This window comes from Alligator mississippiensis, chromosome 8 (genome assembly GCF_030867095.1).
Source record: "Alligator mississippiensis isolate rAllMis1 chromosome 8, rAllMis1, whole genome shotgun sequence".
NCBI classification, from domain to species: Eukaryota; Metazoa; Chordata; order Crocodylia; family Alligatoridae; genus Alligator; species Alligator mississippiensis.
The window spans coordinates 37839199-37982340 of NC_081831.1; the positions used below are offsets into that span (position 1 = coordinate 37839199).

Genomic DNA, 143142 nt, shown 5'->3' on the forward strand with positions numbered 1-143142 from the left:
ATTCTATCTGGCCTGCGGAGCCCCTCCAAAAGGCAATTATTACCAGCCCGCAGATGCCCCTCTGAAAGCTGGCAACAGGCAGACTTTCAGAGGTTGTGCACCATTGGACTGGGCGGGCTCTGTGTCTCCACCTCCATCGGGCTCCAGGCACTCCATCTGGGAGCCCCATGTGGAGGCACCAAGCACAATGGCTTGCAACTGGACAGCTGGTGAGTAGGGAGGGGAGCTCCTACCTGCAGGAGGGGGTGGTGGGTGTGCCCACAGTGCACAGCCCCTGCTGCCAGCAGCAGCAGCAGCAGGCAGTGGGTCCTTGGGGTGCTCTTGGCCCACTGCAGGCAGAGCCCCTCTCCCCCTGATAGCACACAGCTCCAGCTGAATCCCAGGAGCTGCATGTGCTGGTACGGAGCTGGCCTGGCTCGCCCTGCTGGTGCATGCCTTCGAGCCAGACCAGGCTGGCTCTGTGCCAGCATGTGGGGCTCCCAGGACTGTAGGTGGGAGCTGCGCACCAACAAGTCAGCCTCGGCTGGCTCTTTGCCTCGATGTGCAGCTTCCAGCACTCCAGCAGGGATCCGCACGTAGAGGCACAGAGCCCGCCCAGCCCAATGGCATTTGACTCCCCACAGCTCCCGGCCCAGATGCCATTGGGCCAGGCAGGCTCCATGCCTCCATGTGTGGCTCTCCACTGGAGTGTTGGAAGCCCCACGTGGAGGCACAGAGCCAGCCCAGCCCGATGGCCCGTGCCTCCTGCCTGTAGTGCTGGAAGCCCCATGGAGCCAGCCTGGTTTGGTTTGTAGGCTTGCGCCAGCAGGCTGGGCTGGCTCCATGCCATTATGTGCAGCTCCTGGGCTTCAGCCAAAGCCATACACCACCAGGGGCATCTGCCTGCCATAGGCCAGGAGCACCCCAAGGGCCTGCCGCCTGCTGCTGCTGCTGCCCCCGGCAGCAAGGGTTGCGCACCATGGGGTGTGCATGGCAGGGGATTCCACACCCACCTACACACACTCCCACACCCGCAAATTTGCATAACTCCCTCAAATCCCACACACCCCTTACACCCACCCTCCACGCCTCCCCCCCCCACAATATGCAAGAGTATATTGAGCAATTATACCATCACCTGTTTATACACTACGCAAACACATGTAAATCAGGACAAAAATATTTTTTGAAATACAATTAAAATATGTTATAGCAGATGTTTGATTTTTAGTATATGATTTGTTTTTGTTCTGGTTCCAAGATGACAACCCCACCTCCCAAAAGGAGTACTTCTGTGGGGATGTGGGGCATGACTTCAAGTGGCAAAGGTCAGGAATTAGGGGGTGGGACTTCCTGTCGCCATATGGATATTCCAGGGGTGGGGTAACCTGTCAAGGGGCAGGGCTATACTTGCAGCCCGACAGCTCACCAAAAATCATTAAGCAGCCTTACAGCTGAAATAATTGCCCATCCCTGGCCTAAAGCCTAGCATGTGCTGGTGAACTTAGCTGAATCAGGGCCTTCAGCCCCCAGATCAACAGCCCTAGGTGGGTGGTGTGCTCAGCCCTTTGATAGATTTCCTCGCCCAGTGAATGCACAGCCCTTTGATAGGTTTTCTCGAAGAGGATGATCTGGGGGAATGGAAGTCATTATTTCCTGACATATCTCTTGTTTACAGTCTACCCGCAGCTCATCAGATGGGGCCAGGGAACAGTGGGGTTAGGTGAGGTGTCTATTATAAATACACAAACACAGTGTGTTTGCTTAGGTGGTGATAGAAGACACTCCATGGAGAACACAAGGCATTTAGCTAACAAGATTAGATGGGTTGGTTTCCAGCCTGCGTTTGAGTTGGAGGATGCATCAGGGCACAGGATGCCACATGCATCCACCCACCACAGCACCATGCCACATGCTCAGTAGATGTAAACAAAACACCAGGGCTCCTTTCACACAGCGCTCCTGGAGTGGCCTCCCATGAAGGGGAGAAGGGACTCAGGACAAATGTGTCTCAAGGGCTTTCCTGCTCCAGGGTTAAGAGAACAGGAGCTGGTGTGGGTGTATCATAGCTTGGCCAGAGACACTTCTCCCAGGGCTTTGGGCAATGGAGGTTCCCAAACAAATGCTCTTTCAGGCTGTCCCTTTGCCTGCAAAGCACAGGGCTAAGCCATACTAGAACTTAGTGGGGCAAACACATAGGGAGTCATAGCCTCTGTGAGAAATACCACCCAGACAGGGAATGCTGTAAATGGAAGTGAGAGTGACCATGGCATGGGGCTACCAGTAAATACATGGACACAGGAAGGAGTTGTGTTGAGTGCACATCTATGTGAATAAAAGGGGGTGTGTACAGGTGAGTGTTTGAGCTCATGAGTGAGCAAGTGGTACAGAGTATGCACATGAGGAAGAACACAGAACTATCAGTGAACACATCTGCATGTGCAAAAGCTAGTGCATGTCATTGTGTATGTTAGTGAGCACAACAGCATGCAAGTCCTAGTAACTGGGTGCATCTACACTTACATCAATACGCCTTTTCTAATGTGCATTAAATTTAGTACCTCCAATGTGAGGTGCTAAATTAATGTGCATTAGGCTGTGCTAATGCACAGTAGGGCATTTGCACATTTTGTAGTGACATTTAATGTGCAGTAGACTATTTTACTATGCATTAGTGTAAAGTCATGGTTTTTTATGTGATGCTTTAATGCACAGTAAAATAGTCTACTGTGCATTAAACTGCACGTTTAGACACACCCAATGACTGTGTGTTAGGGCAACTTTGTTGTAGCTGTATTGAGCCCAGTATATGAGAAGAGCAAGTTTTGTGAGGCAAGGGAATAGATTTTATTCAACAGCAGTTCCCAATCTGTGGTATGCAGACAACCTCCCAGTATTACGCGTTAACAGATTTATTATAATTACTTTATATGACAAAAATTTGCTGGTGGTACTTAAGGTTGAACTGAAAAATTAGCTGGTACTACTTAAGGTTGTATCATTTTAAATTGGTGGTGCATAATCTGTCAGAGTTTGGGAACAGCTGGGCTAGCCTGTGTAGTCGGGAATGATGTCAGACAAACCTTTGGGATTAAGCCTGGGAAAGAAGCAGTCACAGTCCACAAGCTAAAACAATTGCTTTAATTAAGCCTAATTATGTTAATGCATTTGACACCTGAAAGGGAAGTGGCCTTATCACCTATAAAGCAGAAAAGTTTACAAAGGAGAGGTAAGAGGCAAGCTATAGTGACCTTAAAAACCAATGCTCTGTGAGGGAGTATTTGTGGAATGAGTGTGTGAATCTTAGTGAATGGGGGTAAAGAAACAGCCCTAAGAGTGTTCGTGAGTGTGCCTGGGGTCTGTGCCCATGCCAGGGTGAGTGACTGAGTGTGTCTGTTAGTGGGCAGGAGGTGAGTGAGAGTGAGCAAGCATGTGCACAGTATGTCTGTGCACTTTTCTGTACATTATTTTCCATGAAGAAACATTAACCTTTCTTGGAGAACCACGTGGTCTGGTCCCACTGGCTAAATCCCTGGCATTCCCTATCATATCTCCCTGCTGCTCAGGACAGGCCCAGATGTCTGCCAGGGTCTTGCCTTGCCCATTTCTCCAGCAGGCCCCTCACTAGTCAAAACTACTGCTTTGTGCTTATTGAGGAGGAAGTGCTTATTGAGCACATGAGCAAGCCCGTGCTGAGGGAAAAGAGGGCTCAGACCAACCACTCAGACCTGAACTGCTGCTCCCAACTCCTGGCCTCCTTCTCCCCCACCCGCAACTGTGGGAAATTTGGATTCAGCTACAAATCCAAATTCCACAACTGGAGTCCCCCCTGTACTGGGATGAACTGGCTTCCCCTGGATCTGCTGAATTTGGTACATTTTTGAATTTGAGCCCAGCTCTGCAACTGGCAATGGGGAGAAAGAGGTCACTTTTTATTTTTAAGGAGAGGATTGGGTCTCAGGGTCAGGTAGGGCCCATCTCTAAAGGATCCATTCCTTACAGGGGCAAGTCAGCAATGGAGGCCCTGCTCTTTAAAAGGATCTGTGTAAGGAAAGGCCATGAAATACAGTAAACCTCATCCTTTATTTGGAAAAAGGCATATCACTTCAACAGGGACAGTGATTTACCAACAAATGGCCTACCAAGGGAATTGGTAGACTCTTCATCTATTGATGTCTATACCTCAGGACTGAAAGCCCTTCTGGAAGGTGTGCTTTAGTCATAATGAGAGTTTATTTTGTGCTATGCAGGATCTCTGCCTAGATTATTTAGGGGTGCCTCAAATCCATCCAAATACCTACTTTACCTATAATCTGTGACCAAGAATTAAAAAAAAAAAGGCAAGTAATTTTAGGTGCCTGACTTGGATGTCTTCATGGAGGCTGATTTTAGGCAGTTCCCCACCCCCTCCCTCTGAGAAGTCAGGTTTTTTTTTTAATACGTATCAGTTTGGTCTCCCAAATTTCTGACACCTGGAAATCCCAGCATTGTCAGTCTGCCAGCACTGTTTGCCTACGCTCGATTTGTTGTTAAGCGCACTGAATACCAAATACATACCAGATGGGAGATGGGCTCTCCTGTCAATCAGACCCTGGAGTAATTGGTAGAGCAGAAAAGATTGGGTCATGTGATACAAACAGGAACTGGGATGTAGGATGGGGCAGAACTGGGTAAGGTTCAATAGCAAAGGCAGAAACATCAGTGTAACAAGGTCAAGGGGAAGCTGACAGCAGGACCTGCACTGTCTAGTCTGCTCATCCCTCTGCAACCACAGCATCAGCTCTGATGGGTATCTGTCCTTCTGCTTCACTCACTGCATGGTGCTCTCCTCCCAGGGCTCTTGAGATCAGAGCACCCTGAGATACTTGGATGGAAGATGCCAAGAGGGCTGACAGCAAGAAGCACCCTAGTGTAGCTGTGGGCAAGACTGAGAGAGAATCAAGTTCTTGCAGACAGGGATGGGTGAAATAGGCCAGCCAATAACATACCACAGTCCAGGACAGGAGACAGCACTCCCTTCCCCTACAGACCCTGCCCTTTCAGTGACACATGGGTATAAGAAAGGCTGTGAGAAGCTGGGAGATGAAGGAGCCTGAGCCATGCCGGAAGGGAGACTTCATACGCCCAAGTGCCTTAACTCCCTCCCATTGTGAGTGTAGTTTTATTTCCAAACCAGCTCCCTGGGGAGGCAGCAGAGGAAATGCATTCTTGGCACGCTGAGACTGCTGTGTTGGGCATGTCAGCTCTGGAGCTAAGACTCTGGACTTATATAGAGTTTTTTTGCTTTTAATCCTGGCATCCAGATAACCACAGATACCAGGTTGATGAGCACATTGTGGGTATGCTGGAACAATAGAGCTAGATTAGAGCACTTGGGGACCTCAAAGAACTTCTCAAACCTTGTTACCTAATGTTCCCAGGCCTCCCCACCCCCCTGCCCAATTACCTAAGTATTTTCCTTAGCTTGATTTTGCATTTGAAGAAGGTGAGGTGAAGTCACCTGCCAAAGGTTATGCTATGAGTCAGTGGCAGAGAAGGGCCACTGGGCATTGAACCCAGAAGCCCAGGCCCATGCAACCTCATTCACAAGCCCCTTGACAGTGCTCCCTGCCTATGTAGAGGCTGTGGGCAAAGAAGCTTCAAGATCTGGGCTGGGGTGGGCATTATGGGGGGTGGGGGGGAAGTGTGATATCAGCCTTCCCAGCAGTCCTCATGTCTGTGGGGTTAACAGCAAGGACTTACTTCTCTTGGAATGGCTCAGCACCAATGAGTAGAAGTAGGTCACCCAGAGACACACCCAGGCCCTAATCACAAGACAGCTAATTGGGCTCTGCCACCCCTCAGTGAACTGCTTTGATTGTTATTGTTGCTCCATTTACTCCCTAGCAAATCTGGCCTTGCCTGAGACCCTCTTAGGCATTCCCTCTTGTCTATTCACATCACTGTATTTAGCTCTCTGCTCCTCTAAGCTTCCCAAGAGACCAGGCTGTTCTTATTGTCTCTCCCTTTCCCATCTGGCCAAAAGCAAACAACGCTATGTTGCCCATGGCACAAGGGGAGCTGAGTGTGTCCAACCCTGAGACCACAACAGGAGTTCAGCTCCTAATTTTCCTTGATTTTGCGTGGATCACCTGGACTCAGGCAGCTACTTGGTGCCTCATTGGTCTTTGTTCTGCTGCTGCAGATACATACCCTACCCATTCCCTGTGGAGGAAGATGGCTCACTTAGATGCACATCCTAGTAGAGACAGGGTCCTGAGACAGGCCAGATGGCTGCAGACCTGCCCCAGCCTGTCTCTGTGAGCACTGATACCTAACATGTCCCTGCTGTCTCATTCCCTTTCCAACCAACACCCCTTGGGTGCATTTGGGACAGCTTTGTGACAACGCTGTGTGGCACTCCATACTGCTGCATCATGAGGTGCAGGTAGAACCCAACCCTGTCCAAATCAGCACAAGAGCATGGGAACTCAGCATCACTGTCTTTTCCCTGGAAAGCTAGTAGGTAGCAATGCCAGGTTCTAGCATGCCCTCTCAGGATGGAGAGAAAAGTGCATGACATTAGAGGGAGGATGTTGCTTCTGCACTGCCACTGAGATGTTGTCAGCAGTAGCCCCATTTTACCCATCAGGGTATCTCTGGTACCAGGATGTTCTGTCCTGGTGGACAAGTCAGTATCTGGATTAATTAGTATTACAGCTTTACTGCCCTGCAGCTGTGCTATTCTGAGCTCTCTTCAATCTCCTGCTTCCTAATCACATATAGCTTCTGCACATGACAGAGCTTAGAGTGTAATACCTGCTCTACACCAGCTGCGCAGCCTGTAACTCATGTGCCCAGGAGTTGTTTTATGGCAGGCAGATCATGACTAGACCCCTATTTTTTCTGTATCAGGTTCTTCTCAGAATCTGCCCCCCCCCCCCAACACTGTTATACTAGTCCCCACACAGCACCATGTATTGAGGCAAAGGATTCTGGGATGTACCTGAGAAGGACTGGTGTGTGTTTTCATAATCAGTAGCCACAGCCTAGCTAATATCCACTGCTTAGCTGATATCCATTGCTTAGCCAACACATACTAGATAGCCAAAAATTGCACTGTAGCCAGTGTCAATACAGAAACATCAAGACCTCTGATCTTTTCACATTGCTTGTTAGCAAGTTGCTACAGTGGAGATCTGTCAGGTTAAGCCAGCCCAGCCCTGTTGTCCAATGGTCCCTTTCCAGATGTTGGGTTTTAGCATTTTGCATCTGCAAGGAAACCCAGTACCCCATCCTAGAATCCATCCCTGCCAGCCCAGAGTTTCCCTGTGGGTCTCTCATGATGGAGAATGGATCTCTATAGTTTGTGCTGGACCATGGAGGGAACTTACAAAGAAGAGGAAAGGCCTGAGCTGGATGGAACAAATTCTAGACCCTGTCTACAGCTCTGGGCCATGCTATGGATGGGACATGGGGTGTCAGGGCAAAAGGATACCAGGCTAAAGCTGGTTGGGGGTTCCCCATCAAAATGTTTTTGCCACAAAATACAGTTCCTCCAAAATCAAAATGTTCCACAGGAGAATTTCAGTTTTCCTGATTTTTTATTCTATTTTGTGCTGGGAAAACTGAAAGTATTTCCTTTGTGATAGTCCTTTATGCCTACTTAAGTGGCAGAGCTGTGTCCAGGGAGTGGTACTCCTGGTGTCTCATGTTCCCATTCTCTTCTATGGGCTGTGCTGCTTGGCTGGCTAACATTTCCCATAATGTACAAGTGGTCACTTGACTCCCATGATGCATAGCAGTAATTCAGCTGGATGTAGTGGAGACTACAGTTTGTTATGGGACTTCTAGTCCAGCCAGGTAAGTCAGCCCTTAGAGTGGGCAGGACCCAGAAAGACAATGCCCATGAGGCACTGTGGCCACTCAGGGATGCACACTAATGTTAAAACAGGTCCAAAACAAAACATGGTAACATTCCTTGAGCCAAACTGTTCTCTTCTGCCCAGAGCAGGTATTTTGACTTTCCAACATGATCTGGGACAGAAGCAAGCATAAAAAATATCAGACTTTCCTGTGAGAGGGGAAATTCTAACCTTCAACCAGCTCCGGTCAGGGGGCTTCCTAACAGAGGCAGGGGCTCATGTTTTGTTCCCCCACTTCCTCCCTGGGATTTGGTGCTGTTGCTCATGTTCTTGCACTCAAACCACAGAGCCTTGTTACACGGACACAGTCTACAAGTGCTAACAGTTATGATGCCCAGGGCCTCAAAGGCAGACTCTGAGGGGGTACTGTAGGCCATCCTACCAAACCTGCTTCTGCAGCAGGTAACCAGACAATCCCATTAGTCTAATCTGAACCTGGCACATGGACAGATTTGGCACATGGACAGATTCTGTGTGAGAGCATCAACCTGACAGGAGCTCTTTTCCCCTCCACTGTTATAGCTGGCACTTGTGACCATAAATGAGATGGTGTGTGAGGGGTCCAGAGGAGGACAGGGAGTACTCTCATTGCAGTTGTTCAGCAGTGACTGAACACAGTAGCTGGGAACCCCTGTGGTTGGTGAGATGTGACCAGATGCAACTGAGCCACAGCCTGAATCTGAATCCCTGAGCTTCAGGGGTTTGAAACCCAAATCACCATTTGGGCTTGAGTACTGCAGCATGATCCTGTCCCTAGGAAGTGTGGTCCACAGGCCTTTCCTCTCTCCAGCAGTTTCTGATTCTATGGTAGACAAGGTTCTTTGGGTAAATCTGGTATTTTTTATTAAACCAACTCAAATAGTTGGAAAATTCTTCTTTGCAAGCTTTTGGGTATAAATACCCTTTGTCAGGCTGGTTATAATGCAGGGGCAGGCAAAATATGGTCTGCGGGCTGAATCTGGTCCGACAGGCCATTCTATCTGACCTGCAGGACCGTTAAAAAATTTAGAAAATATTTATCTGCTCCTGGCTACCTGTCAAAGATGACAGGAGACAGAGTCAGTAGGACCCAGGGGGAGCTGGCAGCAGGACCCAGGAGACTAGCCCTGCCCACCCCCAGCTATTTCCCTACTTCCTGCCCCTGCCCTGCCCCAACACCACATGGCTCCCAGCTGCATGGCCAGACCGGGGAGCACGGGGCTGCACCAGTATGAGGACATGTGCGCGCATGGAGTCAGGGGAAGAGTGTGTATGTGTGTGCAGGCAGGGGCAGAGTATGTGTGTGTATGTGCAGACAGGGGCAGAGTGTGTGTGTGTATTTGTAGGGTGAGTCCCACATGCATATCCTGCCATACATGTGCACCCCCCCCACACTGCCATACACACAGACCCCCACACCCATACCCCCTCACACATCCAAGCCACCCTCCCCCCACAAACCCCATACCCCCCACACTCCACGTATACACAAACCCCCACATGATCCCTCACCCCACATACCCACAGCCCCCCACAAACCTATATGTACCCCCCACAACATACAAGAGTAAGACTTCGTTTTAAGCTATTGTGCAATCACCTCTACGTACACTACACAAACACATGTAAGCCAAGACAAGTATTTTTTGAAATTAAATTAATGAATGTTTTAGATATTCGCTTTTTAGAATATAATTCAGTATTTTTCTGGTTCTGAAATGGCAAAACCCCTTGCTGAAAGGAATACTTCCAGGGGCAAGGGGAGGGACTTCTGGTGGCAAATGTCAGATGTTAGAGGGTGGGATTTCTGGCCCCAAGATGGCAACCAGGGGGTGGGGCACCTGTCTGGGGCGGGGCTACCCATACAGCCCTCCAGAGCTTGCCAAAACTTGGTAAGTGGCCCTCCACCCAAAATAATTGCCTGCTTCTGTTATAATGTGTCTTAAATCCAATGTCTATATTTAGTCCATGATTTTTTGTATCCAATAAGCTGATTAAATAAAGTTCGTAGGTTTGTCTAAACACCTTTCACCCTTTTATTTATACTGGAAAGCTTGCAAAGAAGAATTTTCCCAACTATTTGATTTGGTCTAATAAAAGATATCAGATTTACCCAAAGACTCGTGTCTGCTTATGTCCTTAGACTAACATGGCTACAACCTATACCCCTGATTCTATGGTGGGAATTTTCTCAACCCTTGCTTGTGCACATTGTAGGTGAAGGCAGCTAGAAACCAGTGACCCACAGAGCAGAAAAACTGGCATTGTTCTGATGGGACTAGTCCTGCAAAGGACAGAGTACCCCTGTCAGTTTCTGACTGCTCTCAACTCCCAGGCAGGGCAGGGGATGTAGAGAGTGCTCAGTGCCAGCTTGGGTGTTTACCCAGGGACAAAACTAGGTTGGTGGAGAAAGAGGCCACTGGGCAGCTTTTGGAGCAAGAAGAACCTGTAAGGTTTGCCAAGAGGTTTCCCTCACAGCTGTGACAGTTGGGGCAGCTGACAGCCCCAGGTCAGACTTCCCAGAGCTTTGCTCAAAAAAACAGGCACATCCATCGCATTAGAAAGGTAAGACTACTGATATTAAAATATGAGTTGTGTGCTTTGATTTGTAGAACAAAAAAAGTGTATTAAGTGGTCTGCTGAGACCCTCAGCAAATTTCAAGTGGTCCGCAAAAAAAAAAGTTTGAGAACCACTGGTTTTGATAATCCCACCAGCAGGGCAGGTCATGTTGGGGGTACAGGTATTCTGTGCATCCCCGGAGTGCCAAGAGGGGCAGACTCGGTCTCCCCACCACAGAAAGGATTGATGCTACAAAACACTTTTGTAGATGGTGTGGAAGCAGGGAGGGAGCCTCCTGACATGCTCTCTGACCTGCTTACTTGGGCCAGGCTCAGAATACCATCAGGCCTTTGTCCAGCAAATGACTGAGCTGATGCTTCCAGCAATCCTCCCAGAATTTGCCAGGAAACTATTTGGAGGGGCACAGTACTTGGTCCCTGCCAACCCAGGCTAGATTCTAGTCCCTCACAGTGCCCACTGTAGCTCACGCTTAGTTTACCAGATACTGAAACACCGGGGCCAGGACATCCTCGTTTCCACTGAGGGCTCCACAGAAGCCAAACCAGTGGTGAACTATCCCACATTCTGCTGTTTTTGGGTGAAACCCAAAGTAGGATAGGAAACAATTGTGCTGTGCTGGCGTGAGCCTTCCTATGAGGTCTAATTTACTCAGACCACTTTCACACCCTCCTCCAGCACACCCCTCTTTCACACTCACCGAGGCAAGGGCAACGAAGCTCAGGGACTGGTCTCCCATTATGGAATAACCCACTCCCATCACCAGTCCCCAAACTAGAACTGCTTATTTCACAGATGGAAAATTCTCAAAGACTCTGTCCCTTCACACCCTCTGACATCAGGGTTGTAAAACCAAAATTTCCATTCACATTTACAGTCTTTCCCTCTCCCTCAAAAAGTTACAAGCTGTAGAGCAGAGATTCGTGGCCAGGGTATTATGAGATCCTTGTAAGGGTGATGCAGGGTGCCATGCAATATTAGAACTGTTAGGTAGGTAGACACCTACATATGATTCACAAAATAAGCTCAGAGGTTTCAACTAAGAATCCATGTCAAAAACATCCTGCTCTGCTATGGTCCTTCTGAGTTCTTCGCAACAGAAAAATTGGTGTGACAGTTGGGGCAGCTCACACATTGCCGAGAGCAGTCTCTCGGCACATCTACAGGCACCCCTCCTGTCCACCTGCTGGAGCAAAGCACTCAGAGGGATGGTTCCCCTGCAGAAACCCCTGCCCCCACCCTCAGGAAAGGAGCCTGGTCTGCCCTTGGACATAGTATCCTGCGGGACTCAGTCACTTATGCAAGGCCCATGGTCCAGACCCAAATATGAGTACAGGAGGGGCCCTTTGGCATTGCCAGGGAAACAAAACCTATAGCTGGGCTTGTGCATGAGGAGGAGATCCATGGGGCTGAGACATGCAACACCAGCAGCTGATCACAGTGCCAGAGAGAGACACCAGCTATATGTGCCTCAGATCCCCTGAGGGACCTGCTGAACCAAGCCCTGGCCTTCGCCCAGCCTGCTGGTTTATCGAATAATAGAATCATACAATGTTAGGGTTGGAAGGGACCTCAGGAAGTCATCTAGTCCAATGCCCTGCTCAAAGCAGGACCATCCCCAACTAGATCATCCCAGCCAAAGCATTGTCTAGCTGGGTTTTGAAAACCTCCAAGGATGGAGCTTCCACCACCTCTGTGGGGAACCTGTTCCACTGTTTTACTACCTTCTTAGTGAGAAAATTCTTTGTAATATCTAACCTAAACTTTCCTTGATGCAACTTGAGACCATTGCTCCTTGTTCTTTCATTTGCCACCACTGAGAACAGTCTAGCTCCATCTTCTTTCAAACCCCACTTCAGATAGTTGAAGGCTGCTATTAAATCCCCCTCAGTCTTCTCTTCTCTAGACTAAATAAGCCCAGTTCCCTCAGTCTTTCCTCATAAGTCATGTGCCCCAGCCCTCTCACCATTTTCATTGCCCTCCACTGGACTTTCCAAATTGTCCACTTCCTTTCTGTAGTGGGGAGCTCAAAACTGAACACAGTACTCCAGATATGGCCTCACCAGAGCTGAATAGAGGGGAATAATCACTTCCCTAGACTTACTGGCAACACGTGTACCAATGCAGTCCAGTATGCCATTAGCCTTCTTGGCTGGCTCATATTCAACTTATTGTCCACTGTTATCCCCAGGTTCTTTTCTGCAGAGCTGCTGCCCAGCCACTCAGCCCCCAGCCTGTACTGGTATATGGGATTATTCCGTTCTAAGTGTAGGACTTTGCATTTGTCCTTGTTGAGCCTCATGAGATTCCTTTTGGCCCAATCCTCCAATTGTCTAGGTCACTCTGAATCCTAGCCCTGCCCTTCAGCATATCTACTACTCCCCTCAGCTTAGTGTCATTTGCAAACTTGCTGAGGGTGCACTCTATGCCATCTTCCAGGTCGTCGATGAAGACATTGAACAAAACCGGCCCCAGGACCAACCCCTGAGACACTCTTCTTGATACCAGCTTCCAACTAGATATTGAGCCATTGATTACTACTCTCTGAGCCTGATACTCCAGCCAGTTTTCTATCCACCTACAGTCCATTCATCCAGCCCACGCTTCCTTAGCTTGCCTGGGAGAATGCTGTGGGAGACTGTATCAAAAGCCTTGCTGAAATCAAGGTACACCACATCCACCTGTCTCCCCGCATCTGCAGAGCCAGTCACCTCATCATAGTTTGTCAGGCATGACTTTCCCCTCATGAATCCATGCTGACTGTTCCTAATCACCTTTTTCTCCTCCAAATGCTTAGATATGGATTCCTTGAGGATCTGCTCCATGATTTTTCCAGGGACTGAGGTGAGGCTGACTGGTCTGTAGTTCCCTGGATCCTCCTTCTTCCCTAAATATGGGCACTATATTTGCCCTTCTCCAGTTGTAGCAGGCTTGCCTTTTGGAGCTTGGGTTGAGTCCCAGGCTTGAAATCTTGCGGTTTTGATTGTTGAAGGCCACCCACCAATCAGGAGGCAGCAAGAGGAGTTAAGTCACACCCTTTTCCTGAGGGGAGAGGGAGAAGAGCTCTCCCCACCCGGGACCTGATTGAAGACTGCAACGCTCAGGTCCAGAAGACTTCAGGGGCGGAGCCCTGGAGCATATAAAAGGAGTTGCGGTGCCCAGCACAGGGGAACACATCTGGGACACAGAAGAGCGGGGCTTAGAAGAGCTGAGGAGAGCTGCTCAGCAGGGCAAAGCAGTAGCCCAGAAGTGCCCCTGAAGACTTCATTCAGTGGGGAATGGCAGATGGCTCCAGCAGCTAGGCTCTTGGTGTGCAGCCCAGCACACAGCATCCAGACCTTGGGAGCTGCGTGAGGCGGCTTGGGTCTGCAACCTCTGACATGCTGCCAGAGACACGGTGCACAGGCCGGTGCACAGAGTAGGACCTTTGGAGCACTTAGGCAGCTCAGGTCCTCAACCCCCCGAATGAGGCTGGGACCTCAGTGCAGGAGGCGCTGCACAGAGGGTCTGGGAGCGGACTGAGCCTGGTGCTGCACAAGGCAGCCCAGGCCTCCAACCCATAGCAAAAGGTTGAGTCCAGGGAACCAGATGGTGCTCGGGCTACTGAGCAAGCAGACAGGGCTGAGCCAGAGGCCCCAGAAGCCCTGCATAGAGGAGCCCTGTTTCAGGGGACAGCAACCCCCCAAAGCCTACTGCAGGCAAGAGAGCAGCTTGGTGCAGAGGATGAGGGCCATCCTCCAGGCCTGGGAGCTGTGAGTTGCAGGGAAATGAGGATTCCTACAGGACAGGGGGAGTCCCCCCTGCTTAGTTAAGGGCTCCTGAAAGTGGAGGTCCCACTGGGAGGGCCCCACATAAAGTTACCAGCTTCCTTGTAGGGCTTGGGAAAAGCCCAAGGGCATTGGGGTTTCCCCTTGGGATTAAGTTTATCTTTGGGGTTCTTGTGCCGTAAGTGGTGGGATGTCATGTCTTATATTTTGTGAACTCTTATGTTTGTAAATTTAGTAGATGAGTAGAGACCTAGGGCTCTGCTGGGATCCCCTGTTGCTATTATTTCACCTGTTGTTTATTTGTATTTACTTGTGGCTTATTTATTGTTCACCCATACTTATCTATAGTTTATCTGTTAACTATCTATGTCAGATATTTACCTGTGACTTACCTATATCTGAAGCACTGGTATAAGGTTTCATGGCATTTACCCAGAGGGTATTGTTTATGTTATTTATTTATATATGTATGTGTGTGTGTGTGTGTGTGTGTGTGTGTATATATATATATATATATATCTTGTACATATGTTATATCCATATTTCCTTTCCTTGTGATAAGTTAATATAAATAAATGTGTATATAGTTAAGTCCCCTGACTGTCCTGGCCTGGTTTTATAGGGATGGAGGGAAAGTGAGTGGTCTGCAGTTCCCCCACAGCACTCCTGCCAGCTAACAATCCCCTTCAATTGGAGAAGGGGAGTATATACCTGAGTTACCTGGGCTACACAGTCATCCAGGGACTCTCCTGATTGCCATGAGTTTTCAAAGATGATGGCCAATGGCTCTGCAATCACATCAGTCAACTCCCTCAGCAGCCTCGGGTGCATCCCATCTGGCCCCATGGATTTGTACTCCAGCTTTTCTAAGTAGTCCCTAACTTGTTCTTTCAGCATGAGGGCTCACCTCCTCCCCAAACTGTGCTGCTCAGCGCAGTAGTCTGGGAGCTGCCCTTGCCTTTGAAGACTGAGGCAAAAAAGGCATTGAGCACTTCAGCCTTTTCTGCATCCTCTGTTACAAGGTCTCCCCCATTCAGTAAGGGACCCAAACTTTCCCTGATCCTCCTCTTGCTACCTACATACTTGTACAAACCCTTCTTGTTACCCTTCTTGTTATCCCTTGCTAGCAGCAACTCCAATTGTGCTTTGGCCTTCTAGGTGGTTTCTGGCTGGCCAGACGGTGACTTGCAAGCCTGCTGGTGTCCGATCCTTGGTGCTGTGCTGGGGGAGCTGAATGAAGGAGAGCTGTCACCAGCTTGTATATCTCCTGCCATCACACTTCACAAACCTCTCAGCTGGGAAGCAGCAAATGTCAAAATGAATAATTTAGAGCCTGGCTTCAGTAGGCAGCTCCTTAAGACAGGAGACCTGGAGAGATCTGTTCCCTCCTACTTTGGGAGCGAGGCATGGCTGCCTGCTGTAATGCACACTACAGGAGAAGCTGCAGATGGAACAGCCCCAAGCAGCCCTTGTCCTTGTAGCCAGCGAATACATGGGCTAGAGACAGACATTCAAAAAGACTGAGCCTGAATTGATTCAATCTTTATAGGTTAGTCTAACCTGGCTAAGCTGAATCAGTTTGTAAGCAGACAGACATTCTCTCTGGACTGAGAAAATTCAGGCACGTGCCTGCAGTGGCTCAGGATAGAAGGCACTAGAGCATCCCTCCCATCCCTTCCATTGTGCTGAGCTGAGGGGTGGGCATGGCCTGGCCCCAGCAGGATGCTTTGATTAGAGAGGTCCGTCTGCATCATCCAGGGTTTTCCCTGCTGGCTGCTCAAGGGGTGGTAGTGTTGCCAGACCCCAGCCTCCTGCTAGCACTCTGAGGCAAGGCAGGGTGTGCAGTGCATGCATCTGTTGATATGGAGCTTTTCAATCTCCCTCCCTGCTTTATACTGTCTGCAGCAAACTGAAAGGCAAGCAAGCCAGCAGGGGGATGATAACAGTGTTTATCACCCCATCAGCCAACCAATAGCCTCTCTCCATTACTTCAAACTCTTCTTAAACAGCTTACTAGTTGACCTGTTGATTAGCTCTAAAAAGCCCTAAGTGGTCACTGTTCTGTCTGCCTGTCCCAGTGAAATTGAAGACGCATGCACACAGAGATAGCTCTTGGCATTAGCTAGCATACCACATGCCTAGGGTCCGTGGGGCTGGGGTCTGTGCTGTGGGAGATGGGAGGGGGGGTAGAGTTCCTGCTTGAGCAGAGAGCAGCAAGGTGGGTAGGACAGGGGGAAGCCAGGCAGACCCTGCTGTACCTGCAGCCTCTACTAGAGCTCTGGTCAGGGAGCAGAGAGGAGGGGCTGGCTCTGCTTTGAAGCAGAGAGCCCTGCCCAGCCCAGAGAGCATGCTGGGATCCTGGGGGAGTCTGCTTTATCTTAAACCAGAAAGGGGTCTGGGACAGACATTGCATAAACTGGTTTGACCCAAATCAGTTAAATCTGTTATACTACATTCAACCAGGTTTATCCCAAACTGGTTTCAGCCATTTTCAAACTGGTTTATGTGCACTGAACATCTGTTCTGTTACAGGTTTAAGCTAGTTTCTGATCACTTAAACTGGTTTATGTGTAATGTCTGTCCCTAGCCATGGTGACGGTGGCAGTGATGTGGTGGGGCCACTCACAGCAAGGTGTGCACCATGCACACTGCCACCCTCCCTAAGAGTAGTGTTATAAGGACCCTCAGCACAGGCCAGGCCTAAGAGTGCTGTTTTGTTCCCTTTGAAGTTGGCAGCTATTTGTTACTGACTGCAGTGGAAACAGGCAGACCCAGAGTTCAGTGTTCTTATAGCTGGCTAGTGTGGGAAGTAAATGGGAAGCTGGTCAATTCTGCTGCTGACTTAGTCATATTTAGGTGAGTCAAAATTATGCAGCATTTGAGAGAAACCTCTGAAGGACCAGAAAGAGCCAGGGAATTGTTAACAATAGCAACTGGTAGGCAACATTGATAAGAGCAAAGCAACATAACTTGGAAGAAGCAACTTGAATGGTGAGCCATGGTCTCTGAGTTATAGGCTGTTACTATATAACCTCTGAATTGGCCCCATCTCGGGTAGCTTCCCTAGCCTGGCTGTGGGCTGCCTGGCTTATGGAAGCCACAGGTGTGGGGCAGTGCAGCAGGGATGGAGGTGGACTGTGGATGGAGGTGGATGGGTCAGTGGTTGCTGCTTTGCAGGCTCCAGGGTTCTGTGTTGCAACCCCAAAGACCCCTGCCTACCCTGGTGGAATAAGGATTGGGGGCTGCCATCCAAATGGCACAAGGTTATGCTCTCACTGAGGAGAGCTGCAAACAAGGAGGGCTAGAAAGCTGGATGTGAGGGTGCAGTGGCAGAGAGGCTGTGGCTAGATGGCTGGCATTTCTATATGGATTGTCCCACTGCCTCAGTGTGACCAAGGAAGAAGGAGCAGGAGATTAGGGATTTAGGGACAGGAGAAATGGTTCCATGAGGCACGATGACTGCTCCTCTCCTTGCAGCAGGCTCTATCTGATGAGCTGTTTTTGCATGTGCACTGGGTCCCTGTCAGGACTGGAAATACCCAAGGAACGTTTCTGAGAGGCGCCTCTGATCCTTGCAGTCTCTGGAAGGGAGACTGCTCCTGTGAGATGCCCGTCCCAGAGGCATTCAGGCAGATGAGATCCAGCTCAGGATGGGTCTGAGCTCTTCAACACTAGCCCGATGGAGACTGGGCAGTTTAGGGACCGCTGGGAATTTGTGCAGTCAGAGAACCAAGGTTTGGATAGTGCAAACATTTTCATGGAGCTTGAGCTTTTCTGTTCCCTGGCACAATTCCCGAGCCCCAATGTGCCTGTACTAGGCTCAGTGTGTGGGGATGAGCAGGCCTTGTGTCTGTGTGCATATGTGTGTGTGCCCCTTGGCAGCCCAGAGCCATCTGGTTGCCATTGCTGCCATGGCTGTCCTATGCCAGGAATATATTCCTGTGTAGCAGGCTTACCTTTCAGAGCTTGGGTTGAATCCCAGGCTTGAGATCCTGCTGTTTTGATTGGTGGAGCCCATCCACCAATCAGGAGGCAGCAAGAGAAATAACATCACACCTCTTTCCTGAGGGGAGGGGGAGAAGAGCTCTGCCGGACCTGATTGAAGACTGCAAACTGTCAGGTTGGAAAGACTTCAGGGGCGGAGCCCTGGAGTGTATAAAAGGAGCTGCATGAGCTGCAGTAGTGGTAGATGTGTTGGGAACTGAGAAGAGAGAAGAGTGGGGTTTAGAAGAGCTGAGGGGAGCTGCTTAGCTTGGCAAAGCAGTAGACCAGGAAGAGCCCTTGAAGACTTCTATCAGCAGGGAGCAGGGGATGGGTCCAGGGGTTAGCTTCTCAGTGTGCAGCACGGTGCACAGCATCCAGACCCTCGGAGCTGTGTGAGGCGGCTCAGGTCTGTAATCTATGGCGTGTGGCCAGAGACATGGTGCACAGGCCAGTGCTTGGAGCAGGATCTTTGGAGCCCCTGGGGCGGCTCAGGCCCTCATCCCCAGAACGAAGCTGGGAGCTCAGTGCAGGAGATGTTGCACGGAGGGCGAGAGACCCTGGGAGCTGCTTGAGGTGGCTTGGGTCTACAGCTGCTGACAGGAGGCAGCAGCTCAGTGCAGACAATGCAGGCCAGAGGGTCCAGGAACAGATCAAGCCCTGGTGCTGCACAAAGCTGTCCAGGCCTCCAACCCCTAGCACAAGGCAAACTGTCCACTACACACAGCAGTGCCTGTGGGCCTCAGCCAGGACAGTGGTGGCAGAGTCAGGCAGCAGGAAAACCCGGCAGGGACAGAGCTTGACCTGGAGAACAAGAGGCAACCCTCTGGGACTGAGGAGTAGTAATAAGTTACCTTGGAGACCAGGTCCCCACAGGCCAGGTCCCCACCCAAACTGGGTGTGGTATATATATATATATATATATATATATAATAGGATTTATTGTTTTGTAAACTTGTACATATATATATCTAGATCTATATATATATCTATATATAGATATCTATATCTATATATAGATATATATATCCTTACCCTTTAAGGGTTTTGTTGTGATAATAAATCTGTATATAGTAAGTAATTGATTGACTGGACCTGACTCTATAGGGGACAGAGGTGGCCATTGGACTGTTGTGATCCTCCACAGCACACTGCCCTGCCAATAATTCCCTCAGTTGGAGAGGGAAGTACAAACTCGTGTACACACGAGCTACACCTGTCTCAGTCATGCCATAAGCCAAGGAGACACTCCACTCCTTCCCCTCATGGAAAAGAGAGCCTTCAATATGTTCTTTAAGGCAGAGAGATTAACTCAGGTATGTCTTGTTCAGTGCAGGGGCCTTTGGGCTGCTTCAGAGAAAAGGGATCATTCTGTGTACACATTCATCCTACGGCTGAACCCATCTTGCTCTCTGGTGTGTCACTGAGCATGTACTTCTTGACAGAGCTCAAGATAGGCTCTAGGCCAGAATCCTTATGGTTGAAACTGGGGCAACAGAGGCAGGTGCAGCGGCTTTTGAAGGTGTCTGGGCCAGAGGAGGGACAAGATAATAGCAAGGAGTGAATGAGCCAGGCACGGTACTCAGATGCCCCTGTTTTCTGGTCCTATGCACAGATCCTCTGATACCACTGTTCTCTGTATTAGTACAAAAAACCATCCTCCATTTAGCAGCCTCAAAGGGCAATATGATCATCAGCTTTCTGACTTCACCTCCCCAGCAAGGAGAGTATTGCTATCCAGCTGTACAGAGGAGGAACCTGAGGCATGGCTTGTCTCAAGGCCACAAAGCAGCTCAGTGGCAAAGTCAGGGCTCAGGAACACAACAGGCCTCCAACTCCACACACCAGAATCATTATCAATCCAGGGCCACTTTGGGCACAGATATCCTAGTTCTGGGCTTAGGTAGATGTGATGCACCCCTGGCAGCCTCAGGAACTGTAGGCAGTGGGTCACTGAGTTCACTGTGCCCTTTGTTTGCCCGAGTAGCCCTGGGGAGGACCTGGCATGCTTCTCTCCCTGCTCTCCCCCAGCCAAATCCCCTCCATTTGTGCCCAGAGGGTGGCTGTGCAAAGCAAAGGTAAAAGGGGCTTTGATATGCCATTTCGTTCAGTAACCACGGCTACTGGGCACAGCAGGCTGGCACCAGCAGGGAGCTCCTCATCTGCACAAAGCTGCCTACATGGTGTGTTCAAAAGCATCTCTGGCTCAGATCACAGCACGGTGCTGCCTTGTTTTTGTCTTGCAGGGCAGGATAGTCCCTGGGCACTCCAGCTCCTGCTGTGATATGTTCTGAATGAGGCAATCCTCAGACTTTCAGAGCAGCAGGACAGGCCAGCGGGGCTTCCCTAAGGGAACTGGGCCACGGGGTTACATAAGAGCACGGATGCTGCCCCATGGCAGGGGGCACAGGGAGATCTACACACCTTCCATCACAGAACAGTCAAACAACAAAGCCAGAGGCTCCGCAATCCTGCATGGCTGGAGCCATCCAAGAAATTGGTTTAATTAGGGGGCTGCTAGGGAGGAAGCAGTCACTGTCTGGAGGGAGCTTGCCACTGACACACTTCATAAGTGTGCAGAACAAGATTCAAGGGAGGACATGGGCACTGTAATCCCCCTGCAGAAAGTGGAAAGGTCTTGGGCCTGGAGATATGCACTTAGGTGTAATGGGCCCTAAGCAGCGTCCTGCGCCATGTGATGGCTTCACAAGTAGGGACTTCATAGAGCAAACAAGGAGGGTAGGATCCTAAGGGCAAGATCCTGAGTCCAGCCCAACCCAGTATCCTCAGGGGCAGAGAGCCCTGCTGCACCAGTATAGAGGCGGGGAGAGAGGAGCAGCACCAGGATCATGGAGCTCAGGACATGCCTGTGAAGGGCTCTGGGGGGGAACTGGGGTGTAGCCACAGGATACAGCTAATGTGGATTTGGTAGCCTAGCTTCCATCCCCTTTGGCAGTGCAGTGAGGAAGGAGCTCACTGCAACTGCATGGTTGACTAGAGGATTGTGGCTCTATGAAGAATGGGCTGAACCAGAGAGTGAATTTTCCCACAAAAGCTGCATGTGCTAGGTTCTGTTTCCTGAGGACTGATGAGGCATCGTGCTTTGCTCCCTAGGAGGCAGAGAGCCACTGGCTTCTAACTGGCATTGTCCCACCATGGCCTCACTCTTGGTGCTTTTATCTTACTGATGTGCACCTTGGCAAAGGCTGCCACTGCCCGGGGATCCTGGGAAGGCCTGTTTCACTGCAGTGCAAAGAACGCCCATGTGCCTGCATGGTAATGGCGCTATCTACATCATGGAAGGGTCTTGCAACCTGCACTTGCTTCATGTATGGGCATCGCTCCAGGCCCCAACAGGGTCTTGGCTCATCGCAAGGGATCCATGACAGTAGAGGTCTGGGAAAGCTGTGATCATGCAGCTGCACTGGAGTTGATACAGTACTCTCTCTCCTTCTACCTTCATGCTGCATGACGGGTTCTGCCCATAGGCCCATGAGCAGAACAGGATGAAAAAAACCTGGGTAAACCCAGCAGCCTGTGGAGACAGCAAAGCTATGCTCACACAGTGCTGTACTTTGGCTAATTAGTTGTGCCTCTCAGTAGTGTTAACTAGGCGAACTACAGTACTGCACTCACTCGGCCACCCTAGCTGGAAACAGGAGTGGTGGAGATTACTTCCTCTTCTGGAGCGTCTTGTATTTTGCTGCCTAAAAGTCATTGCTTTACCTCTGCTGGTACAAAATCCTGCCTTGCTGATCCAATGGTGCAAAATCTGGATGTTGGTCAGGCCTTGTATTTTACAGGAGTAAATAGTCTCTGCAAGCCTTGCAAGTCAGAGCCTGAATGTGAGTTGATGTGGAGAAATGACAGTCAGCTGATGGGCAGCTGGCAAACCAAAGGGGAAGTGAAAACCTGGGAAGCACTCTCTTAAGCTGCTTTGCTTGCCTGGCAGGTTTTCATCACACCTCTGTCCAATGGCTGGGCCAGGTTCCAAGCCAGCCCCAGAATCTCTTCCTTCACTTAAGCAAAGAGTGCAATAAGCTGAAAGCCCCATGGATGGCTGTATCGCACTGAACATGAGGGCATTGGCCCAATCACTCCATCATCCAGAGGTCAGAGCCACCAGAGAATAAATAACAAAAGCTGGCAAATGAACTATCCAAAACATCCATCAGCCAGCTCAGGTGCATTTCTCTCCTGGACTGACTATATTGATCCTGTCCCACCTCTCCCACACCTCCCTTCCTAATCCATTAGGCAATGCAAAGTGAATTTTCTCATGGCACAGACCTGACAGACCTTTGCAGACATGGACAAAAACTGCGTCACATCTGAGATAACATTTGCCCTGGAAAGTTCATCTAGGGATTTTGGTGAAAGCTTCCTTCAGGGCAGCTGGCGTTGCCTGCAGCTTTCTCCCCAGCTCCAGCTAGCACTCTCCACACTGTAACTAGTGGTGATCTTAGATCCAGCACCACAGGGAGTAGCTCTGTGCTACCATTTATCAGTAGAAGGGCTGACCAACTGGCACTCTTTGGGCTGCATGCAGCCCTTGGGCTCCCAGTCCAGGAGCCACTCCTCCCACTACTCCAGTTGCTGCTGCTACCACTGCTGTTACCACTGGAGCTTCTGGGCTTCTCTTCCCTCCTCTATCTTCTGTTTCCTGCCCCCATCCCTGGGGGCAGGATGGGGCAGGGTGGGATGGTCCTTGAGGTGAAGGAGCCCACAGTCATGGGATATGGGGGGCCAGGGACCCTGTGTGGTCCAGGGGTGTTAGCACAGGGCAGTGTGGAGGCACCCACAGCATGTGGGGAAGATCCACACAGTGTGCAGCCCAGGAGCATGTGGCATTCAGCCCACATGACATGTGGCTAGGTGATCTGTACCCCCTGGCCTTTGAGAAGTTAGGTAAACCTGAGCTGGAGCATAAAGCAGGGATCACAACCACTTGCAGGCATGAGAGAGCCCAGGTTCTTTTGCAGGATAGTAGAAGTAGAATCACAATATCCTGACCAAAATCTGGGGTACAAAATGATGTTCTGACTCCTGGACAATCTACCTTTGGTTTCAGCTATAGAAATTGCCCCTCAGAAAACTCACCAGGCCAAATTCTCCCTGTTGCAACCATATTAAACAAAGCATCATTATCTACTCTGCAGTCAAGCTGAAGGAAGCTCAAATTTTTAAACTCATCCCCCTCACCTCCCACCATGTCCCCTAGACAGACCAATCCCCCTGAAATGTCACACTCCCAGGTCCATCCATCCCAGGTCAGAAATTATTAAGTGTGAGCTAGGTAGCTGAAAATGTCAACTGGAGACCAGCTCTCTCCACAGAAAATGACACACCAAAAAGCCTGCACTTTCAACCACAAACAGCTGAGGAAAAGCAAAGGCTAGACCACAGTCCAGCACCAGTCCAGCATTAATTCTGACTCCAACACCTTACAGAAATACATTTAAAGGTCAAAATTCATTCACTAGGAGGTGGTTAGTTTCTAATATATGATTACAGCAGTAATCAAATAGAAGCAACACATCAGTTAGCTTCCAAACAATATTATTACCATGCCAAGACTTTATTCACTTATCTATATCTACTCCACCAATATGTTTAGTACAATCCATGACAGTAAACAGATCAGCCCTTCTACTGCCAGGCCTCCAAACACTCTTCTGTTCCACCAAAACTGTGAATGATGAGAAAATGACTGGAACTCAGGCAGTCCCATGGGACCACACAGCCCTCCAGAGCTGCACTACTTCACCTGTCTCCACTTTGACTATAATAACAGGTTTTAGTTAGGGTTGGTCAGGCAACTTGAGTGAAGGGGTAACAGTGGGTGATCATAAAGAACTGGTGGGGGGAGGCTGGATTCCATAACTTTTTATTTTTCAAATTTTAGAAGGGATATTAGACATCATAGTTTGGGGCTTCTGCAGCAGATTCCTGCGGGATAGTGGCAGTGGCCTTGGCCAGAAACATAAGGGAACTTATCAGTGTCTATGAGAGCAGAGGCTTAAACTGAGGCCTTCATGAGGGCAGATCATATCACATCTGTGTGTTCTGCAGTGGTCTCTGATGCTGGCCACTATTAGAGACAGGATTAGATGGACACTGGTTCTGGATGTTTTGACTATTGCTATATGCCAGGAATGTTCTTTCTGCTTCAGAGCTCAGAGGTGGTTGCTGCCAGGTGGTTCCTTGGCATGGAAGAATGTGCAATATGGAAGAATCACAAGCCTGGTTACACATGACTTTCCTTGAACAGTGTTTCTGTCCAAAGCCACTGCCACTGTCCCACAAAAACCTGCTGCAGAAGCCACCTATTACAGGCAAAACTGGCAAGTATTGGAGTGATATTTCCTGGTGGGCATATGATTGCCTGTCCAAGCCATGCAATGAAGTCTCATGAGTGTTAGCTCTCTGGCTTCAGTCATTTTTTCACCAAGGAGAGGTGGCTTTCACAGCTCAGTGGCCAGGTATCCACCCCCACTGACCATTGTCTCCCCATGAGCTGGCAGAGCTGGCCTGTCTGGAAGAATGCTCACTGCAATGTGACATGACAGTGGGAGAGGCCAGAACCCAAAGACTGTTGATGTGAATTGTTCATGTTACTGTAATCAGGCACCGTAAAAGGGGAAGAGGAAAATAGTCACTGGGATGCTCTTCTGTGTGGATCCTAGTCTGTGTTTGAGAAATGACCTCACAGCTATGTCAGCTGTCAGTCAGGGGAAGTTCCAGAATGGAACAATGGGTCAGCAATGTGGAGGGCCAGAGGCAGTAGTCTAGGTCTGGGATAGCAGAAGGCTCTGGTTTGAGTTTGAGAAGCATCAGCAGAATTGGTGAGTGGGTAAATTGCCACATTATGTGAGATCCAGAGCTCTCTGCCCCCTGCACCACTGCTTACACCAATGTGCATCAATGTACTGTATAACCTTCCTGTTAGTAGTATTTTACTTGTACTTTGTTCAGGTGTAGAGACAACAAGGTGCAAGGGGGGCACGCAGGACCAGGCCCATTAGTCACTGTCTTAATGGTCCCTTCCACGAGCATCACACACTAATTCACCTGATGGGAAATGGCCATGCCACTTAGGTATGTTGTAGCAGTCCTGATCAGTTAAACACCCTCAAGGCAATACAGCCATGGCCAAAGCCCCCAGGAAAACATAGGCCAGATGACACCCATACAATAACCCACCTCAACCCTGGCACCATCCAGTCTTTCTGCCTAGTGCTTGGCTGTTGTCAGCAATGGAAAATCATGGTTCCTTCAGTTGGCCTTGTGCAATCCTGAATACTTAGTGGGACCTGGGTTTCACTTTGAGCTACAGCTGCTGGGACTTCCTCATTCATCCAGCATATTAGAAATCAACCCCTTCCCACCAATGGCTGCACAATAACCAGGGCTACATGGACAGCTCACTTCCCTCCCTAGAGAGAGAATCTGTGCAGCTCAGGGCTCACACGCACCAGCAGGGCAGCTGAGGGAACCTGCAGTCACACTTCCCAAACTGCCCCTGGTATGGGGTAACTGGAGGCCCAAGATGTGGACTCCCCTGAAACATATCCATCCTGAGATCCTGCCCCACACACCAGGGGTACCAGGTCAGACCCTGGCTCCTGGTGACACCTCTTAGTCTATCCAGCAGAGGATCTAATGCAATCTTACATCAGGGGAAAAGCCCCAATGCCAGTGTTCAAAGGTGTCCTCTGCAGTCCAAAGTTCCCAGCTGCTGAGCTGAGGAGGGAGAGATAGCAAAAGATAAAGAAGGAGACTTGGCACAGCTTTTGCCCAGCTAATCACCTTACTCTGCACTGCTGCCCCGCCCCATCAGGAAATGATGGGGTGGGGGCATTGACCCTAGCAGAACTCTCATTCTGGGAAGACCTAGATTACCAGAGAATGCTCCCTACTTCTCCTTTAACAAGGAGGCAGAGCCAGGGCCGGGATGCTCCCCTGCAATAAACCAGTGCAACCGCACCCACAGCCTGAGGAGAAAGGAAAGGGCTAATGCAGATAGGGTACTGTAGGGACCCCAATGACATTCCAGGTCTGTCACCAGTCTAGTGTTGCCACTTTCCCCTTTGTAATAGGAGACAACATTTTGAGCACCTGATCTGTGGCTATCTGAATGTTCTTATAGTCTAAACAGACCCCAAGGGGTGGCTGTGATTGGCAGGGTCACACTGCAGGTGGGTGGCAGAACGCCCCTGGGACAATCGCAGTTCCCTGCATGCTGGGTCACACTGCCTCTCAGTGAAGCTACTTGGAGCCTATGTTGGGTTCCCTGTTGCTTGACCTCCTTTAACCAGATTGCCCAAAGCTCTGAGGACCCCTCCCCAGAGCAGGTTTTATTACTGGGAGTTGGCTCCTATCACTGGGAGTTCCTTGGATGCTGTCCCAAGCAGGTTGTGTCCCCTGAGACCGCCCTGCTGAGCACTGGCTATGCTGGCTCCCAGGAAGTGTTCTACGTGAGGCTTGACAGGTCTTTCCCATGCTGATTACTGCAATTCTAGGAAATGCAATCCACTGGAGGCAATTAGCCAGCCTGACATCGTGGAAGGGCTTATCAAAATCTCCACTGGACTGGTGCCAGCCAGTGAGTCCACTCATGGCTCCTTCAATAGGCCTTTTTTAAGATAAAGGTCACATACCAGCCTCAAGCTGTGGATACTGCCTAAGGCCTCCAAGTAAGCTGCCTTCCCAGCCCAGGGTAAGCAGTGAATCCCATTCCCTTGAACCATTATAATAGGAACCAAGGAACTCCCCAGGGCCTCCCCCTGCTCTCTGAGGCAGCTGCGTCTGGTGACAAGGGAGCTATGGCAGGTTGAGGGTGCCTTTCTGCTCACTAGCCAAAGTCACAGGAAGGCACCACCCTATTCCCCAGCCTTACATCTACCAAAAAGCCAGTCCAAGGTCCTTCCTCTGATTTCCAAAGCCCCCCTTAGTGACACAGTTCCATATATCTCCCCTGTGACACCCCTTCTTTCACTGCAAGGACCTCACACAACAGATTCACTGGGAAATGAAGCAGTCAAGAAACCAAGGGAGACAACTGTCCCCAGGGGATGGACTTTCCCCAGCGGAATGTCTGGAGCTTCCAGAGGACAGGAGAACAAGCTCCCCCTAAAGAAAGAGCCCCCAATCTCTGGCAAAGTGCCCCCTCACACACCAGTGCCCTTATAACCCACGTAATGGTGTTAGAAAGACTTCTGCACAATGCTGAGCATGCTCCTGCCTGTGAGGTAGAAGAAAGAGGGGGATTTGTGCACGCATGGTTGCTGTAGAAGCCACTCAGCTGCCAGGGCAATGGGCAGTTTCACAGTAGCTAGACAGACAGCCTCAGCTGGGCTTAGCCCCTTGGGCCTGAGTTCCAGTCCTTGTATGGAAGTTGCCTTCAAGGAAATGTGTCCCTGAGTTTACACCCATTCTAGACATGCCTAAATATACAAGCACCTACGGCCAGCTGGAATGCTGATAAGGTGCTATCTGGGCACTATGTCAAGTCCCACCTGACAGCCTTAATGGGCACATTGTACAAGGACATGCCAGCTACCAGTAGGCCCTGCTATGGGGCTCTATCACCTCATCTAACAGCTGAGCAGGGACTGCTGATCAGATGGACCAAGTTGGCAAAGGATTTTAATTGATAGTGTTCCAGACTGTCCACTGAGATACAACTCAGTCTGTCACTACAAGCTGCAACACATCGTGAGTCCCTGCATAATAGAGCTGTAAAACAATGACTAGTGATATATGTGAAAGTCCACCTCAGTGCCCACTCCTGAGGCAAGACAAGGGGTAGTGCATGAGCCTCTTGGTGGTTCACTCACATGGCAGCCCTGTGGCTGGAGTGCTTCACTGAGGCTGCCCAGCAGTAGCGTAATATGGGGTGGGCAAGCAGGGCCCTAGTCCCAGATGCTGATTCAGAGGGGGTGCCAGATGGCAGCCCTCAGGGAACTCAGGCCACTGCTGCAGCAGCCTGTGTTTGGGGAGCTTGGTTTGAGGCAGCAAAAAGCCAATGCCACCCCCCAGAACTCAGGGGTCCCTGTGTGAAGAGATAAGTGCTTTACCATCTCCCTGGCCAGGACACCAGTATTCCAAGTTATGTCTCTACTGCCCAGCTGTTGCAGCACACACAAGCAGAGTGGGATCTCTCTCTTCAGTCTGGAGTCTAGAAATAGAGCTTCCACTGGGACCAGACCAGGACAATGCAGTGAAATCCGCAAGGAGCTACTGACTGTGCTAAACCTCTCCGCCTCCTTTTCTGAATGCAAGGTACACTGCTTTGGTTGACTTTCTCCAGCTGAAACATATTGCAACAGGCTCAGGTTGTATGTACTTTAACTGGAATTCCAAAACAAAACACTCCCTTACGCAACCCTCTCCCTCCAGGAAGAGCGGGAGAGAGCAAACACAGGATAGGTGTTAGTCATGGGACTGCTGGAGAGTGCTCAAATACTTCTCTGGTGAGGGCGGGAGAACCTATATAAGAAACTAGGGAACATGTTATCTAGAATAATATAGACAGTGGTTTCAGATAAATGCATATTTGATCTTATGGTGCATCTCCAGAGGAGAAGGCTTCTTTTTGTTCTGTCCTTATACAGCACCTGACATGCTGCAGTTGGGGGGAAACCTGTAGGAAACACTGCAGAACCACGAAGAAATACTGTAGTTGCCAAAAAAAGGCTAGTGTAGAACTGGACCATCAAATTGTCTCCCTCGTGAGAAAAGAACTTTACTCCATCTCCCTCGGGTTCTTTTTAAGCTGCCCAAATGAAGGTTGACTGGAATTTTTCAGCATAAGTTCAGGCCAGTGGTTGCTACTAGGGTCCATGTCACAGAAAGCCCCATGTGTCCAGAAGCAGAGGAATCCAATGGAACTGGAAGGTTCATCTTAATGTCCAAGCTCTAATGCCTTAGGACAAACTCCTTCTGGCATAACTTGGTTGGAGGTCATTGTATTATACATCAGGTTTCCAAAGCTTTGGAGCAGAATCCTATTAGCTTATAGATTCATAGATTCATAGATGTTGTTATTGCAGGCTGTATCCAGGTGGAGGGAGGGGCAGCTTGCCAGGGATGGTGTTAAGGAAGGTTTAATGAAGGTTCAGGCTTAACTGTCTTAAAACGGCATAAAGGCCATCTGGCACTGCTCCAAGGGCCAGGCCTGCTGTATTTGCATATGCACTTTTCCTTCACATGTGTGCCATGACCCCAGCTTATTTGCTAGGGAGCATATTCTCTGTTAATCATTGACCACTTCTTGTGCAGGCTGCAGGTTACACTCTGTTCTGTTAGAAAAGGAGCATGAAACCTGGGAGTCCTGCTTCAGGGAAATTTCCATGGACTTTGGAAGAACCAACAGTTTCATAAGCCTGGAAGCCAAGGACAAGGGAGCAGCAAGTGAAGAAGAGGGAGGAGCAGTGCTACAGGTGGAAGGGGAGTCACCAATCATGGGGCAGAGTGGGGTTAGGAGATGCTCAACTAGGACTTCAGGAAATTGGGGTTCTTTGCCCACCCAGGGGAGCTGGTTGGCCCCTGGTGTAGGTTGGAATAGCCCTGACCTGTGCATCTTACAGCTAGGGCACTGGAGAGCCTTAAGAGTGAAACCTGGCCTCAGCCAAGGTCCCTTGTTCTTGTGTTTTGAGACAGAAGTTCCTGCTTTGAAATCAGTAGTTCCTCCCTGCTATTTCCTTCCCATTCATTATTTCATAGATTTTTATCATGTCCTCATTTATTCACCTCTTTCCTAATTTGACAATCCCAGTCTCTTCAAGCTTTCCTAAGCCTGTTACACTTTCAGCACTCTACTCCAAACCCCCATTCTTCTGCTATCTCTTTACTGGGATGAGGCAACCAATATGGCACATGGAATTCTAGAAGAGGCTGCACCACTGACTGATATGAAGGCATTGGAATACTCTCAGTATTATCGTCTACCTCCTTATTCTCCTAATATCTTTGTTAGTTTTCAAATGCAGCTGATCAAAAGGCCAGAAGGGAGTGAAAGGCAGACTGAGCAAAATTCCCCACTGAGCTGTCTGCAGCTACACCCTGGTCTCTTTCCTCAGAGTATACTATTAACTCTATGGTATACTGGGTGAATTCTTGTGTAGGGTTGTCCTGGTGACAACAGCCTCTCCTCTTGTTTACTGCAGAAAGAACAATTTGCTTCCATGTCAAGCATGTGTTTTGCTAAACTAGCCCCCTTTGACCTTGTATATGTGAGGAGTTGAAGTCTCTCCACTAACAAGCATCAAACAATCAAGCCTCACAGACCAGTCCAATCCAAGGGAGGTAGCTGTCACTCCCGTGCATGACCCTCATTGATTGCTCAGAATCTGCACCATGCAATGGCCTCTGGCAAAGCTTGCATATGTCATGGTAGGGGGAGTTACTTAGGGTTGGCAGAGGGGTAAGTAGGAAGTTTTGCGCCCTGGTTGGCAGTGATGGCTGGGGCAGTGCTGGTGGCTGGGCTGGTGGCAGCGGCTGCCAATCTTACACTTATTACAAAATACCAGTGCCTGTGGCTCAGGCTCAACTCACTAGCCCCTAGTTGCACTACTGATAGTTGGTACAGTACAACTTAAGTATCAATATCTTCTTGTCACAGCTCATGCAATGGACTTTGTGCTTATGAACTGCAGGCTGGAAATCAGGCCTTCTGGGTTCTATTCCTGGCTCTGTGAGGAAGGGCCTTGTGGTTAGAGCAGAGGTCTGGGAGCTGGGGTTCCTAAATCCTGCTTCCCACCTGCTCTCCCGATCTGCTCTGTGATCTTGGGCAGATGATTTCTGCCTTCTGCACTTGCTTTCCACCATGTGCAAAGGTAGCCCTGCCTGCAGATGACCAACACATGCCCCAGTGGAAAATGTTGACTTGACAAAGTCAAAGTTTTGGATGGAATATGTTGATTTTGTTAACTATTCATGGGAAGTTCTTGAAATCAAATGTTTTGGGGGATCCAAATTTAAGGTGTTGGTATGTTTTGTTTGATGTTTCCCATGGGATGCACATTTCATTTTCTAGCTAGCTCCAGTCTTGAGGCTCAAGACTTTGCTCTGGAACAAGCCCTGGATCTGGATGTACAACAGTGAAGAGCCTCATTAAATGATGACTAGGGAAAGTCAGCTGCTCCAAGGCAGGAACCACTTCCTTCTCAGTGAAGGACTGTAAAGCACTTGGCTCCATGAAGAGAACAGAGGGTGTGCTAAGGTGAGAGGTACAGTCAAGACCTGCTGTCAGTGCTGGTACAGGCTGTCAGACCTGGGCTACTAACTACATGTGAGCTGCCTCAGGCCACAGTAGGGAACATTGGTGAGTCACAGCATCAAGAGAGCTGTATTTTGTTGAAAAGGTCTGGGTTGGGCTGGCTCCAAAGAGCTCATAAATAGGACAATTATGAAAGCAACAACCCTGCGTCAGGAGGGTGGGGGCAGGAATTGGAGCACAGACATGGAACAAATGGTTGCATCTAACCAAGAAAGGTGACAAACCTTACTCCTTGCAAATCAACAAGAACATCACTGGGAGCAATGCACGGGAAGCTGGAACCCTAAGGCTACACCTACATTTTCTCCTGTTCATCTAGGTTTGAACTAAAGTAACATGGCACTGCTTGATTGTGGTAGCCCCGAGAACTTCTACCAGACCCCATAGCCCTTCCTACCACAGTGGGCTCTACAGAGCAGGAGCCTGACCTTGGGAGTCCCAAGGCATTCATAAAGCAGGCATGCCCTCAGCTAGATGCAATTCACATGCCAAGGTAAAACTGGCCTGCTGCTCCCAAACCCTGCAGCCTGGGGGGAGAATAGGAAGCAGTGATTGGATTGGGTCTGCTCTGAGATTGCAGCTGCTTGTTTTCCTGCAGCCAGCCAAGGGCCAAGTGGCATCCCCAAACTCTGAATTAAGGGACTCCCTTTGGCACCTTCTTGATAAACAGCCTTGAAATGGCATCTGCCAGAGATGGCCCATGGTAGGCAGTGCTTAGATGCAGCCCTAGGCTCAAAAGGTCAAAGGCCATTGCTGTCTGATAGCGGGAGGAAGTCTTGTGTGAGAAATGAGGTCCTGAGAGGCTGGGAGCCATCATACACAGCACTGATGCCATGGGCACTCGTGTCCTTGCTGCCAGTCTGAGCAGATAGAGCCACTGAATGGGCCTGAGCCAGCTCTCCTCTCCCACTTAAACCACATCCACATGCTCCTCTGCACCACACCCAGGGCAATCAGGGTCACAAGAGGGTTTCCTAATGTGATGGCCTGACTGACACCCCACAGCAGACCTCAGGAACAGCAGCTTTTATGCACTTCATCCTTTGCACAAGTGACAGAGACTGGGAGCTGTCCTGAATGCTGCCTCTGTTGGCTTAGAGCTAAGACTGGCCAGCAAGGCAGCATGGAGGGAGATTGTCCCTGTTCTGAGGATAACCTGAGGTCTTCAGGCTGACACCCAGGGCCCCATTCACACTTTGAAAAGCAGTGCAATCCCAGGGCTTGCAGCATGGGAAGAAGTCAATGCTTCCCGCCTGATCTGGGTGGCTTCTGTGTGCCAGGCTGGGTGCCCAAATTCACTGTGACACCTGCAGGCAGCTTCCTTCCAGGGCTTGGCCTCTCTGTGTCTACACCAAGGTGTGGAAAATGATAAAGTGGTTCTGCAAAGTGGTGACCAGGGTCAAGCAGCTGTCCAGAGAGGTGGTGCTGTATGGGCACCTCTCCAAACACCAGGGGAGCCTGTCAGCCTGCTTTAACCAGGTTGCATCTTGTGTCAGGAGCACCCTGTGGAAAGCCAGGAACCTCCTGATGTACAAGCACAAGGACTTAGAGGTGGTGGACTGTGCAGACTCCAGACCTACTACCAGAGAATGGTAGCAGAGGACTGTGAGGACGCGGCCAAAGCCACCTGGCTGAGAAACACTTGGCAACTTCCCCCAGTGAGGAAGAGTGAAGTAAACACCGCGATTTCATAGACTTCATAGACATTCGGGCTGGAAGGAACCCCGGAGGATCATCGAGTCCAGCCCCCTGCCCAGGGGCAGGAAGTCAGCAGGGATCATAGGATCCCAGCAAGAAAAACATGTCTGGATCTGAGGACAGCAGCAGCAGTGACAAAGAGACAGAGAGACATATATTTTTACAAAAATAAATAAATAAATAAATAAATAAATAATCAGCAGTGCTGCCCTGTCCAGTGTGAAGGGGACTTGAGCCCTCACTTCACACATCCCTGCTGGACACAGGTTCTTCAGACGCCAGCTTCCTGTCTGCAGGCAGGGAACAGCACATACTTCCTGCTCCTTCCTGCTCCCACTGAACACACCGGCCTGGTGCCAATTTCCAGTGCAAGGAAGAAAACATGATCCCAAACAACAGCCCTGCCCTGGCACTGTTCTGAGCACACAAGGAGGCTGCACAGCGTGCAGTGGTTTGCCTGCCACAACGGCCACTACCTCTGCTGGTCCCAGGTGACCATTCTCGCCTGGCCCATGCACATCTGCTCTCCTCCCATGCAACTTCAAACCTTTCTCCTTTTATAATGATGCAGTCTGGTCCTTTCCCTCTGAAGCCACAGTACGGGCTGGGCTGAGTCTGGCACACCGTTCAGTACACTTGAAATGGAACAAGCTCGTCCCAGCCCTTCAGGTTACCAGAGCCTGGAGTGTGTGAATCGTGGTTTGGCTCCGCCTGTGAGGAGCCAGGAGCTGGCTTTGGTGTTCTGACCCAGCCGCATGTCCCACAAGCCCCGTCTCCCCCAGGGCTGGCTCTAGGGTGTGGGCTGGCCTACCTCATTCCTAGTGCAAGCACATGGCTGTGCCACCCCCTTTCCCCCTCCTCTCCTTCCTCCTCAGCCTCTTGTGCCCTTGTGGCTCCACCAGCCTAGATCACAGAGCCCAGGAGGCTGCCAAGGCAGGGGCTGCGAAGCAGGTGGGGACACACATACTAAAAGTACACGTCATTCTGATGGGACCATGACGCAGGCACCTTCTTGTCTGTTTATTGATCTCCAAGCAAAACAAAGTCCCGTCAGAAATGTTCAGGAAAATGCTGCATCCTGCCAGCTCTCCAGCCCAGTCTGGGCTCAGTACTGGTCCCTGCAAATGCCACCACACAGACCTGGGCTGAGGCACAGGGAGACCCTGAGACAAAGGGCAAGAAGGTGCATGGCCCTGAACTGATCCTCAAGGAGCCATCTGGCTGCCTGGCCTTGTCTAGGCCCAATGCAGCCTGCTGGGCCTGCACTGGGCTCCCAGAGCACAGCCCTTTAATGCTCCCTGCAACACTGGCTGAGGTGCCCAGGAAATAAAGTTGCTGGTCCCAGGTGGAGGAAGGGTCACAGCTTTTCTGCTGATCATTTCCTTTGAGCAGGGGATTCTGCTGGCGCTGGGGGAGGCGTGGTTGGCACCATCTCCTGCTGGTGTTGCACCATGCTCTCACAATCAGCCCTGACTTCTCCCACAGCAGCATAGCCTGACAGAGCTGAGGTCATAGGGGCAAAAGAAGCTCAGTCACAGGGTGTTTACCAACCAAGTTAGAGGCAGGCCCATTTGTTTACAGACATATTGTCCTGTTATTAAACAAAAAGAAGAACAAGATGCAGCTCCATCTCAAGTGGGATGCCAGGCCCTGCCAGGTCCCAGGACTATTACAGCAAAGCTCTCAGATGCTGCCAGGAAGATAAATGGATGCCTTAGCCCCGGAGAGAACAACACAGATCTTCACCCCCTCCTTCAAATCCAAGGGACAAAGGGGGAACACATGAGAAAACATGCCCTGGTGTGTGGGTGAGGGGAGGAGAGATGGAGCCAGAGCATGGAGAAACTCCTTGGGTCTGGGGCAAAGCCAGGCCCAGCCCCAACTCCCAGTGATACTGGGATGTGATGATATTGCATGCTGCTCTCCACTCAGCATGAGACCCAGAGGGGTAGCCCTTGGGGAGGTAAAGCAGGCAGCCATGTCTCTGTGATGAGTGGATGGGTCACTCCTGTTGATACCCAAGGAGTGGCGGTGCCATGTGGCTCACACACTGCAACACAGGCAAGTCTGATGCATTGGAGTCATCCTCCTCCCCTCCTACTGGTTGGGCAAGCCTCCCTCAAGTGCCCAGGGAAGCATCTGTCCCCAGGGAACGTACTCCCCTTGAGGACCCACACAGTAGTTTGACTGTAGGCTCTTTGGTGCAGGCTCTGTGTTTCACTGCTTCTGTGCAGGGACCAGCCCAAGGGGCTCCAGTCCTGGCTAGGGACTTTCAGTGCTGCTATGGTTATAATATTAAATGGTGGTTCCAGGGCTGATACCACCCAAGCAGCCAGTTCCACTCCTGTCCCACCAGGTGAATGTAACATCCAATCCCTCTCCTTGCTTTCATACTTAGTTGTATAAGGTAGGAACAGCGCTGGAAGAGCAGAGAGAACACTGGGGGGTCTGAAAGCACATGAGAGCTGATGCAGCCTTGGAGAAATAGCTGGATGTTCAGTTCCTTTGGCCGCCTCTGCTCATGAGGAGCTGTTTCTAAAAGCATCTACGGTTTCCAACAGGTATTAGCCCCAGAATACAATGATCATCACTTTGCCTTTCTCCCGCCCTGGTTCTACGAGACCTTGAACCAATGCTGCAATGTGTACGGCCTGCAGGATGTGGGCCCGGAGACCATGAAAAGCCACAGGAAGATCCAGGAGACGGTGAAACTAGGGGACACCACGTCAACCATGGACCTGCTCCTGGGCGACGCATGCCAACCATGTGGAAGCGCATCCACCGCAAGGAACTGTGCAAAGATCACAGGGACCTAAATTGGCTTATAGCTCACCGAGCTCTCCCGGTGAGGGCCCGGAGACATAGAGAGGGGCAGTTGGGGAGACCCAGCTGCCTGTGGCCCAACTGCCATGGGGCCACCGAGACAATAGAGCACCTCCTGTGGCTCTGCACCTGCACCAAGGAGGTGTGGAAGAGGGTATAGCAGTTTTGCGAAACAGTGACTGGTGTCAGCTGGCTAACCAGCAAGGCCATGCTGTACGGGCACCTCACCAAAAACCAGGGGAGCCCCTCGCTCTGGTTTGACCAGTTTGCATCCTGTATGAGGAGTGCCTTGTGGAAGGCCAGGAATCTGCTCCTGCACAGACAAGCGGACGTAGAGGTAGTGGGCTGCGTGAAGATGGCGCTAAGCGAACTCTAGACCTACCATCAGAAATCGGTAGCAGAGGATGGAGAAGATGCAGTGCATACACCACCTGGCATTGGGACACGTGACACAGGACCATAAAACCCCCGGCGAGGGAAGAAGAGAACGACGGCAGCGGGGAAGAGGAACAGATGAGTGGAACGGAGGACAGTAACAATGACAACAGCAGCAGCAGCAGGTCTGGAGCAACAATGATGAAGAGACCCTGTGAACTGAGTACCTGACCCCAGAAGCGGGGTATGGGTGGACATTAAGAGAGGGCTAATCGGAGAGACCAGAAAGGACTGAGTGTGTAGTTTGTGTGTTTTGTGTGCGGTTGTGGACTTGTAATAGGTACGGGTGGCCAGCGGGCCTTTGCACGGGTATGTGGGTACGCAGGAGCGCAGGTCCGGTTTTTCTGTAATAGTATCAGTTTAGATATATATAACTATATATAGAGAGAGAAATATATTTTTACAACCCCTCCCCCCAAATAACTTTGCCTTTTTCCTCTTCCGGCCTCTAATCATGAAGTACTTTATGATGCTAAAGCATTAAGCTTCACAATCCCTGCTGTGGGGTAGATTAATATCAGCGACCCATTTTAGAGATGGGGAGACACAGACATAATGATCTGCTGTGTGTCATACAAGCAGCCAGTGCTGGGAACTAAGGTTTGAACCCATCTATCCTGATCTAATCACTAGACATGCCCTAGAGGTAGAAATTGTTAGAGAAGGTTGCAGCTTTCTGGCAGTTTTGTAGGACTGGGCTGTCTGAAAGCTTATTCTTTGTCTATGGGGAGTACTGGGGTTTGATTCCCTGCTGAAGTCTGTGATTTGGGGACTGAACTAGCTAACCCTTGAGGTCCTTTCCAGACCTTTATTTATGTATGTATGTATGTATTTATTTATTTAAGTAATAAGAATTGCTGTGCCAATGTGGTGCTAAATGAACAGCCCTGATGCTGAGGTGGGATGTCTGCCTCATTCTGAGAGTCCAGCCAGTGCCCCCAAAAACTCTCAGTGGGATTCATAATCTCAGGCTTTTGCTTCTGTTTGCTCTTTGCTAACTCCAGCCTGCTTAATGACCCATCTGGAAAATTTTCCTGCATTCTGCTATTGGACAAACTGGTTTTGCCTGGAACTGGCTGAATTCCACTCAGGAATGTCCTGCAGCATGCAAATTCTGACAGCACCGTGTGTATTGCCCAGGAGATGGTCTGTCTGGCTCTGATTCTACTCAGAGCAAAATCTCTGGGGTTACAAGTGCCCAGGGACAAAATCACAAATATCCATCTGCTGTTATCGTGGCTGTCACCACTGAGGGCCCTGCAGGTCTGCAGTGATCCTGGCTCTCACAGACTCAAACAGACCCTCTCTTACCTGGCTCCCAAGACAAACCTCTCTCTACGCAAGTGCCTAGTTGGGCAGAAAAATGCAATGTAGTGCAAGTCCCTCTGCACAGAGACAAGGGGATGTTTGTAAGGGGGCTGTTTCCCTGCCTGCTCTGTGAAACAGAAATGAACAAGAAATAGAGAGCATTTAAAGATACAAAGGAGACAGAGAATGAGGGAACTGGCACAGCAAGGGCTGGTTACATATTTCTATGGCTGTCAAGGAATGATCTGCTCCATCCCCTATACAGCTCTGGATTCATTCTGGTGGTTTATGGTGGCCTTGTAAAGAGTCTCCATTGAGTTGCAGTGCTGGAATCCTAGCCGCCTGCTGTATTATGGTCTTGGATTATTAGACCATTTGGAACAGCTGAGGCTCAGAATTGCATCTGTACATCCTGAGTCGCTGGGCTGAGACAAATGCATAGTCTGCAGCTGAACTGTTCACCTCAGAGAGGCTGGAGTGTTTGCAGCTGTCTGTGCAGGGCCCACATCTGAGATAGCCAGTCTGACGATGCAGCCGTAAAGGCATGGGCCAAAGCTACCTGTGGTGTTACCCTTCTGACTTTAGGGGTGGACCTGGCTCAGACTAAGTCAGGGCCCATATGAAACAGCACAGAGTCTATTTACACCAGCTGAGCACTAGTCACTGGGAACAAAACTTACAGACGCCATGTCTTGGGGGACTTTTCCTGATTCCCCAGGTCTGACAGCTCATACCATCAGTCCTCAAGGATGCACTAAATGGAATTTGTGAACCATCCATCCATCGCCACCCTAGCTCCCATGAGTATGCTGACAGGAACTCAGCATTGCCCTTGTTCTCTCTGTGTCTGCACAACCCTGCTGTGGCCACGTAATGGCCATGAGTGGGACAGGGCATTTCTCTGTGATGTAATAGCTTTTGAATGCTGCAACTGAGCAATTCCAATATTTCAAGGCAGGCCGTAACACCACTGAGGATCACCAGGCAGAACCCCATTGCTTCTGCAAGTCAGAGAAACCTAAAGGAGGTAAATGGGTACACAAAGGGACTCCAGCACCTCATTAGTACACCCAGGATCTCCATCCACCTGCAGCTGTCTACAGAGCACAGAACCAGGTGATGGCAGCTGTAGCACTTTTCATCATAACAACCCCCATCCCCATCTCAGCTTTGTCGATCAGGTTGATAGGGTTTAGAACTGCAAGACTCTTCTCCCAGAACAAGATACAAGACTGATGGAAGGGAAGAAGAATAGGGGGTCATGAGAGAATGGGAAAGGGGCATATGCAGAGCCCCTGGCCTGGGAAGAGAATGGGGCAAGGGAGAAATACAACATTAGATAAATTCAGAAGCCATGGAATGGGGGAAAATGGTGGACATGGGGGAAGGAGGGAACAGAACTACTGAGCCCTTGCCAGGGTGGACAGGGTGGGGTGGTTGCAGCCAGTCTGTGACATGGGGAGAGCTGGAGTGTGGCATAAAGGAGTGTGTGTGGGAGAAACCAGATAACTACTTCTGTGGTCCAGCTGATCCCATGAGTGCCCAACACAGAAAGCCAATATTTATCCAGCTTTGCAGTTTCTCCTCACCAATGACTTCATGGGGAAGTCATGACTGACATCCTCCCCCCAGATCTCCAGATGATTCAGCCAGCCCTGTTTACTCTTATGGCCTCTTTTGCTTAGAGTCTGAGCCTATCTTGTTTCCCAGGACATTTGTTAGGTGTTTCATTGTTTTGCACCAAACTTTAAAAAATGTAGCTATTCAGGCACAATAAAAGGCTTAATATTGTGTACACTGACCCAGAGCAGGTCCCTGTTATCAGTGGCACACTGTTTCCTTTGGCATGGTCTCTATATGTGCAGTCTGGTGCACTGAGAAAGTGTGCTCTTGATAGAGAATCTATAGCAGGATGCCTGTCATGAATTTGAAGTATCTGAAGTCCCAGACTAATGAGTCTGCAAGGTAGGATAGTGTTGCATGGACTTGAACAATTGAGCTCTGCTCAGTCAATAGAACCCATGGCACAAGCCTATCAAAGATGCACATTCTCCATCTGCAAAGCAGAAGTGAAAATTGTCACAACCCAAGTTGTGAGTTTTTGTTTTGTGTGCTTCGGCACAGCTAAATTGCTCCCCGCTAAATTGTTCCCGCTAAATTGCAGCTTCTTTGCACGGTGGAGTTTTCTGCTGCAACAGAGAACCCCGGGTGCAAAAGAAGTTCCCGCCAATTCGTAGCTTTCTTTGCAGTGTGCATTTCTAAGTTGCAGCACGGTGATGCACGTTGCAAAGAGTTCCCGCCATTTGTATTCTAATTCGAGCCCCATTATTGGTTTACGTTAAAATATTCATACGTGGCAGCTAGCGATTGGCCTGCTAGCCGTATAAAAGGCTTGTGTGGTTTCTGCCCTAGTTGGAGGACTCCACGAACACCAGGAGAAGGAGACTTCGCGCTGTGTGAAGATCTCTAAGCGCTGCGGATCCTCACGAACCCAACGCATTCTAAGCAGGCAACAGAGGTCTGATCAGCCTCTAGCCTCTCCCCGTCGCCGTACAATCCTAGACGTATACTTCCCTGCGCGCCAAAGAGATGGATCCATGGAGCCTAGCAAACTTCGTGTGAGTGAGTCTATTCAGAGCTCTTTACCGGACGGACTTTCTCCGGTTGGTCCGACAGGCTCACAGTTTAGAGCCTCCAACCGGATGGGCTAGAAGAGTGTTCCCGGAGGAACTCTAGTCCGCCTCTCTTTTCTATCCGCAACTGTAACTCAAGCAAGTTTCTCAGCCTACACCACAACCATCTCGGTGTAAGTAAAACAATCTTAAAATCAACCGTTACGCGTCTGTGCCTAATTCTAGCTCGGCGACCTCCCTCTCCGACCCGGCCTGCCCGGGCTGCTGGCCACAACCCACGTGCAGAGCGATGAAAAGGGCCTGGGGCCTGACCCGGCCCGCACAAAAATGAGCTACCCCAAGGCCTTGTAAAGGCCTGGCAATGATAGCAGGACACAGGGTATAAGCAGGTTGTATCATGCTTCAGCCACACTGCTCTGTGGGGAGCTAGCAGGGGAAATACAGATATAGAGACAGGCAGAAATTCATTTTCCATGAGATCTGGAAAACGTTGCTTCCCTTTCCTAGCAGTATCCATAGGCTGGACAAGAGTCATGGAGCTGCCAATCGCCATGGCATCATGCCTTCTCACATGATCATCTATGTTGGCTATGGATGATGGCTTATGTGTACATCCTGACCCCTCTGGAGCAGGCTTTCTCCTTCTCCCCACCATCTCTAAAATGTCCAGGATCCATCTGGATCTATAGTACAGAAGTAATAACAGCCTGATACTCTATGTGTTGACATATGCTTCCTCTAATAGCTGGGGAAGGATGAAAACCTTGGTTTCCATGTCGCCATGCCAGGCTGGCTCTGCTCGGCATATCCTCAGATCAGTGTCATGAGCCACAGCACAGACTGTAGCTCTGTGTCATGGTAACCATGTGTTATTTGTTTCGCTTCCTGGAGGAGATAGATTTTGCGGCCTGGGTATGAGGCAGAACACAGGGACCACAAACCACCCGGGTGCCAAGTACAAAATGTACACAAGTGAATGTTCCCCCTGACTGATTTGGGAGTTCCCTTTCTTCTAGTGCTGGGTTCATCACACTGGCACTTGTACTTGGTTTTGCCAACCCATGTGTGGTGACTGAGACTCTGCCACATTGTACTGACAGCATAGGAGCCCAGCTGGGTAAAAGGAGATCTAGCGATAATGAAGCCTGGGAGCCTGGGGGAAAGCCATTTCCAAATCACCCAGTAACCCCAAGATATCTGAGCTAATCTAAAAAGGTGGCTACCATGTACTCTGAACAAGAGTTACAGCAGGGGCTAAGAATGAGCCACTCCTGGATTCTACTCCCAGCTAGCCAACAAGAGGGTCTCTGCCACATATTTATCCTAACAGAGCAGGGCAGTGCTGTTACCCTGCTCTACAGAAGGAAAATATCAAGGCTAAGAGCCTTGCTTACGATCTCACACAGTTTGGGGCACAGCAGGGAAGTGAACCCAGGTCTGGGTTTCAGGCTAGATCCCTAATAACCAACTGACCTGGGGTGAGGTCACTGTGGGGTGATAGGACTTGCTCCTCCTTCACAGAGAGGTGAGAGGGTTAATTCAGCTTAATTGACTGCTCTACCAAGGAAGTGTATTGTTATGCATCAGCAGAGCCTTTTTCCAGTGGGTCTCTCTGGGAGATCCTCATTCCAGAAGCCAAGGCAGACTCAGCATTCTGCCCCTGCCACCCCTCTACTGCAGGTAGCTGCTCTCACTGCATGCATGGGGATGGTGAGATTAGAGAGGGCTCCCCCTGCCTAAGGTGGTGGGATGGGCAGTGCATGGGGTCAGGGCTGGAGACTGGTGGGTATCAAGCAAATGCAAAAAACCTGCTATTAAAGGACCAGCTTCCTGCAAGGACCCTGCACTGCCCGGAGAGCAAGGTGGCCCCTGGCTCCAGAGGCAGCATGCACAGGCAGTTGGAGTTAGTAACAGCCCTTGGCTCATGGTCCTACAGTGTGTGAGCTCCAGGTGTTAGCACCCTGCTGGCTGGGGGCTGGTCCCAGGGGGTTGTTGTGTGTCATAGCTGTAGTTACCTCCATAGGCGACACGTAGGGGCACGTACCCCCCACCCCGAGAGCGCTGGTGCCCCCCTCGATAGCGAGCGCTTCCCCCGGAGAGTGCTCGTGGCCCCCCTGAATTCAGCTCTGCCAGTGGCAGAGCCTGAATTTGGAGGAATTTGGCTCTGCAGCTCCCCCCTGAATTTGACTGGCCACTGGGGGGACCCCCCTCCCCGGTTGTGCCCCGCTGCTGCCCCCCCAGACTCAGGAGGCGCCAGTCGCTCATGGTTACCCCCATTCACGGCTCCTGAGAGGGGAGCTCCAGCTCTAACTGCCTGTGTGTTATTTCATGTATCTCAAGTTTAACTGGCCCCCTGAGCCAGGTCAAAAACCTGGCCCTTGGCACGGCTGAGATCTGAAGGCAAGATGGAGGGGCCAGCTAGGAAAGGCCAAGCAGGGGCTAGGTGGCTCCAAGGACCAGGAATAACATGCAGTGCTTCAGCTTTTGGCCTCGTTTGAGCTGAGATGGCAGATGCCTGGGGGATCTTAGCACCCGGCCCCACATGAAGGGGTGGTTCCATTAAACCCTTCCTCTGCTCCCTTGGCAGCATAGCACCTGACCCAGCCCTGCTCTGGACCAGCTCCCAGCTTGGCTCAGCTCAGCTGGGCTGGGCTGGTCTCTACCCATGTACCAGCCCAGGTACACACCACAGTATCCCCACTACATGGTGGAGATGGGACATCAGTGGGACCTCCACAAGGAACTCCCAGGTCAGCAGCTCTGGGGGTTCAGGGTTGTCTGTCCTGCTGGGCTCACTCCCACCTTGGCCTTCTCCCTCCTTCCTTGGGGGCACCAATGCCAGCTCGGCCACAAGGACTCCAACCTGACATGCAGCCCCGTGTCATTCCAGCAGCCCAGCCTGGGCATTCACTCCTGACCAGATAAATCTGTTAATGCAAACTCTGGCTCTTGTTCCTGTTCCCTGGGGGCCTCATTGCCCTGCTCTGGTGAGGAAGGTCTTTGATCCACTGAGCAGGCCAGCACAGCTGGACATGGGCTGATTCCCAGAGTTGCTGGCCATCTGGGTCACACAGCAGTGACTGGGCTGGGCCTTGGCAACTGTCCTGCCCAGAGCTTCATGGAAAATTCCATGCCCCAAGCTGGACCCAAGCTTTTGCTTATAGCAGAGACTCTTTGCAGGGCTTGGCTCCGCTGGTACACTGCACACCAGGCACAGGGGTGGGATGTTTTCAAAAGCCCATTAGCTTTGGCTGTATCCAGCCCTTCCATGAACGGGTCCCATTTGCAGCAGGGGCTGTGGCATGTCTGGCTGGTCTACTCTGACCAGTGAGAAAAGCAGCAGGAGAGCAGCAGCATACCCTCTGTAGAGACACCTTTCTTCCACAGTGACATAGGTGCCCATACACACACTACTGCATACAGAAACAGGCACACTGCTACATACAAACACACACACAGAGCCATGGGCACATTCAGACTCCCTTCCCTCCATCTGTAGCAGCTGTCACCTAGCACAATCATACACACAGATGCACACACAGATGCACACCTGTGGTTACACACATATATGCACATAAAAACCCATCTCTTCCTGGATGTCAGTTGAGCACATGTAAATGCACAAGCACATACAAAACCCAGTGACTCAGGCATTCAGCTCCCACTCAGCTGCATTCACAATGTAAGTCCATGCCACATTTGCCCCTTCTTTTCCCAAAGCCTCTTAGCACTAGCTAGGATCCACAAGCAGCTCCACATGAGAGCTCAGAAATTCTCCACCCTCTCTCCAGCTGGATGGGATCTGGAAGAAAAAGTCCTTTCATATCACAAATCTGACCTGAAATCCTGCACTCCAAGAGCAGGGGCAGAGCTGTGGGCTTGAACTTCAGCATGGCCTCTCCAGACTCTAGCACTAAGAGCCCCACACCAGAACAGGCCTCATGCTCTCTATCCTCCCATCAGCTCAGCCCCAAGCATGTGTTCCTGTTCAGGGAGCCAGCTCCCTCCCCCAGAGGCGGTTGCATTTCAGTAATGACAAAAGGTGATTCCTTGTACATCCCTGGTCTGAGTCCTCCTTCTCATGGGTCAGATGTGTTATTATGCTGCCCTTTGCATTGACACCAGGACAAGGTGACAGTGTGGTTCTGCAGCTGAGCAGGGGATGTTGCAGCTGGGGTGAGCTGGGGACATTGGGACTGCCAATTTCAAAACCACTTCACAATGGGGTAAATGCTAGTGCAGATGCGTAGGGTGGGGGAAGACCTATTTGGACACATGCTCAGTTGTTGTGTCATGGGCTGAGCCATAAGCGCAGACCTACACACAGGCTGCACCTGCATAGGGGGGCATGTGCAGGCAGCAGGGAGGAGCATGGAGAACGTGAACACCACAGCTGGCACAGAGTCATACCACATCCAGAAAATATCACTCAAAGGCAGCTTCTGGTTTTCACAAGCAAAGCACTTTAGAACCTCTGAGACACAGTGATTTAACCCTGCAGAATCTGGATGTAGTCAGACTGCTGGAACTATCAACCACCAAAATGTTTGGAGGCTGCCAGGCTAAATAACACGAGGCAGGGACGGGTATTAATCCTGAGTAGTCCCGATGCTCACAAGTAAAACATGTCTCCTTGGGGACCAGGGCTTTGCAGGGAAACAAGCAAGAAGCTGAGCTAAGCTGGATGAGGCTGCAGGTTTGAGGAACCCCTCCCTGGTACAAGAGCAGGCTGATCCATTATAAGTTTGTGCCATGGCTGGCAGGAGGGCTATAGTCAGGGGGAGCTGAGAACAGCCACAGTGACTGAGTGGGGCAGTAGGCATGGAGGTCCGGGGTAATGCCCTTAAACCCATATAGTGGCAAACAACTCAGGGGCAGAGAGTCTCTGGGGGTGAATAGCCAGAACTCAGTCCCTTTCTTCTCGTGCCCCCCCTTGCCAGGTACCCTGCAGCATGACACACCCAGCACTTGCAAAGCAGAGAGACCATCACACCCAAAGAGTGATGCCTTCTCATAGTTGGTGCCCCATCTGAACCACTATTCCCCTCTCAGGAGCCATGAATGGGGGTAACCATGGGCGACTGGTGCCTCCCGAGTGTGGGGGGACAGCAGCAGGGCACAACCGGGGGGTGGAGTCCCCCAGCAGCCAGTCAAATTCAGCGGGGAGCTGTGGAGGCAAATTCCCCCAAACGCTTCAAAGTCAGCTGTGCCATCCCCCAGGACACTCAGTAGCCCCCCCCCCCCCCCCTCAAGGGCACTGTTGCTGGCCCCACTACTGATCCCCTTGCATCAGGAAACTGGCAGGCTGGCTTCTTGCTCAATTGACCCCAACTAGAGAAAGGCCCCATGCTGCAGGGGGGGGTTGGGTAGTACAAGCCCCTGCCTGGTCTGCCAGGTCATAGGATTGCATCAAACAGTCCCTTTTTCCTGCTGATTTGAAATGGAACCAGCCATATTCCTGGGGCTGGGCCAGGCTGAGCTGCAAGCACTGTGCAGGGAGCTACACATAGGCTGTACCGCATGGGGGGACATGTGCAGGCAGCGATCATGTTAGTGCCACAGCTGGCGCCAAGGCTCGCCACACCCAGAGCAGTTCTCTCAAACCCTGCAGAGGCTTCCCTTTTCCACCAGCAAGGAGTTTCTGAGCATTCCCCTGGACACCCAGATTAACGCTTTGCAGCCTTGGACACACCAAGGTACCTGGCAGGACTCATGACATCCAGAGACAGACATTAGCACTGACCAGCCCAGAGCACCCAGAGAGCACTTGTCTAGTTGCATGACAACAAAGGCAGGAAAACAAATAGGCCACTGCACAGACTCCAGCCTCCTCTCCTGCCCAGAAGGTGTAGGGTCAGTTCATCTTTCTGCCTCCAGTTTGGAAATGGTGGGATTTCACAGCCTACTTCAGAGACTCACATGATGCCAGGCCACCAAGGGTTAACCTGCTGCACCTCAGAGATGCTCTGCGGTGCATTACATTAGAAAACAGATATCTCCGCATGGAGGCAATTTTCTTCAGGCGTGGTGTGACTCCGTGCCAGCCAATGGAGCACAGTGCACTGGCCGCACGCCCCTCCCCACAGGCCACACATGTCTCCCCATGAGGATGCTGGCTGTGTGTGGTTCAGTTGTCTCTACTCCATACAGCTGGGCTGTTTCAGATCAGCAGGAAATGAGCAAAATGCCTGTTTTTGCAGAGCTGGACAGAAGCCAAAGAGAACAGGGCTCTGTGGTTGCCTGCGCTTGCTCGGTGCTCTGAGCCCTCTGCCCTAGTAGGGCTGCCCAGTGCACAGCAGCCTGGTGGGCACTGGCAGTCTGGCAGGGGTAAGGTCTCCCTACACAGCTGGAGAATCTAACTTTGCCCAGTTCAGCGCCACACTGGAGAGGGGAAGGCCCCTCCAGCCCATCCCAGTGCAGGATGGGCCCCCATTGTGCACACTCTAGGGCAGGTCTTAGTGTGCAGGCACCAATGCGGGAGGCACTGCCATTGGCTTGAGGGAGGGGGGCTCTCACACCCTGCTATAGCTCACAGACCCTGTGTACTGAGCTCTTCTCATTCCTGATCAGGAAATGATGCCAGCCCCTCGGACCTGCTTGCGGCACTTCCCTGCATTTCCATCTAAGTGCGGGCATCCGAGAGCTGAGCCCAGTGTCTCAGCAGGCATCTCCTCAGAGCTGCACAGCAAGGGCTGCCTCTCTGTGGGCAGGAGAGAAGGATTGTGTCTGTGCAGCACCCATGCTTCACTACCTGTTTCCCTGCTTGCTTTTGCTAATATGCTACAAGTGCGCTCTAAGTGCTCTGGGTTGGTCAAAGCTAATGCCTGTCCCTGGCTGTCCAGGCTCTGAAGGGTTAATCTGGGTATCCAGGGAAATGCTCAGAAATTTCTTGCTGGTGGAAAAGTGAAGCCTCTTCAGGGTTTGAGCGAGCTGTTCCGGGCGTGGTGAACTTTGATGACGACCGGGTACTCACATGATCCATGCCCCTCCCCATTGCCTGCACATGTTCCCCCATGAGGGTGCAGCTTGTGTGTATCTCCTTGCGCAGTGCTTGGTAGTTCAGCCTGGCTTAGCCCCATTTCAGAAGTTACAGCCTGAATTTTCAGGGGATCCAGGCCCTTTACTGGAAGAGCTTGCTGTGGGCAAGCTCAGGACCCAGGCCAGGGCTGCTCAAGGGGAACAACTGGCAGCATTAACAAGACACCTGAAAGGCAGGGCTGCTGCAGCCCACCAGTCTGAGACATCCCCTGGGCTCCAGTTAAAGTTGCTGTCTGTACTGTACAGTCATCTGAGTGGGGAGGGGAGGTGGCAGGGGAGGAAGGCACTGGATGGATAACTCTGAAGAACTCAGAGCAGACCCGTACCAGCTCAGCCTCCCCCTACACTGCTCCTACCATTGAGCCCAGCCCTGCCTGGGGAGCTCAGCCCAGATGTCCTGTTAGTTTGTGCCCTCTCTCCTGGCACAGGGGTCACTGGGTACTCGTCTGGGTGGTGGTGCTTTCAGGCTGTTAACACCTTTCCCAATGACATGGATGAGCCCTATCTGCATGTCTGCAACCACCACGAGCCATTTTATGGACACAGCTTGATGTTGTAGAGCTCCATGGACACCCCGACTCACTCTGCAAGCACCAGTTTGCTGTGGCACAGTCTGCAAACCACTGGAGTGCTAAGCCCCGCTAGTCAGATAATACCCATCATCACTATGCAGGGGCTACAGGGTACCCAATCACACCACCAAGAGGCTCAGCTCATGTTGGCAAGGCTTCAGCAAGCAATTACCCAGACATTTCCACCTGTGCAGGGGAAGGAATATCTGGCATGCTGGCCACTCCGTTTTGCTGCTGAGCTGTTCTCCCCTGCAGAGCCTGTGAGCAGCACGTGGAGGCAGAGTCCTCCTCTTTCCAAACTGCCCCTCCTTGGCATCTCAGGGACCACAGTGAACCAGGAGTCGGAGAAGGGAATGGGAATGGAAATGACACCCCCCCCCTCCCACTGCTGGGCTCAGCTCTGGCTGAGTGCTGGCCTGGAGCCTTCTGAAGGGAGAGATTGGGGAGCCTTCGGGAAGGGGTTGTTTCCAGGCAGGGATGGAGATGGACAGAGAACATGACCCTCTTGTGATCTGGGGGTATGGATGCCTGGAGCCCTGGGAAAGCCTACAGAGAGCAGACAGGTTGCAGTGTCCAGGGCTGTGAGAAAGGGGACTGTCCCCTCTCCCCCAAGTTGTGCCTGGTTCTGGTTTTTCTCAAACGTCTGGCATTTCCTCACACCCAGGGCAAATCTAGGGTCCAGAGGCTGCTTCAGCTGCAGTGCCCCAGCCCCCATCCTGCAGGGGAACCCCCTTTTCTCTAACAGGAGCATCTCACTCCTCCTCTCAGTGCCAACACTGCTCCTCTGTGTTGTGTGTGCCTGTGTCTGTCCTCACAGGCATGTGTGCATTTTGCTCTTGCACCAGCAAGCAAAGTGATAGCCGGGGAGGGAACCAGGGGCAGGTGCCCAGCCCTGGGTACCTGTGACAGCCCTGCAGGGCAAGGGACAATGAGGAAGTCAGCAGTGGTAATGGTGGGGAGGGGAGCCCAGGGAGCTGCAGACTCCAGCAATAACGGTTGGACACAGCATGGCCTCCCAGCTGCGGCAGATCTGCCCCACCCTGCGCCATGTGGCTGCACCCCTGTTTGACTGTTTACCTTGTGTTGCCAGGGAGCTAACTACTCTCCCATCTCTTGGGCAGCCCACAAGGCTCTGACTCATAGTGGGTTGGTTTGAAACCTCCCCGGTTTCTGTTGTGCTGGAAGCAGCTTCAAAAAGCAAAGGCAGCCTGTAGAAGCCCACACTGCCAGCCTCAGTAGGGAATCCCCTGGACACTGGGAACATCCCAGACAAGCTCTGGGGAGAGGTCCTCTATGAGAAAATACTCAAACAATCCCAAACCTCCCCCCCACCCCGCGCCACGCTATTTCAGCCCTGGGTTGCCCAGGAAAAAAAGCATCTTTTCTAGTGCTCCACAACCCGCAGCCCTCCGCTACCCAGCCCTAGGGTCCTCCTGCAGTTCTAATGGCTCCCCTCAATCCTGATCTGTAGCCCCCTGATGTCCCTACACCCCCACCCCCCTGCCGACAGCACACCCCCAGTTTAGTCCTGGGCATCTTCCAAATAGCAGATGACCCCCCTTACCATATGAAGTCATGATTCTGCATTAGCCAGGACTAGTCTGGGCTCAGAAGCTGCCCCCCACCACCAGCCCTCCTGGCCCATTGGGGTAAATGGCATTGTGATGAGCCCTCACTACAGCAGCAGTGCTCCCAGCCAGGATGTCTGAGGCAAGGACTAACTCCTATCCTTCTTCCTCTGTGGCATTCATAAATATCTTGATGATGCATCTCTCCCCTCCCCCCCATCTGACAACAGAACACTGATGAGATGCTGTAGCTCCCTGTCTGCACTAGGGTGCTGAGAGATGTTGGTTGAGGGAAGTAAAGACAGCTGCATGCAGAGGGTTGTATGGTGTTTGACTTTGGCTTTAGCCCCAGCGTCTATTTAAAAACAAACCACTAAGCAGTATTAGTGGAGCCCTGACCAAGAACTGGCTGACAGATCTCAGAAAGTGATTGTGAGTGGCGATCCTGGAATGGGATGTTTTCTAGTGGGGTTCTGCAGGGATCAGCCCCAGGCTTGATGCCTTGACCTTTCTGTGAGCAGTCTGGCAGTAAGTGCTACCTTGCTGCTGATGAAGTTTGCAGGTGACAGAGCTTTGTGGAGATGTTTACAATGCAGCCAAATGGCAGGTCATACATCTGGAAACCAAGGATGCAAACGAGACCTAAAGGGGGCAGGGTGGTGGAGGTATTCTGGAAAGCAGGGACTCTGGAAAGGGTGTGAGGGTCAAATTGGATCAGTCACTCAAAATGTACAGTGCTGCAATATAAGGGCTAATGCCAGCTTTGGATGAGTAAACAACATGTGCAGGGGGTGACTTTTCCCAGCCTGGTGGTGACACTAATTCCGAAGCCAGTTCTGAGACCATCTTTTAAAAAGGATGTTGAAATATAGCAGGGGAGAGCATAGAGCTCCCAAACAGTCTGAAAGCTGGGGAAAATGCCTTGCAGGAAGACAAGCTGCTTAGCCAATCAAAATTATCACAAAGTGTCTTGATTACAGTGCATCCAGCCATGGCTATGCTGTACACTGTAATACAATATACCCTATTATAGAGCCTTCACAGCCAGAAAGCACTGGGTGCTGAAGGGCTCTCTAATCTAGCAGACAAAGGCAGAACAAAAGCCAACTGGAAGCCAGAGTCAGACAGATTCAAATGAGAAATAAGGCATTGATTTCTGACAATAAAGGTGATTACCCACTGGCACAAACTCTCAGGGGAAGGAGCAGATTCTCCATCTCTTGCTGGTAGGTTGAGATGTGATGCCTTTGCGGAAGGTCCTTTAGACAAACACAAGTTACTGGGCTGAAGACAGAAAATGCCCTGTGGTCATGCCTATCTGTGCTGTGCAGCTGAGACGATCCAGTGGTCTCTTAGCTTTAAACTCCTCAAAGCCTGTCGCTGCATCTGTCTGGGCTCTGGGTGCCATGCTACAGTACCAGACCTTTCAGCAATAGTGTTAGACCACAGCAGCTTTGGGTGATGGCAGCTGGGGAGGGAGAATGCACCTCCCGGACCACACAGTGGAGAGGCAACTGGGAACAGCTTGCCTGGCTGGTAGGGAAGAGTGGGGGCATCACAGCCCTCATGTTAAGCCAGTTTGCTACAGTGCCTGAAGGACCAGGACCTCAAGGGGGTTGGAATGCCCAGAAGCAGTTGGGAATGTGGGCAGAAGGTTCAGCATGTCAGAGCTAGATGGGTGCCCTCTCCCTGCTAGGTACAAAGGGGAAGGGATATTTTGGCCCCAGAGCGGTCTCTGGCAAGCCCTAGCTGCCCATTTGGTCCCCAGGGAGGAGAGCAGGGCTGTCCCCTCCAGGTTTTAGGCCATGTTAAAAGGCCCAGTGACAGCCCTTCCCCCTTTCCTTAGGGAAAGAGTACCTCAGGCCTCTCCCCAGCTTGCCTGCATCTGTCACATCATCCCTGCACCCAATGCTTTTGGGAGCTCCCAATTCCTACTCCCTTGGCTTTGGGGCCTCTGTGCTGGAGAAGCAGCCCCTCCAGCTGTCACACACACTAACTTGCATGTGTGCTCCTCCTATCCCAGGAACCCTTTCCTTGGGTATTGCCTTGCATGGATTCTTCCATTTGTTACTCTCAGGCAGAGATGATCTACAGTGCGGGTGGGGGAAAGCATCTCTGCACCCAAGGAACAACCCACATTATGGTCCCCAAAAAGCATTCCTGCTTTCTCAGATACCAACTCTGACTGGGCCCTGCCACCCCAGCCCTCCTGTCCCTCTCACAAGGCCTTAATAGTCCCTTCTGAACTCAAGATGTTCAGGTGCTCAAGAAGGAGTAGCAGGTGCTGCACATGGATGTTTTGTCACTTGAGTTCAGCTTGCAGAGTGCTGTATGTAGCAGTATGGTGCTCCAAACTTGGCTGTGTGACCTCCAGCAGGGCTGGGGACAAGCTGGGCTGAGGGCTCTCCAATATTAGCACCACTAACCTAGCTGGCCTCATGCTCCAAGGCTGCAGGTGAGAACTGAGAGCACCCTTTGCTGGGGGAGCTCCCCAAAATAACCACAGCTCCAAGCTCTGCCCATCCAGCTCTCTCTGTCTCATCACTGCACACAAGGAAGGCAGTAAGGACTCTCTCCTTGAGTGCTTTGCAGGAGCCTCAGTCCCTATGAGTATCAATCCCCCTCTTACTCAGGCCCTGACAGCTCTCCATTAACAGACTGAGGCAAAAGAGCTACTAAAGCTACAGGCCACTGCTAGCATTAGAATAAATTCAGATGCATTGGTCAAAAATGAAGAGATTGAAAAATCAGAAGTTCCCAGCCAGCAGATCCCAGAGGCTCTGAAATAGCCTCTTAATGGAGGGGTAAGGCAGCCACACTAGATTGATCAGCTTCTGAAAGGGCTGACAGGACAGCTACCAGCAGCAGCAGAGGACTGATACCCAAGTCCAGCAGGTTCCCACTACGGCTGTGAGCATGAGCTTATCTTCCAAACACCCTTTCCCCACTGCTTTTCCACAGGCTCTGCGCCTCCCCCCACTCTTCCCATAAGGATGCAATTGTCAGGCTATTTATAAAAAAGTAGAGTTTATTGCCATTTCTGTCTAGATTTACACAATCACGTAAACGCTCTGACTGTCCAACGTCACATGTGACGCCCCGTCCACTCCCAGTGTTGTGCTGAAGGGGGGAAGCTCACTGAGCCAATAACTTCGGCTGTCACACTGAGCCCCACGATGGGACACACCCGTCCCATCCTTCTGTCCTTATTACAAGTTTTTGATTGGCATTTGGTCTGTTTTTATTTAAAAAAACAAAATGTCTCCTCTGTCGGTGTCCAGCGGCTCTGTCAGCCTCTCTCTGTGCTGGTCAGCATGAAAGTATCCGTCACCACTTTTCCATGGGACAAACTACATATTAGAAAAGGTAAACCCACAACAAGGCAACACCATTCACCTTTTTTAAAAACAGCTTCTAAGCATCCTACTGCCAGTCCTGACTTCAAGGCCCACACATGCCCCAACTGTATAAAGTTGGGCACATATCCCACGATCAAACACAGGTTCAGCAGATGCTGCCATCACCATCTGTGTGTGGGCTTGTGGTACATATAGACATGGACAGAAGCAACCCCCAAAACTAACAAAGCTTTTCCTTGAAATCCCCAAACTGTTGTGTGTACAGGCCATGCATTATAGCACAATCGCCAACATGAGCGTGCTGGCTAGGTCAGTGTTTAGTTCTTGCCCCAGCACACTTCAGGGTGGCTGGCAGGACAGATTTGCATCTCTCTCTAAGCAATGACTGGCTTCTTCCAGCAGTCAGTCTCTGTCAAATGAACTGGGAGACCTGCTGATTGATGCAGCAAGAGTACTCAGCTGGCATGCAGCCAGGCCCCTCTCAGCTCTGCATTCCCATGAACATGCCAAGAGACCCCCTTGGGCCACCTTGTGCTGCCAGTGTTTGAAGACTCCCCTGGGTTTGCTTTAGCTCATGTTGAGCAGACAACCTGCAGCTGCGACTCCCAGACGTGGGCTTGTCTGCTCGGGCTGCACCCCAGTGCAATGCCTCACTCACAGAGCTCCTTCCTGCAGAAGACAGTCACGTATACAGCAATGCGGGCAGTGCCCTCGGAGCATCTCTCAGCACCAGCTATTGCTAGGTTGGGAAGTTCTCCACAGGAGACCAGGGAGGAAACAACTTGGGAGGAGATAAGTAGAAAAAGTTCCGTGGCTCTGCCCACCCCAAGGACAGAGCCACCTTACACCGTAGAGCCCCCAGCATGCTGGGCTGGGGCTGCCCCGGGGCTCTTCTCCTCTGGAGACAGCACCTCTGCAGGGAGCCGGGACTGGAATTTTTCCAGTTGCTCAGGGCTGGCGAGGGTTTTCAAGAGGTTGTTCTCTCGCTCCAGTTGCGAGTTTTTCTCCACCAGTTCTTTGATCTGCTCTTTGAGGATCTCCACCTCCTCCCGTACTGCATACATCAGGTGGTTCTTTACCAGATCCTGTGGGAGGAAAAAAAGACAAGCTGTGAGCAAGCTGCTGCATCCCATGCTAGCTACCATTTCCCCAGCCTGGCCTCTAGCAATGCCTTCCCCCTCCCTGTGGGATGGAGTGGGCTCTGGGATGCCACAAGCAAATAAATCTCTGGGTTAGTAATTCTCCAGAGAAGCCAGTTAGCAGCAGCAGGCACTGCAGTGAGTGAATGAATGCACCCTGCTTTGCTGGGGCAGAAGGCAGTCATTACAGTGCTCCACTGCAGAGGGGCAGCATCTGGCAGCAGGAAAAGAGTTAACAGTCTGGCACTCAGCAGGGGCTTCTTACAAGTGCAAGCCTTCAGCCAAAGCCAGCAAGCCCTGAAGGGAACTTGGCAAAAGTAGCCCAGCCAAGCCCTTCTACCACTTCCTTTCCCCCGGCAGGCACAAGCTCTGCTCCCAGTCAGGACTCTCAGGGGAGCCGGCACCCAGACCTAGGCCGAGCTGTGCTACTGGAGCTCTCCCGACATCCTGGATCAGGGCTAGGGGAGCCCTAAGGCTTGCTGGCACCAAGACACAGCAAGGGGATTACTACACTGCTATCCCCAAGACAGGTGAAGCCACAGCAGATCCACCTCCAGCTGGAGAAGCCATTTCGAGGTCCCTGGGAGAGCCTTGCTGATTCCAGACCCCTGCCTGCGGGACTGCTGCTACCTAAAGAACCTGGCTGATGCGAGTCCTGCAGCCTGCAGACCTGGCTCCAACCCAGGGAGCTCCATTAGCTCAACTCTGCTGCAGGCACGGCTGGCTCCTGCCCAGGGGACCAGGCTTATCTTAGGCTCTGCCCAGGCAATGAAGCGCATTGCTCTCAGCCCCCCGCACGCATGGCTGGCTCCTGCCCAGGGCAGGGGTCTTAGCCAAGCCGCGCCTGCAGCCCCTTGCGGGATTTCACCCTGCAAGGGCAGCACGGGCGAGCCGGGGTGCAGACAAAGGCCGCAGAGCACCACCCCGCTCCGACACTCACCATGGCCTGCTCGATCTTGTTGTCGATGGCCACGACACTGGCTCCGGACGCGCTGCAAGACACAAAGCGGCGGCGGGTTAGCACCGGGCTACGACCGCCCCAGCCCCGTCCCCGCCCCGCCCCGCCCCAACGGCGGCCCCCGCCGCTACCTGTTGTCTAGCTTCACCGAGACCACGTCGCCGCCCAGCAGCGAGGAGAAGAAGGAAATGGAGAAGTTGTGCAGCTGGTACACCGCCACCTCCATGGCCGACTGGTACATGTCGGTGCTCATGACGCGGACGGCAGACGGGCGGGGCGCGGCGCGGGGCTGAGGCCGGGCAGCAGTGACCATGGGCTACGCGCGGGCGGGACGCGACTGAGCGCGAGCCGGCGCCGCCGCGCTTATCTAGCGGCCGTGACGTCACATGGTGTCAGGCGCCCGAAGCAAATCAGGCTCGAGGGGGGCGGGGCTTGGCTGGGCCTTGAGCCAACCGCAGCGCAGTTCGGAAAGGGGCGGGAGGAACCGTTGCAACCCCCGCCCCCGCCCCCGCCCCCGCCCGGCGGGCTCCGCTCTGGCAGCTTGCGGCAGTGCAGAGGAAGGGCCGCGTCCGCCGGGCCTGGGCGCTCCCCAGCCGCACGTTCACACGCGCAGCGCGGGGCAGGCAGAGGCGCTGCCCGCTCCCACGCGCCGGAGGACGGCCCTGGTGCCTGCCCTGCCCTGCCCGTGCCGCCTGCGGCTCGCGGCTCCCGCCGCCCGGGGCCGCGCTCACGCCGGGCGGAGTTGCGGGCGCCGCCGGACGAGTTTGCGTTACATAAGGACGCGGCCAAAACATGTTTTGACTTTGAAGCGCGGCGCATGCTGCCCTGTCGCAAACTTTCTGGATTCCTTGCAACAAAATAATTGCTTTATTATTATTCTATTGTCAAAAAATGAGTGGAAATTAGGAGCTAGCATTTTCCAAGGGCTGCCTCCAGCCCGAAAGGGCTGAGAACCACCGGTGCCCTGTGCGTGCAGCGGAATACGTCCGTGCTGATGAACTGCAGCTTGACGCAGCCATGGCCTAGTCCAGTGGCTTTGTGGGCACAGAGAGATGCTGCCCTCTAGTGGGCTGCGCCCCTGCAGCACAATCGACTGGTGGCTGCTGCTACTCGCTGCCTGTCTTCAAGGTCCTGGGCCCGTACTGTGGAAGGACTATGGCTGCGTGCACATGCATGGCATTTATGCAGTCTGAAGGCGGGGGAGCTCTGCAGCTTGCAGCGTGCCATCAGGCCTGGGGGCTCTGTGCAGTAACACCCTAACTGAAGGTCTCGTTTGCCAGCAGTTTCTTTCCCAGAACACACTACATCACCTCAGTGTCCTTGTACTGCCTCAGCTAAGGCTGAAACTGTACTCGAGTCCTGCGAGACACAAAGCCAAGGGCCTGGTCCCTGCCCCTGCACTTTCCCTGTCTAATACCAGCTGAAAGGGCCACATGGTGGTGCTGACAGAGATTTTCTTGGTGGAGCCTCTCTGGCAAGCTGTGCCTGCTCCTCCCAGCCCAGCTATCCCTTTGTCTTCACCTGGGCAAGGGACTACTTTTGGCTTAGAGGTTCACATATTCCTTGCCCAGCCTTCATCTCTGCTCTCGAGCCAGCAACTTTGCTCAGGAAGATAACACACTCTAGGAGTGCAGCAGCCCCTTCTCCAGATAGGCTGGCTCTACTCCCTGCTCTCTGCTGTCATTTGCCCCTATGATGCTCCTTTCTTTCACCTGTTATTCTCTGGCTGCAGCTGCAGCAGCCATCCCTCTGAATATCCTGCCCCTCCCTTCTGTCACCCCTCCCCAGCCCCCATCACATGGCTCTGGGGGAGATAAAGGGCAGCAGGGTACCTGCCCTGGGGTGCTGACTGTTATCTCCCTCCTGCTAGGAGTGTTTGTGTTGGCCTCACTGAACAGCTCCCCCCTGGACAGGGGAGCTGTTTATCTGAAGTGCACAGCTAGTGAGCAGAGGCCACTGGGCCGGGCCCCAGGCTGGTGTTTTGATTCTAGAGTGTGTGCCATTTCTCAGGGAAAGAGGTGCACAGTGGCCCATGTCCTGGCTTCAGGGTCCTTTTTAGAGTGGGCTGAAAGGACTTTGGTGTGACTTGGTGTTGCCATATCCCAATTGCTGTGCAAGGCACCGCTTTATCCTCTCCAGTCCCTTTCTGTGCCAAATGGGGTGGGGGATATCTTCTGGTTTTGGTGATGCCTACAGACCGCTCCCATATTGCTGTCCCAGGGAAACCCTAAAATCCTTTCCTTTCTAATTTCTTGGCTTTAGCAGAGCCTAGACACTGGTCCTACACCACCGTACTCGAGTGCACTCAAGGTCTCTTCAACACTCGCCTAGCTTACCCAAGGCCCAGAGACAAGGACCCATGGCCCTGCCCCATGCTGGTGCCACCCCACTGTGGTGACACATAACAAACAGGTAAAAGTCAGTTCGCAGTGACTCCAGCATTCAGAGTACTTCAATCTGCTCACTTCAAGGCTGGTCTCTGTGGGACAGTCAGTCAGGCACCACCGTGAGATGAAGAGAAGCTCAGGACACCTTCTGGCCAGCTGAGACAGTGTAGGTGAGTCCAGGCTAGCACAGGCCCAGTCTGCCTCTAGCACCCATCATGCCTGAACAGGCTCTTGTAGGCAGCTGGCCAAGCTGCAAACCAGGTGGCCTGTGCCAGCCTAAGCCTTGCCAGAGATGTCCTGCCACTTGTAATTAGGACTCTGGTGTTTCCTGGCAAAGCTTCAGGGTATGGATGGTCTGCACTGCCAGCAGGAGGGCATAAACCTCAAAATACCCCTGTCTTTGCTGGGGATAACTGCCAACTTCTGTATGGACATGAGGGTAGCTCTCCCCTTCCCTAGCACAAAACTTGCTACACTTCAGCTGCACTGGACAACTAGCATCTGCAAGGTTTTCAGATCTAGACAAATACAACAATTGTAAAGGCAGCCAGAAAAGAGCACTACTACTCCTGGTATCTGGAAGCTGGGTTTGTGCAGCAGTGCTGGTGGAGCCAGGGTGCCCAGCATCTATCTGAAGTGCATTTCAGGTGAGGAAAGTCCAGCAAACAGTCTGATGAGCCAGCAGCCTCCTGGAGTTCTTTTTTTGCCAGGGGGTTAAGCACTGGCATGGGATGCAATAACCAAGCTAACAGCTTATATGCACACATCTCCTTCTGTCCAGGGGTCCCCCATGCACTTTCCACAGGGCTCAGCATTATAATCACTACTTTACAGATGGGCAAACTGAGGCACGGATTGGGGAAGCAACTTGCAAAGCACCTGCAGAGCTGGGAATGGGGTCCAAATCCCCAACATTATCTCCTAGAACATGACTAGAATTCAAACTTGCACTCTGCCTGGTATCAGGGGCCTGGGAAGACCAAAAGATGTCCCTTCCCATTACTTGTGGGTACCAGACCCTCATTATAAGATGTGTACAGGAAAAAAACACCTTTAGACTAACTAAAGTGTGTGTGCGTGCATGTGTATAACAGAGCACAGCATGCGCTCTTACTTGCAGGGGCCTCAGCAGCAGCAGCAAGGCAGTCTGTGGCTGCTCACAGCCCCAGTTAGGCGGGACTGCCTGATTGGGGAACAGGGCCCAGCTGTTGTATACAAGTGCTGGGCCCTGAACAGCAGGGCAGCAGTTTACTGCCAGCAGCTGGAGAGTTAACACTGTTTGAGCTGCTGCTCAGCATAACTCAGAGGTAAGGGAGGAGCTATGGTGGGGGCTAGAGGCTCCTGGTCCTGGGCATGACTGCAAACTGCACCCTTTCAGGGAAGGGTGGCCTGGTGGGATTGTTTGTGGCAAGACAGTTCCCCAGAAATGCCAAGCCAGTTACCTCCATGGTGAAAGGTTGGTGGGGTGCCTGATAACCTCAGCCCCCACATCCCTGGTGGATATTAAGAGCTAGACAGGGGAAGCCCAGGCTCACTGCAAATACTGAGGCGGGGCCCAGGCCTGGAGGAGGGACCTGTGGCAGTGCTCAGACTTGCAGTGAAGGCTCCAGGGGGATGAGGCTCTGAGCCTTAGAGATAGTAGGGGAGCTCCCAGGGAAAGGGATAAGGGTTATGAATTAGTGCTGGGGGATGGGACTTGGAGCCCTAGTCCTGTAGCGTGGGGCTTGGAGCCTGATGTGAAGGGCCTGGGGCCCAAAGAAGAGCTTGAAGCCCGTACTGAGAGGCTTGGAGCTCGGGGATGGGGCTTGAAGCCCAGTATGTATTAGGAGTTGATAAAGTTAGGTGTTAGGCCATGAAAAGTCTGTGAGGCATGGGACACAATAAGGGAGGTTGGAGACATGTACAGGCCCTTGTCACCAGGGCAGATAAATCGGCAGCCTCCTGCCTGAGTAACATCTTTGTAATTGTTAACATCAAGGTGTGGCAGGAGGTGGGTGTTTAGCCTGAAGACAAGTGGGCGGGCCTACATTTGAGATCGGCCCCAGGACACCCGACTTGTTACAGTGTACGTATGTGTACATGTACGTATGTGTATATTATATGATGTTACACCATCTGATGAAATGAGCTTTAGCTCACAAAAGCTTGTACTACCTACATACATATATATACGTGTGTGTGTATGTATGCATGCATACACATATTTCTACTTTGGTTAGTCTATAAGGTGCAAATCTACCCTGCCTTCCACTTGACTTCAGACTAATATGGGCATTTACCTTTCTCTACTCACTCCTATTTAAACTACTTTAGATATATTTTTGTTTCTTATGCTCATCAAAACCTTAGGAGCAACTTTAGGCAGACAAGGTTCCTTGGGTGAATTTGATATCTTTTATTAGACCAACCTAAATGGTTGGAGAATAGTTATTAAGCAAGCTTTCGGGTTCAAAAACCCTTCGTCAGGCTAAGGAAGCTGCAGCAGTTGGTGTGCTTTTACACACAACTACCAGGCAAGGTGCCCAAAACGTCTTTTAACTTGCCACAGGTAAAGCAGGGGGATGAAGGCATTGTCAGTGACTTCTTGCAGTGGCAGGACAGTAGACAAAAAGCACCAAGAGCTTTCTGACAATGTGCACACCACGGTACTGACTGCACAATATAGACCTGATAAGGAACTTCATCTGGCACAGTGTCTGTGAGTGCATCCATAAATACTTCAAGTAATGATGACTCAAGTGCTACCCACATGCAAACAAAAGCTGATGCACTCAAAGAGGAAACACAGAGTGATCCACCCTCACAACAGCTTGAGAGAACGATTCTGGAGGTCGCACAGGAAAAGTTCAGACGCTTCCAAGCACGACATCTTACTGGGAAAGAGGAAATTACTGCACAGGATGAGGTTCTGTGGAGAGGTCAGTTCTGCCTGTAGCAATGGTAATCATAATCTGAACAAAGCCCAAGGTGCGCAAGGTGAATGCAGCCGCTGAAGATGGGGCACACAAATGAGAAACCTGTAATCAGTGCAGGAAGCTAAAGGCAAAAAAATCCTATTGAAACTTGAGATCCCGGACTGCCCTTGCTATGAGGCAAACATAGATCTCTGTGAATTAAACAGGAGCACCTGCCTCTTTCTTAAAATAGAGTTATCACACAAGGCAGCAATGAAATAATGCCTGGTGAACTGCAGCATGTCACTGTGAGATTCTAGATGGGTTAATAGCAGATAGGTCTTAATTCCCAGGCTGCTTGTTTTTGTGTGTCCTTTTTGCAATCTTGGTTCAAGCCTGCTATGACAAGTTCTTACAACTCACATGAAAACGGTTAGCACACAGTCACTGCAAATGGTAAAAAAATGAATAGACTTTGCAATCTCGAGAGAGTCGTATGGAGCATTGTTAGGATATTGCTACACAGTCCAAGAGCCTGAACAGCACCAGTAGTTGTTCTGAGATTAAAGAGCAGAAAGGCCCCAAATCCTAATGTCCGCATCAAACAAGGGGGACAGAAGGAACGCTATGGCACACATCTTCCCAGGACATCCAGAATAACTAAAGGAGAATGCTGCACATACATGGTGACCAGCAGCCTCCCCAGGGACCAGCTAGACTATGAGCACTAGGGTCCCAGAGAGTATAAGGCTTGAAGTGTCCTAACACGCCTCTAGTCTGGCCATAGAACATGCCATTGGCACCTAAGGCTGCCCGCAGGAGGATCAGTCATCTAAGCAAACCCAGCAGGGATTGGCGTTCTGCTCCTGGAGGCCATCCAGGGTGTGGATATAGAGTTCCTGTGCTGGCAGAGCTGACCCAGTGACAAATATAAGGAGCAGCAAACAGGCTGTCCACAGCAGACCACAAAGGTGCCAATGGGAGCAGACCTTCCTTAGCTGCAGAGATAGGAGTCACTGCCTGACAAATCACCCTGTAATGTATCAGGGTTCAGTTTGTCTCCCTGGCCTTGTCCGAGGGCTGTATCATAGAATCATAGAAGTAGGGTCGGAAGGGACCTTGTAGATCTTCTAGTCCGACCCCCTGCCTGGGCAGGAGGAAAACTGGGCTCAAATGACCCAAGCCAGGTAGGCATCGAGCCACTTCTTAAAGACCCCCAGGGTAGGAGCCAGCACCACTTCCCTTGGAAGTTGGTTCCAGATCCTAGCCGCCCTGACTGAAGTAGTTCTTACGGATGTCTAATCTAAACCTACTTTCCAACAACTTGTGGCCGTTATTCCTTGTTATCCCGGGGGTAACTAGGGGAAACAAGGTCTCCCCTAAACCCTTCTGGTCCCCCCTAGTGAGTTTATTGACAGCCACAAGGTCCCCCCTCAGCCTTCTCTTGTGAAGGCTGAACAGGTTCAGGTCCCGTAGCCTCTCATTGTAGGGTCTGCCCTGCTGTCCCCGGGTCATACGAGTGGCCCTCCTCTGGACCCTCTCAATGTTGTCCACATCCCTCTTGAAGTGGGATGCCCAGAACTGGACACAGTACTCCAGCTGTGGCCTGACCAGTGTCGCATAGAGGGGGAGGATCACCTCCTTGGCCCTGCTTGAGATGCATCTGTGGATGCGTGATAGGGTTCGGTTAGCCCTGCCGACGGTGACCTCGCATTGTTGGCCCATGTTCATCTTGGGATCAGTAATGACTCCAAGATCCCTTTCTGCCTCCGTGCTCTCAAGAAGGGAGTTTCCCATCTTATAAGTGTGCTGCCGGTTACTGCTGCCCAAGTGCAGCACTCTGCGCCTGTCCGTATTGAAACACATCCTGTTTTTGTTAGCCCACCCTTGCAACCTATCCAGGTCTTTCTGCAGTCTCTCCCTCCCTACTAGCATGCCCACCTCACCCCAAATTTTGGTATCATCAGCAAATTTGAACAGGTTGCTTTTCACCCCATCGTCCAAATCGCTGATAAAGAAATTGAACAGCGCGGGCCCAAGGACCGAGCCCTGGGGGACTCCGCTGCCCACTTCCCCCCAGGTCGAATATGACCCGTCCACCAGCACCGAGTACGAACCTTCAGCCAATTAGCATTCTTTCTGACCGTGTAGGCATCGATGCCACAGTCACCTAGTTTTTTAATGAGGATGGGGTGGGAGACAGTGTCAAAGGCCTTGCTGAAGTCCAGAAAGACTACATCCACAGCGACACCTGCATCCAATGCTTTTGTGACCTGATCATAAAAAGCATCTTGGTTCCTGGCTCTGTTAGCTTGTGGCTCTTGGTTTCAGGTTAGTATTTGCACTATTTGCACTTGACTTTAAGAGGGAGATGCAGTGGCAGCTTCCAGACCTGGACTCTGCCCTGACATATGAGAAGGCACTAACCTTTGGAACCCTGGTCCCTGGCAGGTCTGTTTCCATCCCAATGCTCTGCATGCCAGGTCTTTACCACTTTCCCTCTATGGCCTTAGTCTGGCACTGACCGTGATAGGGGCCACAGCAGCAGCTGACTGTTGGGCAGGAGCTTGCACTGGGCTTTATAGGGCTAACCACACATTCCTGCTCGAAGCATTCCTGCTAGATGCTTTCTTAGCACAACAGCTGGGCAGATGTTTGTCAAGTGAGGGGGGGGCACTGATCATATGATGGAAGAATTGCAACTCCCTGCCTCGCTGCCCTGTGCCCATTGGATTGGCTGGGGAGGGAGAGAGGGTGGAGGGGGGGCCTGCCTCTCCGCTGATACCTATGGGGAACCAACATGCTAAAAGAGTGGGACAAGAAGGGCAAAATGGCGACTAATTCCTCAGGCTGGGTTTAAAACCCTCTGTAGTGAGGAAACAGTTCCTTACCCTGAAGTTTTCCCTCAGCCCTGTAACCTGGCTTGGCCTAGATGAGGGCCTATTCCAAATGTTACTAAGGGTTTACATTCCAGTACCTACATGTCAGTGAGCAGCAACCATGGCAAAATAGTCAAAGTCTGGCTATCCACTGCTGGAACCTCAGGGAAGCATGTGAACATGCTGAGGCCCATTGCTAGAAGGAGCCCTGCAGTGGGGGACCCAGGAGCACTGCGGCCTGCCAGTGAGAGGCTGAGCCCCTGTCTAGCCCCAACCCCTCCTGGCTGGGCTGGGAGTGTGAGCCAAGTGTAGCCTCCCATTTGTAGAAACCTGGAGTTTTGCCCATTGAATGCTGAGGCTGGGATGTCAACTCATTGCCATGGAAACCCCTCTCCCATGACAAGCCCAGGACTGTGACTTTCATAGATTCATAGATGTTAGGGCCGGAAGGGACCTCAATAGATCGAGTATCAATAGATCATCCTGCATAGGCAGGAAAGAGTGCTGGGTTCAGATGACTCCAGCCAGATGCCTATCTAACCTCCTCTTGAAGACCCCCCAGGGTAGGGGAGAGCACCACCTCCCTTGGGAGCCCGTTCCAGACCTTGGCCACTCTAACTGTGAAGAAGTTCTTCCTAATATCCAGTCTAAATCTGCTCTCTGCTAGCTTATGGCCATTATTTCTTGTGACCCCCAGGGGCGCCTTGGTGAGCAGGGCCTCACCAATTCCCTTCTGCGCCCCCATGATGAATTTATAGGCAGCCACAAGGTCGCCTCTCAACCTTCTCTTGCGGAGGCTGAAGAGGTCCAGGTGCCCTAGTCTCTCCTCGTAGGGCTTGGCCTGCAAGCCCTTAACCACACAAGTGGCCCTTCTCTGGACCCTCTCCAGGTTATCCACATCCCTCTTGAAGTGTGGTGCCCAGAACTGGACGCAGTACTCCAACTGTGGTCGGACCAGTGCCCGATAGAGGGGAAGTATCACTTCCTTGGTTCTGTTTGTCATGCATCTGCTGATGGATGAGCAGGTCATTTCCTAGGCAGTAGGTGTGCTGGACATTTTTCCCCCCTAGGTGCAGCACTTTGCATTTCTCCTTGTTAAATTGCATTCTATTGTTTTCTGCCCATTTGTCCAACCTGTCCAGGTCTGCCTGTAGTTGTTCCCTGACCTCTGGTGTGTCCACTTCTCTCCAGTTTTGTATCATCTGCAAACTTGGACAGAGTGCACTTCACTCCGTCGTCCAAGTCACTGATGAAGACATTGAAGAGTATCGGTCCAAGGACTGAGCCCTGCGGGACCCCACTGCCCACACCCTTCCAGGTCGATACTAACCCATCCACCACCACTCTCTGGGTATGACCCTCTAGCCAATTTGCTACCCACCGGACTGTGTAATCATCCAAGTCACAGCCTCTTAATTTGTTCACCAGTATGGGGTGGGATACCATATCGAAGGCCTTCCTGAAGTCCAAGTAAATGATGTCTACCCCTACTCCTGTGTCCAGGTGTTTTGTAACCTGGTCATAAAAAAAGACTAGATTAGTCAGGCATGATCTACCTGCTACAAACCCGTGCTGGTTTCCCCTCAGCATAATTTTTCCTGCTGGGCTCTCACATATATGAGCCTTAATAATCTTTTCAAAGACTTTACCAAGGATGGAGGTGAGACTGACTGGCCTGTAGTTGCTTGGATCCTCCTTCCTCCCCTTCTTGAAAATGGGGACCACATTGGCCCTTTTCCAGTCCTCCAGGACCTGGCCCGTGTGCCACGAGTGCTCAAATATTCTTGCCAGTGACTGTGCAATGACATCAGCCAGTGCCTTCAGTACCCTTGGATGGAGCTCATCCTGGCCTGCCGACTTAAGCACATCCAGTCCTTCCAAGTGATACTGCAACATCTCAGGGTCAACGCTTGGTAGTCTGGCGCCCTGCTGTTGTCTCTCTACGATCCCATTGTGAGACTTGTCTTGCCCCTCGTTTAGGAACACTGAGGCAAAGAACTCATTGAGAAGCTCACCAGAGAACTTTACTGCTCACTCTGGTAAACGGGGAAGTTCTGCTCATGTCTCCTTGGGTGCTTCTACTCCAATGTTATATACAAAACCCTGTATAGGGAATCTGGATTATTTTCTCTATTTCTAAGGAGCAAAATGTACCTACAGCTGCCTCTGGGAAGGTGGTAAAATAGGTGCTTTAGGCCTCCAGCAGGTCTGAGGGGGTCAGTAAACTGAACAGCCCCACTTGCTGCTCGGCATACTTAAAGAGAAAGCAACCTAAACTACCGTGGGTAGGGGGAGTTAGGAGCTCTGGTGAGCTCTGCATCCAGGGAACCTGAGACAAAGGCAGAGGGAGACTGCAGGATTTGTGTCCTCTCCAGTCAGGTGAGGCAAACAGAGGCAAACAGAGCCTCGTTCACTGGTTCCAGAACATTTCTGCTTCTAATTTTAGCAACCGTAGAGAATCTCACTTTCAAGTTGTGTAGGGAGGGATGGTGTGGTTGCAGGCAGGAATATTTCATTCTAGGGAGCCTGGTAAGAGCAGGAGGGTGGTGGACCATCTTTTTTTCTTTCTTTGCCACAGTAAATTCTCCTGCAAGTTTATCACTGTTGGAGGGGTCTTTTGTAAGAATATAAGTTTGCCAATGCAGGCCCCTATCCTGCCCTACAGGGAATTTTGCCAGAGGTGTTAATGAGAGCAGGATCCCTGTCACTTCTGGGATAGCGATAACCTGGGGCTTTGCTGGATAAGTGGTTTGGCAGTGGCTGGAAGGGATGACCTGTCCAGGAGTGATGCCAAAGTGGCACTAAAGCTGGCCTTCAGTCTTTGCTCTCTGTTACTTCCCCCAGTGCTGGCTAGCAGCACTGAGAAGCATTGGATCTTGGGGTACTGTTGGGAAGTGTGACTAGATTCTTCCCATCTCCAGTGCTTCTGATTGGAGGGAGATACCCAACCCCTGGATTCAGAAATCCTGGAGAAACAGATTTTTTCTGTGCTGGCAAGATAACCCAGCATGGAGCAACACGTCCAAGAAGCAAAAGCTCCGAGGGGAAGCTACGATAGACGGGGATAGGCTGGGGCCCAGAACCGCAGCTGGGAGCTCTGAGCAGTGTGCTGGGGAAGCCAAGCTGCCCACCCACCTCTTGGCTGCAGCCAGCATCAGTAGCGAGGGACAAAAACACCATTATTTATAAATTGCTGATCCTATCACCCCATATGTGGAATCACCAGGGATCTGCTGGCCACAAGATGACAAGGGCAGGGTCCAGTAGGACCCAAAGATACCTCAGGTCCTTCACTATGGCCCTGTACAGAGCAGAGTCCCCAAGCTGGCTCGGGATACAGATCTGGCTTCACCAATGGCTATATGTCTCCAAAAGAAACAGAACTGGAACCCAGCTCCAAGGCCCCCACAGCTTTGCTGAGGTACTCATCTATGTCAGGCCCTTTCTTTATCAACAATACAGTCCAGAAGCAGCATTTTGCTCTCAAGACAAGCTCAGAGCCAGGGATCTCAGCCAGGAGGCTGGGAGAAACAAGTCTTGCTGGTACTGTCCTAACCGGGGACTGCAAAGAGGCATGTCTGGTTCCCTCCTTTGCCACACACTCCTTTTACTCCAGTCTCTGGGGGCCTCAGTTCCCCAAATGGGAAGGTCACCCCTCTCAGTGGATAGGTAGGCGAGTGTGCAACTCCTACCACAACCATAATGAGGCAGAGAAGGGTGAGTAATTAGAGATGGAGAGCAAACAACCTGCCTTGGCTGTATTGGGTGAATTCAGGCAAAGGCCAAGAACATGCTCAGATTATTTAGAGCCCAGCAGTGAGACAAGTCTGGCTTTCCCAGTTGTGTCTCTGCCTCTCTGGGACGGTGCTGCTCCTCAGAGTTTGGACATGAGTGCTTCTGAGTTTATGAAGCTCATAGGACGGTGGGGGAGGGAGGAGGAGAGGCTCCAGTGAAACACAAGAATTCTGGCTAAGTGTGAGGACACCTAAATGCAGCCGAGACAGAGCCATCACAGCTCTCAAGACTTCAAATAGCTGGGTGCCCCTGGCACCTGTAAGCACAGCACTGCTGGCAGCAGTCTCTGGGGCAGCACCTTGGATCCACCCACTGCAGCCTCCAGCACAACAGAAGCCACCTTTACTGGAAAAGGCCCTTTGGAATGGGGGGGGCTGGTCTAGCCCCACAGGACAGGTGGATACACCTGGCACAACAGCACAGCATACACCCCCTCCCTCTGATCAAAACCAGCAACTTTGCCCAGCCGGCTGACCCAGCACCTGCTGCCGCAAAACAAGGTGAAATCCCTTTAGCTCCCATAATGCACCTGGCTAGCTGTCCTGTGATGTGGGCTCCTTCCTAACTAGTCCCACAAGCCCACCAGAGATCCTGAAGCATGAAAGTTGATTTCCCTTATACTAAGGGAAGCCTTATTAGAGAAGCCTTCCCATGAATCCCACCCCACACCCACCTGGATCACTGTACCCCAGGTGTATGTTCACAGAGGTCTGCCCCATATTTTGCTCCCCCTCCCCTCCAGTATGTATAATCCAGCTGGGCACCGTGCGTGTATCACCCTGCCCTACACTAGCGGTTCCACCCCTCACTTGGCCCCCACACACACCTTCTCCTGGCTGGCATCTCCCTTCCCCAGTCCGATCCTCTCCAGAGCAGCGCTCCTTGGGTGGACTCTTCTCACACAGACCCCGGGCAGTCCTTCAAGGTACCCAGCGCAGAGGTCCCCTGTGTCCCACTGACTGGCTGTCTGGCAGCCAGGCCCAGCAGCAAGGTGGGAGGGGACAGAAATTGCCCGCGTGTTTGGGATAAACAATTGTGAGCTAATTAACTTACCCAATGGTTTGGCCGGCTAATAAGGCCCTGACTGTGTTGAGCCCTGGTTATGAAAGGCAGGGCGAGGGAGACTGCTAACCCCTGGCAGCATTATTGCCAGCACAGACCTGGCTGTGAGGCAGGCCCAAGCACTCTCTGCCTATTCTGGGTCACACTCCCTCCCCCATCCCCAGCTGCACACCAACCAACCAGAAACTAAAAGGCAGCAGGAAGGAGCCTGACCCAGCTCCAAGGCCCCTGCGCCTCTAATAGGATTTTCCTGGGTGCCTTTTTCATTCCTGCATGCTTGCTGCAGCTGAACAGGCATTAAGAGATCGCATGACTAAGCCAGGGCACAACTTTCAACGGAGTGCTCTGGGCCAGGACTGTGGGGCATCAGCAGAGCTGTGAGGGGAAGGCCAGGGCTGGGATGGCAGAGGTTAGTGGGTCGGGACTGTGAGGCATCAGTACAGATCAGCTGAATCGCGTGCTGCTTCTGCCAAGGCTATGCCTGACTCTGGCACCAGGTATTGGAATTTCACAGGGAATAAAGAGTCTGTGTTGAGAGAAGGAAGAAAAAACAAGCATGAAAACAGCCAATGAAGCTGCTGTGTGCTTTGGGAAAGCACCATGTGGGCAGTATCTCTGAGGGGCGTCTGCTCAGAAGCCAGCAATATATATTTCAGAGGCAGGAGGAACCTCAAGGAGACCCCAGAAGGCGTGTGCCCACTGTCATGCCAGCTTGGGGTGTGCTTTCCCTGGCCAGGGGCTGTGTGGCTTGGCATCTCCATAAGAGCTCTTTAGCTTTTCAGCTTGTTCCTTCCTTCTTGTTGACTTCCTGAACCCAGCTCAGCCAAGCTCTCTGGAGACCATCCTTGAGGGGCAATATCTTAGATGGGCATTTCCCTCCCTTCTGCCCTACATGCAGTGGGCTGTTATCACCACAGCCAATGGGGTCACTTCTGCTTTCTTGCACTCATGAGCTATTCAGGGCAGCTTGGCTGGCACCTGACTGGACTTACAAACCCATGGAGCCTCTGGGGAATTCCTGCCCCGCCTCGAGTTTTAGGAAAGCTCCTGATGATTTCAGCACGGCTGAGATTTCACTCTCAGAGATTTTAAGGCTGGTTGGGATTGCCCTCATCATCCAGCCTGACTACCTGCATCTCCCATGCTGGGGAACAACCCCATGGACTCCTGAATCTAATCCAGTTGCACATGCCTGGGCGGGAGAAATGATTTAGAGCAGGGGTGGTTAACCTGTGGCACATGTGCCACAAGTGGCACAGGAAGACTTTGTGCGTGGCATGTGGCAGATCAGGGAGGGGACAGGCAACACAGGAGCAGATAAGACAGGGAGCAGGAAACAGCAGCAATTCAGGCAGGGGAAGAGGATGGGAGTAGCACTTGGGTAGGGTGTGGGGCTGATCTGTGGCATACCTGCCAAAAAGAGTGGCTCCCACTGCTCTAATGAGACATGTCTGGCCCTCCAAGTAAGATACTCCAAGTAAGCCAGAGACTAAAGATCATCTGGCCAAAAAACGAACTTTGCCTCAGTTTTCAGTAAGGATCATTAGGCTGGACCCAGAGTAATGTGGAATGAAAAATGGCAAAGAGGGACATGGAAATTAACACCATGACGGGAAGCAAATCTCAGAGAGCTCAATGTACACATGCTGATGGCTGGAGGGAGAGAACAAGATGATCTCTGCCAGGGAACTGGTGCATGAAAGCACAGGTCTCACAGCAGGTGTTTAAAAAAAATCCATCAATGGCATCAAATGACTAGAAAAGAGCAAATGTGGCACCTGTATTTAAGAAAGGAGAAACAGTGATCTGGGCCACTGCAAGGCTTAGTTTGACTCCAACAGTTGCAATAACCTTGGACGCATACATACATATGTAAGGATGTGTAAAAACTTAAGACTAACTTTGAAGGACAAAATAATTAACAGCTTGGAGTTTGTAGAAAATAGGATAAAATGTAAGTAAAAAGAGTTTCACAAAGGCAGACCATGTCCCACTCACCCAATATCTTTTGATGGTGTAGGGAAGATGACAGATCCTGTCTATGTGGACTACAGTGAAGCATTTGATCCAGTGCTCTGTGGAAAACTGTTAGTTAAACTGAAGAGGCTGCAAATTAATATAATAATTGCAAGATGGAAGTAGACTTGCAGTGGGATGAAGGGTCACTTTGAAGGGGAAGAATCAGGTTGGAGGGAATGTAGGATTGGAGCGCCTCAAGGATCAGCCTCAGCTCCTCTCCTTCTTGCTATTTTTATTAAGGACTTTGGCACATAAAGTAGGATGGCAAGAATGTAGTGTGTTGATGACCCAAAGTTGGGAAGCACTGTCCATGCAGAGGAGGACTGGAATATCATATAGGAAGAACTAGATGGTCTTAGGAACCACAATAATAGAAATAAGATGAAATTCAACAGTAACAAATGCAAAATCTGTCACTTAAAGACTAATAACAAGAACCTTAGCTGGAAACTCATCAACCAGAGATAACAGAGGAGAAAGACCTGGATGAACTAGTTGATCACAGGTTGATCACTAGTTGCCTATAAGCCAATGTGATGTGGCTATGAAAATGTGCTATTAGGATGTATAAGGTGAGGCATTCCCTGTAAAGAATTCATACCTTGGTTCAAGGTGCTGGTGAAAGCACATTTGGGATACTGCACCCCCTACGTTTACAAAGGACGAAGTCAAACCAGAGCCGGTACAGAGACAGGCCAGTGAGATGCCCAAGGGAATGAAGAGCCTGTCTTACTAGATGAGACAAAATAACCTGGTTTGTTTAGCTTGGCACAATGAAGGCTGAGAGGGGATCTGATTGCTGCCCACATTGGGCAGAAACCCCAGGCAGGGAGAAGAGCTATCTAAGCTAAAGAACAATATGGGCATAAGAATAACTGGGTAGAAACTGGCCGGAGATCCATTTAGAAGACGGTTTCTAAGCTTCAGAGCAGGACAGTCCTATCGGGAGGAATGGACGTAAACTACCTCACTCATGTAGACATGAGGTTGGCTCTGTTTACAAAAAGCTTTTATGCCATGTTTGTCTGCAGTAGCACAGCAGTTGGACTCAACAACCCAGGAGGTCCCTTATAGGTCTGTGATCCCAAGTGATGGAGACTCCACGCAGCACTGGGTGACCTGTCCCACTGGTTGGTTATTACCTCCCTGAGTCAGATTCTGTGCTGTATCCTGAAATCAGCCCGTGCCTTTCTCCCTCACCACCACCGGGCCTGCCATGGGAGGGAACATGCTCTGAGGGAGCAGGGGTGACAATTCCCACCTTGGTAGAGCTGAGTGCTCACCCTAACAGCTCACCTGACTGGGGAGGGCTCAGACAGTCTGGTGGCAGCTACTCTGCACTGGGCATATTGCTGCTGGAGAAGGGCCTGGGGTGTGGTGGGGAGATCCTGGAAATGAGCTAAAGAGCTCAGTCTCCCATGGGATAGACTAGGGGGATGCCCCTTGGGAGGGAATAAGACCACTGATCTATGGAGAGGCCCAAGCAGTGATGCCAGGGCCAGGAGATCCCCTGAGCACTACTCACCGGTCTCTCCTCTTGAAGAGGCTGGGGGAGTACGGGGGCTGGAATGCCATGCTGGGTAGTGGGCAATGCCCCTCGCTGCCCTCTCTCTTCTTTCTGCCACCCCACGTCAGAGTTATGTGCACTGGGAGGGCTGGATTGAGCAGCACCCGATCTGCCTAGGGAGCTGTCCCTCTGGGCTCCCGCACTGCCAAACAGAGCACAGGAGATGGATCATCCTGCCCTGCGGCAATGGGTCTGCTCGGCAAGGCTGCTGGCAGGAGCGGGTGTGCACTGAAGGCTGGAGAGGTGGCAGAGGGGGCGCGGAGCGTGGGGGCCGTGCTGCTCTGAGACACAAGCATGCAGCAGTTTGTTTTGGGTAAACACTTGGACACATGATCTCATTCAGGATGAATCGCTCCTTTCAGCCACCACCGGTTCTCGCGGGGCCAGCAGAACAGTGTGCCACTCGAAGCATCCTGGGTGCCAAGTGGGGAGAGGGGGGAGCTGGTGCTTGCCTCTGCCAGGGAGATAAAAGACACTCTTTGTGTGCTTGCTCACAGGGAGGGGGAAGGGAGAGATCTCTTTCCAGGGGTGCTGCCTTCCATTGCCACAGGGATGCAGGGGAAGAGCTGGGGTCTCTTGCCCTTCGACAGGTGGAGAGAGCTCCCTTTAGCACCTGTGAAGGCAGAGGGCAGCCATGAGGGTAGCCAGTGTGCTCTAGGGCAAATGTCCTGGGCTGGGGCTCAGCCCACTTGGGCTCTAATTCTGGCTCTGCTGCTGACTCAGCAGATGATAACCAGTCACAGCCCAGTTCCCTGGTTCAGTTTCCTGTCTGTAAAGCACGGAGGTGACCCGCCTTTGTCAATTGCCTTGAGTGAGCCAAAAGACAACCCCAAGTGCAAAACTGTGTGAGCTTCTCTTTGCCCGTCATACAGCCCTTCGCTGCATGAGCCTGGGGCAGGAGGTAGCACTGCTCAGTCTTCCCTGTGCTAGAGCAGCAGGTGCTGGCTTGGGTTCTGTTCCTGCCTCTGCCATGGCTCTGCTAACCAACTCTCAGCAAGTCCCCTTCCTGCTCTGTGCCTCAGTTTCCCCTCCTGTTCTGTGTCCACTTAGCTTGGGAGCTCCTCTGGGCAGGGATTGCATCTGTACCAGTGCATCAGAGGCCCACTTGGCAATGACAGACATCCAGTGCTTCTATCATGCAATGTGCGCGCTAGTTCACCCCTTAGGGCTCTGTGCCACACTCATTGTCCCCTGCCAGTTACACACCTCATGGCAGGAAACAAGCACAGTAGGGCAGGCTCCAGTGACTCTGTGGCCCATTATAACAGGCCCTCATGCTGCTTGGAATGGCATTGGCATATAATACCCTGAAGAACATAAGCTTAGTGTTCTAATGTGACAGAGGGACTCTGATGGTCTGCCTGTCACCAGGACCCTGAGAAGAGCCTAAGTCAATGTTGACATGTGCTGGAGCATTTCATTCCCCTGAGCCCATTCCTCCAAGGTCTATTTTGTACCAAGGCACAATGTCATGCAGACCTTTGAGTCCTGCACCATGTCATGCAGCACCTCTTCCAGCACAATCCCCAGTCATGCACCACTCCAGTGGCCCATGCCAACAACATACCATGCTTAGTCACAACTAGATGTCTTCTGCACTGTCACTGAAGAAGCTACGTGTATGCAGCAGCCCATTACATGGGCATGGTCTGGCCACTGTAGTGAGACATGGAGCTATAGGAGCTAGCTGACTGACTGACTGATGTGCAGTAGCCCACCTTGTATCATGAGGGGATAGACTAGCCTTCTAGAACTGCCTGAGGTCTTCTTAACACTTGAGGGGATAGCAGTGATGGAAACATCCTATCAGAACCAGTGCTGGGCTAGACAGTACTGAGCTGTGGATATCTGAAAAGCCATTCATAGCCTGCACCTGGGATCAGGATTACATTTATGAGGACCAACTCCAACCCCTCTGTGTCATCATCTTTCTAGCCTCTTATGAAGACATCATGCACCATACAGTGTGGCCTGGTTGCTACCATAAAATCATAGAAAGTTAGGGTTGGAAGGTACCTCAGGAGATCATCTAGTCCAACCCCCTGCTCAAAGCAGGACCATCCTCAACTAGATCATCCCAGCCAAAGCTTTGTCTAGCCAGGTTTTGAAAACATTGAAGGATGGAGCTTCTATCACCTCTCTGGGTAACCTTTTCCAGTGCTTTACTACCCTTCTAGTTCTTCCTAATATCTAACCTAAACTTCCCTTGCTGCAACTTGAGACCGCTGCTCTTTGTTCTGTCATCTGCTGCCACTGAGAACAGTCTAGCTCCATCCTCTTTCGAACCCCCCTTCAGGTAGTTGAAGGCTGCTATTAAATCCCCCCTCAGTCTTCTCTTCTATAGACTAATCACAAAGGGACCTCTGCTCAGTTGACCTACCCACAGAGGCAAACACTGAGTCCCTTTGAGGCTTTCATGCAGCCTTCCCAGGAAACATGGCACACATCAGGGTCTGATGAACAAAGTCCTATCAGTACCCGTTTCAAGAGCCCATTATAGCCTGGGGTCCAAGCTCAGGGGTCCAGTTGGGTCTTTTTGAGAGCTACCTCTTCCTGCTGCAGTTTGCTTGGTGTCTTGCTGCTGGAGCATACCTGGCCTTGCTCCTGCTCTCAGGATAGTGTGAGACACTGAGGCCTCTGAGAGCAGCTAGTGCAGCTGTTCTGTTTATATGGAAGTCACAGAACCAGTCACCTTGGGCTTGGTCTGCCCAGAGCCGGTATAACTAGCAGGAAGACTTTAAATCAACGATAACCCCCTTTGATGGATGGATAGGTGGCAGCACCTGGCTCACGGCAGGTTAGCGCTCATGGGTAACATCCAGGCAGAACATAATTCCACATAAGAGTGTGCTGAACTCAACCCTGCAGTCATGCTGGAGGGGACAGTAAGCCTAAGACCCAGTGTTGCAAGGTGTACTTGGCCTTTCCAGTTGTTCCTCCCACCCCCAGTATGAGCCTCCCGACTACCATGGGTTTGGATTGGCAGTTTCAGTTCATGCCCAGGAAGCTTGTGAGTTTTGGTAGACAGGCACCTCACAGTCTGGGTTTCTCCATCTTGGGACCAGAGTTAGCACTCTGGGTTTCCTGGTCCAGACCCAGGCCTCAGAAGGATGGCTGGGGTCTCCCAGCATCACAGCCCTGATGCTCCCCACCCTATTAGGCACACAACTCCAGTGGGATCATATTCTCAGCTCTTTTTTCGGTGACCTTTCTGCCCAGCTTAGTCCCAGCAGTTGGACTGGCTTCTTTCTGAACCACCCTTCTCTACCACACATGCTGACAGTGGTGCTCAGAGCAGAGCTGCATGGCCAGGCCCACCTGAAACTGCCTACAATCTCTGACCCCTATAGCTGGCTTCCAATGGTGCAACACAACATACTATGCAGGGGACAGAGTCAGGATGAAGGGTTGTACCTCCCTGAGCTTAAGTGCTGGTTTCTGGGACCAGCTGCCTAGTGAGTTCAGCCTCTCTCTGCTTCTGTCAGCACAATGTGACCTCCTCCCAGGCTGCTTGTGGCTAAAAGTGTTTTAAATCTGAAGCAGGGTGACAGCAAGGCCCTTAGCAAGGGCAGCCAGGGGGACCCCAGCAACAATGCCCTGCTGCTACTGCTTGTAGTATGTGCCCTGCCAGGCTCCTGGCCCATCATGGGGCCATCTGAGTGGTGAAACGCAGCAGAGGTGCTGCTTGCAGAGCCCAAGGAGAAAAATTCCAGCTTGCAAAGCGAATTCAGCACTGCAACTTATTGACTGCATAAATCACCAACACCTGAGACTTACTCAGGACCAGGTACTTAGCAGTTCTGTGGCTCAGATGTTCAAGTTAGGAGCCCAGGCTGGGTGGAGCTTCTAAACTTCAACACATGAGCAAACAACTAGCGTTGCTGTCTCCCATATCCACAGAGTATCAGTCAGTTGCACATAGGCACAGGAGATTTATCCCTGGCGCTGACTCCAGAGGGGATGCTCATAGCCTCAGTTTTCTCATTCCCACCCTGGAAGACAAAACACTTACGATAGCAAAGTCCTTTCAGACTGAGGTATGGCCAGCACAGAAGAGGGCTGGTTTTGCCCCAAGTCTGATCTGTTCAGTTCTTGGCCATGTGCATTAAATAATTAATAAGCTGCCTATTTCTTTTGTTCATTACTGAGATATCCATTGGCGCTGACTGGTTCCTGGTCTGCCAGCACAGAGGTCAAGAGCTGATCTTCCCTCTCCCTGCTGAGATCAGGCTGAGTGAAACGGGCAGAAGGCAGTATCCCTAGCAGCCATAGTGGAGAAATGAAGGAAAACAGACCATAGTACAGCAGGTGCTGTCAGGCTAGGCACTTGGATTGTGTCTGTGGATTTGCACTATGCTGCCTCCTCAGCTGAGGGCTCTCCTCTGCTGTGCATTCTTTCCTGGCCTGTTTCCAGCAAACCATCAGTGAGCCCAAATGCTTCTGCATGAGGCAAACTGCTAGCAATCATTCTGCCACCTGAGCTTCCTCACACAGATCAGCTGGCCACGCAGGGATCTATAGAAAACAACTTCTAGCCCAGACAAGCAGTATAGACTCAGTGGACCCATTGGACTTGTGGGTCTATTCAGCTGCGAAGGGCTGGGCTGGGGTCCTGAGTGCAAGGCCATGCAGGGCACGTGGGCTATAGAGGTATAACACGACTTGGCTACTATAAGAATGTACTACCTTCACAGTCTAATGAAGTTTTTAGCACCTGTGGGAGCCAGGGAACCTGGGTTCTATCCCCAGCCCTGCCTTCACCAAGGCACTACCCTTCTTTGTGCCTCAGTGTAGGACAAGCAGTAACAATACCCCACTTCTTTAGGAAGTGCTTGAAGATCCTTGGACAAAGCATGCATGGAGTCATTAAACTCCAAAGTCTGCAGCCACTATGCAAGCTGAACTCCACTCTGGGGAGGTCGCAGGCCTGACTCAAACCCGGGCTTTGAGATAGGGTGCACACAGCAAGTCTAGCCACTGCTCTAGTTAGTTATTTACATGTGCTAAGAAGCCACAGCGTGCGGCTTTCCGAGCAGGGGTATGCAGTGCAGGCTCTGTTATTTCCACTAGAGTGGGTTGGATAAACAGGGCAGAGCATGGATCTGGAGGTAGAAATCAGACATTCTTTGGCACCTCAGATGTTTTCCCTGGTAGCCCAAACCAGTGCAAAAATAAAATAAATAGATGCAAGTAAATAACTTCCCAGAAGCTCCTCTTCTTGCCCAGGTGCCAGGGCTTCTGCTGGGTACTGGGCTGTGAGGTTGTGTGGCGTTGACTGCCTGTCCACTCTAGCCTCCTGTGGCCTGCGAGCAAACATGTCAATAAAGTTTCTTTCCTTCTAAACAAACTTTATTGGGCCTGAGGCCAGGGCAGCCTAGAAGCATGACAGAGGGGCATTGTGGACTGAGTGGCGTGATCTTCAGCCCAAGGGCTGGGCTTGCCAGGACAGGCAGAGCAGTGGCCAGTGACTTTGAGAATTCACCAAGTCACCACTGCAGCTGGGTCAGGTGGATTCCTCCCAAACCAGAAGCAGCAGGAAGAACAATGTCCTCCAGGCTAGGGGAAACAACCTGCACCACTCATGGGTAAACCAGGGTGCTGACTGGCTCCAAGCTAACAAGGACTCTTTCATCTACTGCACACCCAGTATGGCAAGAGCTGCCCACTGTGGGGTTCCCCTTCAGCCTCACCAATTCCCACAGGATGCTTGGTGCAACATGAGAAGGCTTGCATGTGTCACTATTCCTGGGTGTGGGCCAGTGCAGAGGGGGTATCCCTATTCCTGTTGATACATGTGTACACAGAGGGGTTTGTTATACCTTCTGAGGTAGGGGAAAGTGCCATAAACTGGGTGCATGTAACCAACCCCTTCCAGTTGCCTAGGGGGAGCAAAGGAGTGTACTAGTTTGGTACGCAAGAGACCTAGGTTTTCCCCCAGCCCTGCCACTCTCTTGCTGGATGACCTTGGGCAAGTCACTTCATCTAATTATGCTTCAGTGGCCACAGCTGTGAAATGGGGGATAATGACACCAAAGTGCATTGAGGTCCAGATGAAAACACTTTGTAAAAGTGAGATGTTACTTCTATCCACATATGCAGATCTGTTCCTCTGCCTGCACATGTCTCCTCTGGGCAGCCCATGCCCCTATATACACTTTAGCGCCCTACTTAATGGCTGGCACAGGATCTGCTCTCAGTCAGTCCATGAAGGTCTTGCTCCTCCTGGCTGGCTTCCTGGGAAGCTGGCATTCACCCTCCCTGACTAGTGCCAGAGGCCTGTGTTTCAGGAACAAGTGCCCTCAAGCTCTAGTGATGCACAGCACAATCCCTACTGAAACACGGGCTCTCAACCCTTCAGCCAATTCTCATGTCCCCAGTGAAGCACAGTCCAACTGCTTTCGTCCCTGCTTCTCAATTCCCAGAAGGCTTTGCCCCTTGCTGGGGTCCTGGCTAGGTCTAGGCCAGGGGCGGGCAATTATTTTGGATGGAGGGCCACTTACTGAGTTTTGGCAAGCTGTCAAGGGCTGCATTGGTAGGTGCCCTGCCCCCTGTTCACCATTTTGGGACTGGAAGTCCCACTTCCTAACCCTTGACCTCTGCCACCAGAAGTCCCTCCCCTTGCCCCTGGAAGTAATCCTTTCAGCAAGGGGGTTTGCCAACTTGGAACCAGAAAAATACAAATTATATTCTAAAAAGCAAACATCTAAAACAGTCATTAATTTGATTTCAAAAAATATTTTTGCCTTGGTTTACATGTGTTTGTGTAGTGTACACAGAGGTGATTGCACAATAGCTTAAAATGAAGTCTTTTGTATGTTGTGGGGGTGGGTATAGGGTTGTGGGGTGAGGGAGCATGTGTGTGTGTATGTGGATATCTGGGGTATGAGGGAGTATGGGGTCTGTGGGGAGATGTTTGGGGGGAGGGTGGCTGGGGTGTGTGAGTGGGTGTGGGGGCCTGCCTGTATGGCAGTGCGAGGGGGGTGTGGGTGCATGTGTATGGTGGGGTGTGCATATGGGACTTGCCCTACGAACACACACACACTGCCCCTGCCTGCACACGCATACTCTGCACCTGCCTACACACACACACACACACACACACACACACACACACACACTCTGCCCCTGCCTGCGCGCACCCCCCCCCTACCAACACGGCCCCATGCTCCCTGGTCCAACCATGTAGCTGGGAGCCATGTGATGCTGCAGCAGGGCAGGGGAAGGAAGCAGGGAAATAGCTGGGAGTGGGCAGGGCTGGGCTTCCCCTGGGTCCTACTGACCCTCGCTCCTGTCATCTTTGACAGGCAGACAGGAGCAGATAAATATTTTCTAAATTTTTAGGGGTCCCACGGGCCAGATAGAATGGCCTGACGAGCCGTATTTTGCCTGCCCCTGGTCTAGGACCTAGTGTTCTGCAGGCCTCTTTGGTCCCCTTTGACCTTTCGGTGCCATTTAAGGACAAAAAAATGCCCAACAAACTAAGGAAGATCTTGTTGCGGCCAGCGGATACAGGAGGAGGAAGCAGAAGATGCTCAGCAGGGGCTGTCTGTGTGTTTCTGCTGAGGCCCTGCTCTGAGCTCCAGGCACGGAGGCTCAGATCATCAGGATAGAGAAAGAGCAGCATCAGAGCCAGAGCACAGCTCTAAAATGCAACTGGCAGAGCCTGCGAGAGGCTGGCCATGGGACTATGGTGGGCACTGGGCAGCACCCCTCATACTGAGGTCTCTGATGCAGCTCAGGAGAGGCTCACTCCTGTGCAGGGGTCACCATTTTACCCAGAACCTTCCACCACGCAGTGGCTGCAGGGGTGATCAGTATGTCCCATGCATGGACAAAGCAGAGCAATGGAGCCTGCTGGTTTGCAGTTTTGCCTAGGAGTGTACAATATGACTGGCCCCATGCAGCTCTGCAGGACTCCCTGGGTAAGGAGCAGCAGCAATGGGCTCCAGACAAACCTGTGAAAGGCCCTGAAGGAGAAAGGGAAGCCTGCAGCACAGGGAAAGAAGAGCTCCTTGCAGCCGGGGCCTGCCCTCCCTGTCACTCTTCACACCCAGAAGAGAGGGTAGAAGATGTTTGCAGCAAGTGCTTCAGACTGCCCGTTCCTCCCCCGTGCCTTCTCGTGATATTCTACTTTGCAGGGTATAAAGAAAGGGTTGCTCTGGCTGTGGCCTGGGCTCTGCAGGAGGGAGCACGTGACACTGTTTGATTAGTTAGTTATTCATATCCAGAAAATGTAGTGACTCCCCACTGCTGAGCATGCCCTGAACTGGCTGGGGCCAAGCACCTGCTGGGCTGCCCTCTTTCTGCAGCACTTGTGGCTTCCCTGTACTTTGATCAGAGCGTACAGTACATGGCATATCAAGTCAGGTGGAGTTACCGGCTTCCGGACATGGGCTGCCCCACCAAGCTCTGCCTCCCCAAGCCAAAGCCGTTGTCGTGCATCAAAAGCTGCGGTCACTGTTTTCCTGAATGGGAACCCTATTTGTAGAGGTGGGAACTGAGTCAGCAATGGGTTAAATGCTGCTTCCTCCTTTGTCCTGTGTCACATTCCCCTGCGAACAGACTACCACAGCTGCATGTGTACATGTACACACCCATTACACACATATGTCCCACAGCCATGCCACACAAAGATACACCTGCCCTGAGTAGGCCATCACATACACATTCATGCCGTCTACACAGCCACACCACACACAGGCACATATGCTTCCCCCACACATATACACACACACAAACTCTGCACACATCCCTACCCACAGCTACAACAAACAAAGATCCACATTTCCCACCCCATGTACACCTCCCTACACACAGACACACCACATGCACACGCATACGTACACACACATGCTGCACATACGTGTCCTACACATACACATACCACTTACACAGGCGCATGACAAGCATACATACCACACACACACAAATGCGTCATGTACACTCTTACATTTGCATGCTCCAAGCTGATCCACTGTACATGTGCATATATGTTTCTGAGTGCACATGTGCACACACACAGGGTAGCTATATTGAAATCACATGAAGCCTAAGAATTAGCCTCTGGAAAGCATTTAACCTTGGGGCTGTGGGTGGCCCTGAGTCCTGGGAGCTGGTGTTGGACACTGAGGCAGACTGCCAAGCCCAAGGCTCTGCACTCCCCAATCCTGTCTTGCCAGGATGCTGCCCCACGAACAAGCCACTCCCTGAGCCAAGCACTGCATGGGACTGTGAAATCAAAGCCACTTTCAGGCCCGCCCTGAGCAGGCAATTTGTGATGTGGCCAGTACCCTGGGGCCAGCATGGCTTGACACTGGGGCTGGGAGGAACAAGAGCAGCCAGTCTCAGCCCTCCTGAAGGGTTTGGTTATGATAGGTTTCCCCTAGGGGGCACTCCCTCAACAACCTCCAGGAGCTCCCCCCAGGCCAAGACCCCCATGCCACATGCAGAAGGCTGCAGCAGCAGCAGCATGAAAGCGTAGGCGCTATGAGTCACAGGAACCCCACCTTGCTGCCGACACCATTCTCCTGCCCCAGGCGCCAGTGGGAACTGAAACCAGGCAGACGGGGCGCCTGGCCAGCTGCATTCTAATCTTGTTGTGACTGGGAGGCTCCTATTCTGTGGAAATACATCAATGTCAGAGGGAGGCCAGCGGGGAACAGCCCTCATTACCAAGGTGAATACCTTGATAGCACGTGGCTGACACTGATGAGGTGGGCCTGCTGCAAACAGGGCATCCCCTGGATGAGTCCTGGGTTGACCTAGAGCTGAGAGCAATCACTGAGCTAGCTTGCCAGAGTTTGGTCTGACTAAGCACTGGAAATGATTGATCCAGTGCACAGACACCTGTCACTGCTGCAGCATCAGGGCTCAGTTCTCCCATGGCCTGGTGCCAGTTACCTGTCCTTGGGGACATGCAGGAGTCTGGCAAAGCTGTCTAAGAACATGGTGTTCCTGGGCAAGTTTGGAAACAAGGGTGAGTGCCTAGAGATCCCATGTGACTCAGGCACCTGGGTTCCATTTAGCTACTATCCTGATTGGCTTTATGATCTGGGGAGAGTGCACTGACTTTATGATTGGGTTTAAAGCTTGGGTTGAGGCACTCTGCTCTTTGGAGCCTGTGCCACTGAGTACTTCTAGACAGTGGATCTGCTGGACTGGTTCTGAGGCTAAGCTCTCAGCAATCCATCCCAGTTCCTGACACACACAGGATGTAAACCACAGAAACCCCCATCTTTGAGAGGGACTTTCATTCCTGACCCCAAACAAGGTGGGGCTAGCTTGTGCCTTGGTGCATGAAAACTTCAATATGCTATCCTGGTGCATACCACTCCAGGTGATTTCTCAGACAAAGATCTAAGCTGTATCTTCTTAATCCTACAGGGGCCTTTGCTCTGCTGTAATGTTGCAGTGAGTTCCACAGACTTAAGTTCACAGTGTGCAGACTGTTTCCCTTTCAGGCCATTCTAAAAAGTCCCTGCATCTCACTCCCCTGAGATTTGTTCTGAATCACTCCTGATGCTCCAGGAGCTCTGTGCTGGGATGCATTTCTCAGCAGGTGATGGTCACGAATGCTATTCCTGTGGTAACCTGTACCCGGGGCCTATGGAAAAGAGAATGATTGCACCTTCCACCCACAAACGTTACATAACAAGAGCATGGCGCCTAGTTCTCTGAGAGAACAGGGAGTCCCAGCCCCACCCGGCTTGGTCCCAGCCTGTTGAAGCGTGTCTCCAGGGCTGCATCTCAGGGTAACAACAATACATTTCAACAGCTCACCTGCAGGTTAGCAAATTCCTACTCATTCTGCTCCCAACCAGCCTGTCCCTAGGAGGACACAAACTCTGATCCAGTCCCAATGTGGCTAGAAGCTGGTGACATTTCATACCAGCGGGTTCCATGGCTTGTGGAAAATGGGGCTGGTGACTGCAGATCCCAGTGGCAGGTGTGCTCACAGCATCCTGATGTGCACTGACTGACCTTAGGATGGCAGTGTCAGCATAGGCCACGGACTCAGTGGACCTTGGAGACAAGGCTTCCCTCTCTGGTAGGGAATCCCTCCAGCTCACAGCTGAGGCACCTTGGCAGGACCTGCACAGAGGGCTCTGTCTCCAAGACATTCCACCAGCACCAAGCCTACCACAATGCCAGGGCCTCAAAAGGCCACTGTCTTTGTGTTAGCACGTGTTAATACACAGTCCCGGTGGGATCCCTCATTAGTCACAACACACTGTCTACCACCACATCCTGGGCTGCACAGACTTCTGTGAGAGAGGAGCTTCTGAGTGATCCCTGTCCTGACCCAGGGTCATTGTGGGGGAAGGAGGTATGCTGGTGGTGGGGCGGGGGCTTGTCCAGAATACAGAGAAACCCACCAGCTGTGAAAAAAATCACAGCTCCTGGTGCTTTGTGCCACTGCAGCAAACTGAGAAGTGGCTTTGGACTGTCTCTGGCATGGGGCTGGAGGAGGGCAGGGCAGCTGCAGAGCTGCATTCCCCCCCACCATATACAGCACCAGGCTTGGGCTGGAAGCTGCAGTAGTGAATGTGACCCAGGTGCTGAGCCACTGAGATTGGAGCTTTGTCCTTGAGCTAACACCTCCACTGGATTCTGAGGCCTGCAAAATGCTGTGCCTTTACTTACACACCCCAGGATTCCTCACACCTTGGAGGGACATGGCTCTGTGTCCCTGAAGCCTCCTCCTTCCCCACACTCATTACACTGCAGGCAGCCACTACTGCCCTGTTTGCCTGCACCAGGTGAGACATCATCAATACCTCAAACAACCCTGCCCTGGGCCGTCCTGCCCTATCCTGCAGAGCCTGTGGCCACAGGGGCCCCACAGTCAAGGGGCCCCCTGCAGCCATGAACACTCCAAAGCAGTGCCGTAGCAAAGCGGGGTGGGTGGTTGCCACCACTCTGCATTGCTGGCCGCTTGCCACTCCCCCCCTTGCTGCCGTCAGCTTCTTCGGCTGCTTGCCACAGCCCCTCCCCAGGGCTGATGCCACCACCCGCTTCTTTGCATTAGGGGACCCCAAAACTGTATCTTGCAGGGGCCCCCAAAAAATTGTACGCCGGCCCTGACCCTGTCTTTCCCTGGGAATGAGACTGATGAGATGGATGCAGCCTCCAGTTCTGCAGCATCTGCTGCTCCCTGAGAGTGCAAGCAAGCTGCACTCAGGAGCCTGGGACTACAAGGGCTCACTGAGCGATTCCTTCCTACCTGCCCGATTGGCTGTGGAGCTGCTTCTTGGCACGGACTCAGGGAGCACAGTGGCTTGGAGCCGGCAATCAGGATGTGGAAAGAAGGGACAGCCCAGGCCAAATCAGATACTGGAACACAGCTGGCAGCCAGGTCCAACTGCTCCAGCAGCAGGAGCTAGCAGAGGTGACAAGTCCCCTGCACTGGGATGGCAACAAAGCTACCATCTTGGCCCTGAGGAGACCCCTGCTGTGCCCAGTGACTTCCATCCCTCCCCAGTGAGATTATGTTAAACCCAGATGCTTCAGGTCCAAGGCTGACCAGTCACTGATGCTGCTGCGAAGTGGCTGCTCATTGTTATCAGGTCAGGATGGGAACAGCAGCACTGCGTGCAGGGGTAGGGGGGAAGGCTTGAAGAGGCTAGTGCTGTCCCTATTTGACTTGACCACATGCCCATCACCTTGCACTGCATCACAGACTGCTGCAGTAACACTCTGACATTATACACCTGAGCACCCCAGGTCATGTTCCCACATGCCTGGACTCCATCCTCCTAAGGGGGCAGGAAGAGGAGCTGAGGCCCCGGCTGCAGTGGGGCCTTTCCCAAAATCAGAGACTGAAGGGGATGGAAGCAGTGTCATAACACTGGGAAGGTCAGGTCTCCACCTGCTCAGTGTGCAGCCAGGATCCAGCAGCACCCAGAGTGTGGGACAGGTGGGCAAAGCCCCAGCCCCAGCCCATGCCCTGAGCACTGAGGAACTTAGGACTAGAGAAGTGGGAGCTACATCCACTTCTCATCAAAACCATGAACCAAGACCACAGGAGGAAGGGGGTCAAATTCTGGGCCTGGGTCCAAACAGAGTGGGTAGACTCTCTTTCTATCACACGCTGGTGAGGCAGAGCCCTCGCACCCGAGCCCTGGGCTCCCCTGCCTGCCCTTTGCTGTCACAGGAACCAGCTGGGGTGCCAGCTGTGAAATATACCACCTAATGTTCTGTTGCTCTATGCTGGAAGAGAGCACAGAGGCAGAGTGAGAGGGGAGCCCAGCCACCCCCATGGTGCTCTAACCACTGGCAACCTGATCCCTATGTAACAACCTCCAGTGTGTGCACCCCCTGCCCCCACAGACATGCACGTACACACATGCACACACATATCCACATGCTCACATGAACATGTACATAATCACCCTGCTAAAACCATGCCCCCAGTAGCAGTGCCCTACTGCAAGCAGTGCCCTACTGCAAGCACTCATGCTCAGAGCCCATATACCACTGAGGCTGCTGGCACTGTGGTACAGACACCTACTCTAGGGGACTAGGCAGCAGGGCCCCGTGACCTCAGGTGAGTGCCTTCACCCCTTCTGCTTAGAGTTTTCCCCTCATCCCTTGGAAGCCAGCACCACTTCCTTTGATGGGGAGTGTGGGGGGTGTGACACTTGCAACACTTGTGCAGTGACAGGCAGAACATACTCCCTAGGCATACCTGACAGGGACGGGGCAGGGGAGGTGGCAGGGTGTCAGTATGGTTCACAGTCTGGCAGCCAGGGCCCAGACTGCCAGGTCACTTGGATTTAAAGGCCTTCATTTGCAGCACTGGTTAAGGAGGAGCATATAGGTATCTGCCAGGCAGCCCTGGCTGCCCTGAGCCAGGTGAACTTTGGACGCTACCGCAGCAGCGCAGCAGAAGGGAGCTGGCTGGTTTTCAGATCTGAGGCACTCTTATCTTGGTCTCCCTTGTTTGCTGCCATTTCAGAGAGGAGCAGCCTCACTGTCCAGGGGCATTTGCAAGCACTCCCACTCCTAGTACTCATCTTCCAGATGCTGGGGAGGGGGTGAGTGCCTGGCCCTGGAGCGATCCAGTACCGGGCGGGTAGCGAGGGAGGCAGCATTGTAGGCTGCAGTCCAAACTTCAAAAGCTCCTTAGTCAACTCTGGGGCTGGCAATGTGGCCTCCTGAGCCACCAGCTCTTTGCTTAGATCTCAGTCCCATTAGAAACAGGGGTGTGTACTGTTGAATCTGTTCTTCCTTTCCATGGAGGAGGCAGCCCCTTTCATTTGCTGCCCTCCCAGTACTGCACCACTCCAGGGTTCGGCACTCACCCCTTCCCCAGCACCAAAGAGATGAGTGCTGAAGGGAGGGACTCCTGCCTGGCTGGGACATAGAGGGGTAGCAGGACCTCCCTCAGCACTACCTGCTGTCACAGAGCTGAAAGATATCTCAGGAATTTACAAGCACAACCCAGCAGGCCGAGAGAAGGAGGCTCTCCTCTGCAGCCGATGCCAGCTGTAGCCCTAGGTACCTTCTCTCTGCCTCCCCAGTTGGCTCTGAGTATTGCTTGCCCCAGCACCACGGCCGCTGGGCAGGGTGACACAAGCAGGCCTCTTCCACTCAGACACGCAACCCCCCTCAAGACAGGTACTCAAAGCACACTTATCTCCCAGGCACAAACCACACACTGGTGTTCACCTTTGCAGGGCTGCCAGCTCCATGGCTTTGCCCTGTGACATCCTTGCTTCAGACAGGCTTCCCTGCTCGCTGGGGAAATAGCCCTCCAGGGGATCTCAGTGGGCTGGCTGGGTGCCTAGTGTGCAGAAGCTGCAGAAAACTCTGTGCTTCCTCAGGTTGTGCTGAGCTCCCAAGAAAGCAAGAGGAGTGTGTAACAGTGTGGTCTGTCCTCTTAAGGAGGTCCCTGGTAAAAACCTTCAGCTGTGGGGCACTCTCCCAGGAGAAAAAAATAGGGGGAAGCAAGTGGCAAGGGAGTAGATTGCTGTGAGAAGCCAGGGCAGAAAGTGGCTCATCTAATGTCTGGAGAGGAGATGGCATTTTGGTTTGTTTTGTTCATGGGGTAGAGACTGAATTTGTTTTGGGAAAGCAGAATGATCTGAGGAACTCATAAGAGTGAGAACTCTCTTGCACAAGGCAGGAGGATGCACACCCGGAGTGGGTGTCCAGCTGCAACGACAAAGCTGTGGCACCTGGATCAGCTCCAGAACCAATGGCGGCAGCATGCTGCACCAGGGACACGGTGTTATGGCTCTGGTTGGGCACCAGGGCTCTCTAACATTGCCTCACACAGGACCTTAATCTCAGGTACCTGAAGCTGTGGCAGGCTTGAGTGGATCAGGCTGGAATTTCTTGCCCTTGGATCCCCACAGGGCAAGGCAGCCCCTCAGATTACGAGTGGCCTCAAGGCTGTACGGCCCAGAACTAGGAGCCAGGCAATGCCAGGTAGAGGCACAAGCTAACATGGCAGTGCCACAGCCAGGGCCTGTGAGATATGTTGCTCTCCTTCTGCCTTACAGATGTGCTCCTTGAAGGGAGGAGGAGGAGGAGCATAGGACTGCTCCAGGGGCTGGCACGCAGCCTTTGCCTTCCCCACACCCAGCAGAGGGGCTGCTACTGCACTGCATAGAGAGTGCTGGGTTGGGCCACATGTGCCCTCGAAGCCCCCCCAAACAGTCTCCTTCCCTGAGATCTCAGGGTGTTCAGGATGTCCCATGTCCTCCAGGCTGGCTGAGAATCCTCACCCTTACAGCTGGAACAAGGAGTAGCCCCTCATTAGAAGAGCACAAAAACAGCTGAATCCTTCTCAGCGACCAACCGCTACCTGCTCTGTGCACATCTGAGTGCCCACCCCCACATTCATACACATTCATCCTAGATCAGGGGCGGGCAATTATTTTGGGCTGAGTGCCGCTTACTGAGTTTTGGCAAGCCATTGAGGGCTGCATGACAGGCAGCCCAGGGCAGATTAATATTCATTTTCCAAATTTTTTAGGGGCCCCGCAGGCCGGATAGAATGGCTTGGCGGGCCACATGCGGCCTGCGGGCTGCATTTTGCCCACCCCGTCCTACAACACGCCTATTGCAGCCCTCCAGGACCCCTATCATGAGCCCTGGTTGTTATGATACAGCAGTGTTACATGTTACTGCTGGGGAAACTGAAGCACAGAGTGTCACAGTAACTTCTCTAAGAACATACAGAGACCATGGCAAAGCTGAAAATAGAAGCCAGGCATCCTACTCAGAGCCCCTTGCTCTACCTAGCAGCCCACACTCCTTCCCACACTGGGAATGGAGCCCTGGAGTCCTGACAGGCAGTCCCCTGTTCCAGATCCAGTTCCCATGAAGAGGTGGCCCCTTGTCTCGCAAGAATACACCTAGACAAGTTACCTCCTGAGCTATGTCTATAGGATGGACTCTGCACATTATGAATGAGTCACCCTCCCCAGGGAGAGGACCTGGAGTATGACGGAGAAGTCTCCTGGGAAGGAGATGCACCCCAGGGGCAGCATCGGGGGGGTAGGGGTGGGGTGGGATGTCTAATGAAAGCAGCCCAATGCTTGGTAGGACAGCCCAGCCCAGCCCAGCCCAGCCCAGGGGATGCACCACATGGAGATGCCATGGGAAAGGTTATGTAAGGGCCCTTGTCATGCTTTGTCAATGCAGCAGGCACAAGCAGAAATTGGCTCTGCTGCATGAGTGGGCAGGCAAGATCTGTTGCTCCCCCATGTCTCACACAGGGTCTGGGCTGGCAGTGAGCCCTAAAGCTGCTCCCACCAGGGCTTCCAACATCAGACGCAGACAGGGGCAGGCACTGCCTCACTGGGTCAGTCCTCCAGCTAAGCCAGTCCCTGACAGTGGCTAAAGCTGATGCTTCTGGAAAAGGGCTGCAACCCCAAGGCCCTGCAGAATGTCCTGCACACTGGGGAAAGTCTTTCCTGACCCAGTGCTGACCAGGGATAGCCCTGGAGCCTGAAGGTTGTTTCTTCCTCTCTGCTACTTTTCAGCTGCTTCCTATCTTGCTAACCCTGGGCAATTTTGCACCTGGGGTCCCTGAGTCCAGACAGTGGTGGGCTCCTGCTCGCATGTGTCTTGGGCCTTGGGCAGGCAGGCCACTGATCTGTGATGGGACAAGTGCAGGTTCAAGGCTCAGCCCAAGACTTCTGCTTTGTTGGACAGGGTGCACAAGGGCTTGCACACCTTCATGACCTCCTAATATGACTGCATACTGGACATGTTCTCCTCCCGGGACACAGCTGGGTTCAAATCCAGTTGTTCCCCCAATGGCTGAGGACTCATCCATTCCCTATCCAGACTTATCCTAGCACTGGCAGGAAGACCCTCAAGAATCAGTCCATGCCCAGCCAGCCCCTCATCCTGGAGCATCATCCTAGGGCTAGGGCACTTCAGAGCTATCATCCACTGGAAATCAAGCCCAGCTCAGCACCCACGTACACCTGGCTCAGCCCCTTGCACTGGCTTGTGGCTCCCAGGAAAGGAGCTGGGAACACTGCAGAGATGGATCACTGGCAGAGGAGTATGCTGCTCAACTGGGGCAAGGTCCAGACCAGGGGGATGGGATCCCAAGGTTGTCACCCCCCCACCCACACACAAGAAGTCATAGGGAGAGGGCAGGGGGAAGGGAACTTCTGCTGAAGATCTAGGATGGAAACAGACGGCCTGGTCAAAGCAGCTGGGGCTCAGACAGGCCTGCCCACTGGAAGCTTCCTGACCCCCACAGGCTGTGCAAATATCCTCCAGCACTGCTGGAGACCTGCCAGGGCTAGCTGCTGGGACTCTCCTCCTCCATCACCTTGTGCTTTCCAGGGCCCCTGGCTGGCCATCAACCTTTCTCAAGAGCCAGCTCCTCTGGCTCCTGGCTCTGTAAACACTGCACCATACATACTCCTGACACCTGCTCCCTCAGGCCCAGTGGTAGGAAGGGAACTCACGGCATGGGCGTGGGCACTGGGCTGTGAGGTCAGTGCTACCTCCCCTGCTGTGCTCTCCAGTGGCGCACCCACCCACCTGCCCTGCTCGGGGGTCCATAGGAACCCTCAGATAGTGAGGCTCCCGGGAGAACCAGAACCAGTGTGGGTAGTATCTCAGGCTTCCCACTTGTGGCACTCTAGCAGCATGGTATCAAACAGTTGCTGCTACCATCCATAGGGGTGAGGCATGGGCCAGCGAGAGAAGTGAGGGACCTACAGGTTTCCCTCACTTTATGCTGTATATGCGTTCCTGGAAAATGGCACATAACTTGAATTCACATAAAGGGAACCCACTTTACAATGTAACAAATAGGGATATGTTCCAAGACCTTGTCTGTATTGACCCCCAGGCCCATTTCTACCACTTTTACAAGACAATTTTGGTACTTACCAACTGCAGACAGTACACACAAGCACAGGGTGGTAGTGAATGTTTACTTGATGTGAAGAGAGGGTGGTGAAGGGTCTTCAGTGTCAGACTCCACATCATTGGTAGGAGGTACAGATAGGGTAACATCCATAGGAGAATCAACAGGCAGGAGTGGAGGTTGGGGGTCAGTGGGGCCTGCGCCAGGGTCCACTTCTGGGTCTGCCGGGGAGTGCACGGGCCCCCCCCCCCCCTGCACCCTCCTGGCTCAGAGGTTGGCCATGGGGGGGGGACCCCAGGTGTCCCCCCAGACCCAGGAGGCACCAGTCACTGAGCCAGGAGGGCATGGGAGAGGCACAAGCTAACATGGCAGTGCCACAGCCAGGGCCTGTGAGATATGTTGCTCTCCTTCTGCCTTACAGATGTGCAGGAGGGCATGGGGGGGTGGTCCTCCTGCGCACTCCCCAGCGGACCCGGAAGTGGACCAGAAGTACTTCTGGGTCTGCTGCCAAGCATGCTGGGAACCACCCCATGCTCCTGTGGGATGCTCCATGTGCCCCAGCATTGTAGCATTCACAAGGCACCTGGTACCTTGAGGTATGTGGTGAGACAAGCAGAGGCCTGGGAGGCACGTGCCTCCCAATCTGCGTGTGGGGTGAAGGTGGTTGCTGCTGTGCTTTGAGCCCCACTGCCCCGAGAGCTGCGCGACGCCACATGTGTCCTGCCACCAGGTGGGCAGGGGGCTTGGCGCAGCTGCAGTAGGGAGCAAAGCGCTTGGGCTTCCAATCACACCCATCGCATAAGAGTGAATTTACCTGACATAGACCAAATTTTTGGTATAAAAAGGGTCATCACATAACAGCGAATTCACACATACAGAACCCACATAAAGCAAGAGAAACCTGTAGTCCATAAATGGAGGATGTGGTGGGAGGGGTTTTGGGAGGAATATGCCTCAAGGGACAGTAGCCCCCAGGATGGTCTCAGATGGAGAACAGGACTGGCCCTGGGAAGAGCTTGGCCTCCAGGGACTTGCAGAGCCCCTGCTACAGAGAGTCTGATTCCACCCCACAGAGCAGGCACCCAGTCCTGAGCCACTTGGGCTGACAGAGGCCTGCAGAGAGCTGGCGCTGCTGATGCCTGCATTTGCTTGGGAAGCTGCCTAGCTCTTGTGTTGCCAGGGAGGTCTCCTTAGTTCCCAGTAGGGTGGCCATCATAGAGGACATTCCAGTTTTCTGCTGCCCTGTCCTTTGTTCTCTACTGATACGAAACCCAAAACCTTTATGTCCTCTATTTTTCTCTTTAAGAAAGGACCTTTATGTCCTCTATTTTTCTCTTCTTTAAGAGAAAAATAGAGGACATAAAGGCAGGCCGGTTTCATATCAATAGAGAACAACTGGACTGTCCTATAATGGCCACCCTAGTCCCCAGACACCTGAGGAAGACTGCTGCTGTGTGTGCTTAGGCCAGGACAGGCTCCATCTCCCCCCTTCCCGTGTCTACAAATAAGCAGCAAAGTCCTTCCCTGGGGGTAGAAATTGCTTCTGCCTGCCACAGGCAAGGGGCAGCCTGGCACCCAGGGCCCCTCCTGACCTTGTGGGTGGGAACTTCTCCACCCCGCTCACACCTTCCTTGTCCCCTGTCACAATGAAGAGAAGGGAAGGGAAGCAGAGCAGATGGACAGCAAGATGTCTTGGTCCTACTGCTGGGGGAAAAGCGTCCCAACTCACAGGCCCATCTGTATGCCCAACAGAACTGCTGTGTCAGGAGGGCCCGTGCTCCCTCTCCCAGAGCATTCAGTGGTTATTTTGGGGAAAATAACAGACACTGAGATAACTGTCCTTCTCTCCAGAGAAAAAAGTCTCCTTAGTGAGCCAGCTCCCCAAGACAGCTGCACAAGCTGCTCACTTTATTTGCAAGGGAAAAAACATAACACTGCATTTCCTACAGTGGTTCTCAACCTTGCTAGACTCAAGGCGTCCCTTAGAAAACACCAGTTCTTAGCTGTTGCTCATTGTTTGATTACTGAAAAACAATCGAACAATTCCTCTGTTGCCAAGAATCAGAAAGATCACAGCAGGTCAGAATGGTTTCAACATTGTGAGCTCCTATTGGGAATCTCTGGGTTTATCTTATGAATTATACACAGGTGTTTGCACACTGAACAGTGCTAATATTACACAGAACCCCATAACACCCTTTAAAAGATCTTATAGCGCCTCAGAGTGCTGTGGCACCCTGGTTGAGAATCACTGGCCTAAAACCTTTGATCACAGCCTTAGTAAGTCTCACTCACGTGTGTGCAACCCTCTTCTACACTCACTCCCACATGTAACACTGTTGCATATTGCACCCACATTACTGGGCCCTGCCCTTATACAAAATGTAAAGGACCAACCCCCAGGAGTTATTGTTGCCTCCCCTCTTTGCTACTGGATGCTACTGCCTGATTCAGCTTACCAGTGCCCTGGGAGACATGCCCTCAGCAACCAGGTTCGCGCACACAATTTACTGCAGCCACTGGGGCTTGGCTGCCAACATATCAACTCCTCCACAAGCTAACCTTGGGAAGATGGTCCAGTGGAACATGCCTGTGAGCCACTGGCTTACAATGGCTGTGCAAGCCAATGGTTATTGCAAAGAATGCCACTTTTCCAGCTATAGCAGTGGAGATGACACACCTTTCAGCTAACTTTCAAACCCTGCCCCCCCATGACTCCACAATGAAACGGGACCCTCTGGATCCTAGTAGATCTATGAATGACTTAGGCCATTAAGACTCCGTCTTAATCCTCAGGCATCAACTCAGCAGCCCTCCTTTCCTGCTGCTGCCATCCACCTTCCCAATCACTTGCATCTCTCTGCATGAGGATCCTGCTGGAGCCATGCAGCTTCCCCTAACCCAGCTTCTCCCAAGCCCTGTGCTGACAAGCATGCCATCGCAGAGAAGGCATCATGCACAGCCTGCATGCTGGTTGGGAGCAGGGAACAAGCAGTATGGCTTGACTGCCTTCCACCCCGCCTCCTCAGCAGCCAGGGATCCAAAGAGCCAATTCACCTGAGCTGCCCATGGTGAAGTGCATGCACTGGGGATGTCACAGTGCAGACACTGGCACAAAACTCAGCCCCACACCCGCTCTGCCCCTGCTCCCCAGAGCAGGGATGTGTGCAGAAAATGCTAGCACCTTTCCTGCCAACCACACACCTTGGGGGCCAGGTGCAGAGAGCACAAGGGCAGCCTCTAAGGCAGCACCTTTACATCTTTGTCTGAAAAGCATATTGAAGTTGTCATGCACCAAGGCACAAGCTAGCCCCACCTTGCCTGGGTCAGAGACAAAAATCCCTCCTAAAGATGGGGGTTTCCATGGTTTACATCCTGTGTGTGTCAGAAACTGGGGTGGATTGCTGAGAGCTTAGCCTCAGAACCAGTCCAGCAGATCCACTGTCCAGAAGTACTTAATGGCACAGGCTCCGAAGAGCAGAGTGCCTCAACCCAAGCCTTAGAGGCTGCTCTGGTGCCCTCTGCACCTGGCCCCCAAGGTATGTGGAAAAGGCAGGAAAGATGCTGCCCTGTGCCACGGCTCTGGGAAGCCCTGCAAGTCTCCGACAGCAGCACTGTGCCTGTTAATATAGCCTCTGGGGACATAAATCATATTAGCTGTGAGGAGGGAATCAGGAGGAGCGGGGGGGATGGACACTGGGACACCTGGATAGATTCAAGTAGGAGCTGCAGTCTCTGTCACCAGGGTTCTTGTTGGTCCCCCCACCCTGCGCTGTTCTCACAAGGCAAGCATAAGGCAGCAACAATGGGAGGGTATAGGAGCACCTACAGAGGGTGAAAAACCCACTAAGCAGCCCACCCCAGAACCTTTGAAGCTGCTTTGTGGCAGCTGCACTGGTTCATTCCCTTCCTTGGGCTCAGTTCAATGGAAGGAAGGTCCTCTGGAAGGTCCGAGGCGTGGGAAAGGTTTATTGCATTTCCTCTGAGCCGCTGGAGAGCAATAAAGGAAAGGATTTAAGCCAAGTAAATGCTGGCAGCGCAGTGGAGAAACTTTTCTAGTTTTGACAGGGGCAGTGAGGACAAGGGAAGAAAAGGCTCCAGACAGAAAAATGCAGCAAAGAAGTTTTCCTTTGATGGCCTTAAAACCTGCAGACCTAAGCTCTGAAGCCAGAGCAGGCCAAGATCTCGCTCCACAGGAGTAGAACCAAAACAGGCCAGGGAACATGAGGGGGCCTGCTGGGGGTTTACACGGGAATGGTCACAAGGACTGGAGCTCAGAGCAACAGTGATGGGGAGTGAACCAAGGAAGATGGCATGATCTGACCCTAGCAAAAGGTTAGAGGGCTATGCTCAGAGGAAGCAAGGACTTGTGAGTAAGACCTAGGGCTTGGACCCAGGTGTCCTGGGGTCAGGTCTTCCCCCTGTTGCAGATTCATTCTGAGCCTGAGAAAATTACAGTGGTCACTCTGGGTCTCAGTTCCACTCTGCCTCCTTTTGTCTGGGGATGATACACCTAACAATTGCTCTGGCTGGCTGGGGCAGGGGGGTGGTTCTCACTAGGTATGGGGACAGTGTGCAGTGAAACACCTGGTACTCCCATATTATCCGACATAGGATAGATGGGCCAGTAGCCACTGAAGTCACTGGCACTGTGCCTGCTCCCTCCGGTAGTGCATTCATTCCAAAGAGTCACAGAGGCAACAAAACGAGGTTATTAGCTACTAATGAATGAAGACTGCAGTAGCAGTCAAGCCATGCTGGGTACCTGCCAGGCTTGGGGGAGGCCACAGTCCCAACAGTGAGGAGCTCAAGAAAGGACTGAGGAAGGCAGGCAAGCCCATGTCTAAGGAAACTCAGGGCAGCCAGGAGCAACAGAAGAAAGATTCTTGCTTCTGAATCCCTGAGGAGCTGAAGGGGAGGGAGCTTTAACAGGGAATGAAGTGCCAGAAGGGAGAGGGCTCATTGGGGAAGGCTTGTTGGGTAGGGAAGATGGAGTGAGAAGCCATGGAATTGAGGTCGTGCTAAGGAGAATTGATAGCGAGTCCTGGTGCAGTGGTAAACACTCGCAGGAGCACAGGGTGGGCTTTGGGGTCAGCCCAGGGGCAGGCAGTTATTTTGGGTGGAGGACACTTACTGAGTTTTGGCAAGCCATCGAGGGCTGCATGACAGGCAGCCCAGGGCAGATAAATATTAATTTTATAAATTTTTTAGGGGCCCTGTGGGCTGGATAGAATAGCCTGGCAGGCCGCATCTGGCCTGTGGGCCGCATTTTGCCCACCCCTGGCTGTACAGCCCATACCCTATCCCAGTATGGACGCTGCTGGTACCCAGCACAGCAGAGGGAGGTGCAAGGCAATATGATGCGTCTGGCTGAATGCTGGCGAAAACTTCCTTCCTGGTCCCAGCCTTTACTCTGAAGCAGCTCAGGTCATAGTGCCCTTGACTTAGCCTGTGGAATACCTGTTATTAATGGTCACGGAATTAACCAGTCTCCCTACTGCACTGCTGGAAAATGACTGATCAGAGCCCTGGGAGTAGCCAACAGGGTATAACTTCTCAGAGAAATGGGCAAGGCACCTTTCCAGGGCTGTTCTGGCTACCCTGTCCAAGCGGCATCTCCCTGCTTTTCCTGTGGCCTGCTGCCAGCACAGGACTTTTGCAGACACCGGACACGGGAAACAGAGCAAAGGCAGGATTTTGGTCAGTGCTTTGAACTGCTAAGGCACTCAAACAAACAAACAAAAACAAAACAACAGCTCTCCTCTGTTTTGTTTTGGTTTGTTTTTTTTTTGCCGGGGGGGGGGGGGGGGGGGAGGGCATGTAGAGGCTGACGGAGGGGATCTAACTTACACCCTGGAATCAATGTTGCCACAGGATGAAGGGAAGACTGAGCAAGGTCTGGGGAGACTCCACACACCTCCCTGCCAGTGCTTTCCCTGATGCATCCTCCCCTCCAGCCCTCTGCATGAATGTCACACCTCCTTCGTCTCCCACATGCTGCCAGACACACTTGCACGCACCCTGCTGAATTGGGCACAGGGCACCTGTGACTTGTCCATAGGCAGAAATGGAACCCAGGAGTTCTGCTTCCTCATGCCCTGCTAAAACTCTCAGACAATTCTTTCTCCAGTTCTCTTGAGAGATGGACAGTGAGAGCTTGAGCTTCAGCAGTGCCAAACCCAAACTCTAATGCTAGTCAGTGAAAAACACTCCTGTCCCTGCCTTGACTGAACATATCACAAGTGCTCTGGGAGGCCAGTTCTGAAATGCAGGAATTCCAGATGACCCATCTGCTCACCCTTCCTGGGACACAATCTCCTGCTCAGGTAGAAACCATGGTGCATCCCCACAGGCAGAGAGTGGAATGGGAAGCCTTCCTCTGCATTTCCCAGGCCTTGCTCCTCATCACCACCCAGTAGGAAAAGGTCCAAAGCTCATCAGGGCCGGGGGAAAGGGGGGGAGAGGGGAAGAGAGTGCAGCAGCCATGTGCCAGGGCTTGGCCAGAAAAAGAGAAGCGAGGTGCCCAGTCCACCTGAGCCCCAGAACGCAGCCTGCAGGCAGGAGTAAAGGCACAGCAAAGCACCCAGTGCTGCTGGATGCTGGGAGTACACAGAGACTGGGGAAGCAGTGGGCCAACTGGCTGGCTGTTACATCCTTGTCCAATGACCTGTGTGTCCTGGCCAAGATGTTTACTGCAGACTTGGCACTGCCCTGAGCTCAGCCTGCAATGAGCACTTCCTCCCTGGGAGTGGAGGGAAAACAAAGAGCAGTGGCAGAAGCCAAGCATGACCTGGAATCTCCTCTCACCAGCCATGTGTTACCTGCTGCTGCAGGGTCATGGAGCTCCTCTTGCCACAGCTGGAAGCCCCACTGTGAAGGGAGCTGGCTCCTCCAACCTGCATGTCCATGAGGCTGAGCCAGGACAAGATGAGGCATAAATCCCTCTGGTTGACCCATGGCCATGGATGGAGAGGAGGGACAGATTCTCCTGCCCCTGCCCCATCCTGGCTTTTGTGGACCTCCTTCTGAAGAAGATAGTGTGAGCACCGTCAGGGATGGAGACTGGATTTCCCTCACAGTGAAAAGCAAATTAAATCCTAGAACCCAATCCTACAATACCCTGGGGTAGTCCAGGAGGTGGACATTTCATAGGCAGAAGCCTGCTAAGGTGTGACATGGAAGAGTGTTTTGCATTTGCCATGTTTCAGGGATGTATTTGGTAGCTGTGTTAGTCTGAGACAAAAAGAAATTCAAAAATCCAGAACTCTAGTTTATTTCCTACATATGGGGACTTTTTACCATCTTTAACTTTCCCTGAGCCTGATGAAGGGCATGTGAGACTGAAAGTTTGCAGAAAAAAATATTTTTTTGCAATTTCTCAGTTGGTCTAATAAAAGGTATCATCTCTGAACCAAGAGTTTTAGATTTTTGCATTGCATTTGCCATGGGGCTCTTACTCATTCAGGGACAGGCTCCTGACATCATAGCTCCCTGCATGCCCTGGAGGCCGATAGGACTCTGGGCTGGGTTTGGGTCAGCTGCGTCTCCAAGGAGAATGCTCACCAGAGCCTTTAGAACCTGTGCAGGTGGGATGCCTCTTCCCTCCAGGTCTAGCACCTATGCTCCTGAGCCCTCTGCAATCCCCAGTCTCTTGCCTGGGCAGCAGAGCCTCTGTGTGCATACATGAAAAGTAGCACTGATTCCCCAGCCCACCCAGGGCCTTTCCAACCTGAAACAGCTTTTGTAAGAACTGGCTTCTGAATTTCAGGCTGAGATTCTTTTCTGTCCTCTGGGGATTCAGAGAAACAAACTGAAATTAGTCTACTAATTACTGAACACATATTACAGCTGTGATAAGGTGGCTGCAGCAAACATAGCCCAGCAAAGCCAGCCAGTTCAGGAGCTCTCGGAAGCTCTCTGGATGGGCCAGGGGAAAGAGACCCTGCTCCCCACTCCTCCTCTGGCAGTCCTTTCACTAGCTAAAGCAGCAGGCACTGCTGTAGGCAGCAGTGCTAGTAAATACCCAGGAGTGGCTCTGCTCCAGAAGAGGTTCCCTGGCTGCTTTGGCAGGTCTGACAGAGAACAGGCAGCTCCCTGATTGGCAGAGCTGTCAGTGGGTGGCTATTATTGCTGTTCTGTTTGCCATTTTATCATAAAAAAATGTTCCTGGTTGAACAGCAAGGGGCTGGCACCAATCATGGAGCCAGGGACTTCTCCAACCTGTTGAGTTTGAAAGACTGTGAGGAGGGAGAGGGTGAGAAAGAGAGAGAGACAGCTGGCAGGCTCCCATCTCCAGCTGTTGGGCGGTCTGCTTCCTTTGATAACGTACTTGGCAGTACTCCCAGTTCTGTGTTTTCTGGCATGTAAGTGCACACCCCAGAACAGGCCTGCCCAAAGCTCCAGCTTTCCTTTCTCTCTTGCCACTTTATAACCAGTCCATCCCCCACACATGGACTGCCCCGTTGGGCAGAGCAATCAGTGGAATTCCGCCGCCCCCCTGCCAGGTGAGTCCTGCCCCACTAGCAGCTGGGTTTGTTGGGGGCAGGTGTTGGAGGGCTGCTGCCTAGTGTCCAGCCCAGCCAGAGCCGGGATCCCCCCAGTGCCTGGCTGTTGCCAGGTTCACTTTTGTTCCTGTTGTAAATGGGAAGCCCCCAAAGCAGCTCAATTCCCCAGGACACTGTGTACCGGTAGGAACAGAAACAGCACAATTTGCATATTAATAGCTCTGCTACCACACAGCGTGATTTTGCAAGCGGCCACCCTCACAAAGGCAACCTGGTCCCATCCTGTCAGGTGGGATTAGGGTCAGGTATTCTTCTGAATGCCCCTCACATGGGCAGCTGCTGGTTCCCATCACAGATGCCTTCTCCCAGGCAGGGGCAGGGGCAGGTGGAATCTCATGACAGGCAAAGCAGCTTAAGAAGCTGAATCTTAAGCAGCAGTTCAGAACTGGGTTAGACCCATGTGGCCAAATCTCTACACTGGGCCACTGTAGGAGCCATGATCTGAATGGCTCTCATCAGACCCAACTCCACCAGTTTAAGTCCTAATTCAGAGGAAGACTAAACTGTCTGCCAGTGCTTCAGACAAGGAAGGTTTGCTTGTTAGCTTGCTGATTCGGATTCTGCCTGGGGTACCCAAAATATTCCTAGGGAAGCCACACACTGGTTGGCTGGGGGGAAACTGCACAGGGATTCACCATTACCATTACCATCACACCCTGCGGATGCATCTCTCCAGGGGCTGGTATAGGCCCCAGGGCATTGACAGAGCCTGGCTGGACTGAAGGGACACCAAAACCCAGCCCTCACAACAAAGACGTACCAGCATAGCAAGTTTGTGGCAGGATCCTGCCTGTTCTGCACAAAGGACACTAAATACCACCAGGAAGGCGGTACCTTTGCCAAGCGCCTGGTTTGAAACAGTGAATATAAGCGGGGCTGCACCAGCATTAGGTCTGGGGAGGAACAATGCTGCTGACTCAGCAAACTGCTCTGAGTGTCCAGCCATGACCCACTCAACATGGCTCTTTTCAGCTGGGAGAGGGGCAGGGAGGGCTGATGTCTAGTAGCCCCAAGGACCCCAGTTAAAGTCTAAGCTTTAGCAAGAAGTCTGCAGCAAGGATGAGAGCTCAAAAGGAAAGGCCTTTCCAGGGTTTGACACCAGCTGAGATCCAATGCATTGAGGGGGTAATCCCCTTGGGTTGGCCCATAAAGCATGATCACATCTGAGAGGAGTGCTTCAGACTCAGCTGCTAGGTGGTGAGGCCATCTTCTGAGGAAGGGGACAAGCTGTTAGCCCAGGCATGAACCTTGGCAATCAGCTAACTACATGTGCAATGTTGCAAGCCAGTCCCTGTGACTCCAAACAACACTTCGAGGAAACAGCTAAAGGGGGCAGCATATGATTAGCAAGGGATATAGAGAGCCAGGCTGGGGGCCTAGGGCAGGACTGCTGACAGGATGAGCTAGGAAGGGGCACAGGTGTTGGCTGCAAACTTAGAAGTGGCTAGTCGCCTTCCCCTTCCCATAGCAGGGAATCAACCCTGCCTAGAGTGTGTGGTGCTCATGACACTCCCTATCCAGGTCTATCTGACCAGGCTTCATTGAGCGGTAATTTTTCTGTGAATGATTAACCCTCTCAGGGATCATGGGATGTATCGCTGATGGGGAGGAGAGAGGTACCCTTCCAGCCCAGGAAGCCAAGCCACACAGCATGACTACCATGTGTTCATATTGAAAAGCTCCCACTTCTGTATCAGCCAAGTTATGTACAGAAAGCTGGGCCCAGCAGGATGTGATGCCTGCGGGATGGGACAAAATGGTCTATGGGCCCTCTCTGCCCCACAAAACAAAAGCCGGGCTTCTTAAATCTTAATGAACTGAGGCTCTGTCTGCCTCTTAACTTTCACAGCTCCTGGCTGCCTGATGCCAGCTTGCGGATTAGCTGTCACACATTCCCTGGGTGCCCTGAGACTTACTGTGAAGTAACTATCTGGGATACTTGGGAAAGCACGACTCTACATGGAAACCCCAGTTCACCCACCCCCAGATCTGCAGAATCAGCTTCTGGGACAACCCAAGTGTAGCATGAGGTGCCCTCCACACATACAATCCCGAAGTAGTAATTTCACCCTACCAGCATGCTTCAGAATGACTAGAAACCGCATCCCCATTTGCTTCCACACACACTGCCACCAGCCCTTGCTCATTACAATGGAGGCTAGGCCCCTAGATTTTTGGCACTGCCCTTCTCTCTGCCTTAGGTATCACCCTCAGCAGTACGTTGCTCTCCAAGGTCACTGTTCTGGAGGGCAGAGCATGAGGCTCCAATCATAAAGGCTGAGCAAAAAGAAGAGGAAGGTTTAGGGCTATGGTGTCTCCTTGCCCCCAGCAAACACAGCCACAAGAGCACCAGGTTTCAGTGTGGGTCCCTGTGCTCTACTCTTCTCACTGTTAAGAAGACTCAAGGGTGAATGGCCCATTCCAGTACCTGAGACACAACAGCTGCCTGGAGACCCAAGGCAGCCCCTGTTCCCATCACTACTTGTGAGGCTACCAGATCTAGCAAATGGTGCTCTATTCAGGAACTGAAAATGTGGCCCCATGTACCATGTGGTCGATCTTCTGTACTAAAGGCTGAATGGGACTACAGCTCACAAATCACGGGCACTCAGGGTTAAATGGAAATTAGGCATGGGTGGCTGGTTGTCCTCTTCTGAATCAAGGTGCCATATCTGTGTCAGTTATCAGTGTTAAGGGTCCATTTCTGCCACCCTTTACTTGACTCGATGGAGGCTGCTTGCAGAACAATGTGAGTACAGGTTGGTGGAATCAGACCCCAAAACCCTGTAATTCCATGCGATGTCCTCAAACATCACCATTACAGGCAAACCTCCAACAGGCCCAGACACTGCCCCTCTCCTCTTTCCTAGAAGCTACAAGGGAAGAGATGGGGCTTAGTTACAGATGGCATTATCTAGAAGAGGCTTCAAAGTGATCTGAACAACTGAAGCTTATGTAGGGCATCATAGAGAAGACTACAGGGGTCTAAGCATCTACATAGTCTTGTTTGAACCAAGCAAGGGATGATTTAAGAACCCTGGCCTGAGATGAAGAGATAGAGGTTCCTATTCTGAGTTACCTGCAAGCCCTGTGGGACTATAAGACACTACTATGCTAGAATTCGGGGGGGCATGAATGGACACCTGCCTGAACACAAGAGAAATTTGGGGGTAAACATGGGAGATATTTCACAAGAGTGATCTGTCTGAACTGACCACTGCAGTGATGTTTCTGCCCCTATGGCAGGGACCCTTCTGGGCAGAGGTTGCTTTCTGGATCACTGCACACTAGCTAGGGGCAGGTGGGGGCATGCCGTGGGAGCAATGTTCTGAAACCAGAAGGGGTTGCTGTTGGTTCTTCCCAAGTACTGGATCTTCTGGGTCAGGGCAGGTGAAGTTAGACCCAGAGAGACAAGAGCATGTTACCAAAAGTCTGGATGGGGGACACAGAGTGGCACCCCAACTGTACGTTGAGGGCAGCTGCTTGTGCCTTGGGCTCCTGGTCAGCCATATTCAAACCTCCTTGTTGACATCATGACTGGGGCAGGAGGGAGGAGGGGCAGGTAGATGGCCAACCCTGCAGGCAGCCCCAGGGTGCTGATGCTGTGCAGAAGGACACTCCCTCAGGTGGCTTTTTTCCTGTGCAGCATGCTCTCCTGGAGGAAACCATTCCCAGGGCAGGGCCTCAGGCACTCACGGAAGGAAACCACCAGGCGATTCACAAAAGGAAGTCAAACACTCAGACAGACTTCATGCTGGCAGCTGCAGCTTCACTGAGCACGGGGAGAGTCCGTGCCTTAATTGAGGGGTAGCTGGTTATATGATGAGAGGCGAGAGACCAGGAAGTTGCCAGCACTAGGACAGAACAGGGAACTAAAAACCACAGCTCCAACCCAGGGTGCTTCCTGCCAGCCGTCACAGGCCAGCCTGCAACCAAGCCGTGGAATTCTCTCTCTTTTTTCTCTCTCTCGCAAAGCTTCAAAAGGAGCTTGGGCCAGGCACAAAGGACTGGCAGCAGCTTCACCAGGCTCTTGGATCCTTACTGCTTAGTTGGTTTGGCACACTGCAACACCTGCATAGCAGCACCTGGCTTAGCATGGCAGTGCGGGGAGAGCTTTGCTTATTCTGTAGACTAGACCTGAAAGTCAGTCCTGGGTGCCCTCATTCCTGCCCTGCAGCCCCCTGACATATTGGCTCTCCCTCCCAGTGGTTCTCCTGGTGCCCCTAAATCACAGCCCACTTCCTCCTGCTCTTCCAGGCCTAGACTCTCCACAACCACTCATGGGTCTCCTGGTGCCCTTCCTTCCACCCTGTGCCTCTCATGTGTGAGCTGCCTGCCCCCTGTGCCTCACTGCAGGCTTTCTGAAATGAGCAAGAATCCACTATTATTTGGATAATCAGCCCGTGAACAGAATTGTTCCACTTGGGCCCTAAGACAGGCGTCACATCAAGTGCTCCAAAGTGGGGACCATGTCCCTAGGGCACTAAGGAACTGGCTCTTGCTGCACACCAAACCCTCCAACACATCTCCTCTGATTGGTAGCTAGAGGCTCGATAGGAGCAGCTTTCCCCCAGCAGAACTCCTTGACCCCTGGTCCTGGTGGCTCTCTCAGGCATCAGGTGGGTAGTGGGGGTTGTGGTTAGTGGTGTGGAAGATCGGAGGGGAGGTGTGAGGACTGAGTCGGCAGCTTCATGAGCGGTGTCTTTCCAATGGTGTGTTTTTAATGAGTCCTCCCATTGCATAACGTCTGGCTCGTTGCTTCCTGGGCCTGGGCCAGATAGGAGTGACTCACCCAGCACTGCCTGCCATCCAGTCTTCACAGAGAACTGTTTTTTTTCTGTGGAAATGGTGAAAGATAAGGAATGGAGCAAACAAAAGACATGGCTCCTGTGGTGATTTCCTTCTTGCTGGGTAGTGTGGGAAGGACATGGAGACTTGACACTCACTGGAAGCTCTCGGAGAACAATAACATTCAATATTGTTGCCAGTGCCATGGACCCCAAAGGAAATCAAACCCTTGGCTTAGCACATGAAAGCCTCGTCCCAGGACCTCCCCAGCCCAGCTGGGAAAAGCCAGGTAATTTGAATAGTCTGGATCAGAGAAGCATCCAAACATCTGAGGGCTTGGCCATGAAGAATCTTTGGAAGCACTTCCAAGAACATGCCAGAAATGGAAGAGGGTCAATGGTCTGTCAACAGAACACAAGGTTGTCGTCCCAATCGTGTGTAAGCAAGTCTCCCTGCAAGAGGTCAGCTCAGGACACGCACAGACTTCTCTTCTGGCATGCACCAAAGCTGCAAAGACCCAGCTGAGCCTATTATTAATACCCTTCCTGGCCTTTGCAAAGAATCCCGGGTATTTTGAACTGAGGACACTTTGCTAAAACTGCTCCCTGGCTGACATTTAAGAATAATAACACCACTATGGACAATAAGCCATCTGCTGGGCTTGTACCTACAGCCCTACCATGACTGTCAGAATATCCCAGCCTTGGCAAAGAGCCACGGCCCTGACCATGCCAGTACTCAGGGAGCAAGCTGGGACGCCCGGAGCCTACAGCTGTCTTCTTAGACCTCAGACAGCCAGGCACATTTCTTCCCATACCAGACAAATGTACCAGACAAGAGCGTGACAGGTGGACTAAAGGCTGTGTGCACCACACAGCCCTCAGTCCTCAACAGAGTTCCATAGGCCCTACTTGCAAGGTTAGCTTCCCTGCTGCTCAAGTAGCCAAGCATCAGAGGCCTGTGCCTCTAGAGCAAGGGGATCTAGGTTCTGTCCGTGTTGTTGCTGTGAAGATCTTGATTCCCAGTATAGGCACTTTAGTGAAAATCCCTGAAGAACTTGGAATTCAAGGGCATTGAGGTTATTAGTCAGTCTGGCATTTCTAAGCCTCTTGCTGGCAGTGAATGTTTAACTGCAAAGACACCTCGAGCTGCTCCAAACCTCTGAGGATGCCTCAGCAGAGCCTCTCCACGTACAAAATTCAGTGTCACTGCCACCCTCTCGTGCTGCCCAGCCATGGAGGGAAACTGCCTTCAAGACTCTAGCACCTGGATATCCTGCTGGCCTTTCCCACCAGAGCCCACAGCAGATTCTAGCTTTGCTATCTCAGCAAAGGGAAAGGCACTAATACAGGTCACACCTCTGAGTGGAAAGTCAGGCTGCCAGCTAAGTCAAGACACAGGGCCACTGCAAGGAGTGATCTGAAAGAACTGGGGAACCATATAAACACCAACGATCAAATACCAAATCTTTCCTCAGGCTTGGCTCTCATTGAGGTCAGCAGAATTCTGGCCAGTTGGAGGCTCAGCATTTGGCCTGAGGACTGACGCTGTTCACAGATACCAATGGAGTCACTTTCCTCCTCCCTCCTTCCCATGGATCATCCTTTATTGGGATGGCAAAATCCCCTAACACATATTTAGAGGGAATGACAAACTTCTGTCCTGCTTTCAGCAATGTGCAACGTTATATAAATAGAACGCCATGCTCACCGACTGTGACGCTGGGACAGCTTGCAGCCTTTTAATAACTCTCTCCTCCTCACCCACCCACCCGCATGCACACACACATGCACACATGCCACTAACACATATTTATGGTGTTCTCCAAGAGTAGGACTTCCCACCCTGTCAAAACACAAGGAGGGGGCAGTTCTCTGGACTACCCTGCAGGCTCCAGGACAGCAGTGACCCAAAGAGTTCACCAACCATACACACCCCAGATTAAAGCTTGTTCCTCCCAGGAGATGCTTGGATTCCCCCTCCCTCCACCGCTCGAATGAAAGGCACTCAGATGCACTAGCGAAGCAGCTTCAGATGGATGAATGGAGAAGATGGAGGGCTGGGCTTTCTGTTGTTTTCTAGCTGTAGTTGCTTTTTGTTGCCGGATTTCTGAATCCAGGGAGTTGCCAGATTTGCAATTTTCTGAGTGCCTGCTCTGACAGTGAACAATGACTAATGAAGCAAGCATGACAGAGGCTCCTCTGATCTCCAGAATAGAACATGCTCATAAAGGCAATATCTAATTTGTTTGTTAGACAGCTGCCTGTTCTCCTGCCCTCCCTGCTTCCCCCCGCCCCCCCCTTTTTTTTTTTTTTTTTTTTTAACCTAGTAAGCCCCTCCAGGGAAGAAACACCTCTGAACTGGCACCACCGTTACTACATACATGCACACATGCCCCAATTATACATAATCATTCCCTCCCTAACACCCCACCCCCACCCCAGGACCCTTCATATGTCATAAATAAATGCACACACCTCCCTTCAAAAACACACACAACCTTACATGCACCTCCTGTGTACGTATGGATGCGTTTTCAGGCACACACACAGAGCTGAAACCTAAGGCCCTTTGCCCACTGATGCTCAGAGCACAGCTGGAAAAACTTGCACACTGATAAATATTTAGACCATGTGCACAACAGTAACATGCATTTTCATGGGCATTTCTGAGCTACTACCAGGTGGTGTCTCATTGCAAAGGGGCCTTGCTGCTGTTTAATGATGAGGAATATGCCAAAAGCAGGGGCTCTAAGAAGCATGGAGTACCCCACAGAGTTCACGTCTCTGGTTCAACTACGCCAGTCTCCTGCCTCCTGGGATACAGAATGAAATAGCTGGACCACCCAGTGTCACCTCCTTTCTGAATCAGTATCTATCTAGCTTGATGAAGGGTGGTGGCAAGGGCAGCCTTTCCTACGAAGACTGCCAGCCACAGAGCTGGGGCCACTGGAGAGTTAGCCGCCCTGATTTCTCAGACACAGGAATTGTCATGGGTGGGCAGCAGGAGCTCCCTGGGGCTCCTAGGAATCAGCTGTTGGAGCTGCCCCCCACTCAAGTAAGTGAGAAGGTGGGATGTCCAGCAAGGTCAAGATCTGATGCAGAATTCGGGGGCATGTGGGGATTAGCTGATCCCTCCATAGGGCCAGTGCTTTCCTATAAGAGTCACACGCCTCATGCTGAAGAGGAAGACCAGGGAAGGTGGTAGTGCTGAGCCCAGTGGCAGAAGTTCTCCCTAAGGCCAGATTTACCTGAGTGGTATGTGAGCACCAGGCTGGGCAGGCAGGATACCAGCCTCTCTAGAGTTGCAGGACTGGCAAAGAGCAGTGCCAGGCTCAGAAAGCCAACTCCTCTCAGTACACCCCCAACCCTTGCTGGGACATTACAGGGACTCTGTCCCCCATGCCTGCATAGTGCTGGCTCTGTCACCTTAGGAGTCCAAGCTCATGCTGGGTTTCTGTGCCCATCTGGAAGTGGATGCCCCTGCTAACAGGTCTGACAGCCACTGCTCCTGACACTACAGAGTAGGTCTCCTCCTCTGGCAGCTCATGTTTTGGAGGGGGATTAAATCTCAGCTGTCTCCTTATCCTGTATCTGTGACCAGACAATGCCCTGCCACAAAGCAACCTCACATGACAGTGGGTAAGTGCAGGCTGTGCCTGGGAACTGCCTGCTGGAAAGTCCCAGCTTACCAGCTGTGTGCTGCCATTTGCTGTTTCAGCTCCAGTGCAAGTCTGCATGTGACTGTGTGCGTGCTGTGAGGGAAATGTGCAGAGATGTGTGTCTGGAGGGAATGCACATGGATGTCTGCGCGTCTGGGGTGGGGGATGTGAACATATCTAGGTGTATATGTGTGTGTGCAGTTACTGCCACCAACAATAGTAGCTGGCAGCACAGGAAATGCTGCTTGAAGCCAGGGAAGTGAATGCTGCTTCCCATCCTGCAGACCAGATATCTTTGGTCTGAGCATCTCAGTTGTTCAAGAAGGGTCCAGTGGGAAAAGCCCCCTCTCCCCACCAAGTGTGAGTGCATTCACTGCTGTTCACGCCAGCACTGAGCTTAAGGGCTGTCCAGCTATTTTACCTAGTAAGAGAGGCAGATGGGGACTGAAGCCTGGAGACCTGAAGGCAGTCTGCCTAAGCACACACAGGAAGGCTGGGATGGCCCCAGGACTTGCACCTGAGTGCAAGACCTGGGTCTTTACCACAGAGATAGCCTTTGTGTCCTGACCCTGCCAGGAGGAGTGAGCGCTGGAGCAGTTTGTGCCAACTTAGCAGCAAAATTCTCCCCAAGACAAGACTGAATCTAACATCAGACCCAGAACCCACCTTGGCAGGTGATTCACATCCCAACTCTCAGGGGTGACTGGTGCCTCCTGAGTCTGGGGTAGCACAATTTGTGGGCGGATCAAAAGCCCCACATCCACTCCTATGCTTCTGTGCCGTGGCTTAGTAACCCCCCTCCTCCCCACCCTAACATGCCACTGGCTCATGCAGCAAAAAACCTGCCCCGTCCTGAGTGGTGCCAAATCAGGGGCCAATCTTGGGGGGGAGGGATGTGCCCCCCCCCCCCGTGCTCCCCCTATCAGTCATATGTGCATGTAGCTCTGAATGGCAGGGCTACATCAAACTGGAACAGATTGACCTCCTGCAGGGTCCCTGGGAAGCTGCCCAGGTGAGTTTCCCTAGACACACCCAGTCCCCTTCACCCTCCTAGACAGTGTTCTTTTCCCTTTGTTGGTGAGGCAGGGCCCTGGCCTTTCAAAGGATAGAGGTCAACACTGGTGGAGGTAGCAGGAGCCATCAGAGGTGACAAGCCTTAGTGTCCAGGTGCTAATTCACAGGTTCTCACCTGTCAGCTAGTGTACTCCACCTCCAACAGCTGCTGCAACCCCAGCCTGGGTGACGGCATGATGTGATCTCCCTGTAACTGCAACCCCAGGCTGGCTGATACTCTGGCTCACTCCTTGGCTATGCCACCTGCTATTCTTAGCCTTGGTGATGGTGAGGAATGCTGGCCCACGCTGGGCCTGCCAGTGCCAAGATGGGTGGGCTAGGGGAACAACAGGCTGCTATTCTCAAGTTGCACAGAGCAAAGGGTGCAGCATCATGATGAAAGCCTTTGCAGCCTTATTCTACAAGCAGGGGAGCACGGCCCAGTAGCTAAGGCACAGAGCTGGGAGTCCGGATTACTGGGTAATGTTCCTGGCTCTGCCAATGCCTTGCTGTGTGGTATTGGGCAATTCCTTTCCCTTTTGCTTCAACTTTCCTATCTGTCTGATGGAGATGGGGGCTCCCAGGCTAACCCCCCAGGGGGATGAAGGGGGGAAGGGGCAAGGGTGTGCTGTGAGTCAGTGCTCCTTGCTAGGAAGGGATGTTGCCTTAGGGGAAGCTGTCACAGGCCCCCACACTGGTACAATGCTTTTGCAGTCCCCAGAGATTATGTTGCTCTTTCTACAAGCTGTGGTCCAGGAAGAAGGAAGTGAACCCAGGGTAAACCATGGTTCTTCGGGAGCAGCACCGAAACCCTGTCCTTGTGACAATATTTAGCACTTCTGTGATGCTTCATAGGCCCTGTGTTATAGACAAACCCCACAGATTATGACAGTACTGTGTGGTCACAGCCAATTGCTTGCCTGCTTCTCTTGCCTATCACACACTTTGTCATGGCCAGGTCTCCCTCCTTCTCAGCAACAGGATGAGGGAGTGGGGGCTGACAGACAAGGCTGAAAGGCATCAGCAGAGCTGTGGGACTGCACAGGGCTATGCTTGCAGGGAGGCTACAGGCATGGGGTATGACTGACAAGTAGTGGGCTACACAGCCAGCAATGTCTGAACTATGCCTGGCTCTAACTGATCCAGCCCTGACTTTGACAGCAACAAACTCGTATGGCATGGTGCTGAGCACACAGAGCAACTGCAGATAACATCCTTTCTGATTATAGCCCTGTTGCAGGGAATGCAGGGCAGCTCTGCCCCTCCCAGCAGTTGGCAGTAGAGTTGCAGACCAGAGTCTGATGTTATACAAATGTCTTACTCAAAATCACTTGGGCATGTCCTACACCTGCCTGCACCCTCCGGCTAATTTGTGCCGGAGCAGATTTCCGGTGCCGCAAGTCATCTTGTACACTAGACAAAAAAGACTATAAATTTGCATCCACAAGTCACTTCCTTCAATGCCAACCAATACACCTGGAAATCAAAGGACACCAGGGTACTGATATGGGCTGGGCTGTGGTGCCTATGACCCTGTGTGTGGTTCTACAAGCTCACCATCTGAGCTGATCCAGCACCTAGCCTAATAGGGGACTGAATCTGATTGAGTCCACTGGACACTGCAGGAATTTCAATTGGAAATGCTGGTTCTAATTAAACTACTGAGGCTGGGACAGTTGTAGGAGTTCTAGAAATACAGGACTTAATTCTCCATTGCTCTGCACTTCGGCTCATCATTCATAGCACTGGGAAGTGGGTATGAATGACAGCACTTTGCAAACACTTGGAACTACCATACCTGTAATGGTGAAAGGTGAATCATGTCCATAGGAGATAGACGACTGAATGAGAGATCATGCACAGTACACAGTAACATGCCAGACACTTGCTTGGGCTGCTGAACTAACTGAAGAAGATTGCCCATTTCAGACTTAATGAATAATCACTCATTGCTCAGTGATGGGCTCAGGGTTTAGTCCACACACAGTTCTCTGCAGGTCACTAGTGTACTGCTGGCTCACAGCTAACACCACTGAAAAGATCCTTGCTCTTATGTAAGGCCCTTGCCACCACCTCTAAGGGGCACTGTCCCCTGGTCCCAGTAGCTGGAGTTCTGATGACCTGAATCACATTCCTCAGGGCTGAGATCTAAGCAGCTGGCCCCTAGCAACCTGGACTGCCACTCTCAGACTGCCAGAGTAGAGGGATAGATAGCACTTGCTTGGCTAGGAGACTTCAAGGTTTCTGCTACAGCGGTGAAATAAACCAAGTGCACTTCTCAGGTGCACTGTAATCATCACCACCTCCTGTGCCTCAGTTTCCCCAGCTTAGATATGGACACACTGACAGTTGCTTCCAGTGCAGTGAGGATTCCCAAGGCCCTTCTCTGACACCCCCCATACAGGGATTTCAAAGCCCATCACAGCTCTAACTCGACAGGGAAACTGATGCCCAGGGCAGGTTCATGACTCAGTCCAGCTCTTAAATCAAGTGGCAAAGCCAGGATGAACCTTGACCCTTTGAGTTTTGCACATCAGACATAACCCCCAGCCCAGGAGGAAAAACATTCCCTGATGTGGCCAGTCTGCTCCAAGACCCTGGGATGAGACACCACAACTCCCCAGACAGCAGAGCAAAGCTCAAGCTCTCCCAAACAGGGCACTGGCCAATTCTGAGGATCCTGGCTAAGCCTTGCCCTCAGCACAGTCCCTTCACTGCCCTGAGTCAGGCACTGCCCAGAGAGCAGTCTGTCTAGGCGTGCCTGGAACCCTGCAAGGCTGCAACATCAGAGCTCCATTCACACATTCTGTACTCCTCCACCAGGAAGCCCCATTACTCCTACCTGTACCAGCTGGGGAACTAAGCACAAAGAGAACTGACTTGCCCAAGGTCACACAAGTTATCTGAGACAGAGGAGGGTCTCTTGAATGGTAGGCTGGTGCATGGCACTGCTCACATTAGAGCCCAACAGAACCCAGCACAAGGCTCTGCCTTTGCCCCACACTGAGTTATGTATGCTCATACAGTCCAGTGCAGGAGGGCATGGGCAGTTTAACTCAGCTGAGGCACAATGACTAAACACCACCCCAACAGGAACACTTAAGACTCCAGACACTCAGAGTGACCTGGTGGGGTAGGAGGCCACGTGAGCACAGGAATAACTTTGTGCTGAGGGAACTGGTTTGGGTGGCCAAGGTGGACACTTCAGCAACTAGAGCAACCTCAGTGGAGTCATTGGAGCTGCTGTCTTGGGGCAAGAGTGCCTTTTGCCCTCACAGGGTGGTGTGAGGACAGATCAGTGAAGGGGTGTGCGCTCAGATACAGTGATGATAGCAGCCAGATCAACAGATAGGGTGACTTCACTGGAAAAGCTTAGTCATGACTCGTTCCCCCTCCCTCCCTCCCTCCCTCCCTCCCTCCCTCATAGCCAGGGGCAATAAAAGCTTTACAGCAGCCCACCACCCGTAAGAGTGAGCGCTGGCATGAAGGCATGTTGCTACCCTCCCCTCCCTGTGCTGCTGTCTCTTTCAGTACATACTGGCTCCAAATGCTACTTTCAGTGCCCTCAGTCCCGTCACCTCCTGGCTGTTTTGGCTGATGCTGTCTCACTGGGTCCAATAGCTGGGGTTTTTCTGACCTCAGGGCTGTGTTCTAAGCAGCTGGATCCTGACACATACCAATATCAGACTGGGCAAGGAAGCAAAAGGTTTTGGGGGTTTTACAAGGTTAAAACAATACAGCACTGGCACTTTGACACTACCTAGGAGCAGGGGCCTTTGCTTAGAGCTATTCCAGGGAGCAGACACTCAGGAGGCCTGGTTAATTTTAACCTGGTGCTGGCAACTTTAACCCAGTTGGTGGTGAGGAGAGCTCCTTACATGCTTTCCTGCTGATCTGTAGCCTGTATTTGGGGGTGCACACCTGCCCTTTGAGTAGATCATTTGTGGCTACAACTTTCTCAGAAGAAGCAGCAGGTGTTCTGCTGGGCTCTGTGACATGGGCAGACCAACCTGCAGCCCTGCTTCAAAGCCCTTCAAGATCAGACCTGGTCCCCTGGGGCCAATCACTAACAAAAGTTCAGAGCCACTGGCTTTCTGCTAAGGTAGGCCCTAGGTGCTTCTGGTCACCAGCCATGGGCAACCGTCTTCTGTTCTGCTCCCAAGTGCCTGAGACGCACAAGAATGAGCATCTCTATTACAAAGATGCATACCCAGATCTGCATCTCCACCTCAGCAGGCCCTGGGAACCAACCGGCTAAGGGCCAGAGGCCCATCTCCTGTATCCAGACTTCCAGGCCATACCCACCAGGGCTGCAGAAAGCAGCTTGCCCCAGAGAACCCAGATGGATGCCCTGGCTGAGTGGCTCAGCACTGAGCTGAGCATGCCTCTGCAGGGAGGTGGTACATGGCCCTGTCCACCACTGGATGTATGGTTACCAAAACCACCCAGGGGCTTCACTTTATACCCAAGCATGGGGCCACTTAACATAATGCTTTTCCCCTCTTGCAAAGTCCTGGGCTATAACTTATAATAACTGAGATACAGCTTGTAATTCAGTGTTGCTGCTGAGCAGGGAGGCATCAGGCTGGGGAGCCCCGAGACCCAGCATACAAACAAAATCTCACCTGCAACATGCTCTCCTCCTACCTCTGGAGGGTTAAATGTCTCCAGCAGAAAGCCATAAAGCATCAAACTGCTCTGGGCACTTTCATTTAATGTTGCCTCCCTTTCCCTGCTGCTCTCTCATCTGCCTTTTCCACCGCTCCTACTCCTCCCTTCTGCCCTATGCCTGCCAACCCAAAACCAGCTTCATGCTCCAGGTTGAGAAACACATGATAGCACTGCCTGGGCTGAAGCACAGCCACAGAACAGAGATCTGTGAAACAACCAAGTGCACACACTTTGGCAGCCAGTGCCAGCTCAGTGCTGCTCCCCATGTGCCTGGCAGCCGTCTGGAGCCAAATTTGCAAAGGTACAGTTGTCTAATGTGCACTGACATCAATGGGAGTTTGGCATCTACCTGCCTTTACAAATCTGGCCATTTGGCTCCCAGCCTGGCTAAATATGACTGTGGTGCAAATGACTAAGATTCTTTAAATCAATGTGTCCTCCTGCAAAGGACAGCATACCAGCCAGATCAGGAAGCAACAGCTTGCTTGCCTCCCTACCCACGCAAACACTTTGGGACACTGGTACACAGAGGGCATTTCTGCAGTGGTAGGGAGGGTTTAAGAAAGGAGTGGGTCCAGTTCCGTGTGTGAGAGCATGTGTATAATTGTGTTTGGACATCTGCAGCATCTTGCCTATGGCATGTGATATGTATAGTTTTTAGACTGGTATGTAATGTGTCATGTTGTTTTGCAGTGGTGTGTCTCTGTCTAGGAGCAGTGTTTTGTATTGTATAATAATGGGAGTAAGTTGTTGGTTTGAAGCACTCAGTGTGTGTTAGTAGTGTTGTGTGGTATGTACAGCAGGTTGTGGCACACTGTGCAGTAGGCTGTATAGTGTAGGTGTCTAGATTCCCATGCTGTGTAGGGCATGCGCAGTCTGAACAGCAGAGCGCAACTGGTTTGGAAGGAGCAGCTGAATTTCATGGGGTAGGTCATCATGAATAATGTGTGCCCCTGGGGTGGGGGGAACATGGCGATTGCCTGCAGGCAGCGGCCGCAGGAAGCAGGGTGCTCCCGCAGATGGCCATGGTGGTGTCGGCAGCAGGGGCAAATGGTGACCACCCGCAGGTGCTGCAAGCATTGTTGGCGGTGCTTCTTTCAGGGGGTGCACCACCAATCTCAGGGGGTGCACGTGCACCTGCATGCACCCCCTACACATCGCCAATAGGGTAGGTATAACAGCATTTCACACAGCGCCTGAAGTGGGTTGTATGCCACAAGATGTGGATGATATGCACTGTTTGTGAGATATTCTGTGAAGCAAAGTATGTCCAGTAAGCTGTGGTGCATAGAAGCAGCATACGGTTGTGCCCTCTCACTTTGAGAATTAAGAAGGGCAGGGATTTGTTCGGCAACATTTTATTAAAGCAGCTGTATAATCGCTGGAGATGTCAGACCAGCTTTCAGGCACTAAGTGCCCTTCCTCAGGTGTGGGAAAGAAGCTCGAGCTAAACAACAGATCTGGCTTGTGCATGCTCCTTATGTAAATGCAATGAATTATGAAGTGTGTTTTTCCAGAGCAGGGCGGGCGTGAAACAGCGCAGCGGCCTTTCGCTGTGCATCTAGGTAGGGCCGAGCACGGCCATGTGCTCCAGTGCGCTAAGCCAGGCCCTGCCCTACTGTCTGCGCCCTGGGATGCCCAGCACTGCAAGAGGCGCGGAGGCGAGCTCCCGGGCGCGCAGGGCGGCGGTGCCAGGGTAAGGGCTGTGCCCTGGCGCTGCGGTGCGTTAGGCAGCGCCGTGCCCGCACGTTGCCCGGCTGAAGCCGCCCGCGCCGCGCACCCGGCGCACAGCGAGCACCCCGCATGGCGCGCACGTGTGGCCCCCTGTGCGGCGCAGCCGGTCTCCTCGGCCAATTAGCGCCCGGCCCCTGCCCAATTGAATAACCCGCTGCCGACCCCGCCCCCGCCTCCCGCACGCGCCGCTCAGCTTGCAGGGGGGGCGGGCTGCAGCGCCTGGCCGCAGGGCGAGTCCCGGCGCGCTCCCAGCCCGGGATCGCACCTGTGCGCGGCCCCGCGTGTGGGCTGCGCTGATCTGGTAGGCGCCTGGGCAGGGGTCCCAGAGGCCATAGGACCCCAGGCTAGGCAGGGAGGCAGCTCTGGAGCCGAGCCCAGGGTCATCATGCACAGCTCTGGGCTGCGAAGCAGCCTGGCAGTGCCCCAAAACCCAGGTGCCCACCAGCAGCTGGCTTGGAGAGGCTGCCACACGGGTCGTTGTTGGAGGCACTTGTGTGCACAGCCCCAGCCCCTGCCAGTCAGTGTGGCGTGGGGCACACCCAGTTTGGTGGCCCAGCAGCTCCCAACTGGTAGCCATGTTGGTCTTTCAGGTCCAGCAAGAGTAAAGCACTGAACCCCTTTAGAGGCAGACACAGGGGCAGCCGATTTAGGGAGGGCGGTGGTGTCATCTCTCCATGCCTTCTTGGCAGAACTACCCTGCAAAGGATCCCTAGCCTGGACCCTGAAAGAAGCCAGTATAGAAGTGTCTGGCTACAGCTCACATTGCACAAGCTTCCTGCCCGCCCTCACACGTGTTATGTATGCACACACACGTGCCTCTTCTCATACAACACCTCATTGTTGCTGGAAAACCCACTCTTCCCTATTGGAATGCACAGCCCATCCAAGATGCTTTGTGCTGCCCTTTCAACAGTGTCCACCAAAGGCTTCTGTCAATTTGATACAAGTTGCTGAAAACTACAATCTGCCTCCCAAAGAGTACACCTGGCATCCCAGCCCATTCAGTGCTATCCGGTGCCACAGCACTGGGCAGCATGGCCCTTTGGAGAATGCACCCCTACATACTGCATGCATCCAAAACCAGCACAGTGCCAACACACTTGAAAATACCCACACAACAGGATCAGAGAAAAGGAGACAGCAAAGCAAAGCTCTGACCTTCTGCCAGGGCTCGGGAAGATGGTTCCCCAAGGACTTGTGCAATGCAGCAATATTCCTTATCAATTACTCTTCAGGGCCTCGGCCACTGATGTTCTGAATATCTCTAGCAAAGGGGCTTCTCCCCAGCTTTAGGAGACACCACCGTGGTCACCTTGGTGATGAGATTTTCTCAGCAACCCCCATTCCCTTTGCACAACTTTATCCTGTTACTCCGGTTTCATCCTGCTGGAGACGACACACTATGTGGCTCCTCAACTTTCTGTTCTGTAACCTTCAGCTCTTTCTGTCTTTGGTCTAGTCTCCCCTACAAGTGCTGGTTCTGAGTCAAGGTGTGCTGCAGAGAGCAGTCTGTCACTAGGCCTTGCTGATGGACCTGATCCAGTGCTATCACTGATGCCCCTGCATGTGGGGGATGTGAAGCACAGTCAAATCAGGACTCTACTTGTTCTCCTGGCAGGAGGATTTCACCCTGTGCAGGTTTGCATGAGGTCCCACTTCTCAGGGAGCTGCAGCAGCACAGTGGATGTGAAACAGCAGGGAGTCACTGCAGCCTGCTCAGTGAGGTGCCCTCTGCTCCCAGAAGGGAGATGCCAAGTTACTCCTGGGGCTGAGCTGAGCGCACAAGTGTCTCCCCTGAGAGTCCACCACCCCCAGGATCTGATCCAGCTCTCCCGCCCAGGCCTCTCCAACTCAGCTCTGTCTCCTGGGTCTATGTCTTGCTTGAGTTTACTGGAGAGAGCCTGCTTTGTATCCATAAAACTTTATGCTGACCCTGGAGGCTTTGCTGCTAAAGATCCCCCATCCCTGCTGGGCTGGAAATAAATCTGTTATCACCAGGGACAGTAAACCTACCAGATGCTTCCCGAGGGTGTGGCCAAGGTGCCATTCAGGTGGCAGTAACCTCCAGCCTGTGCTTAATAGTTCGGCTTATCAACATGCCCACACCCAGCACCTACAATGCTGACCATGCTATTGCCTCTCCTTTATCTTGCCTCATTACCCAGAAGGAGAAAGTTCAGGCTGGTAGAGAAGAGCAGGACACAGAGTTGCCAGCATTTCTTCCTCTGACCCCAGGTGGGAGCTACCTCCTCAGTGCCAGAGCCCAAAACCGATGCAGCAGCCCTGGGCCTGAAGTTCTGTCTTGGGGGCTTTCATCCTATTCTCCTGGCTTCAGCAGCCCAACAGAGCAATCGCACCCAAGGCCTCAGTGCTGGGGGAGCAGGGTTACATGCAGGGAGCCGTCAGCTCAGATGAGAGGAAAGAAAGGCTGGTGGCAGGTGTGACAGCCAGAGAGACAATGCACTGTGATGCTGCTTTGTCCTACACCCCATGGAAATATGAGTGCTTCATGAACGCAAACAAATTGACCCTCCCCGCTCCCTCAGGGAGTGAGTCTGGATCACTATTCCCATGTTACAGCCAAAGCTGCCCATGACAGCAAATGTCACAGAACCCAAAAGCGCTGATACTCAGGCTTGTCCTTCAGCTGCTCACCCACCACCCTCCAATATGAACACCACTGGGTCTGAAGCAGTCAGGGTGGGGGGGTCTGAGGTCTGACCCTCACTGAGGTGTGGGGAGGGGGATGCCAGCAAGCTGCTGGCTCTGTCTAAATCCTGCCCCTAACTTAGCAGAGGTGGCGAGGGATGGCGGGGGGAGGGGGGGCGGGCACCTGTGGCTTGCAGCTTGGCATTGCCCAGCCCATGTGACCCTTATATACCAGCACAGCAACCTTCTCCCTCATGCAAGGGGTTGGTCTGTGCTCAGCTCTAATGTTCCGGTTTGGGTGCTCCAGCAGCCTTCTCTGGAAGATGATGTCTGATTTCCCTCCCTTGTTTGCACTGCCAATGATTTATTGGCCTGTGGTTTCCCTGGGAGAGGGAAATCTCTCCCTCTCACTTTCTTGCTCCTATTTTCCTCTTGATTGGTTTTGTTACAGATGAGAGCCAGCTCCTGCCTCCCACCCGTGCAGCCATTACACTGGGCTGGAATGCCTCTTGCCTTGGCTTGTGGCCCGGCCCTTCCCTTCTCCACCTCAGCAGCAGCCTGAGTTACATAAGGCCCACATAGAATGCCTCCCAGAAGGATGTCCCTGAACAAGCAGTCTGCCTCAGCATCTGACTGGTCACCAATAGCACTGACTCCACCAGGCAGCAGTGAGCTGTTTGGAGAGCAGGCATGTAGGGGTGGGGGTGCGCATGCTGCAGGCTAAGCCGCCTGCTTGTGCTGTGCAGGTGTGCATGCACCTAAGTGCTTCTCATCCACGTATATGCATTATGCAATAGTGAATGTATGCTTGAGCGAGCAGGTGTTGAGAAGAGTTTGTGCATATATATGTGCATGTCTGCATACAGATTGCATGTACATAACATGATGCACACTCCTGTTGTCCAGAATGTGAGAGTACATGCAAGTATGCAAAGGGAGATGCAGGAATGTGCAGATGTATGCAGAAGGGAGCAGGTTGTGGGGACAGGCTGCCCTGGCAGGCAAGCAGGAGGAGGTATCCAGAGGCTGGCAGGCAGGTACAGCAATGGGTGTGCATTTGTTTGCCTCACCCTGCTCTCACGCACGTGAGCCAGCACTCACTAATACAGCTCCCAGGAAGAGTATGACAGGCCTGCGGCATTCCAGGAAAGGGCTGTGATGTACACACACCTACAACAGTACAACACCCACTGTGCACCCTCCACCCCCACTCCTCTGTTCATTAACTTCCCCTGAGGAAGCAGGGTGTCCCAGCAGTGCCACCTGCTAAGCTCAATTCTCCCTCCACATTTGTTTTATAGAGACTCCCTCTCCTGGTCCCTGGCCTGGTATCTACAGCTACTGGAGTGCTTCAGTTGCCTGGCCAAATGGCAGGAGCACAGGACTGGCAGAATGGAAGACACTGTCACTGCAGGGGGCCTTGGAAATGTCGCATCCATCCCTTTGCCTCAGCTGCCTGCTCTGTGCCAAAGGGATATGAAAAGGGACTCACCCCTAGGGAGTCCCAATCACTGCCTGCTGTAGGGAAATAGGGTTAGATGCCTCTGTACATTTGCACTGGCTGAGGCAGCCAGTGACAGGACGGTTCCCCGTAACCCAGGGCAGCCCAGCTCCACTGTGGTTATACACACACAAGCCTGCTGACCGTATACAGCTCTCCCAGACGCACAGATCTCCCTGCAGCTGGCTTTCACCTGTGCTGTGCTACTTCATCACAACCTCCCCTTCACCCCCCACAGTATATTTCTCCTAAGTAAACCTGGACACTTTTTAGCCACTCTCTTAAAGGATTGTCTCTTCCCACTGATTTGGCCCAGTGCTTGTGTGTGCAGAACTGGAAAAGACTCCCAGAGATTGACTGAACTGGAGCTGGGCGCCGCTGTGGGGTATGGGGAAAGTTATAGGGCAAAGGGAAAGTTATAGGGCCCTGTCTTACAGCTGGGAGAATGACAGGGCAGCCTCATGCAGAGTGAGGGAGCTGGTTTGTTCCATCATGCTGGTTTGATAGCTAAGGTGGAGCCCTGCACCACCACACACACTCCCACTTCCTGCCTCTTGTGTTTTCACTGCTTAGACTCCTCTCCCATCCATCTCTAGTCTGCCTTGCACAACAGCATCAACACGTTTCCCCCCCATAGAGACAGCTTCAGAGGGCAAGTTATTCAGGAGCATACCCTCAGATGGACAGCAGGCTCTGTTTTCAGTCCACAACCCCCTTTCAAGGATCCCTGCAGTAGATGGGATCCCTGCTGGCAGTTAGTGGGCCTGACATTTCAGATAGATCTAAAGGGAAGTTACGGAAACCAGTCCTGTGGCAGCAACTGGTCCCTGCTTTGCTGGTGCTGCTTTCTGCCCAGCCAAAGCCTTGGCAGCCTGGCCCCCAGGCTCCCAGCAGTCAGAGAGGTATCAGTTTCTCCAGAATATCTGGGACACACAAAGGTGGACCTCCAATATCTTTATGCTGGGCTCAGTTAGTCACCACTGATGGACTGGGGTCAGGCAGGATCTTTCTTTGCCAGTTCCTAGAGCTTGGTCACAGTGGCCAAGCCTTTTTTTTTTTTTTTTTAAAGTAAAGAGCAAACTCTATCCCAAGGGAGGCATGTAGTCTAATTGTCAAAGCAGGAGGGTGGCAGCCAGGACTCCTGGGTTCTGTTCTCAGCTCTGCCATAGCCACTGCACATGACTGAGTGAAAGCTGGTCCCTCTCCATGCCTCAGTGTCCCCTTCTCCTAGCAAGTGATAAAGCTATTTCAAGGCATGTTAATGAGATATGGGAGGGGGCTCATTCTCTCACAGACATTGCCTGCATAGAAAAGGCAGGTCAGGAAAGTGAAGCTTAGCTTCCAGAGGGGGAGTGGGGCCAGCCAAATGACTAAAAACAGACTCGATGCCTCTGGCATGCCCCAGGAACAATGCCAGTGCCTGGAAGGGAGCAGCACTAGTGGCAGCTGGACAGTAGCTGGACAGTAGCATTTTTTTAAATTTAAATTTTCCGTTTTCCAAGCCAAATTAGCAGAAACAAATTCCAAATCTGTGAGTCAGTCCAGAACCATAAGTGGCCCTACTACCAACAAACATCTTCCCCCCCCACATCTGGGGCTTCAGATGTTCCCAAATCCTTTGGCGGGCATCCTACTTGCAGGCCCAAGCCTGGAGGCTTGGGTTTCAGATGCCCCTAAGTTTTGCTTGAACTTAGTTATAAGGCCCCAGGAGAAAGCTCGGAAGGAGTCTCCCAGTTCTATAAAGTGGGCATAAAGCCAAGGTTAACTATGCATTATCTATGCGGGTACTATCCCACGGTAGCAGAGCAGTTTTCCCCAGAAGTGACTAGGAAGCCACTGTGGTGATCGTGGCATTTCCCCTAACAGGTAAGCACAGGGCTATGCTTGATCTGAGCTGACAGGAGGCTGACAGAAGCATTTCAGCACAAGGGTTTGCACCTGCCTCCTACTCAGCTATGCAAGTAATCCCACCACCACAGTCAGCAGCCTGACACACAGGGCAAGCTGCACTAAAGATTTCCCAGGCCTGACCCAAAAGGAGCAGCAGACACAGCCGGCGCCCATCGCTCTACAGACCCCCCATCCCCAACTCCTCACCCTGAAAAGTATCTCTGTCCCCCACCAGAAGGATGCAGCCACGTGCTCACAGCCTGCCGGGGATGCTAGGTAAGGGCTGCACTTGGCAAGTCCTATGTGATCAACCCCCGCAGCCAGGTGGGAGCAGGGCTATTTTCACACTGCTCATTCCAGGCTGGGAGGCTTGGAGTCGGTCAGGAGCCAAGCCGACAGGGCCCTGGCCCTCACCAGTCCCAGAGCTGACTGCACAGTGAGCACGGGGTCAGCAAGGGCTGTATTTGGACAGGTATTTAGGTGCCTAAAAATGCAGGCTGGAGCCAGACAGACTTACACAGGTGCTGGGCTCTGAACCGCCACAGCCCTCGGGCCCCTGCTCTGGCTGGGCCCGATCCCGAGAAGCATGGAGAGCCCTCTGCGGCCAGCGCGTGGTCCCACTGCCTGCCCAGCAGGGCCCCGGGCCAGCAGAGCGGCACCCACCTGTGGAAGAAGAGCAGGATGGAGAGCATGGTCTGGTCGATGTTCCGGTTGCAGATGCCCTGGTTGAGCAGGTAGCAGGGGTCCCGCACCACGGGCTCCAGCGAGTCCTGCCGCATGATGCTGCTCAGCTTGTCGGCGTTGAGGTTCTCGCACACCAGCTGCTCCCGCAGCTGCCGGAAGTTGCTCACCGTGGGGCTGCCCAGGGGGTTGCCGTTGCCCCCGGCCGCGTCCTCCGGGCCGCTGCGGTTGGCCAGGTCCAGGCAGCAGCTGCAGCAGTCCAGCCCCACGGGCGAGCGGCACTCCTCCGAGGACGACGAGGACATCCTGGGCCCCCGGCCCCGCGGCGGTGGCGTGAAGCCCTCCAGCCTGGCCGCCTGCGGAACCAGCGGGGCCCCGCGCCCGCTCCCCAGGCTCCGCCACCGGCTCCGCTCTGCTCCGCTGCCCTGGCACGGGCTGGGCGCCGCACGGCTCCCCCGCGGCGCGGGCAGTGCAGGGCGGGGCGGGGCGGGGCAGGAGGCGATCAACAGCTGCGGCGGAGCCCGGCGCCCGCAGCCCGCACGCACTGCTCCGCCACTGGCTCCGCTCCCGAGCGCTCGCCGCCGCCTGCGCCTGATTGGTGCAGCGGCGTCCCGGCCCGGAGCGCGCCCCGCCCCCCTGCCCGCCCCGCCCGGGCGCCGGCTCCGCGCTTCCCCCGCGCCCGGGAAAGTCCCGCCGGCCGCGCCTCCGCAGCCCCTCGGGCCTAGGCACCCCGGGCCGGGCGTCCCCCTGCCTCCCCGGCCAGGGGCTCTGGGCCGGGGCCGCTGGGGTCCTGGTGCTGCTCGGGGCGCGGGCTCGCACCGTCCTGCCCCGCTCTGGTCCCCGAAGAGCTTGCTCTCCTATTCTCCTGAGGGAAAACCAGGAGCTGGCGGTGCTGAGGGGCAAGCGGGGCCGGGTCTTAACTTATTAAGGGCTGGCTCAGCCTAAGGAGGTTGAGGTTGCCTGGTGGGCTTGCGAGGCCAAGCAAGCCAGGGATGTCCCTGACCCCTGTGGTGGCTTGCTGGGGCTTCCTCAGGGGTTTGCTGCGCACCTGGTAGCGCTGGTGGCTCTGCCAGAGGTCACTCCCCTCTTCTGGCCCTCCCTGGGGCCAGCTGAAAAACAGGTTGGCAGGTTCCCAGCTGCTGTGACAGTTGCCGTATTCCCCATGCTCCTGGTCCCTGGCACTCCTGGACAAGCGGGGAAGGCTGCTTGCCTGTCACACTAGGAAGCATGCAAGAGAAGCACAGGCAATGCCCTATGCTAAGGCCAGCCACACTCTCCTGGCCTCCAGTCAGACACTTACCTAGTTGCTTCCCTGCCCAGCAAGGGCCAGGAGAGAGAAGTGACCTTGGACCAAACAGTCAGCACTGCCAGGCACACAGCAAACTCCTGAGGATGCTTGAACAACCCACTACTGGGATGTGGAACACCATAGAGGACATCCCTGGTTTCTTTTGTGTCACAAGGACACCCAAGAGAGGTTCTTGAGCTGCTCGAAGCAGACAGGTGCTCATCACCACACTGCCCGTATGAAGAAGAGTGAGGGGAGCATTCAGCAAGAGACATGGGCTGGATGATGTCAGCCTCAGGCGCTGCCATGGCAAGTTTAAAAACCCCAGCAGATGCTGGGCAGGGGGGGAAAGAGAGAAGAGCCCAAGCCAGGGTGGCCCGGAGGTATCCAGGCTGCGGGTTGCTTCCCGGCACACTGTCCCCTCAGGACCAGACGTGGGGGCAGGGACAGCAAGGTTATGAATGCTTCCCTAGCTAGGGGGAACCCAGAATGGAAGCCAGGGGAAGGTGGTTTGCCTTCTGTTATCCATCTTTTTTTAAATTAATTTTATTATTTAACAGGGTTGCTACTTGGAGGACTCAGAGCAGAGGCAACCACCACAGAGGTGGGCACGGGAGAGTCTCTAGCCCAAACCTCCTCAGACGGGAGTTGGTAGGGAGCCTCAATGAGGAAGCTTCAGAGGCCTGAATCAGTGGCTGAAGACTGACTGGCATGTGGACTGGGGTGCAGGGGAGGCGGAGCCCCAGGACCATCAGCACTGGTGATGTGAGTACTACCAGCAATGGGGACGAGGTAACACCACTGAACCCCTTATTACATTTTGACATCAAGGCGTGGAAGATGATTGAGGGAGTCTGCCCTCGGGTGCTGGGCGGTACGCCCAACACGTGAGCCATCACTGCAGGGACCCTTCTTCACACCCATATATATCTATACTCCCCCCCCCCCCCACACACACATGCACATTTTAGAAACTAATGGCGTTTTACTAACTTTATTTTGAAATAAAACCATTTTGTGTACATTGCGTAAGAACCTACACAGCAGTGGTGGTGATGGCAGCATTGTTGAATACACTGACTATGTGGAGAAGTGATTTGGTCCAGTAAATGGTCATAGGCAACAAGGTTCTTTGGGTAAATGTGATATCTTTTATTAGACCAACTAAATATTTGGAAAAATTGTTTACAAGCTTTTGGGCACAAACACCCTTTTTCAGTCATTGGAGAGAGTCTGCTGTTGGTTTGGGTGCTCTCCTGGGTAGATTAGAAGCCAGTATGCAAAAATGCAGGTGTGTGAAAATGCAAATGCATGGTAAATGCAAATGCAGGTGGGTGGGTGGGGAAAGGGGGACGTTGACCTGCTGAAAGAATGCAGCTAGAAAACTATAGAGAGGTTACCTGGAGTTCTCAGATGTTTGGCAGATTATAATGTTCTATAAATCCACCGTCTATATTTAGTCCATGATTTTTTGTATCCAGTAGATCTATGAAGTGAAGTTCGTAGGCTTGTCTATGAAAGGTGTTTTGTAAATTCCCTTTGAGGATTAGAACTGTGAGATCAGAGAGAGAGTGGTTATCTTGTGAAAAGTGTGCACCCACAGGTAACTGGAAAGTTTTCTCTCTGATAGATTTTTGGTGTGTGTTAATTCTGGTATGTAGTTGTTGTTTAGTTTCTCCTACATAGCTTCCATCAGGTCATTCATTGCAATGCTTGAAATATAATACATTTCTGGAGGTACAAGTGTAAAATAAGATCCAGGAATGGTAATGGTTCTGTTGTGGGGTGTAGTTATTGTGGGGGTGGTGGAGATATGTTAGCAGGTTTTACATTTCTTATCCCGACATGGTCTGGATCCATTTGGTGTGGTTTGGGCCATAGGAATTTTGCTTCTGGTGATGAGGTCAGCAAGGTTCAGTGCTTATTTAAAGGCTAGGATGGGTGGTTCTGGAAAGATCTCTTTGAGAACTGGGTCTTCTAGTATGGGTTACAATTGTTTGAGGATGTTCCATATAGGTTCCAGGGAAGGATGCTATGTCATAACTAATGGTGTGCAATTCATGGGAATTTTGATCATTGGTCACAGAATGATCATTGTACACAAAATGGTTTTAGTTTGAAATTCATGTTGCTTTCTGGAACATCCTCATATGTATAAAACCATACCCCCACTTCTATACACACACACGTATTCATAGATTGTAAGGCTGGAAGGAACCTTGGAAGATCATTGGGTCCAGCCCCCTGCACCAAGCAGGAAAGATAACGGGGGGTCAGGTGACCCCAGCAAGGTAACTGTCTAGTCTCCTCTTGAAGATTTCCAGGGTAGGTGATCGCACCACCGGTGGAGGGAGCTTATTCCACAGTCTGGCCACCCTGACTGTGAAGACGTTTTCCCTAATGTTGAGCCTGACTCGGTCTTCTAGGAATTTGTGGCCATTACTCCTGGATTTCCCCTTGGGTGCCCTAGTCAACAGTTGCTCACCAAGCCCTTGATGTACTCCCCTGGTGTAGTGGTAAGCTGCTACCAGGTCCCATCTCAGCCTTCTTTTCTTCAGGCTGAAGAGTCTCAGATCCCTCATATGGCTTGCCGTGTAAGACTGTGATCATACGGGCGGCTCTTTTTTGGACTCTCTCAAGCTTGTCCATGTCTTTTTTATAGTGTGGTGCCCAGAACTGGACTCAGTACTCCAGCTGCGGTCTCATCAGTGGTGAGTAGAGTGGAAGAATCATCTCCTTGGTTTTTCTGGAGGTATATCAATTGATGTGTGCCAGAGTATTATTTGCCCTACTGGGTACAGCACCGCACTTCCAGCTCATATTCTTACCATGGTCTATTATTACCCCCAGGTCCCTTTCATTCATGATGCTTGTCAGGTTGGACAGCAAGCCTGTAGGTGTGTTGGGGGGTTGCTCGACCTGAGGTGGAGCAGTTTATGTTTCTTGACATTGACCTTCATCAGATTCTGATCCGCTAGCCTGTCTAGGTCTGCCTGTAGCTGTAGCCTATCTTCAAGCATGACCACGTTTCTCCATAACTTGGTGTCATCCACAAACTTGGCCAGTGAGCTCTTTGCCCCTACATCCAAATCGTTAATAAAGATGTTGAAAAGTACTAGACCACACACGACACCGCTGCCCACTTCTTGCCAGGATGAGATAGATCTGTTCACTACGACTCTCTGGATCCTATCCTGCAGCCAGTTTCTTACCCACCTGACTGTCTTGGAGTTAAGCCCACAATCCTCCAATTTGCTCACGAGGACATTTGATATTGGATCAAAGGCCTTTTGGAAGTCAAGGTATACAATGTCAACCTGCTCTCTCATGTCCAAGTGGTGAGTGACCTGGTCATAGAAGGAGATGAGGTTGGTAAGGCAAGACCTGCCTGCAACAAAGCCATGCTGGCTGTCATTCAAAATCTTACCTTCTGCAAGGTTATCGCAGATAGACTCCTTGATGAACTTTTCTAGGATTTTCCCTAGGATGGAAGTTAGGCTGATTGGCCTAGTTACCTCAGTCCTCCCTCCTACCATTCTTGTGGATGGGCACAACATTGGCCCTCTTCCAGACCTCAGGGACTTCTGTAGAGTGCCACGAGTTGTGGAAGAGTTTTGCCAGGGGTTCCTCAATGACTTTGGCCAGCTCCTTCAGCACTCTCGGATGAAGATCATCCTGCTGACTTGTATATGTCTAATTTTTTTAATTGGTGATGTACCAATTCTACAGCGATAGTAGAAAGGTGATTATTCCTACTGTGCTTATCCTGTACTGTACCTGGCATTATTTTCCTCTTGGTCCGGTGAAAGACCACGGCCAAGTAGTCATTCAGGAGTTCAGCTTTCTCCTGGCTGCCAGTAACCAGCTCTCCTGAGTTGTTAAGTAATGGCTCCACACATAGACAAAGCATAGGTGGGGGTGCTGGGGGGCATGTGCCCCCCCTCGCCTGAGATTGGCCCTCACCGCCTGGGGAGTGGGGGTGCCAAGAGAAGCGCTGGCTGGTGGTGCCCCCTGAGATTGGTGCCATCCGGGGAGTGGGGGCGCTGAGAGAAGTGCCAGTGGCACTTCCAGTTTTTCTGCCGGTGTTTCTGGGGTTAGCGGTCAGCCACTGGGGGACTTCCCCGCGGTCAGCAATTGGCTGCTAGTGCCCCGCCCCCCCCCCCCCCCCCCCCGACTCAGGAGGCACCAGTTGCCCATGGCCCTACACTCCCATTTATTTTCCTCCTGTTCCCTATGTACCTGAAGAAGGACTTCTTGTCCTTGATTCCTGTTGCTAATCTAAGTTCAGTCACCGCTTTAGCCTTTCTTATCTGTTCCCTGCAAATGCAGACCATCGTGGAATAGTTCTCCTTGGGGCCCACTCCAAGCTTCCATTGTTTATAAACCTCTTTCTTCTTTCTTAAGAGGACTGTGATTTCCCTGTTTAGCCAAGAGGGCTTCCCAGCCCATCTGTTACCTTTTCTGGGCATGGTAATGGATTTCCTTCATGCTTCAAGGATAGTGTCTTTAAGAAACGACGACTCTTCATGCACACCTTTCGCCTTCCGTCCTTAGTCCCACAGCACTTCCCCTACTAGTGACTTAAGCTTGTTGAAATTTGAATTTTTGAAGTCCAAGACTTCAATCCTGCTATCAGATTTGTCTGCCTTACGTCAGACAGTAAACATGATGGTTTCATGGTTGCTGTCACCCTGACTTCCCCTATATTTAAGTCAGTCACCAGGTCATCTCCTTGGGCCAGGACCAAGTCTAGCAAAGTGTCAGGTCTGGTTGGCCCATGCACCTCCTGAGTCAGCAAGAGCTCCCCGACACAGGTCAGGGAGGACCGCGACTGATCCAACTTGGCTGAGTGTTCCTCCCAGATGCCTGGATAATTAAAATCGCCCTTGACAACCATGTCATGTGCCTGTGCGGCCTCAGTCACTTCTCAGGTGAACTCCAGATTGAGTTCCATCCCTTGGTTTGGTGGTCTGTAGTATACACGTACAGTTAGGTCTCTCTTGCTGTGCCCCGCCCCCTCCCCCGGAACTTAACTTAGAGGGTTTCAAACTGTTCATTTTTGGAGTGAATGTCAGCCTCCAAGTAGATGTACTGCCCTTTCACATTGAGAGCAATGCCACCACGTTTCTTCTCCACCCAGTCCCTTCTATGCAGGGTGTAGCCCTCTATAGCTATGCTCCAGTCATGTGAGGAGTCCCACCAGGTCTCTGTAATCCCTACTATCTTCTCCTGCTTGCTCGCAATGCTCCTGGCGTTGGTATATAGGCACCTGGGTCCTCCTACTGAGGCCCACATCTTCCTGTCCCGCTGATGGAGAACTATTCCCTCAGATCCTGCACGAGTGGCTCTCCCAGTGTCCCTGTTTACAGGGCTTACTTTTATGTTGGTCTCTGGACATCTTTGAATTTGTGTATCCTTGTTCCCCAGCAATCTTAGTTTAAAGGCTTGTTCAGAAGATCGGCCATCCTGCCCGCAAACAGGGACTTACCTTTCCTTGTGTGGTGGATACTGTTCCTTCCCAGGAGTCCTTTCTCCCTGAAGTACGCACCATAGTCAAAGAATTCTAAGACTTCTCAGTGGCACCAGTGTCGGAGTCTCTGGTTCACTTCCTTGATGCATCCTTCCCTTCTGGGACTGTGGCCTGCAACAGGGAGCACGGAAGTAAAGACTACCTGGGCCCCCAACCCCTTAAGCCCAGCCCCAAGAGCCCTCAGTTGTTCATACGGTCTGCATTACTCCTGACTGTGTCATTAGTTCCCACATGGATGAGGGGCATGGGGTAGTAGTTGAGGAGCCGGACAAGCCTGGGGATCCTCTCTGCTACCCTGAGCCCCTGGGAGGCAGCAGACCTCATGGGCTAGGGGGTTTGGACGGCAGATGGGTCCCTCAGAGCCCCGCAGGAGGGAGTCCTCCCCCCCCGCACCTCCTTTTAGGGGTGGCAGCAAGCTGCTTACCTTCCTCCTCTTCCAGTGTCACCATCGGAGCCTCCTCACATATGGGGAGGGGAGTGTACCTGTTGTGCAGGGACAGGGAGGAGCAGCCCTGGCTCTGCATTTCCTGGAGCATGAAGTGACTGTCTTCCAGGTCGCTCCAGGTGGGTCTTCTTGGTTAGCTATCACATTGGTCACCATCTCCGTCCCTTTCTCTTCTTCCTTCTTCTGGAGAGGGGTCTGGCAGTAGCCATCAGTGAAGCCTTTGTGGGCCCTGATGGTGCACAGCTGACCTATCTCCTCCTCAAGCTCCTGCACCTAGCCCTCCAGAGACTCCACCAGGGAGCACACCCCACAAGTAGGGGTGCCCCCATGCCCAGTTGCCAGCAGCTGTGCCAGGCAGCCCTCACAGTCTGGTGCCACCAGCTCTGTCTGGGTGGAGGTCTCAGCAATGCTGGGATGCCTGCTGGTACGATGAGTTACTGCCATGGCCAAGAGCAATTATGTGGTAATGGGCTATGCTGTTACCCATGAACTAACCTGTGAGCTGCCTGCAAACTGCTTCCCCTGTTTGCAGTCCCGGTTCAGCTCCCTGGTTGCCTGAGGAGTCTCCTTTTATACCTTTCTGGGCCTGGGCTGACTCAGCCCCTTTGTTGGGCTTCTGTCAGGTCCAGGCACCAGTCACACAGCAGTCAACAATCCCCCAACAATCAGCAATCAGCGCTCACTCCACAGTCAGCAGTCACTCCCAGCTTCTCAGAGCACCCGCCCCAGACACACAGCCCACCAAACACTCAGCAAAACCAGAGGTACAGGCAGCTGGATCACTTATCTTTCCTAGGCAGGATCTGGTGCCTGGATTCTCTCCTTCTTTCTCCTCTTGCCTCCAGCAACTGCCTGCAAAAACACATATATGCATATATACATATTAATAGAAAATGGGGATATGGTTAGTAATGATTTTAAATGACTGCTAATTTAGGAGGTATGAAGTATAGAAAATTATTAGGGAAGCTAAAGATATGGAAAAGTCATGGTCCGTATGGTTGAGGGCAATAAGAAGGAGTTTTTAAGAAGCATAAGAAAAAAAATCCTAGCAAAGGTACAAGCCCATTAGTAGATGGAGATTATAGGACTGTTAACACCACTGAGTAAAGGAAGAAGTGTTCAAAAAAATTCTGTTCTGTAAAAAAAAACAGGTTGATCTACTCATATCACATGAAGATGATGAAGTACTTTTCATTCCACTTGTAACCAAGCAGTGTCTGACAACATATACCACAGATGAATTCTTAAAAGTGCCAGAAGAGATCTCTGACTGCTAATGTTAATTTGTTATAAATCTTGGAATACTGTGGAAATTCTGGAAGACTAATAGAGTACCAATCTTTTAAAATGGTAATTAGGATGACGCAGGTAAATATAGGCTAGTTAAGCTGGCATCCCAAGACAAAATAATGGAAAAACGAATAGCACGTTCTATCAATAAAGAATTAAAGGGTAAGAGAAAAAATAATCCCTTCATCAAGATTTTATGAAAAATAGACCTTACAAAAAAAGACTTCCTTTTTGTTGAGATTGCAAGTTTGGTTGATAAAGGTAACTGTGTAGGTGTAATATACTTTGGTGGTTGAAGTATTTGACCTAGTAGTTCTCCTCAGTCTGATTTAAATACTAATGCTAATGTTACCATAATAATGAAACACACTAATGGATTAAGAACTGGCTAGCTGATTGACCTTCAGAGGTCAATCCTGATGAAGACAGTGTGGTCATACAGAGTAACCTGGACTGCTGGGTAACCTGGACCCCTTCAAATAAAATGTACTTAAAACAGCTGTGCAAGGAGATACAACAAGGAACAGAATGGAGGATGGTTCTCTGTATATCAGTGCTCCTGGGAAGGATCTGGGGTCACAGTAGACAAGCAATTCAACATGAGATCCCAGGGTGATACTGCATCCAAAAAGGCTAGTGGCTACCCTTGGATGGATAACAGGGGGGCAATGAGTGGGGGCAGGGCATTGATCTTCCCTCAGTTTATGGACACAGACTGGCACTGGAATGCTGCTCCTAGTTTGGAGGTTCACATTTTGAAAAGGATATTGAGATACTGAAGAGTTTGCAGAAAAGAGCTACAAGCATGATGTGAGGTTGGAGAAGATGCTTTACAGAGGGAGACTTAAAGAGCTTAACCTGTTTAGGCTAGCAAAAAGATCAAGATGACTTGATTACCATGTGTATGTACCTTCAGAGGGAGAAAATGCTAGATGCTAAGGGGCTCTGTAATCTCAGGGAGAAAGACAGAACAAGAGCCAGTGGCTGGAAGCTGAAACCAGACAGATTCAAGTCAGAAATCAGGCACATATGTTTAGCAGTGAGGATGATTAATCACTGGAACAAACTACTAAGGGAAGGGGTGAATTCTCTATCTCTTGCGGACTTCAAATCCAAATCAAATGTCTTTCTGAAAGTGAGGCCCCAGCTAAGCACAATTTACTACTGTACTTTCCAGAATACCTGAAATTCTCTGGCCTGTGCTGTGCAGAAAGGCAATACAGATGATCTGAGGATCGTTTTTTATCTTAAAATCTATGAATCCATACAAACAGCCACCCGTAGACCACACACAGCTTTTCAAATGCACAGTCATCCATCTACCCTATACACCTGTTCATATATAGCCCTTCTTATGCACACACATTGGTATAGACACGCACTATATAAATCCAAACTTACACCGAACCATATAAACACTCATTCACACACCCTCTCCACACACACAGATCCATGCACATATTATGTGCAGAGTCACGCATACAAACAGGCCTGTCCACATATTCAGGCTCATAAATGCCCCAACTCTGTTTCCCCTTTACACTGCTCTGGCAATTCCCAACACTGTATGTCTGTTTCAGGTGGGGAGGGGCTGTGTGCCTGTGACTAGCCATGGGCCTTGGCTTTGTTTTTCTTGGAAGCAGTTTGGCTCATGCAAACAAAGGAAAGAACCAGTAAATGGATTTTGTGAGACAAAAGCTTACTCCTGCACTCCCTATATCTGCTGATTGTGGTATCTTGGGATGAGACAGCCAAGAGCAGCCAAGTGGGTGTTTTCACACCTGCCCAGAATAGGGAGAGGAACCCTGGTGCTCTTAGGACTGCTTGCAACCGGTAGGTAAGTTACAGCAGAGCCTTTTGCTCTGAGCTGCCTGCATACATCCCCGTTCAGGTACAGTCCATGCACATACAGCACACACCCCTGACCTTTCACAGATATAGGTTGGCACATTTGTTATATGTGCACATGCATAGGCTATACATTAAGATGTGCACATACAATCATGTAGACAGTATATACAACAATTCACAAATAGTGTCATGCATACAAAAAGCCAGACATGTATGGGTGTTCACACTCACACATGATCTGCGAGGTCCCTTCTAGCCCCTAACAGTCTATGAATCTATGAATTAATCTATAAAAGCAAAGCCATTCCCTGACACACTCACATACCCATGGACCTATGGAATATACACAGACATCATGATTGCCTCACCTGCTTAGTTCCAGCTCCCAATGCCTTGTTATTCTTCTGGGCTACTCAAAGAGAATGGTAATAGGTAGTAGGGATTCCAGCAGGAGTTTACCTCCATAAAAAGACAAACCACCACCCCACAGATTTCTCTCCACTTTTGATGCCTCCCAGGTCCCAGGCTCATGTTCTGGTTATGATGAGTGCAATTACACCCTGGTTGTACTGCCATGTTGACATGTCAGGAAAGACAGTTTGGTCCCTCTTGGAGAAAGACCAGGGGTGGCTGTCACTTTTCAGGCCCTGGAGACAGGGGAGGAGAAAAAGAGTCATCTTCCTGCCCCTTTCTGGGTAGGTGTGGCTCAAGGTTGGGGTGTTGAATGCCAAGAAGATGCTCGCCCACCAAACACTGGTAATCTTGGACTTTTCCAGGCAGAACAAGAGCAGCCAAGTGGTTTTATCTTAATTTCCTCTTGCTAGAAAGGAGTTCCTGTAACCAAGGGAATTTACAGGGTGAGCCACACAGAATCGTTCATGATGGGGAGAGATGCACACTGATTTATTACCTCCAGCTGTGTCACTTGCTGTGGGACGTCATGTCACATACTGCCTGTTGCACCTGTTCACCCAGGGAGAACACTGCTCTCAGTCCTGTGTCAGAGACAATGGCAGACTGGGCGGGAGCCTCAGGATGCTGCTGCCACCCAGGGGACAGAGGCAATATTTCATGCTCCTGTATCTGCAGCTGCAACGTAGTCCAATGGTAATAGCAATTAGAAACAGAAACAGAAAAGTAGGGCTGGAGGAGACCTCAGGAGGCCATCTAGTTCAACCTCTGCTCCAGACAAGATCATACCTGATGAAACCATCCAACACAAGGGTCTGTCTACCTGTCCTTAAAAACATCCAAGGATGGAGATTCCACAATCTCTCTGGGTAGCCCGTTCCAATGCTTAACCATCTTCATAATGAAATTTTTCTTTTAATGTCCAACCAAATTGTTCTTGCTGCCATTTAAAACCATTTCTCCTTGTCCTGTCCCCTGCAGCCACAGAGAATAAATTTATTACTATAAATCCCACTTTCTATCTTGTACAAACTAAATAACCCCAGTTCTTTTGGTCTTTCCTCATAAATTATGTTTCCCAGACTTCTATTCGGTTTTGTCATTCTCTGTTGGACTCGTTCTAATATTTCCACATCTCTCAAAGCGAAGTGCCCAAAACTTGATCCACTACTCCACATGAGCTCTTACCGCTGAACAGAGTGGAAGGATCTGTACCCTTGGCTTGCAAGTGGCACTCCTATTAATGCAACCCAATATGTTGTTGACTCGTATTCAGCTTATGATCCACTGCAACCCCCAGGTCCTTTTCTGCAGTATTGCACCCTAGCCAGGCATTCTCTGGTCTGTATTTGGGTATGTGATTGTTCAGTCCCAAGTATAGGACTTTATCAGAGCCTTCCTCCAGTTTATCAAGGTAATTCTGAATCTTAATCCTACCCTCCAGCCTGTCTATAGCTCCACCAAATTTAATGTCATGTGAAATTTTGCTGAATGTGCATTCCATCACATCTTCCAAATAATGAATATATTCAACACTATTGGGCACAGGACAGGGAACCCTGCTTGATGCCTCCTCCCAATTGGGCATTGAGCCATTGATGACCGCTCTTTGAGCTCAATGATGCAACCAGTTACATGTCCACCTGACAGTACTTCCATGAAGACTGTATTTCTTGGCTTACAAATGAGAATGTCATAGGCATATTTGAGACCTCTTTACATGGCCTTGGCCCATCAATTTATAAATGGCCACCACTTAGGGGTGGCAAGAGAAAAGGAGACAACAAATTGTCCGGCCCCATTCCCCACTCCCCCACCTGCTGCTCCTTGTCCGGCTCCACTCTACCCCATCCCCCTTCAGGTCCAACTCTGCTTCACCCCCTACCCCAGTGCTTCAGGTCCGACCCCGCTCCCCCCATCCCCCAAGCTGCTTCGGCCTCCCTCCCCCCGCCCTCATTTCCAGTCTGGCCTTACTCCCCCCCACCACTTTGGGTCTGACCCCCCGACCCCCCCCACACACACACTTTTGGGTCATCTCCCACCACTTCTGGTCCAACCCCGCTCCCTACCACTCAAATCCCCTGCCAGCAACTCCTCGTCCAGCCCCACTCTACCCCCACCCTTCCCATCTCTTCGGGTCTGACTCTGCTGCCCCACCCCCACCTCAGGTCCAACCCCGCTCCCTGCCTTCCTGCTACTTTGAGTCTGGCCCTGCTCCCCCACACCTCCCCTGCCACTTGGGGTCCAACCCCACTGCCCCCCTGCTCCAGGTCTGACCCTGCTTCCCCCAACCCCACCACCGCTTTGGGTCCAACCCCACTCCCCCCCTCCTCCCTGCTTTGGGTGTAACCTCACCCCCCAACTCCTTCCCACTGCTTCGGGTCTGGCCCTGCTCCCCCCTACTTCCTGGCCCCTTCAGGTCCAATCTCACGACCTCCCCAATCCCTGTGCCGTTTCGGGTCCAGCTGTGGTCCACCCCCCTCTCCCCTACTTCAGGTCCAGCCCTGGTCCACCCCCCTTCCCCTTGCCGCTTCGGGTCTGACTCCATTCCCTTCCACCCCCTGCCACTTCGAGTCCAGCCCTGCTCCACCCCCAGCACCCCCTGCCCCACTGCTTTGGGTCCTGCCCTGCTCCACTCCACCCCCTGGCCTCTTCAGGTCTGACCCCACTACTTCCCCAACCCCCGTGCCATTTTGGGTCCAGCCACGATCCACCCTCCTCCCCCCTGCTTCGGGTCCAACCCCACTCCCCCCAACCCCCCACTTTGGGTCTGACTCTGCTCCCCGCCACCCCCCTCTGCCACTTCGGGTCTGACCGTGCTCCACCCCCTGCCCCCACCACTTTGGGTCCAACCCTGCTTCCCTCCCTCCCCCAGCCGCTTAAGGTCTGTCTGGCCTGCATCCACATGCCTCCCTGCTCCTCTCCCTCTTTCGCTGCCTGCTGCCTCCCCCTCCCTGCCAGATGTCCTAGGGGACATCTGGGCTGGGCAACTGGTGGAGGGGGGTACTGCCATCATGTTCCCCCACTTCGCCCTCAGGCAGGGAGGGGGAAAGCCTCACTGCTCCGGTGGCTGGGATGTGTTCGCCGCTGCCACAAATTTCCCTGGCAGCAGTGCAAACTTGGTCCCCACAGCCGATCACCGTCCACCCTGTCGGCGGTGCATGCGCAGTTGGCCAGAAACGTTACAGACAGACAGATAGACACACAGACAGACAAAGCCTTTTATTATATTAGAATACATGGGGCTGGTCAGGGTAGCCAGGCTGTGAAGTGCTTGTGAGATGGGGCCCAGATCTGATGCCTTCACATTGGAGTAGCTGATCTTATGTAGCAAAGCAGATCATGTTGTCAGCACCCTTCCTATCCTCTCTTCATACCCCTCTGTTGCTGCATCAATGAAAGCAGCCCTGACTGCTTCACCCCTGGGGGCAGGATAGAGCTGGAGCAGTCTGTGTGAAGACAGAAGGTGCCACTGTGGTCATCTGGTCAGAAATGAGGATGAGGAGTGGAGATGGATGAAACATGTGAAGTAACTCACAAAAGCTGTTCGGAATGCTTATCTTTGATGACTTGCCCCAGCCCAAGTTAGCCATAGGAACAAAGCAGTTGCTGAAAGGATCCATTGGGAGGTGGGGGGTGGGGCGCAGAGGTTGAATCAAACTTTGAGTCTTTTAAATCTGAGTTTTCATTGAACAATGGAAGATCAAGAGATTTCAGCCAGCACTAGTACAGCTGCTAGAGATTCAGAGCTAAGTCCTATTTCACCTCTCTACACCTAAGTGGCCTTACATTGCTCTGTAGCTGTAATTCTTGGCATTTATACAGGCTGTTGATTCTACTTTCAGAACAGAAGTGGCCAGGTTCATGCTTAACTCCTAGGACGAAACCAGAGTGTGTGGCTCCGAGATGGATGTTATTTGGTGGGGGTGAGGAAGGAGGGAGGTTCTGGCTTCTGGCCTCCACTCCCAGTTGCTTTTCTGTACCTCATACTTAAAATTAATTGAATACAATGGATGAATAGCAGTGGAACAGTTTCTGCGCCACTGGGGAAAAGTCCAGACATCATCAGCCTAACTGAAATGCTTTTCTCCTAGTTTGATCCCTTTCTCCTGATTTCACATATCTTCCTTTACTGGCTGCTCAAGGAGCTGGCTTTCAGAACAGGGCTGTAGAGTGTTTTGGACAGTGTCTAACCAATGGCCTGGTGATTAGGGCACTTTGCTGGCATATGGGCAATAGAGGTTAAAATATAGGTTTAACCTCTGGGTGAGAGGGGGCCTAGAATCCAGAACAAATACATGTGGAATAGGTCCGCTAGTGGCTATCAAACGTAACAGCTAGGGGTACAACCTCCAAATTAGGACTTCCTAGGCCTCTGGAAGCTGGAAGAACACCAGATGGAAGCTGTATGGCAAGATGGGAAGGGGGAAACGTGTCCAAATCCTACTTTCAGCCAATAGGCAAAAATGCAGAGACAGACTGGATTTGGAGAGGTTGAAGCTGTAGGGCAAGATGGGCTGGGAATGGCTCAAGTTGGATAGGCATTTTAAATGCTTTTTACTTCAGCAACCACCGTGAGATACTGGCCACTGGGCTAGATGGACTTGTGGCCTGAGCCATTGTGGCTGTCCTTGTGTTCGTGTTTCCCACTCCCTGGGCGAGCTCCCTACTGATGTGACTAGCTAGCTGGCATTGACCTAGCCCAGGGGTTTTGAAAGGGCAAAAGATAATTGGAGGACTTGGGATTCCCTTTCCTCACCAAGCAGGCTCCAAGATTCACCCCTCATGTCCCCTGATTGGCCCCTTGGGTCACCTGGAGGGGGATCAAAGGGGCAGCACGGCTGACTCAGGGGAGACCAGTGAGGAACTACGAGGAAGGAGCTTTGAAGAGCTGGTAAGAGCTGAGCCAGTGGAGTGGAAGCAGTTGCCCCAGAAGAGCCTGAAGGAGTGGGACCTGCAGGCAGCAGTTGGACCCTCAGCAGCCTGACGTGTGGCTGGCAGGAGAGGCTTCCTGCTGGGACTCCAGGATCCCCTATGAGAGACTGTGGCCAGCAGGAGGACCTGAGCAGTGACCTGAGGGGTTCCCAACTTGGCTTCCAGCTCTTCCAATCAGAGGTCAGGCTTGATGTGAGGCCATGGCTCCAGGAAGGTCAAGACTTCTAGCAGATTGGAGTAATGCCTGTACTGGTGGCTGTGTGGCAGTGTTCCTGCCTACCATGGGGGAGACCTGAGTTCAAATCCCAACTTTGGTTGGTGACTTGGGGTGAGTGAGCTACTGAGGAAAAAATTCTTCTTGCAGTAGAAAGGAGCCATTGTGTTTTCCCCCTTTCTCCCCCTCCAGGTACCTAGGCCCTATATTTCTTCGTCCTTTGACATTTTGTATTTTGTGCCTTTTTATACTTCCCCAGCCAGTATTGTTTGCTCTGCTGTTTGTGTTTTATATTTTGTTAACCCTGTCGCCAATGATTGCAAGTGTCTAACCTTTGTTGAATCCTGCCCCCTTGGGACATTGTGGTGTCCACTATACCCCCCTGATTATGCCTGCTATGTTCCCTCATTAAAAGGTATATGGTTAAGTCCCCAGTGGTGGTTTGGCTCTGCTCTATAGGGGGTGGAGAATCCCTACACCTCCCACAGTGCTTGTGCACCTGCTCTGATCCCTCCAATTGGGGAGGAGGTACCTTTTTGGAGTACCGCCCGGGTTACACTGATAAGGTCACTAGGGTAAAAGTGGGGAGGGCTCTATCCTCTGGCATCAAATACCCACTTATTTTGGGTTTTCTGCAAGTTCAGTTTCAGGACTTGCCTGTGAATGTGAAACGGGTCCAGATCCTGCTCTCAGCCAACAGGCAAAAATGCAGAAAGACATACTGGATTTGGAGCAGTTGAAAATCTGGCACCTGATCTTAAGTGACTTGACTCAGGAGTCACCCTACTGTAGCTGAGTGCCAGTCTCGCCTGGGGGGTGCTGCCAGAGATGACACAGATTAGAATCAGTATTCCTGTAGCTCCCAGATGGCATCCATTTTTCTTCCAGTGCCCTAACACTGGGCTGGACTTCCAGCCCTACTCTGGGCTCCCAGCCCTATTCCCCTGACCTACACAGGGCCTTATCTCATGCCCTTCACTGGCCTCATAAACCCCTTTATTCCCTTGCCCCAGGAGCTTCACTCATAGGTCCCCGAAGGCTCAGGCCACCCCAACGGAGCCTCAGTCCCAGTTCCCTTAGTGCAGCCTCAGATCTCGCCATGAGTCTGGGCACCATCTCTGGCCCATTCACTTGGCCAGGACGCTGCCTCAGAACTCATGATGAGTCTGGGCCCTTGTTTTGTCCTTGGGGGTGTGCTTTCTTAGCCTTTCCCCTTCATGGGGTCACCCACAAGGCAGCGGGGGCTGAGGGTTTTTGATGTCCCATACTTGCCCTTCATTGGGGAGGCCCCAGGTGTGGCATTTCCTGGAAAGTGCCCCACCACTGGCAGTCCCACCACAACAACCATTCCCAGCAGGGTGTCGTTTTAGGTCATGCCCCAGGACCAGGAGCTTCCTGCCGTTCCCATAGTTCCTGCGTTTACCTCCCAGGTGTCACAAGCAGCAGCTCCAGCTGGGTGGTGTTCTCCCAGCTGCTAGCAGCAGACTGCTGGCTTTGCTGTTCAGGGCCCTGCTCTTATAGTGAACATCTGGGCCCTGTTCTCAATCAGGTAAGGAGAATAGCCAGCTGCAGGCTGCTTTGGTGTGCTCTGTTATACTGGGTTATGTCAAGATTGGAAGGACTATTGTGAGGAAGCCATGTGCAGATGTCTCTCACTAGCCTGGTCCTTCCCAGGCCAGCTCTGTGAAGGGTCCTTTGCTGGAACCAGCATAAGCATCATTAACCTGATAGCACTAGGACTTCTGTGCTAGAAGGGAATGCCCTGTGCCCTCTAGTACACTAAAATGCCTTGTATAAAATGCAGTCACTGGACAAATTTGCCCACATGCAGAGACAGCAATAACCCATCACAGACACTAGAGGGATGCTCACCTTCCATTGCTAATGAAAGCAGGTTGCTTTTTCCGAAGTCTCCATTGTCAAGGTCAGTTCAACTTGGGCCTGTGATATTAGTCAATGGTGAGCTCTGGGTCTGTTTAGTGACCTGATGTGGGGCCAGGAGCTGCAGAACTGGAGGAACCATCATATTTGTGAGAGCCCCACAGGCTTGATCCAGGAGCCCAGTTCTAAACAGCACAACTTAGGCTCTGGGAACCTAGTCCTGCTCTCAACTACCGGAGTGTGACTCTGATGTGACCAGCTACTGGGGTCACTCTGATGTGACTCCTTCTGTGGCTGCTCCCCTGCCTCCTCCCCAGCATTGTCAGAGCATTTATAACAAAGAAATATTAGTGGTCAACCAACCCCTACCATGTGTCAGGGGAGGTGAAACCCTGGGTAGCCCCAGGTCTCTGGAAGGAGCCATGACCCTGGCCAACCCTCAAGCTGTACTCCCTTGATGGGCAGTGGTTTTCATAGTGTCACCATGGGCTCCAGGGGAGCCCTGTGCCCCCTAGCAATACAGTGAGGAAAGAAGCATCTCTCGCCTCCACTGGGTACTAATAATAACTGGCCCTGTCAGCAGCCATGATATTTAGAGGTGCCTGCCAGTGCCACCCACACAGCCTGCTTGGCACAGGAGCTTCTGCTGCATGACGTCAGCCACTGGCAGAAGCGGGCAGACTACGCAGGTGCTGTGGGAGGCGGGTAATGGGTGGGCACATAAATTAGCCCAGTCACTATGGCCTGGGTACAAGAAGCTTGGCATCCAGGGAGCTCTTGCTCTTACTATCAGCCTCAGCCTCATCTACGCTCCAGACCTATTCTGATCCAGCACCCACCACAGCTCTGAATTACCTCCTGCAGTGCCAGCTGGCCCCTGGAGAAAGGGTGGTCCCACTGACCCTGGGACAGAACCTAAAAGAGGTGACTTGGTCCTTCAAAGCTGGGGACTTTAGGGCCTGCTTAGCTCTAAAGCAGCTGCCTTTGAGGGATATTCCTTCCAGATATACACCTGTGTAGCTGGGATCTTGGCTTGGTCCTTCCTGAGAGCAGTGACAACAGGGGGAACATCACTGCTCTAACATCAGGTTGTGCTCTTCTAGCCTTAGCTTCTGTCTGTTCACCCAGAAAAGCTGGAGAACCCTGGCCCTTCCTCTCTGGGCTCAATTCTAGGCTCCCTACCCCTCACCACACCCCTGGATCCCTTTCTGCTTACTTGCTTAGCAGTCCCCACCCCTTACACTGCTCCAATCTCTTCCCCTCTGCCTGGGCATAGTCCTTTTTAGCAGTTGCACTACATAGTTACAACTGAGGAGGTGACCAGCCTCTCAATAACCCTCTCTGGGCTTCTGCTATGTAGGGGTGGCCATGTACCTCTACAGTCTGCACCACTACTAAGTGGGTTAGAGACCCAGTAATGCAGTGACACTCATGGGTGCCTAGAGATATGACAACAACACACTCACTGGAGTTGGTGACATAGTGGCAATATGTGGACACCTGCAATAGGTAACATCCATAAACCCAAGACAGAGGAACTGCTGCTGCTTGGTGCACTGATAGCATCATATACTTGGAGAGACCCTGCCAGGTTGTGAGGACTTTGTGGCATGACAGTGATGTAGGTAATGCCCCCTGTGCTGCATTAGACACAACAACTATGCAGAGCCAGGCACCCTGGAGTGGAGCTGAGACATAACTGCCAGGCTGAAACTGCTGACCTGCAGGGCTGGGAGAGCTGACAGCAGTACAAAGACACTGCTCCTTTGGTAGCCAGTCAAAGCAGTGCTGAAATTGTCACTTTATGCTGAGTTGGACACTTGCAAGAGCACCAGAGCCAGAAGAGGAGTGTCCCTTCGTCCCTGTTAACCTGTAAGCTGAAGATCAAGAGAAGATCCTCCTTGGAGGTTTTCAAAACTGGCTAGACAAAGCTTTGGCTGGGATGATCTAGCTGGGGATGGTCCTACTTTGAGCAGGGGGTTGGACTAGATGATGCCCTGAGGTCCCTTCCAGCCCTAAATTTCTATGATTCTAAGAGCCCTGTGTTGACTCACCCGGGTTCTGTCCATCCAGTACACAAACCCACTCCCTCCCCTGGCACTGAAGAACACAGCCCTGTTTTGACATCTAGCTCTAACACCAGCCCTGCCCCAGTTCCCCAATGGGCCAGTGGCACCGAGTACAGTGCAATGTTTTTGACAGCCAGCCTGTCCCCATTAGGGGCTGTGGTAGGGCCCTCCCTGGCTCTATCACTACCAGCAGAATGTCTGCCACATCCTGGGTACAGACTCTGAACCAGGTGAACCCATGCTGAAAGAGGAGCAGGGCCAATAAGGGTGGGTTTCTTTTCCCTGAAGGTAGAGTAGATTGGGTCTGCAGTCCAGGAGGCAGCAACCCTCAAGCCCACAGGACTCTCTACCTGTCTCCTCCTTGCAGAGCAGGCTTTGAAGCAGTAATTTATTTAGCAGCAGACAGGATAAGATCCCCCATGATGCGGGGAAGAAGGGAATTTCCCAGGGGTCAGCAGCTTCCTAAAGAGGAAACTCTTGGCCTAAGGAATCAACCAGTTTGCAGCTGCTCTTGCTGGTTCATCCTTAGCAAGCTGGAGATTTAGTAATGCCCCCTTGAGCTCTCTTTTTGTTTACAGTGTTTGGGTGTTGCTGGTTTCAGGGCAGTTTGGAGGAGAGACTCCCTCAAAGACAGAGGAGAGACTCCACTGGGGCACAGGCTCCCTCAAAGGCAAAACCAGAAGCAGAACAGGAACAGATTATTTTCAGTAAATGTACTTCCATTCCCCTTAGGAAAGCTGAGTCAATCAAGCTGCCTTCTATTTTTGGCTATGCCAACTGACTCACTGTGTGACCATGGGCAGCTCCTTCTGGATAATCCAGACTTCTGGAAAAGGCCTGAGAAGTGCTGGAGACATGATCAGAGCTTGTGGCATGAAAGTGCTGTTCTACCCTGGGAAGAAATAGCATCTTACTCTGAGTCATGACTGTCTCTTTGTGTGCTTCGCTAACAGCTGCTGATTTGACTGACAAAACTAAGTGCCCTACTTTAGTCCTGTTAGCTCTGTGGAGGCAGTGAAGCAAGGGGAGAGGGAGGAAGGTATTAACTACATTTTCACTGCAAGCTTTCATTGGTCAGGTGGGAACTAGATGGAGCCCAGCAGGACTCCCAAACTGCAGCATGAATTCACTGAGCAAGCCTGAGTCATATCTTGCTATTGAACAATGAATACATTTGCTCTAGAATCACTGAAAGGTAATACAAAGGGAGATCCTGGGGAGCATCGTTGGAGAGCCACTTTCCAGAGCAGAGCTACTTTGGAGAAGGGCATCAGCTCACATAAATCAGTGTAGCTGCACTGAGTTCAGTGAGCTGAGCCGGTTTATACCAGATGGCAATATGGCCTTTTAGAGTTGCAGGACCCCAGGTGAAACTCTCATAGCCTCCTTGGCAAGAATCTTTCCCTACCTTCCTACAGCAGTAAGTAACAGGAAATGCCTTTCAAAGGCATGGCACTGTTTTGGTGTTGTTCACTATTAACTGGATGTATGGTGTGTGTCTTTAATAGTAAGTCCAGCTAAAGCAGGAGGTTGTTTAGAGACTAGCAAAAGTGTTAGTATTTAATGGTGGAAGAGTGTCTTTAAAGAGTATGGTTGAGAATAGGCATGGTTAAAGGTTGGCTTTTTCATGCTGGGGGTTGCCATAAACTTTTGTGCTGCCTCATGAGAGAGGTGGCACCAGAAGTATTGCAAACATTTAAGCCTACAGGTGACAAATAGTATGCTGGGGGAGCCTATAGGTGACTAGTGAGGAGGGTGAGGCTCCCTCAAGGCCTCCCCATCTCTTATCCCCCAGGATAAAATTTTTAATTTAGGTGTGATTGCCACAGTCTCAAGAGGAGCTTGATGAAGAGTTGCTTGTCTGGGAACAGCAGAAATCTCTTCCAGCGCCCCTAGATATATTGCTTCATTATCATTGATATTGGCCTAGAGAGAGATGAGCGCTGGAGAGGTGGATGGGCATGCTGTAGTTTTTGATGACTAGAAAGAAAGCAAAGGGGACTGAACTCTCAAATACAGAGGGTCACAACAGCTGGTTTATCATGGAAGTTAAAGATGACTTGAAATGAACAATGTATTATTC

General features: G+C 51.9%; 1 protein-coding gene across 2 annotated transcripts; it reads right to left on the reverse strand.

Moving 5' to 3' along the window:
- Positions 1–52555: 52555 nt before the first annotated feature.
- TSC22D3 (TSC22 domain family member 3) lies at positions 52556–121606 on the reverse strand. 2 transcript variants are annotated; one of them, XM_019481933.2, is made up of 3 exons: positions 121125–121606; positions 54984–55035; positions 52556–53989 (listed from the first exon to the last, which is right to left on the reverse strand). In XM_019481933.2, exons 1-3 carry the CDS (start codon positions 121445–121447, stop codon positions 53747–53749), a joined length of 618 nt encoding a protein of 205 aa, XP_019337478.1. In that variant the 5' UTR covers positions 121448–121606; the 3' UTR covers positions 52556–53746. The 2 variants fall into 2 exon arrangements, with proteins under 2 accessions (XP_019337478.1, XP_006268132.2); XM_006268070.4 differs by lacking the exon at positions 121125–121606 and adding an exon at positions 55133–55353.
- Between the last annotated feature and the right edge of the window lie 21536 nt (positions 121607–143142).

Coding starts and splice junctions, on each gene's coding strand:
- TSC22D3 (XM_019481933.2), bottom strand. CDS start 121,447: ATGTCCTCGTCGTCCTCGGAGGAGTGCCGCTCGCCCGTGGGGCTGGAC. Junction 55,036..121,124: donor ATCCTGCTCTTCTTCCACAG/GTGGGTGCCGCT, acceptor TGTGTCTTGCAG/CGCGTCCGGAGCCAGTGTCG. Junction 53,990..54,983: donor ACAAGATCGAGCAGGCCATG/GTGAGTGTCGGA, acceptor TTCCTCCCACAG/GATCTGGTAAAGAACCACCT.